Source organism: Rana temporaria, chromosome 8 (genome assembly GCF_905171775.1).
Source record: "Rana temporaria chromosome 8, aRanTem1.1, whole genome shotgun sequence".
Classification (NCBI taxonomy): Eukaryota; Metazoa; Chordata; class Amphibia; order Anura; family Ranidae; genus Rana; species Rana temporaria.
The window spans coordinates 49532267-49654162 of record NC_053496.1 but is presented as its reverse complement, the minus strand read 5'-3'; the positions used below and the strand labels follow the sequence as shown (position 1 = coordinate 49654162).

The 121896-nt window shown below is 43.9% G+C and overlaps 1 protein-coding gene across 2 annotated transcripts; it reads right to left on the bottom strand.

Moving 5' to 3' along the window:
- Positions 1-215: 215 nt before the first annotated feature.
- LOC120946919 (alpha-2-macroglobulin-like) lies at positions 216-94081 on the bottom strand. Of its 2 annotated transcripts, XM_040361742.1 has the most exons (36): positions 93963-94080; positions 90548-90731; positions 88692-88848; positions 86360-86412; positions 83207-83227; positions 80985-81153; positions 80666-80750; positions 79610-79736; positions 73867-73981; positions 69595-69710; positions 68266-68424; positions 65520-65750; positions 64524-64581; positions 62965-63107; positions 60756-60905; positions 54893-55063; positions 43941-44118; positions 40501-40576; positions 38551-38779; positions 37532-37655; positions 33180-33298; positions 32784-32835; positions 30035-30118; positions 25038-25214; positions 24082-24163; positions 19611-19770; positions 18079-18153; positions 17065-17227; positions 14908-15137; positions 12782-12997; positions 10570-10694; positions 8514-8604; positions 6778-6840; positions 5426-5528; positions 2973-3027; positions 216-352 (listed from the first exon to the last, which is right to left on the bottom strand). In XM_040361742.1, the coding sequence occupies exons 1-35, from the start codon at positions 94025-94027 to the stop codon at positions 2978-2980; spliced, it is 4401 nt and encodes a 1466-aa protein (XP_040217676.1). In that variant the 5' UTR covers positions 94028-94080; the 3' UTR covers positions 216-352; positions 2973-2977. The 2 variants fall into 2 exon arrangements, with proteins under 2 accessions (XP_040217676.1, XP_040217677.1); XM_040361743.1 differs by lacking the exon at positions 216-352 and having other exon boundaries at positions 2972-3027; positions 93963-94081.
- Positions 94082-121896: the final 27815 nt, after the last annotated feature.

The window sequence follows — 121896 nt, the reverse complement described above, 5'->3', positions numbered from 1 at the left end:
GTGCATTTTTTGCCTGCTGAGGATTGTGGTGACATGTAAATACCACAAGAAACAATCTAACCACAGCTGATAACACAAAAAAAAAAAAAAAAATTAGATTTTAATACACACACACGCACACTTTCCTCCCCAAAATATAATACAGTTACTGTACATGATGACTACCATTGCCTTTTTGATATTGACTGTGTAAATAAGAAAATTCACAACCATGATATTTGTTACATTGTTTATTGAACTTTTCAGTATTCTATTATTTTCCATACAGGTTATGCAACTTGCGGGACCTAGAAAGCGGTACACCAGTGTGGTCAATGAGCGGAGGATGACCAAGTCTTCAGAACCTCTTTTCCTACAAGCAAAAGAGAGACAAAATCAGTTATACAACTTGGATGCATGTTATCCCATAGTCAGACAAGACCACCAATGTGTATAAATATATAATCTCCACTGCTAGAACCAGAACCCACCGCCAAACCAACAATAGCCCCTAATTTTTGATTCTGCAAATAGGGGACAGGATGCAATGAGATCTTTCCCCTGGAACGGCCATTTTCTTCCCCTCCCCCAATATAGTAGTTAGCTGCTTTTCATTGCCACACTTTTCAGAGCTGGCACCAGTCATGTAGTGTGGCAAAGCTTTATAAAAAATATCCCCTCTAGGTCCATTCCATGTGATTGGCCACTGCTGGCACCTGTAGCCTAGTAATATTTCCCAAGGCAGTTTACTGGGGTACATTCAGCCACAAATCTGTGTGGAGACAAAGAATGCTGCATACTTTATGTAGAACCATTTTTAATATATTCTTATCTGAAGGCCTGAATAAATTTTACACCCTATAGTTCCCAGCATCCTGGAAAAAGTAGGGACACTTATCCCTTAACTAGGGCTTCTTTAAATAGTAGCACAAATCAAGTCAATTGCATTTTTACTTGTATAGCCATTTCAGGCTAAAATGTACCAACTTAGCATTTGCTTAATGATTACAAGAACCACACAGACAGGACTGCTGGAATCTGTTTTCCTACATGCATTCTGAAAGTGTTACGATTAAGACATTTTTGCTATGCATGCATTCAAGTGCACTGTGTGCAGTGGGTAGCCTTAATCCAAAGTAGTGATGACCCATCCATTAGGGGCGCCCGAGCACCGCCCCCTCTATCAGCAGTCGCCAAATCTTAATACTCTATTGTCCATGGCCGCTACCCCTTATTAATGCGTTCAGCCCTTTTCAGGACAGCAGGTGCATGAATTATAACAACGTTTTTTTTTTTGTTTTTTTAAGCACCGATTAGAGCCAGAGCCTCTATTAGGCTTCAAAATAGGGTGGGCTTGTGGCACAGAGTATTGAGCCCACCCAGGTGTTACAACAGCAAATGAATATTTTCTGTTGCAACACTGATCCTCCTCCCAGCCAATCGGGAAGCTGGTCTGATACCCATCACCCAATTGGCTGAAAGAACAGGTGATCCTATTGGACGCCTAGGAGGGGAGGAGATGCAGAACGGATCCCCGCCTCTGCCTGATGTGCTGGCCGATGCACGATCCCCGCCCAATGTGCCCGCCGCATAGATGAGGCAAGTGACGGTGGACCGACAGACAGCAAGGGGGAGTGGTCCGTTTGCTCTCTCCAGTCTGCATGACTAATTTTTGACAGGCTTTGCCAACACCAGAGAAAGCTGTGAAACACCCTGCGCCCCTCCCCCCCAGCACATAAGGTGATTGACAGCCACCTACTGAGTCACCAATTGGGACTAATTTATTAATACACTGTATATTGCACTGGTGTTGCACTATTGCAAAGGTTTTCACATCATTAGAGTTAATTGTCTGCACATTGTCACTTATATCACATTATTGTTTGGTTAGTTCACCTTTTTTATATGCAGCGATTATTATTTGGTTGTTTTTTTGGTGTTAAATATTTGATTATTTAGTACCGATGTAGTACATTTATATATTGACAGCCTCAACTGTGCAAATTTTTTAATGAGACTGTATAGATTGTGGTGCGTCCTTTCCCTCCACTCAGGTCCCACATTACACTCAGTTCTCCTCTGTACTCTGCAATGTGTGACATCAGATCACTGTCCCCTGTCTGCTATAGCCCAGAGATGCTGTGCAAAATGTATGCTTTTGGAGGCTGCAGATAAACAGGCACATTACCGGGTAGATGTAAGGGTTACAACCACTTTAAGGCATCCTATTTATTTTACATGGGCTGCCAGGACACACCAGATCTGCACAGCATCGCACAGAAATTGCTCACCTGAGTTTTGTAATGTACTAAAATGCATTGTGCTGCCTAGGTGCCTTAAGGTTTCATTCAAAATTCATAGCACTGCAATACTTAGCACCATACATTACTGTATAGCAAAATTGTGTTTTTACATACAAGAAGCAGTTTCCTAACAGAATTCCAGCTACAAAAAGTAAATAGCCCGAAGAAAAAAGGACACGGTTATAATACTCCTTCACCCCTGAAGTAATGTCTTGCTGCCACTAGATGTCACAATTCTTCAATGTCTAATGGTGGCAAGCATCATTCAACCCACTTCCTCTGTGCACAGGTTGTCCTGGACCAATCACAGGAACATCATTCTGCTAGCCTGGGCTCAGTACTACTGCACCAAATATTGCTCACATTATGCGAGTGCCAATTATTGAAGCAGTAAGGACAACCTGCCTCTAGAAGGGCCTGTAATGTTGACTGATATACTTCTAGAGGAAAGAAAAAAAGGGGGGGGGTCACCAGGAAGGGGGTGGAGGGTGGACAGTCAGGACTCTTATTGTCACTTGAAAGACATTGGGCTTTATGTGCATGAGAAACAGATACAACTGTATGCATTATATTTTTCATTAGGATTCCACATCAAATGAAAAAATGTATCACTCCACAGCATTAATTTTACCTTTATTTTGCACATTAGAAAATATTGCATATACATAGAATTATGCTAAGCAGCCTTACTTTGTTTAGCCTGAAAGAGTGCATGGGTGGCGCAATTCAGCGGAGCCATTTTCATCTGTTTAAAAAAAAAAAAAAAAAAAACTTTCTAAGAGGCAAATGAGACGTAATACAATACAATACAATACAATGAAAAATACACAGAAAAAAAAAAAAGGACTCATCCTGTGGGTCTACTGACTTTATTAAAATGAGAAGCCCTTGTCAAAAGGTTAGAGCAGGCTTGGATCCTGTGCCAAGTTTTTATTATTATCTGTGTCCCCGCCGAGAAGACTGTGTTGCCCTGGGTATATCTAGGGCAACAGAGTTCAACATCGAGGTTTTTCCCTCTCTGTTAAACAAACATTCTCTATGGGAATTTTGTATCTTTAGCCTTAGCCTTTAGCCTTTAGTCTTTTACCATGTTAGTCAATAACACTTATCACTTCAAATTTCTGTTGTCACAAGAAAGAAGCTAATGGGAGTGCCATCTGTACGCCATTATCCTCTGTAAAAGGCAGGTGAGACATCAGGGGTCTAAAAGAACCCTCACATCTCCTTAAAGAGAACATCTTCACCCACACACCTTGGTATAATGATAATCTTGTCTTTTATTCACATAAAGTAACAGGTATGTAGGCAGGTGTAGTTTGACCTCCCGGCACAGTTCTGCAGCCACCATATAGAGAGGACAGGGGGAACTTGGATTCCTCCATAGGTGTCATCCGGTGGGCAGTTGCCATATTTGACGCTGCTGCCCCGGATGACCTCTGTGGCCATCTTTAGTGTGGGCAGTGCTAATAAATAGAACTGTCCCCATCGACTGTTCAGCAGTTCTACAAACAGGAGCCTTTCTGTTACAGGGGCTTTGTCGCACAACTGCCTTCCAGCCACCTCCTCTGCCAGATGTTGTCTGCAGAGTATCTGCACAGTTCTCTGTAAGTGTTGGTCAGTTTGGTGTTGCCAAATAGACTAGGTTACTGTTTAGTTGGAACTTTCACATTAGTGCTAATCAGATCTCTGTGTCTTCCCTTCCCACTGGGTATCCAAAGATTCAGCCTACAGCAATCACAGGCCAACTTTTCAGGACCTTGCAGAATCCATTTTTCCAGGCAAAAAAAAAAAAAGGGATACTACAAGACCCGTAAATGTCAGCCTGTGATGCCTGTTACCTTATGTGAATAAAGGACAAGATTATCACTATACCCAGGTATAATTGTGAAGATCCCCCATCTTACAATGATTGTATGGTGGTGTCATCCACCAAGTCACTGCAGCACCCTACACAATCTGTTTGCAAGGCTGTAAGGACTGACGTATACAAACTTCCCTTTTAAAGAGAACCCGTCAAAAAGAGTTTATATCCGATAGGTGATATAAAAGTTTTAGTAAAAAAGCCCATCCCACCCACAGAAGGTTAACACATCCTTCAGGGTGCCTACATATGAAAAACTTGTTTCATCACTATGAATTCCTGACTAAGAGCAATAATTATAGGGCCATTATTTAGTCAACTCTAAACTGATGCCCTGTAGGGGATTTTAAAGCGTTGCCTATGGAAAATATAGGGTGCTGAATTTTTTATTGCGAACAGGCTCCGTTTTAAAGCTTGACATATTGGTTATCAGTTTATTTAGTGTAACCTCATTTATATGTTAAAATTCAGGAAATATGTATTGTGTTTGCATGCTCTAAAATGGAACTTTAGTAAATTAAACTGAAAATGTGCGCTAGGTAAACCGTTGCTGGTGACAAAAACCATATTATTCTCCAGGGCCTCTGCTTTTAGAAAATATGTTGGGTGGGGGCAAATTACCCAATCTTCGGGCCTAAAATGATTTTTTGAACATGTGTGCGAAAAATAGACGGCAAAAGCGGCTCTGCAAGCAAAAGGGTAAAGGGGTTTACCGGCTTAAAGACCACTCCACTTACATATACTGTAGAAAGTTGGCCCTTAAGCGCAAAATCGCAAACCTGTACGTGATTTCTAGCAAGGGCTCTGGGGTGTGTGCGCATGCTGCCGGAGCCCCGCTTCTGCTGTGATTGGACACAGTGGGAGCCAATATCAGCGGGTTTGTAGACACCAACGTTGAGCAAACCAATCAACATACGCTTATTGGGATGTGTGTGTATACACACACACACACACACACACTGTATGAATGAATACATATTGATTTTTTTTTTATTGGACGTGTTTTATAGCAGAAAACTCAGTCTTTTGTTTATAGCGCAAAAAAAAAAAAAAAAACACAGGTGATTAAATACCACCAAAAGAAAGCTCTTTGCGGGGGAAAAAAAACCCCACAATTTTATTTGTACAGTGTCATACAACAGTGGCGTATCACAAAAAATGGCCTGGTCAGGAAGGGGGTAAAACCTTCCGGAACGGAAGTGGTTAAAAAAAATAAAACGGGCAAAAATTACACTGAAATTGGGATAAAAATGCAGATTTAAAAACAGAATGCATAGATCACCTTTCTCGTAGTAGTCGTAGACCCGAACTGTTCTTGGCTGGAAGTTCTCCACTCTGGGTCTCATTTCTTGTGTCACATTAAAGGAGACACCTTCACTGGTCATCTGCAAAAGGGAAACAAAATGAATCAGCTTAAACATCAAAGTAAAGGTGTTTTTCTTTTTTGCCCTGCACCAATTTGTAAGATTGATCACAGAGTATTATGCAGAAGGGCTCTACTCTAGTTAGGCTGCCCAGCTAAATTTAGTTTTTGGCTTTGTTGCAGTCATTGGAGAAGTGGTGGATTGTCTGATCAGGGTTTCCTATCTGGGGTGCTTGATTTCTCTCACCTGCTTCTGGAAGAAGTTTTCAGAATATAGGACAGGGAGAGTCAAATAACCAGCATGAATTTTATGCTCCAGCCAATCCCAGGATGGCATACAGAAGGTGGCTGGGGAAGTGATAAATGTTTTGGAGGCCTTTCTAGAGTATTCTACCCTCTCCAGGGAGGATTCCAGTTCTCCTGGGGCTGCTGCTTCTGTGAGATACCCACTAAGACAATTGCAGTCTGGACCTCAGGAGCTGGGCCGAGGGCCTGTAGGTGATTGCTAATGGTTTTTGCTGGAGGGCACTGTTCAGTAGTCAAGGTCTGGAGAAGGATCCATTGCCTCCATCAGTGAGGATCAACATGTGGATGCTGGGTGTCAAGCAGCTCCTGGGACATCAGGAGTAAGACCCGATTTGGGAATGCAACGTGTGCCTGCTTCTATAAGGATATTCTGTTAAGGCGGCGTTTGTTCTCTTATTGATTAACAGGAGAGGAGTTTAGGGTCACAGTATACTCCAAAATTATGATAAAGGTATTCTATTCAGCAATTGGTGTCCCTTGTGTTAGGATTTGGTGGTGTTGGCATTATGCTTCTTTCTGTCCCAATGTAAATGGTCTACACTGGCAATGCTCTTTAGTGAATATACACATACTTGGTCTTTAAAACAATGTTCAACCACCGGATAACATATCCTACTCACATGTTCCTCTGAAGAAAACATATGAATGTTCAATATGCATTGAGCCTGCGCGTGGAACATTCTGGAACAGGTGTACTTTTTGTTGTAGCGCATGGATATGGTGCTACATGAATATTTGTATATCAAAATATGAATTTTTAAATATATGCATTTGTGTGGTACCACTAGTACCTTATGCGCCCTGTAAAGTCCTTTAGCTACAAAAACTGGGTTTTGTCTAGGACTTAGATGGAGTCAATATTGTCAGTGTGCGCGAGACTGGCAGTCTCTGTACTAGCAAGGGAGACCAAAGAATAGTCTCAGTGGCTCCTCTACATTCAGAATTCACTTCAGGGGATGACTTACATCATTTAAATACACAATGAGATGGTTTTTCATCTGTTCAACTTTGGGAAACATAGATTTCAGCTGCAAATTAAAAATAAAAAACAAAAAGTATAAGTAAACAAGGTGACACATGGAACATGATACAAGTCTGGCACCGAGTATATCAGATGAGAGACCCCTAAAGTTCACCATATAAATGTGATTGGCTCTACATACAACTATGTCATACGAGATCTACCTACAACTTCATTGTTCAAGAGCCTAGTTTTTAGAGGCAAACATCCATATCACATAGTTGGAAAAAAAAAATCCTGACAATTATGCCAAAGGATGTGGGTACCTGATTATATTGGCTTAACTTTACTTTCTCACATTTTAACCACATTAACTTGGGGTCCCCACTCCTTCAATCTTTGTGGTTATACAGTAAAACCTTGGTTTGTGAGCATAAGTTGTTCCAGAAACATGCTTGTAATCCAAAGCACTTGTATATCAAAAGCATTTTTTTTTACAGGGTATAAAAACAGAAGAGAGGCACCTCTATGTGTAGCAATAAGTTGCTAAATGTTGTACCTCCATTAAATGTAATCATATTGCTACACTTGGAGGCTCAGCTTTTTTTTATACTCCGTTGTGACTTGACACTACTCTTATATCAAGACATCGCTTGTATATCAAGGCAAAATTTATTAAAACATTTTGCTTGTCTTGCAAATCGCTCTCAAACCAAGGTTTTACTGTAATATCTTCTGAAGAGGCATTCCACAAGATTTTGGCTGTCTGGGGGAATTTGTGCTTAGTGCTCAAGAACATTTGTGAGGTCAGGTACTGATGTTGCAGTTAGGGCTCTGTGCAGAATACTCAAGTTACAAAGACAACAAAAATGGGGAAGGCGCAAACACCTAGCGCACCACCCAAAAATGTTTTTATTCTAAGACAATATAACCAATAGAATGCATACTTTCAAAAGTGCAGTGTTTAACATGTTAGCTGGAAGATGCCATGTGGTGCAAGGTTCAAATGCTCCAACAACCTCCCATATACTAGCAAGCCAACGCTTTTCAGCTCTGACTCCTCTGAGCAAGGAGGTGCGACGCCAAAACGCATCAGTTTGCTAGTATACTGGTGTTGTTGGAGCATTTGAACCTTGCACCACATGGCATCTTCCAGCTTGCATGTTTAATGCCGCCCCCATTTTTTGCCTTTGTAGTTTCACATTTGATTCCCCTCCCCCCCATTAGAAGTGGGCTGCATTCCCCAAGCATTGAGAAGTGTATGGACGTGTCGCCTGTGTAGCCATTTCTCTGTGTGGAGAACCTTTAAGCGATGGGAGCGATTGTTTCTCTTACGGGGATACTCAAGTTGCGCAACAAAAAACTGGTCTAACAGGTCTTTATGGAGCTGGCTGTGTACAAAGTGGCGGCGTCATGCTTGAACAGAAAGGGGTCTCTCAAAATGTTGCAACAAAGCTGAAACCGTACTCGTCTCGATGGTCTGTAAGCTGTAGCACAATACCCTTCACACAATAAACATGGGCGTTTTACTTCTGGCTGTATGGTATGTTTAAAAGGCACATTTTTCATGACTAGTGTTATCCTTGAAGTCACTCCTGTGCATCTGCCACAATCTGTGTTGGAATTTGAGCATATTTTTTTTATGCTGCCCCCGTTAGCCTGCCCCTCTATTGCTCCCACAACAAATCCATTATGATGCTTGCCAGGTACAATCTGCCACATGGCTTTAAAGAAAGATACCTTCGAAAGAGAATTATCTTCCACTATATATCCCGATAAGAGCGGGACGTCGATCAAAGCCATGTTTGACGTATTCTGAATACCACGATAGCTTAAAAAAGAAAAAAGTAAAAGCAATAAGCACAAGTAACAACAAAAAAACAAATATAAAACAGTACAGCTGTATTGGAGCCTTGTGTAGAGCCAGTTTTCACAAAGCAGTTGCAGAGCTGTCAGCAAACCTTTTGCTCCGGTTTGGGGATGTTAAACAAAGATTTGAATGAAAGTGGCGACTGTTGCAACACATTTATACAGCTGTATGTCCAAAAACAGCAAAGTGGTGGATGGCACTGGATAAATTACCATCGGGCAGTTGCTGTACCCATTAATGCCAGTGAAGTGAGCAGTCCTCAAACAGGGAGGAAAGATGAATGAATTCATGAGTACAAATAACCTGTACATTCCAGAACACTTTATTAATCCCAAAGTGAAATTGTTAACCCCTTACCTCCTTTTCACCTGTATGCGCGGTATCTCATGCACCATTACCAAGCGCCATGTTGTAACTCCCTTAATCACAGCATGTTGCTTGATTTTCAAAAACTATCACCTTGGTGATGTCTGCTTTTCATCAAGTGGGTTGTTTTGGGGGCGTTTGCATTGTCCTGGCACTTTTGACAGTAAAGAAAACCCACTTTTTCAAAAAATTTCATATGGTTATATTTTGCAACGATCCGGGGTGATTATGCTCTAGTGGTGTATGCGTTTTAAAGGAACACTGGTTAGCCCTGTATGTTTAAGGGCATTACAGCCCAATTTTATTTAAACAAAAAAGTCACAGAAAAAAAAAAAAAATCTTCCCTCTCAGGGGTTCCACCCATCATTGTATAACAGAAATTTCCGCCTCCTGGCTCACTCACTCCTTGTTAAAACTAACTCCTCGAGCTTACTTGCTCAGCTTCATGCTGCTTGGTCACAGGCCACATCTGCCTCCTGCAGCCTTAGACTCCCAAAGGCCACCTGCCTGTAGGCTGGAGCTGTTCCTAAGTGTGAGCCCTGAGCTCTCTTTCTGAGGCTCTAAATCGAGAAACCTATTCGAGCATCTCGCTCTAATCAGGCACTTCCAAAACACGCCGGACATCTGAATGGTGGGCGGCAACAATACATAGATTCATGCAATGCATGAATCTATGTATTGTTGGTTGATAAGAGCAGGAGAGAGGGGGCGGTGCTCCTGCGCCCACTATGGATGCACTGCCACTGAACTGCAACAACTTCCATTTTATTCTCCAAGGTCCTTGCTTTCAGAAAATATACTGGATTGGGTTGATGAGTTTAACTATTCTCCAGGCCTAAAATGTGCATTTTAACATGTTTGAAAAAAAAAAAAAAAGCTTTTGATAGACATGTGGACAAAGTTTGCGGACAAAGCTTGCTGGAAGTCTCTCAAATGCTTTGCAAAAGCTTGCAGTAAATACATTTTATGTACAAGCTGAAGCCTAAAAAAAAGTTATACCAGAACATGACTTACTCCCAGATCAATGGAGACAAATAGATATTTCTGAGGGAGTGATTAAAAGTGAATTGTGAAGGAGCGATCGATTTTGGTTTGCAGGCTATGCTTCGTTTGCTGTAACCTGCTGTTCTGCATTGGACTCAACAAGAACCTCTTTAATGCTGTGAGGAAAAAATAATGGAGGAAGAGCAAAAAAAAAAAAAGTGATCTGTGGTTTCCATCAAATGTTCACTGGTGGCTTTTCATTTGTGCTTTCATTCGTATTTTTATATGAGTTATAGGTAGTGTTATTCAGCAGAGATTTTTTATTTTATTTTAATGTAGGAAACCATTTTGGATTTGAGTTCCCTTGCTGGGTGGCAGGTCTAAGTGCTGAATAATTTGTTTTACTAATTTATGCCCTACTTAAGGCCCCAAAGAGTTATGGGGACTCGAGATCTGCACCCAGCACATGACAATATTCTCTTATTATCTATTTTACCTCTACAGATTACAGCATCTTTCAGTTATTGCAGAGCGTACATTAAAACAAAAGCCACTAAAGACAATTCTTTATCCTACCTGGCATTCACTTGACAGTCAACCAAGTACGCCACTCCATTCTGACAGTTTCCTGGGAATGTAGTCACAGACAGTGAAAAGGCAGAATTTCTCTGTCTCACGGGAACATTGAACTCAACTCCAGTCTGTAGGGAATAGACACAAACAACAAATGTTAGGTTGTCCGATTATTGCTCCCTTGAATGCATATGACAAATACAAAAGGAATCCATTCACTATGGAACAAAGGAAAGGAGGTTTAAAAAGCAGATTAGGTAGGCACCTGTAGATGTTGTACAGAGAAAAAGGATCGCTGCTGCTTCCGACCAACCCTGGTGAATAAATGATCAGGAGCAGCCTCAGCCTACATATTTCTACCAAACCAACCACACACCTTGATGCCGGATAGGATTTGGTGGAGACATGTAGGCCAAGTCCACTCCTTATCTGGCCTTTACATTTACTAGCCCTCTTGATTGGCATCAGGACAAACCGGCACCCAATGCTCTGGAACACACGGATGTGCTTTTCACCTCTTTGAGCGGCACCAAAAGCAATATAACAGGTTGTAGATGTACAGTTTTGTTGTGGGAGAAAAATGTGCCGAGTTTTTGGAGGAGGTCCAAGATTTTCTGTTCGATCTGCATTTCCATCCTTCTCCATGGTAATAAGCAACAGCTACTGACTAAAAGAAAACTGGACTGTGGAGCTAAACTATTGACTGGATGAGCAGTAGAGAGTCTCAGTGTAGGTTTAGAATCTCAATGTGCCTTTCAAGTCACATTGGAAACCTTTCTGGAGTGCCTGAAGGACATGTACCAGTATGTCCAATTGCAAGGGAGTACAGGAGCACATCAGCTGAGAGGCACAATCTAAATTGCGAGTTTTGTGGGGAAATTTGTGGTCACTGCCAACGGAAGCATTTCTGCCAGCTATCCCTCAATTTTCATGAGCAAAAAGATTTCTGGTCAGCTGAATGTCCAGCAAAAATCACCTTTATTTCAGCAAGTCCATAAAAACATATCCCGAAAAAAAAACAAATAGAGGGGAACAGCATTACTATCTAACGTGTTTCACGCTCCCTTAGCGCTTGAGCTATGACCAAGTGCTAAGGGAGCGAGAAACGTGTCAGCTGCTGATTCTGTTCCCCTTTTGTTTTTTTTTGTTTTTTAAATAAAAACGCGATTTTATTGGACGTTCGGCCAACCAGAATTCCCCCCCCCCCCCCATTGGGCCAGCACCTGGTCTGTGCATTAGTGGAGGTGGAGATAGGAGGCTGGCCTAGAGCGGTGTTCACACACATCTGTCCCTCAAATTGTATTTATTTGAGAATAGAGGAGTTTGAGGTGGTTTGTTGGGAGTGAAGCAGGTGTTTTCCTAGTATAGTCACTGGTGAACACTGAACAGCAGTCCTCCAGTCAATTTAAGATTTCAGTATAGCCAGCATCCACTCACCAGCCAACTACAAAACTAGGGAAGGCATGGAAGGGCATCCGGGCAGAAGCTGAAATGTACAGTACCAAGTATAGTTTTGTTTATGTAGGGAGTGGAGGTTGTATTATGCAGTAAATATGGAATCAAAAGTTAAAAGGCAAATGTATGTCCTGTGCACATCATTCTCCATAGGTACCATCCTGAATACATATTGTATCTAAATTTCCACTCCAACCACCAAACCAAAGTGGTAGGGCAAGGAGAGGCTTGGACTTTAAATGTACCTTATAGAGAATAGACAGCCTAAAAATATAACCACAAAATGTTATTACAAAAGTTAAAGGGTATCCAAAACATAATGCAACCATCAACTCATCATGGACTAGATCATTCCACATAATACAGTAATTTGGATATGGCCATCATCTCTAGAAGGTACATTTAAATTCCCGTTTTGTATGACTCTCCCCACCCTCCCTCTTTGGTTTGGTGGTTTAAGTGAAAATTGGACACTATAGAGTTGATTTATTAAAACTGGAGAGTACAAAATCTGGTGCAACTGTGCATAGGAACCAAATCAGATTTATTATCAGAATTTATTTAACAAGATGACATTAGAAGCTGATTGACTACCATGCATAGCTGCACCAGATTTTGCACTCTCTCGTTTTAGTAAATTTACCCCTATGTGCAGTTATGGTGTAATAAGTCAAGGCCTTTTCCATCCAAGTTTAGCTCCATGTTGATTATTCACCAAGTTATCAGTCAATTCTAAAGGTGAGCAGCAATAGAACGTTACCTGCAGCAGCACACAGCCATTCCCAGAAACCACCATGCTATAATTTCCAGGAACCCGATTAAGAATCTCAGACTGAAGGAGGATTCTGCTGGATTTGGAAACATTGAATTCTCTGATGACTCGATCTCCATATTTCAGCTGAACAGTGTTTCTGGCATTGTTCTGGTACACCAGAGCTCCATAACTACACAGGGCATCCAACACTGCCATGGTGTCCTGAGGGGAAACAAGCAAGTCAGTATATCCAAAACACTTTTTAGTTCTGATGTGTAGAAACAAACAAATCAGCACTTGTGGAAAAAGGAGGAAGCAGGCAAAGACACACGACTTATAAAAAATACAGCCAAAAGTTTTGCAGTGCAAAAAATTAATAACAGGTTGCATTAAATAATATTTTTCAACATTAAACCTCATTTCCCATGTAGGTGCCCAACCCATTAATGTATTGAGGTCTTCCTGTAAGGTTTCCACAGCCTGTTGTGAAGTTATTGCCCTGCTTAGCTTTGTATCGTAAGCAAACACTGAGATTGAGCCATTTATCCCATCCTCTATATCATTTATAAATAAAACAGAATTGGTCCCAGGACAGCTCTTTGGGGGACCCCACTTACCACCCAGCCCATTCTGAGTGATTGCCATTTATCACCACACTTGGACAGAGCCCTGTAACTAGCTTTCTATCAAGGAACATACGCTATGGTGGACACTGGCAGACCTCAGTTTGTAAAAGAAACGTTTATGGGGAACTGTATGGAATGCCTTTACAAAATCCTGGTATACTACATCCACAGGCCTTCCCTTATCTAGATGGCAGCTATCTTACTCATAGAATGTTAATAGATTGGTCTGACAAAAACGATCCTTCATTAATCAACGTTGATTACTACAAATACCATTTTCATCAGCAAATTCTTGGATATAGTTCCCTTTATCCCCTCTAATAATTTACAAACTATTGATGTTACATATGTTTTATTATGGACTAAAATTTACATTGATAAAGACCCATTTTAAATACAGCGCCTATTTGTTTGGTTGTATTTGATTATTGGTGTCTCCAATAGAGCAATAATTCTAGCACCAGAGCTCCTGTGTACTTCAAAACTGATGACCTGTAGGGACATTTAAAGTGTTGCATATGGAAAATAGAGGTTACAGAAGTTGGTCACCATTTTAAGGCTTGACATGTTGGGTATATATTTACATGGCACAACGTCAGCTTTTATACTACTACCAAAAAATTGGGCAATTTATTGTGCCCTAAATGTTAAATTTGTTGTGTATTTTTTCTTTGGCAAAAAAAGGTTTGCCTGTAATGATACTGTACAGGCATACGTAGTCAGTGGAGATTAAATAGAATACGCAGTGTGAAATGTATATAGCAAGCATCAGAAATACAGCCAAATGAGGTTCAGTTAAAGACATACAAGGAGGATCATAAAATGAGTGCGTTTCTTTTACTGAAATTTTGCTACTACAGATGGGGGTTTTATTTAGGTAATTTGGCAAACAAATGGAAACCATGCAGTGCTGTGAGAGGTTTGTGGCAAACTGACCTTCTCATATGTGCTTTTGTTTCTAGTAATAAAAAAGAACTACATAGGGACCACCAGGTCGATTTTAATCCTTTATGACCAGACGTGACTGTGACTGTAGATTGTTGTCAACTGGTAAAAAAGCCAACCATTTATTGACTGCAAACACAAGCAACATTAAAAAACGGCCAGACAAGAGAAGTGAATGGCTGCAATTTGTTTAGCAATTGATTGCAGTAATCCAGATCATGTAGCAGGCAGCATTTCATTCTGATGCAGAATTTTCCCTTTAGCATGGTTTTCAAAGGGACTTCCATAAAGCTGAGATAAGCATAGGTTTTATTTGATAACAAAGCATTGGTACTCCGTCTTGTGTATTGGAGTAGAATGGCATGTGGAATTTACGTGCTTGTAAATGTATTGCAAACTGAACCACAACATTTTACGCAGCTCTCTGTTCCAGTCTGAAAGCATACTGGTGGCCATAAAGATTTGTTTGCCAACTCTTTAAAACTCTACAAAACACAGTCTGGTCCATAGCTAAATGGAGTGTGAAAAATTCTGGAGCATTACCAAGAACAGAAAGCTTACCGATGTGGTCCTGTAAGAGCCATGTATATTCTGCTGTCGAACAAGCCAGTTGCTAATCTTGGCCATTTCATTCAGGTCATTTGGAGATACTGTAGAGCTATTCTCCCCATAAGCCATAGCCTTAAGGACAGTGGCTGTTAGCTCCAACTCTGCTGAGGGGGCAGAACGAGAAAACAGGTAGGGAGTCTGCTGTTCTGGACGCTTTTTACGTTGCCAGTAAAGACTGTTACCTGGGGAGAAGCAGAACAAATAGTCATTTACCAAAAAAAAATCAAGAAAATGCAGTCTAAACAAGAACCTATTGTTTTTAATATAAGATTTAGGCTGTAAATGCAGAGGTGGGTGTGAAGATATGAGTTCTTTCAACCAGCATAGGCATCCATTATCTGCAGAGCCCCATCCATCTAAGGAATAGGGGTTTCAGAGAAAGCAGATAACAGACCATGTCCACATAGTGAGATCACAGGCCCTGCAGGACCTCTAATAGAATGGTGGTCAACAGAACAAAGGTCAGCATATAGCCACCATTGGCACAGACAATGGATGGGTGCTGGTTTGAAGATTGTAGATCGTATTAGTCATGCAAGACAAAAGGACAACCAGCAAAAACGTTCAAGATCTGAAGAGCAGGGTAGAGGATGGATGATAATTCTGGAGTCACTCTATCCAATTGGTTAATAGGAGTTGAAACTGACTTAAAAGCATGTACAGCTTTCTTTGCAAGATTATGAAGATATCCAATCTTCACACTAGTAGGAGCCTAAGATCTCCAAATATAACTTTCTGCTAATGGGTAACCAGGCTCATTTACCCAAGATGCACAAGTTACTCTTCCCCACCCCCTTGGTTTGAGTCGCTTTTCAGGCATTTTAGAGCTAAAAATAGCACCTGTAAAGTACCTTCAGGCCACCCCAGTGTGAAAGCCTGAGTGTGCTTGCAGGACAAAAAAAAAAAAAAAGGAGCAGCATCTTTGGGGCAATGCGGGAGTGCTTCTAAAATGCCCTGCCCATTGCATTGCGCAGTCTTCAGTGTGAAAGTGGCCTCACTTTTCTCCTACCCCACCTATTACTATGTCAATACATTTGAATAAAAACTCTCATTGCATAACTTTAAGTCAGGCATTTAACACGAATTGCACACTGGCAAGATTTACATTAAAGTTGATCACGTTTAAAAAAATAATAATTGTGTAGCGCTCAAATATATGTGAATATGAGCCTTTTTAAAAACAAAACCTTATGTGAAATGATCAGAATATTCAAAATCAGATAGATCATATTAGTCCATCTTGAGTAGACGGTATAAAATATATTGGTACAAAAGGAAGTCTATAAATGGTGAATCAAGAGCGATTGCCAACCAACACATTTCGTCCCACCGGACATCATCTCACACCACAGATGATGTCCGGTGGGACAAAACGTGTTGGGTGACGTTTGTGGCAATCGCTCTATACCTTTGAGGAGGCAAGCTTGTTTCCCCCCCCCCCCCCCCGATTCCTTGAAAGTGTAAACCCCTTTTTAATAAAAAGACCATACAGAGTTACACTATGTGGATTTATCTTCCATGGCCAATGCCATGGAATAACCTCACTTTTGAGATATACTTGTCGTTCACCTCGGAGTCTATCCTTTGATGCAAGTTTACCTGTTCCAAATTTGAAGTCCATACTCCAATCATTGCCTTTGGTATGGATGATTTCATTGAGGACATTTCCTCAACAATGCCTGCTTGACCCAAGTTTTATACAGTACGTGTGTCTATCTTGTCTGGCAAGTGTGCCAACCTTACTTTTCCCCCCTCATTTGCATCACACAAGCAAATATATTTCAAAATTCACTGTATTTGATTCACCATTTATGGACTTCCTTTTGCACCAATATATTTTATACGGTCTACTCAAGATGGACTACCATGATATTTCCGTTTTATCTATTCTGATCATTTCACATAAGGTTTTGTTGTTTGTAACATAAGTTCACATTCACCGATTTGAGTGTGACACTCTTTGTTTTGCACTTTGTGTCCAGGGAAGTGTTGGCGGCTCCCCCAGTTTTTTCTTTGCGCACATTTCTCTTATATACTATCCACTTTAATTTTAGGACATATGTACAGTGTGTGTATGTTTAACAATAAATGATTTGTTGGCTTTCATACCTTCATTAATGGCCAACGTTTTCAACTTTGCACGCATAGCATTGGCGCGGTTCACATTCCCGGACACCCGGAAGGCATTGTAGAGCATAGCATAGTTAAACACTGACTGATCCTTTTGAGAAGCGGCATCCAGGTAGGAGAGAGCTAGACGTAACAGTGAAGGCTGGAAAGAGCTCATTATGTGTACAAAATAAACATATATTGCATTTGCTCCATTTTAATTACAGAAGTCATTCTATCCTTTTAGATTCAACATCTTTTTGGCATGTCAATGGGAGGTACAAGAACAAAAAGGCATTAACCCACAGTAGCCAATGAGAGTTCATCCTTCACTTATCCAACTGGTAGCCATTATTTGCTCATGGCCTTATAGTTCACCTTGTTAAGCTGGCCATGCACTTTGGTTTTGTATTGCAGAGTAATTGAAGCACAGGATGCCACACGTGTGCCTTTTTTACAATCCAATTTACTTGCAATGCATTGAAATGTGTAGTTCTTGGTAACATTTGTTTGCATTGCTTAGAACCAGTAACATAAATTATGGCATTCTATTACATGCTACAATCCCATAATCAATTACTACATGTTTTACCAACCTACATTCATACATCCCCCAAAGTCTACCTTTTTTTTTAATAGCATTAAAGCCTGGTTCACACCTATGCTTTTTTTTGTGCATTTTCAGTTTTGCAGAAACACTACAGTCCATTTAAGATGGTTTTCTATGATGTAGTTCACATCTGTGCATTGTATGGAAAAGGCAAGGAGTTTTCTGTTTTGTTTCATAGACTTCAATAGATCAAAAAATGTGTATTGGAAAACACAAAATGCACCCGGAATATGCAAACTGCAAGCTTCATAGTGTGAATCAGGCATAAAGAAATGGAAATTTTCATATGCAATTTGATTTTGTACATTAAACACAATACTGATACGACTGTATGTAGCTTGTGGAAGAATCATGGGTGGTTATTAAAACAATTAAGTACAGCTGATTGGGAAAAAAATACTTACAGTAGATGCATAAGTGGTCTGAGCCATGAAAATGACGACAGCACATGTAAACCCAACATCATCATCAGCACCTCCCTGCAAAAAAACAAAAGAAAACAAAACAGATATAAGCAGTTAAATCCTACGTGTAAATTGAAATCTTGAAACCACTTTGGACTACATTGATGAAACCCATGCCAAACAGTCTTCTTCCTGCACCTAGTTTTGGTTGGACTTTTGTATGCCAAAAAATAAATAACTTTCAAATAAGTGCAAGACTGGGCTTTTTTGGCCTGGTGGAGCGGGTGCCGATGTGTGAAAAGGACCCCACCATGATCCTAGACAGCAGCGCCAAGCAAATGCCAGTTACATTTTTATTGAAGGTCTTTAAGGGAATGGTGCAATACAGGATTTTGCACACACCCACTTCTAGATTTTCTTTAAGCATGTGTAAAATCAACTTTCAGTTTTGGATAGAGTGGAAAGTAGTATTTTAGTTTTAAACCCCCCTTAAAAACCCCTCTATTTGTCCTGTTGGCCACTGTATCCTGACAGGTCACAGTAATGGGAGGTGAGGGGAAATATTTAAATGGGTAAACCTATTTCGATTGCATTCTTATGCCCCATACACACTCTCGGAAATGCCAACAGCAAAAGTCCAATGTGAGCTTTTGGAAATTCTGACCGTGTGTATGCTCCATCAGACGTTTGCTGTCGGAATTTCCGCCAACAAAAGATTGAGCTGTTCTCAAATTTTCCCGACAGAAAAAAATCCTATTGGAAAATCTGACGCGCAAAATTCCGACACATGCTCGGAAGCATTGAACTTCATTTTCTCGGCTCGTCATAGTGTTGTGCATCACCGCGTTCTTGACAGACGAAAGCTCAGAGAACTTGTGTGTATGCAAGCCAAGCTTGAGCGGAATTCAGTCAGAAAAACCATCCAAGGTTTTTCTGACGGAAAATCCAATCGTGTGTACGCAGCATTAGAGAAGATATCCCCTTGCTTTTGGAGATTTTTTTTCCCCTGCTGTTTTTTGGTACAGAAAAAGATCAGATTGCATACAATGACATCAGTTACACCTCCTCCGTTTATCCCATAGAGCTGAGTGCCATCTAGCTTAGCCACCTGTCTGCCACTAAAGCCTAGTACACAACATTAGTTATTTTTTGGTCAACCCAGCAAAAAAATAAATAAAAAAAGGAAGAAGGCTCCGGTGGATACCACTGTACTTACACAATCCGATGTTAGTACAGCGATCTCCCCCGCTAAGCTATAGTGTTCTGACAGGGGGAATGTCCCCTCGCCAGAACACTCCGGTCAATGCTCTCAACCATTAGATGAGAGGGCTGATCGGCCGCTGGTTTTTCAGCATCGTTTTCTGAATGGCCGGTAAAGGCTGCCATACATACGGGCAGAATGTTGGCTGTTTATTGAACAGCCAATGTCGCCCGACAATCAGGTCGCATGTATTATTAAGTATTCTGCACTAGGTTTCCCATTTGCCTCTGGCTGAAAAAAAATAAAAAATAAATAAATACAGTGCCCTTACCTTCAGTCCACTGTTAAACAAGGTCCCCACTGGCTTGAACCCTCCAGTATTCAAGTCCTGCAAATTTTCCAAAAAGATAAGACCTTGCTTGAAGATGTTGTCATCAACAAAGGTATATGGTCTTATATCCCACAAGGTTTTCAAAGCCAACACAGTCAACCTACAAATCAAAAGATAAAGTCATGCTCTGGCCATTTTCAAACCTTCCGCTTTTAAACGACAGCCCCCCACCCCAATTTTTTATTTTCTTCCCCATTTTATTGCATCTCCCCTCCCTTCATTTTTCTCCCACCACCCCTTTTTTTAAATAGATTTTTTTTTAAACTACCTTCCTTAAGCAAACAATAAAGTCTTGTCACTGGGGTCTTCATGGATGGGGTCTATAGGATCCTACTACTGCAGTGGTAGGCAGGTAGGAGGAGTTTTTGCATAAGAGAAGTGGTCACTTTGTCTAAAAACAGCCAGACTCACAGCACCTTTAAATATCAGCAATAAATTAAACTTTAAGCAAGGCAGGTTCTCTTTTTAGATAGATAGACAGACAGATATCAGCTCTACATTGGTGCTTTGTGAGCTACAGGCATCCAGGGTACTTGATGCAGCCTCAGATGCACCCAAATGAGAGCATTACCCAGGTTCATTTAAATATTTTTTATTATATTTTGCTCCTATTTTGTGAAGGCAAGAAGTGGACCCTGGATTTGAACATGCTTAGAGTGAGATTAGATCATCCCTCCTGTACTAAATAAGTCTCCATGTGTATAGTTGCTATACAGGAGGTAAGTTATAGATCCGTTTCAGCCTTAGTGCTGATGTAAGGAGGTTTCAAGTAGGAAACAGGTTTTTTTTTTTTTTTATCTACTACTCTCCATTACTGTACCTGAGAAGCCTGTGGGGTTCTCGTTTGACCTCTAGGGATCTCCCTTTCACCTTTAGAATAGAAGGTTACTGTATGGAGTGTATCAAAGTGCACTAGGAAAATCCATCTGAGCACTAATGTGTCCTCTAAAGGGGTTTAGTGGCCATCTAAAGGAAGCCAGTGCCTATTATTGGCAATGGAATCCCTTGAGATTTGAGCAGCTTTTTTTGTTGGGGCCATAAGTATATATGAAATGTGATTGGAGTCCTGCATGGGAGAGAGAAGGGGCAATAGAATGTGCAACCTGTGGTTTAAAGCAATTCCTTGTACAACATGAAAGAGCTAGCGTAACACTGTTTACTACTCCACATGTACGCACCAGAGCACCCTTTATTTTATTTGGGAATAGCTTATTTTCTGTTGAACTGTTCTAGCTGCCATGATTTGAGACAGTTTGTACCAAATTTAAAAGTCAAGCAAGAGACACTTCTTGAATTATACCACCTTGTCTGTGTCATACATATATGTATGAAAGTGAGCCTCATTAGGCCAAATACAGCCTATATTTCAATTAGCCAGCTTGGGGCAATAGAGGTGGTGGGTGGTCAGGAGATGGAATGATGGCAGCTAGGAGACTAATTACCGTAGTTCTTTAGCTATGTGTCACAGGGTCTGGCCTAGGGACCCGTCTGGAACCATGATATAGCTAGGCCTTACACGCGTCTATAGTGATGCATGTGCTCCTGCCTTGCCTCATAGTGTAAAGGTGCCATGTGCCCTGTGTGTGAAATGAGCCGGTATTCGAGCGCGAGCTTTTCTCCTCTCCCTGGAATGCATAAATGAGGGAGCCAATTCCATGCATTTCAAACTAGTTTGAAGTTTATAACACAACCAATAGTGGTTGTTCCATCCCCATGTAAGGTCCTCTACACATGTCTTGGCCATGCATTTATATGTTTATTAACTCATAGCAACAAGACATTTTTTCTCTAGAAAACTCAAATAATGTGGCAGTTCAAGCCAAACCCCTCCAAAAAAAACATTTTTTCTAGTGTTGAATAGACTTAGGAAAAGGTAGAGCCAGTCAGGTTTTCCACATCCAGTCCCACACGGTCACCCAAAATCAGTATAGCAGGGTGTGCTGCCAACTGTTGCACCGTTTAAATTCAAACTAAATAGCCAACACTATGGAGTCTATGTGAAACACACACACACACACTAGACAAAAGTCATTGGAATTGGTTACCTCTAGGCATACCTGCCTTCAATTTATTGCAGCATATGTCCCAGGATGAGAGTTTTATTAGATTAGCATTGGGAACCATACTATACAGAGGGACCTTGACTAGGCGCAGTGTGGCTTCCACATAGGATTTGCAAATCTATAAAACCCAACTCCTCTGCTTTTAATACACACAGGGTTCATTTTTAAAATTTGCTTTACAAATGTCTGAAGCAGCTGCCCAGGCTTTGAATTCTCACCCTATTTTGCTTAAAGCATTTTCAGCTGGTCTTTTTCCAGATTTTAATTTTGGGCCATTTTGATTGGCCAGGCCGAAATGACATCAATACTGCATATGTGTGGTAGTTCATTCATCTCAGATGATGAAATTGCACACCTGAGTTGCACATTCACAGCTGTGATGTACAGTTTAGACAGGTAGATAAGGCATTTAATAGAGAATAGACACAGGGGATGATTTACTAAAACTGGAGAGTGCAAAATGTGGTGCAGTTCTGCATGGAACCCAATCAGCTTCTAGGTTTTATAGTCAAAGCTTAATTGAACAAGCTTAAAGGATTACCAAAGAGAATTTATTTTTTTAAACAAAAACATGTTATACTTTCCTCCACTGTGCAGCTCGTTTTGCACAGAGTGGCCCCGAACCTGGTCTTGTGGGGTCCCTCGGTGGCTGTCTCGGCTCCCCCCACAAGAACTTTCCTACTTTATGCAAGCTCTCTCGCATGGTGGAAAGTTCTTGCGGGTGTGCTCCCGTTATACTGCCGGTGGCTATAGCCGTTCACGGTATCACTCGGCCCCGCCCCCAGCATGCCGCATCATTGGATGTGATGGACAGCAGCGTGAGACCATGGCTGTGCTGCTTTCAATCAACCAATGAATTAGCCGAGAAGCTGACCGAGAAGCCTGCGCGTTCACGGCGCAGGACTTTTCAAGGGTCAGGTAAGTAAACGGGGGCTCGGGGAGGCCGCTAATGCCGAGATGTTTTTTCACCTTAATGCATGCATGCATGCACCTTTACAACCCCTTAAGTTAGACTGGCTACCATGCACTGCTGCACTAGATTTTGCACTCTCCAGGTTTTAGTAAATGAACCTCATTGCATGTCTCTTCTGCTTCAAAAAACTGTCTGTTAGCTTTTTCTTCAAAACCCACTTTAATATGTTGATTTCCTAGGATAGTTAATCCTACCTCAATTTGCAATCAGAAAAAAATGGCTTTACATTATTTTCACCTGGTAATCCTGCCAGTACCACTTTCGTTTCAGGGTGTCAACATGCACTTGTTCTATGCGTCAATGAAAGCAGGACAGGAGTATAGAAACCTCCCCCTTCCATAATAGAGGAACTCAAGGCCCTCAGCCAATTACTGATAACAGGAAGCAAGGGATTTCTGGCAGGATCAGCAGGTTTTTTTATGTACTCAAAGAGATAACAAAATGCATTACAAAGTCATGTTACTAGTTTGGGTTCACGAAAAAAAAAAAAAAAATTGCTTTAGATCTACCTTTAAGATCGCAGCAGCTTATTTTGCAGCAGATGAAAAGCCATTTTTAATTAAGCAAGTTTAGGCTAACATTATCTGCAGCTGGTCACTGTTCCCAATAACTGCCCCAAAACACATGCCATCAACCATTATCCTCAAGTCTGAGCGTGTCTGTAAAATCCTACAAGGACATACATTGTAGAGGAATATGGGGACTGAGCAGACATTGGCAGACCCAGAATAAATTGAATTTGTCAGCCACAGGTCACACCTGCTTGGGTTACTGAATCCACAAAAAAATTCCCAAAGCTGAAAAAAAAAAAAAAGCACAATACTTGGCTTGCAACATTGCTAGCACAAAACAATGTTAGTCAGGGGTCAAGTCCTGGGGAAAAAAGTGTGGGAACTCCCACCCAAGATCCACTCCCCCACCAAATGATACGCTCATATGCATAATTACTAAACCGCATGTTTTTTTGTTTTTTTTTTCGATCCACTGTACCTTAGTAATCCTTTATGTTACTGGCCGGATATGGATTCATCGGGTAGTGTGCGGGTATTCCGTTACTTCCTCAATGCCGCAATGTCTCCTGGGAGACATTGCTGCATCGAGGAAGTGACGGAATACCCGCACACTACCCGATGAATCCATATACAGGAAGCTGCCAGTAACATAAAGGATTACTAAGGTTCGCCTGCCCCTGACAGTGACTCGAGCTGGGTATCGCCGCTTAGTGAAGGATTGGCTCAGGCAGCTCGGCTGCTCTAGTCCTGCAAAGGGAACTGAGTTCCTGCTGAGAAAAAAGTGCAGGAACTCCGTTCCGACGCGTTCCCGCAGGACTTGAGCCCTGATGTTAGTGCTGCTGTCTATTATTTTTGAAGCTTACCATCCACTTGGCTTAGACCTCCCTGGGCTAAAGGCGCCGAAGCTTCCATCATAATTTCTGAAACGCACTTGTCTTACGTATCCTAGGAATAACCATTGTGGAGGTTAGAATTAAGGGCATCTGTCAATATTTAAATAACTACAGCATCTTGCAAATAAATAAAAAAAAAAAAAGTCTTGTAGTACAATCAAAGCTACGTCATGGTAGTGGGAAAGTGCCAAATTTACATTCAAAATTGAACTTCAATGGCTTATCATAGTGATATAGATCCATACACATTAAATATAGGGGCATACACTGGGGGTGTACATGGATTGATGACTCTGACTAAGCTGTTGCTTACAGCCAATGGGGCAGTCTCCCTAAAAATACAGTATCTGCTCCAAGTTGGTAATTTCGATCAGCTGGTAACTTCCCCTCATTTTCTGTGTAAGCAAAAAGTGATGAAAAATCTGTCCAATTGGGCCCCAAAAATAAATAAAAATGTAATTTGGCTTTAAAAGGGTTTTCAGATCTAGTTACACAAATCATTTTGATTTCAGTTATGTTTTTCCCTTAAAAATATGGAGTTTCCCATTTGTTAATGGTTTACATTGTTAGTTTAAAGAAATGTAATTAAACATTAATCCAAAAGCCAGGTTTAGTAGGTGGAGCCATGCAGATCATTACTTCATGCCCCAATGGTCAGCTGTGAAAGGCAGACATGAACGGATCCCGCCTATAATACAAAGCCAATGCAATCTGAAAAAGATACATTTTGGCTCCCACATGATATGGAAACCATGACCTTCATGAAATGGTGTGTCCTTTGGCCAACTTGTCCTGAAAATTATTTTTTGTCAGAACAGTTAAAACGAGTACAGAAAACTTGCAAAACAAAACACACACACAAATAGTTACAGCTTAATAGGAGTGCTTCTATAATGCTTGTGGGAAAAAGAAAAAAAAATAATTACCATTAGCCATATATTGCACTGCACGTTGTCGAATTTCCTCAGTAAGACGACCGGTTAAATTCAAAAACTCCATCGCACGCACTATTGGCATTAGTGTAGCAAGATTTTGCTCTCCGCATCCCCTGGGCTCAACAATTAAGTTTTCAGGATTTGTCAAAGCTCGGCCCAACATGTCCCCTGCAAACAAAGACCAAAATTAAAAAGGTACCTTACCAAATAGACTTAAAGGGTCACTAAAGGAAAAAAAAAATTGCTGAAATTACTGTTTACAGGGTATAGAGACATAATAGTTAACTGATTCATTTTAAAAATGATTAAAAATAGATAAAAACCAATCATATAATGTACCTACAGTTTAGTTTCGTTTTTGCATGCCGTTTCCTGGTTCTCTAATGTACAGAGACAAAGAGCCAATAGAGGGCAGTGAAGGTTTTGCAAAACGAAACTGGATTGGTGCTGAGGGGTTTTAGACACACCTCCTTGATTAGTGAGAAATCTCCCAGTACTGTGGTGATCAGGAAACAGACAACCAGGAAGTGTCCAGAACAGAGGAATTACAGCAACATCAAAGCAAAAACGAACAATGAGGACATGAAACCAGGACTGCAGTAAGGTAAAGGAAGCTATTTAGCTAAAAAAATGTTTTCCTTTAGTGACCCTTTAAGGCAAACCTGAGAGGAAAAAAATAAAACACACACACACACACACACACACACACACGAAATTCACAAAAGAAAAAAAAAAAACACACGTATCCAGTGTTTGTTTTCTGTCCTATCAAAGATACACACATGACAAATACACAAGAGATTCAGTTTGTGTTCATCATAGTACTTTGTACAATCCTAGAAACAGACCTCAAAGACTGCAGCTTTATGACTATAAATATATAAACAGAAAGGTCTGGTTGGGAGTGGTGCTGGATCTCAAGGTAGTCAAGGTCTGATCATGAGTAGCGTTGGATCTCAAGGTAGTCCAGGTCTGGTTGGGAGTGGTGCTGGATTTCAAGGTAGTCTGTTTAAAAAGGTCTAGAGAATACAAGGCCAATAAGCTACTTGTGGAAAACACTTAAGCTAGATTCATAGAGCTTGGCGCAGTTTTTGGCCAGCGTAGCGCATCCCATTTGCACTCTACGCCAACGTAACATAGTGAGGCAAGGCCAGTATTCACAAAGCACTTGCTCCTTAAATTATGTCGGCGTAGCGAAAATTGTCCGGCGTAAGCCCGCCTAATTCAAATTAGGTAGGGGGCGTGCTACATTTAAATTAGCCGTGACCCCATGTAAATTAATCGCCGTTCGTACGGCGCACACGCGCAGGCTCAGAATCATTTTGCAAATACTCCCTAAGAAACGTCGGCTCAATGCTTTCGACGTGAACGTAACCTACGCACACCCCCATTCACGTACCACTTACGTAAACAACGTAAAATTAGACGGCTGTTCCGACGTCCATACCTTAACATTGGCTGCGCCTCATATAGCAGGGATAACTTTACGCCGGACGTAAGCCTTACGGAAACGGCGTAGCGGGCGCAAGTACGTTCGTGAATCGGCGTATCTAGCTCATTTACATATTCTATCATAGATCTACGGAAGCGCCCCTAGCGGCCAGCGTAAATATGCACCCTAGATACGACGGCGTACTAACACTTACGTCGGTCGGATGAAGCAGGAATTCAGGAGTATCAAGTTCACTGAATAGCGCGCATAGATACGACGGCACATCTTTCAACTTACGCGGCGTATCAATAGATACGCCGACGTAAAGTCTTTGTGAATCTAGCTCTTGGTGTCTACTTGTTGAGGGAACTCCAGGAGGAAGTGCACCAAAAAGATTAACTGATGAATTGGTTGGGTTCAGTTCTTTTCAGTATAAGATTTCAATAGCGGTTAGCACACGTCACACCCTGGACTAACACAAATTCTCCTCACAGGGGCCACTTGGGACACTTTCTCAGGCCTTGAAGAGTGACTTTGCAACATGTTTTTTGGTGGAAACATTGGATCTGCAGGGATGTAGTATTTTTAATACACTCCTTTTGTATTGAATGTGGGAATGTGGGAATTCCATAGTCCACAGCAGGCTGTACTCCAACTATACCTCAACAGCAGTGTCCCTCTAAGCCCAGAGTGAGTGGTGATCTCATTGAGCTTGCTTCAACAGAATGTGCTTGAGATTCCGCATTAAGGCCCCGTACACACGAGAGGATCTATCCGCTGGAATTGATCTGCGGATCAGTTCCAGCGGATAGATCAGCTGGTGTGTACAACCCAGCGGATCTTTTTCAGCTGATTTTTTTCGGGCCGACCGATTTCCAGCAGATAAAAATTTCTTAGCATGCTAAGAAATCTATCCTCTGGAATCAGCTTCAGCGGATCGATCCGGTGGTCTGTACAGACTCACCAGATCGATCCGTCCGATTCCCTCCCTCGCATGCGTCGTAATGATTCGACGCATGCGTGGATATCCTTATATGACAGCGTCGCGCACGTCGTGAGCGTCATCATCGCGGCGACGGCGCGACACGTCATCGCGATGGGATTTCGGCGCGGATTTCGATCCGATGGTGAGTACACTCCATCGGATCAAAATCCGCGGAAATCCTCGAGAGGATTTATCCGCGGATACGGTCCGGCGGACCGTATCCGCGGATCAATCCTCTCGTGTGTACCCGGCATTAGAGTTTTGATAGCCTATCCAATCAGAGAGCCTCATATTTGGTCTGCGTTAGTTCCCTGCCTAAGCTGGCCATACACACTTCAATTTCTCCCATTTAGCTCATTGATTTCTCCATATATGCCAACAGTGCTTTTTTTCTCAGAAAATAGGTGCAGGAACTCAACCACGACCCCGTTCATATTTCAAAAACAGTAGAAAGGTCTAAAAGGGGCATTAAATACCAGGATTGCATTACATACAGAGTGCAGAGTTAAGGGGGTTACATACAGAGTGCAGAGCTGTTACTTGTAAACACAGAAACCAGACTTGTGTGTTAACAAGTGATTGCAGTGAGCAGGCACCTAAGGGTCTGAGCTAAAGGTGGTGGAACCGAGCTCCCCCTGAAAAAAATCCCTGTATGCCAAGCAGTGTATATAGAGTAGAATCAGCTGTTGGCAGTCAGATATTTCATTGTGATTGGATGCAGATGTCATTGATTGAAAATGTTCAAATCTGCTCCTTTGACAAAAGTTGATAAATCAAGTTTAGTCGACCTTAGGCGTTTACTGAGAGGGCATTCCACAGCTTAAATTTCAGCCACATTCAGCAGGATATATAGACCCAATTCAAACAGTATAAGAATAGCTAGTGCCCAACCGATTGAAGGGTGGGGGGGGGGGGGACTGCACTGCATATGTATTTTTGACAACTTTTCCTGCAAATAAAATGTCAGAACCCAAACTGATTTTAAGAGTTTAAAACCTGTCAAGTTTGAAGTCATTGTCTGTCTCATTGGGAAGACTTAACTTCATCTCCTGTCCGAACGATAACAGGAAAGAGGAAATCTATCAAAATTGACAGGGATTTCCCTCTCAGATGTCACCCGAACAGGTGTTGTGGGCTTACCTTTCACTTTTGTTCTGGGGAGAACTAGTTTTAGATTTCCCCCTCACCTTGTGTCTTAGTGATAGTGGTGACCATGACAAGGGATTATCTCCCCCAGCAGAGACAGACTGCTGTAGGAGATTCGACAGCATCCAAAAACAAGACTTTTGTCTTTAGGAATAAGGCTTAAGCCCCATACACACACGATTGGACTTCCATCTGACTTTTCTGTGGATTTTGCTCCAAAATGGGCATTGGCCATGAACTTGTGATGCATACACATGGCTTTTTCAGCCAACAAACACGAACCTAGTGATGTAATAGACTTACTACATAGTTTTTCCGCTCTTTACCGCCACCCTTTGGGCAATGTATGCTATTTTTTGATCTTTTGGTTCTGAGCATGCGTGTTTGGACTTTAGTCCGATGGACTTGTGTACACATGATTAGATTAGCTGACGTAGGACAATTTGTCTTCTCACAGCGAACATTTGTCCGATGAAAAAGCGAAAAAGTTTGTCCGATGGAGCGTGCACATGGTTGGATTGTCTGCAAAAACAGGTCCGTCAGACAACCGTTGTCAAAAAGTCAGATCTTGTCCACGGGCCTTTACTCAAGACATTTTTCAGCAGTGCATTCACTGCAGGATGGTTCCAAGAAACATTTAAAGTGGAGTTCCACCCATTTTTTTATGTTTGTCTGTGCTGCATGCTCTAATCTCATAGTGTTCAGAATGGACAATTTTTATTTAATTTGTTGCTTGTAAATACCTTTATTTTGTAGTCCTTCATTACTTCCTCCTCCTTATTTGCCTAGGCTATTTGCAAGGGTTTCTGGGATAGGCATCATGTTTCCCAGTAGTCCTTGCAAACCTGACTGAAACCTATTACATTGCTTGTGCACTGAGCATGTGCGAGATATGCAAAGCTGAAATCCAGGAAGTCATACAGTCTGGCTTCATGATGCCCACACTTAAGATGGCCACGGTCTATTTCTAGATTATAAACTATCTAAATGCTCTAACAACCTAACAAAACGGACCTTAGTTTACAGACTAACTTTACTAGAATACATTAAGCTTGTGTATTACAGGGGTATTTATATTTAAAAAGTGAAATTGTGGGTGGAACTCCCCTTTAATTACATTAACATTCCCTCTGTGGTAGCTTAGACAAAATGTTTTTTTTTTATTTGTTAGAAAACAAAATGCAGGAATTTAATACATTCATCCATTTTCACTGAGGTGGTGTGCTCACTTCTATGCATTTATTTTTAGCACTATTCATTGTATAGCACTACACTTGATTTGTAAATTGTATATACTTTGTATCAGAGTATTGTGTTAGCCAAAGATAAACTTTCCGGCAACAAATTGTCCTACGTCAGCTAATCCGATACATCCTTGAGAGCACATTTGGGTCTGAGTGCGAATCTCTTTATCTTTCAACTTACCTATTACTTGAACCTTCGCAAACATAGACCGAGGCACAATGTTTCCTGAGGGGTTGATGTTAACATTTACGATGGAGTTTGAACCTATGATAAAAAAAAGAAAAAAGAAACTATAAAACCTCCACAGTTCAGGACAGTCAGGTCATATTGAGAGCACGAAAATTCCATTCTGAAGACTGAATGCAAAAGTAAGACCAACCTTTTACTAGTCAGCCCAGTGGTCACCAACCAATGGCCCATGGACCATGAGAACATTTTAGTGGTCACCAGTTGTTCTGCCCCAAATCAACATGGTGGATAAATGCTGCCCAATGTTGTCAGTGCACACCGATAGACAATGCCTCTTCTGTATTTCCAGCAGCTGTGAACTCAGAGGGTGGCACCGGGAGTAGTGCAGAGAGTGGAAGATGAACAACAAGGGGACTCCCAAAGGCAGTAAACATTTTTAGGTAGATTCAGAGAGATTGGCCCAACTTTGCGGCGGCGTAGCTTAGCGTGTTTAGGCTACGCCGCCGTAAGTTAGCGAGGCAAGTACTTGATTCTCAAAGTACTTGCCTGCTAAGTTACGGCGGCGTAGCCTAAAGCGGGCGGGCTTAAGGGCGCCTAATTCAAATGTGTGTAAGGGGGCGTGTTTTATGTTAATGGAGCTTGACCTTACGGTTTTGACGTTTTTTTTAACTGCGCATGCGCTGGGCGCCTACATTTCCCAGTGTGCATTGCGGCTAAGTACGCCGCACGGCCTATTGATTTCGACGTGGACGTAAACGACGTAAATCCCTATTCGCAAACAACGTAAAAATTTCGAATTTCGAAGCGGGAACGGCGGCCATACTTTAACATTAGCTACGCCACCTAGGGGGCATCTTTAACTTTAGGCAGCCCATCTCTTGCGTAAACGGCGTAAATGTACTGCGGCGGCCGGGCGTACATTCGTGAATAGGCGCATCTACTGATTTGCATATTCTACGCCGACCGCAATGGATGCGCCACCTAGCGGCCAGCAGAAATATTGCAACCTAGGATAGGACGGCGCAAGCCGTCGTATCTTAGATATGTTTAAGCGTATCTCGGTTTGAGAATACACTTAAACATAGGTCGGCGCAGATTCAGAGTTAGGTTGGCTTATCTGTAGATAAGCCGGCCTAACTCTTTCTGAATCTAGCTATTTGAGTTTAGTGGTACGTAAGGTTGGTAACCACTGCTCTAGTCCATGCTTGAAACTGGATGGTGCTCTCATGGTTTCTCACTCTTCAATACTATGCAAGTTCTACATGTTAGTTCTTAATCTAGATAAAACAGATAGCTACTTTTTCACTCCATGTGCTCAAGTTTAATTAAAAATGATACACCAACTCTTTAAATGAGGGTGGTTGGGGGGTACGAGATCTTTAATGTGAACCTTGCAATGATAAAGCACAGATTCGTTTTAAGCCTTTCATACAATACTACATTTACAGTAGATTTTTCTCAAGACTGCCATGAATGGTTACAGTTGAATTATACTCAAAGAAGTGCTGGAAACTTTTAGACTTGCATGTGTAGTCAGATGAAAGAAAACTTCATACATGCTCAACAGATCTGGTAAGGCAGCTCCAAGAGTAGCTCAAACCATAGAAATATGGAAAGAAGCACCAGGCCGAAACCAGATAAATGTTCAAGATTTTAATTGTTGTTAAAAAAAAATTAAAAATTTAAGTCGTAAAAACCTCCAATGCATTTCGGGGGAAAACACCATTTCCCCATCATGACAATATTAGAACTAGTACTGAACTCTCGAAAGTAACAGCAGCTGCCGAGTGGAAATCATATACAAGACAGTTTATTCTATACCCATAGTTTTAGGCGTTTCATATGAAAATTATGAGCAAAAAAAAAAAAACTGTCCAAGTTGGTGTGTAACATTGTTTTATCATGTGAACAGTCAGATACTTGGAGCTAGTAGACTCCATAGAGACATGGAAGCTTTAAGTGACACACACCCCATTATAAGTATTTATAGTGGTTCTAAAATCTTAAGGTTTCTTTTTACGTCAATGAATACGTATTCCTCTACATATTTTTGGTAAAGAAAAAAAAAAAAAAAAAAACATACGCAATAAGCATATATGGATTGGTTTGCGTAAAAGTTATAGCGTCTACAAAATAGGGGAAAGATTGATCGCATTTTTATTATACATTTTTTTTTACTAGCAATGACGGCGATCGGCGATTTTTAACGTGACTGCGATATTGCGGCGGACACATCGGACACTTTTGATAAATTTTTTGGAACATTCACATTTATACAGCAATCCCTACTATAAAAATGCATGGATTACTGCATAAATGTGACTGGCAGGGAAGGGGTTAACACTAGGGGGCGAGGAAGGGATTAATGTATTCCCCAATTAGTAATTCTTACTGTGGGGGGAGGGGAGTGACTGGGGGAGGTGACCGATGGTTGTCCCTATATACAAGGAACACACCATCGGTCCCCTCTCCCTGACAGGAGAGGGGCAGACGGAAAAAAAAAAAAAAAGGGGGGGACAGGTGTAATGCCGTACCCCCCTGATGGCGGCCCTGGCCGCAACTTGGTACAGGAGCTACAGAAGCCCACGCATTGCAACCGCAATCCACTAATCAAAGTTGCGATGCTTGGCAGGATCAAATGCAAATATTAAAAAGTAAATTTGTATTTTTTTTTTTTTTTGCATTTTCCATTAAATGGACCAGTAACACAGTCCTAAGAAGCAATTAAAAATTCTCTTACCTTTGACACAGACAAAGTCGGTTTTGGTGACTTCTTGTTTGATGCCTTCAGGCTTAAATAGAAGGAAAAAAAAAATATTTTGTACTGTCTTATCAAGCTATAACCAGTTTAATGTGTAGACATCATGATTTTAGAGCTAGGCAACAGTTCATATTAAACAGCATGTAGCTCCATGCATTAGCATAGGTATCCAGGCAAGTATAAAATGTTGGCAGTCCATAAAAGTTGTTCACAAAAATAGGAGAGCACAAGATATGATAAGACAGAGCGTATGTGCAAAGAGAAACCAATAGAGCAAATATATAAATATACATAACAGCACATATAGCCATGCTACAATATACAAGACTTCCTTTCCAGGTTGTAAATTATAGCATTTTATTTTTGTCCACTCACCTCCACAGTGAAACTCCGCACTATGGTGTCCTTGCGCTTTGGTTCCCTAGGATCAGCAGGTCCCTCACATGACGCGCCAATGTGAATTGTTTCAGCCGTCACCGAGACATTGGCAACACCTGTACAATTGAAATACATGTCATCACCATTTTCACAGTATACCTTGGTATGGACATCGGTCATGGGCTGCAGTGACCAGAAGGCAGATGTGAGTGAGGAACTGGTGCCACTACAGCAATGTTTACATATTTAGACCAGATTTCACATTTTATGAGCTCCAGTTGGAACTATGCTATCCATCTTTTTTTTTTGTTTGTTTTTTGGTTGAGGAGTCCAAAATATACCTGGCCTAATCTTTTTTGTCCCCAGCAATTCTGACACTGAACTTCTCACATACTGAAACTTGACTTCTGTGAAATGCTTATAGGAATAATAAAAAAAAAAAAAACACACAACACACACACACACACACCCCACACCGCTAGTCTCTACAGTACATGGCAAGAACATCTCATGATCCATAATGGCCAAAAGCAAAAAACTTATCATGATTATCATACCGAAAGGTCAACTGCTTTTGCAAGACCTGCTTACTACCTTTATTCCTTACAACTTGTAGGATGTGTTTGAAAGCTTTTCATTACTTGCTAATCACATTTGTTAGTATAGCCTCAACATATGTTTTAATACCTTAACAATTCCCATAGCCCTGCATATTCTGCTTCTTGAGAAAAGGCATCTGAAAGTTTTTTGCTGTTGTCAACACATGAACAGTGCCACATCATTGGTTCCAGGGGGAGCAATTGTGCCCCATCAGTGGAATCAATGGCTGGAATTATGCCCCATTGTTGGCATCAGTTGGAAAAATACTGCCTTTCATCAGTGGGAGGAATAGTGCCCCAAAGGCCAGATAAAAGCCAACAAATGTAGCATTGAGCTCATGGACTGCAGTTTGGAGAACACTGCTCTATATACACAAGTTGATCCACATTGATCCAATACAAAACCCTGGGGCACACCACTTACAGCATTAGAACATTTAGAGAAGGCGTCATATCCCTTTCTTCATGCAACGCGTTTCCTATCCATGTACACACATTGATTTAATTTGTCCCAGACCATTGACACAACTGAATAAGGTGCAAGGTTAAGGAATTCCTAGAGAAACTGTAAGGTTCTTTGAATCCCTGGTAAAGAAATATTTAGACCACTAAGCGATAACCAACCAAGCATACATGGTCTATCTCTACCCACAGAGATTCTGCATGTAAGCAGAATGACTGGGTAGAGGAATAATGCCCTATTGGTAATTTTTCCCCATTGTTGGGTCAGTTGGAGAAATAGTGCCTTTTATCAGTGGGAGGAATAATGCCTCAAGGACCAGATCAGGGTTGCCAACTTTCAATAAATTTAGAAACAGTTTGTAAAATCCATAATTGTTGCATCCGTCCATGAATGTCAGTTACGGACATGCAGCCTACATGTCCGTAATGGACGTTCGAGGACAGATGGAAAAAAAAAAAAAAAAGTACAGATTTTATAAACTGTTTGTAAATTTACTGAAAGTTGGCAACCCTGGACAAGATACAGGCTAGCAAAGGCCGCATCTAGAGTGCAGACTGCAGTTTGGAGACCACTGCCCTATATCAAATTGAACAGCATTGGCCCAATACAGAACCCTGAGACACACCACTTACAACATTAGACTATTTAGAGAATGAGTCATATCAGTCTTCAGGTAACCAATTTCTTAACTACATACCGATTTGTCAACTCCAACAGACCAAATTTTATAGATTAAAAAGGGGTTGTAAATGTTTGTTTCACCAATTTTTTTCACCTATGCATTAAGGTGAAAAAACACCTGGCAATCACAGGCCCCCCCAGCCCTCCAGTTTTACTTACCTGAGCCCGTTCACCTGCTTGGCTCGCCCCCGGCTTCCTCTTCTCCATGGAGTCTCGGTGTTGATTGGATAGATTGATAGCTCCCCACTCAAATCCAATGACATGGCCGCCAGGGGACGGCACTGAATCATACACCTCGGTGTCCATGGATGCCGTGTGTGACACGGGAGCGCGCCCTCAAGGTAACCCACTCGGGAGAGAGCTTCCCAGAGGGGGTTAGCCATTGTGGGCAGGAGCCAAGAGATCTGCTGTGGGACCCCAGAAGAGGATGATCAGGGCCACTCTGCAAAATGAACTGCAGTGTGGAGGCAAGTATGACATGTTTGCCATGTTTTATTTTTTATTTTTTTAATGAACCTTTAGTACCACTTTAAGGCCTCATGCACACTGGACATTTAAACAACGTTATAAAAAAAAAACATTAGCTTTGCAGTGAGTTTTTCAACATTTTTGCAATAGCGTTCAGCGTTTTTCTTCTTAAAATGTTTTATTTTTTTTCCCCAATGGATCTAAAACGTCAAAAATGCTGGCGAGCCACGTTTTTGAGCATCAGCATTTGATGTTAGAGTCTTTTCACAGCTCCTCTCAGAACCCACTAGTGCACACTGAAAACAGCCTATGTGTGCATGGACACAGTATCAGGATGGAGAGTTTGACTAAAAAAAAAAAAAAAGTGAAGCAAAAAACAGCTGCTGTAAAAAACGTCCAAAAACATCCAGTGTGCATGAGGCTGGCCTCATGCCCACAGATGTTTTACAGCCACTTTTAGGAGCGTTTTTCCACAGCTTAAAAATGCCCCTCTAGGTTAGGCTATGGCCTCATGCCCACCAACGCGTTTTGGAGCTGTAAGTGGCATAGGCGTTTTTAAAAAAAAAAAAAAACAGAGCAGTGCGTTCTGAGGCTTCATTGCTAGAGCTGTAAAAACGCCAGACTCCGGTAAAAGGTGTTAAAACGCAATTTAATGAGGCTCATGCTGTGTACACAGAGTTAAGCCTCATCCGGCGTTTGTCTATTCAAAAATTAACGGTTCACTATGGGAGCCCATTGATTTGAATAGAAGTCGCATCAGGCGTTGGATCAAGATGATGCGACTTGTGTGCTGAGAATCTTAAAGCGGGGGTTCACCCTATCAACGCAAAAAAAAAATTTTTTTTTCTTTTACCATAAAATCAGGCATTGTAGCGCGAGCTACAGTATGCCTGTCCCGATTTTTTTACCCCCGTACTCACCTTGTACTCGTACATCGAAGATACCGGGGAATGGGCGTGCCTATGGAGACGGAGGATGATTGACGGCCGGCTCTGGCGCGTCACGCTTCTCCGGAAATAGCCGAAATAGGCTTGGCTCTTCACGGCGCCTGCGCATAGCCTGTGCGCAGGCGCCGTGAAGAGCCGAGACCTACTCCGGCTGTCTTCGGGGAGAGTGACGTGCCAGGGCCGGCCGTCAATCATCCTCCCTCTCCATAGGCACGCCCATTCCCCGCGGGAGCCGAAATCTACAATGTACGTCCGGGGTGAGTCCGGCGAGTCCGGGGTTAAAAAAATCGGGACAGGCATACTGTAGCTCGCGCTACAATGCCTGTCTCGATGGTAAAATCAAGTCAGTGAGGGTGAACTACCGCTTTAAGAGAACCCAGCCAAAATGTAAAAAAATAAAATAAAAAAAATATTGGAGGTACCAAACCCCCCCCCCCCACCCAAAACGATACCAAACCCTTCAGTATGGTATGGATCTTAAGGGGAAATCCCCCACCCCCCATGCTCCCCACCTTTATCCGAGCACGTAGCCCGGAAGGTCAGGAAAGAGGGGGACCACCAGGCAAGTGTTGTCGGGAAGAGGCTCTTGTCCTCATCAACATGTGGACAGGGTGCTTTGGGGTGGTGGCGCGGGGTGCCCCCCCCCCCCATGTTGAGGGCATGTGGCCTGGTATGGTCGGGGGGGGCTCGCTCATGCCCCTCTTTCCTGACCTTCGGGGCTACGTACTCTGATAAAGGTCTGGTATGGATCTTGGGGGGAACTTCACGCAAATTTTTTTACATTAAGGCAGGGTTCCCTTTCAAGATTCTCAGCACACAAGTCGCACCGCAAGTCAAATTATCTTGATGCGGCTGCTGTTCAAATCAATGGGCTCCCATAGGGTACAATCAATTTTGAAAAGAGACAGAGAAACAAGGCTGAAAGCCAGCGCGGCTAAACGCGCATTGACGCCAATGCAAAATGCGGATAAAAAAATAAAAATAAAATAAAAAACACGAGTCTTTAACGCCATTTTCCTGGCATCAGTACTAGCTTTACAGCTTGTTTGAAATGCCTATGGGCATAAGGCCTAAAGGTTTGTTGTACAACAAACGTTTCAGTAAATCTAGAAAAACTTTGTACTATACCATGTTGTACTTATTTAATTGTACTTAGAAAATTTAATATTTTTTTTAAAAATGTAATATTACCTATGGATGTAGCATTTATCTTCCAGGAGTAGGAGACTCTTTTCTGTGAACATACGCATTTCACCGATTCCGTGTGAACTGGTTTCACAGCATAGTCACTTGAAGACTGTAAAGTGACTTGTACCTGGGGAAGCACAATACAGAGAAGTCAAGAGAACATTCTGATTGCAGAAGCACCAAGACAGCCCTTGTGAGGGAATATGCTCAGAATTCGAAATACCAATCTGCTCAGATGGCAATTCTGGAGCTGCATGCCAATGAGGGCATGACAATCCTTATCTCTTGGTTTAGTAAACTTTTTGCACTAGGTCTGACTTTTTGGGGAGTTACAGCGTAGAGTAAGCATTCAGAGTCCAGTCGCAGAGAACAACTTGTATTAATGTGGAATCCAGCAAATCACAACCAAACTGGTGGGAAGGCACCTGACTGGGAACTATCACGCTATACAATAGCAGTGTGTAGTGAAGCAGGTCTCAAATGTGCCAACAGCATCTATCTTGAGGGGTGGAATATGGCTTGGCTGGTCGTACCCAAATAGGGAAATTTCCAGGTGTGTTTCTATCCTCTCTACTCGTCCGGAACCTCTCCCGGCCACCAATTTCTGTCTGTCAGACGAGTGACCTGTCCCTACATTACCCACATGCGCACCAAGCCTGGGAGCCAGGGCCCTAAATGGATTCTGCCTGACCCAAGATGGCCACCAAAGTCACATGGGATGGCAGCATCCAACTAGATCTCTACGCCAGTGATCCAGGAAACCATGTTCCTCTTTAACTTCCTCTACCCTACAATGTTGCTGTGGTTTAGTGCCACCTGAAGTGGAGAAAGCCAACTGCACTTGCCTACAACTTAATGAAACTGAAATAAAAAAAAAAATATATAACATTTTATCATATCTGACTAAACAAGTCTACATGCAGTTTCTCTACATTTTAATTGTGCGTCTTGTGGAAGAACATCCATGTGCATATCACATGCCTACCAAATAAACAAAATTAGAGACAGCAGTCAATGGTCACCTTGGCACATTTGTCCATGTAGTTAGCAACAGAGCCCACTAGAAGCATGATTTCTCCACGGACAATGGAATCTGGAAGAGAGAGGTCTACAAACATCTTCTGGAAGGAAGTGAAGTTGGCTGGGTATTTCGTCATTCCAAAACCAGTCGCGTTGGAGAGACACACTACATCACTTTTCCACTTGGTGATGGTGCCTGGGACCTCAAGGACTGAAATAGTACCATTTTGCCTGAAAATTGGATTAGAAAATTAAATATACAAGTTTTACTGTATGTAGCAAACATCTTTTTTGTCAGGAATAAAACGGCTGCGGCAACCTGGCAAAGGATGCAAAATGATCTATCCTGTCCTGATCTTCACACAGCTTTGCCACATTAAGCAACCCAGTATGCGGGGGGGGGGGGGGGGGAGGATTTCCCTCTACTGCAGTTCAGCAACAGATATCCTACACCCCCCTACACTACACTTAGCTTAAAGCGGGGGTTCACCCGTACATAACACTTTTTCCCCTTAGATGCTCATTTTGTCTAGGGGAATCGGCTAGTTGTTTTAAAATATGAACTGTACTTACCATTTACGAGATGCATCTTCTCCGCCGCTTCCGGGTATGGGCTGCGGAACTGGGCGTTCCTATTTTGATTGACAGTCTTCCGAGAGGCTTCCCGATGGTCGCATCCATCGCGTCACGATTTTCCGAAAGAAGCCGAACGTCGGTGCGCAGGTGCAGTATAGAGCCGCACCGACGTTCGGCTTCTTTCGGCTACGAGTGACGCGATGGATGCGACCGTCGGAAGCCTCTCGGAAGACTGTCAATCAAGAAGGAACGCCCGCTCCCGAAGACCCATACCCGGAAGCGACGGAGAAGATGCATCTCGAAAACGGTAAGTACAGCTCATATTTTAAAACAACTAGCCGATTCCCCTAGACAAAATGAGCATCCATCTAAGGGGATTGTTTGAAAAAAATGTTTTATGGGTGAACTCCCGCTTTAAGATCTTGGGGGGGAGATAAAGCTGGCCCATCTGCAGCTCCACTGCTTCAGCCAAGATCACACAGCCAATGACAAATGGCAGTGACTTTTGGTCATGTGCCTAGGCTTTGTAAACAAAAAGCAGCATGTTCTGTGGAACAGGTATTTTTTAAATGAATAGGAATGGAATGTGAAGAAGTAGCATTTCTCAGTTTTATCACAGACAAACCCTTAAAATAAATTTCAGTGACCCCAGTTTAAAATTATATTTACAGCTCATAAAGATGTACATCCATCAAGTATTTACAATGTAATGAGGACCCTGCAAACCCCAATGGTCTGCCACAGAAGTGCCCCGTGGTCTGTAAGGAAGGTGTCCCCCATGACACGGATGTGCCCCGTGGCCAGGTAACGTCCTGTTAGTGGAAGCTCATCAGGTGCTCAGTCATCCAATGAAGAGCAACATTTTTCTAAAAAGGTTTGTACTTTCGAATCTGTGATGATCAAAACAAATAGAAGAATCTCAAAATGGCAAATACGTTTTTTGGTCAGATGGAAAAAGTTCCTTTACAGTCGTTGAAAGTCTAGTACACCCAAGTACACCCATACACTGCTGTCATTTGTGTCATACCACTGACAACTGAATCAGGGACAAGGCCAATCCCATCAATATCAAGGAACTCCTAGAGAAATCCTAAGGTTCCATAAATCCCTGGTTGAGAAAGATTTAGTAGAGACTAGGCATTTTCTTTGTATTACTGCAAGTTTTCTGACAAATTTGCAATACAAATGATTGAACCATAGAAACCATTAGGTAATGGCCAACTAAGCATACCTCTACCCAAAGTCATTCTGCACCTCCTAGGTCCTTTTTATCTCTGGGATTGTATTGCGGACACATTCTTGAAACTGTTTATTATCCTACTCACAAGGGCATAAAAAATTAAAAAAAAAAAAAGACACATCCCACAAAAACTCACCTCACATATGTGGTCCCAAAAAACCACAGTTCTGGAAAGTATGTTCGCATGCTTGTCAGTGGAGCTACAGCATTTTCTAGAAAAGAAAAATATTCTAAACTTACATAATTGATTTAACTAGCAAGTCAAAACAGATGAATGAATGAACTTCTCAGCTTGGGGCTTTTGGTGTCCAGACTATGTGAATATTTTAATGTGCCCTTAAGATACATACATACATACATACACACACACACACACACACACACACACACACACACACAATCTGTAGGTTTGTCTCCTGGGATTTTAACAAAGTCCCAGAGTGCTGCAGATTCAGTATGAGTCCTAACACGCTAATCCATGTAGGGATCTTGCGGGCAGCGGTGGTAAAGATTGTACCCTCCAGGCCACAGCCTTGCTCAGGATGGTTTCCATGATGGTGGAGGAGAGGAGTAGAGCACCTGAATAAAACCTCAAATTAAAGTGGAGTTCCACCCATAAATATAACATTACATCAGTAGTTTTAAAAAAAAAATTTTTTTAGATGCCTTCAAAGTGTTGTTGCTAGGCAGAATAGTTAATCTTCCCACTTCCTGCACCTAGGTGCTTAATGCTTCCTAACCTACACCGCACAGACTCCTGGGAATGTAGTGGGTGCAACTTTCTAGGAGTCTGTGCACTTCCCTGTTTCAAAGAATCATGTGACTTGGACAGCACAGGTGCTGAAACCTGATCGACACTGCTTGTGCAGCACTGAGCATGTGCTAGATCTGCAAGGCTGAAATCCAGGAAGTCATACAGTCTGGCTTCATGATGCCCACACTTAAGATGGCCCCAGTCAATTCCTATTTTATAAAGTGTCTAAATGCTGTAACAACCTAACAAAACGGACCTTAGTTTACAGACTAACTTTACTAGAATACATTAAGCTTGTGTATTACAGGGGTATTTATATTTAAAAAGTGAAATTGTGGCCGAACTCCGCTTTAATGCAGGGCTGTGCAAAAATGCAGGGGAGAGGAGAGATGGACAGTGAGCATCAGCAAGATGGGCAATAATGGCTGCATTTTTTCTTGCACCTGTACTGCAGGCAACTTTGGACAGACGACCCTGCAGATTGAGGCCCTCCCTTCCAGGTTCAGCAAGTGTAGGGTCACTTCTCCAGGATATGGTGCGTGGCACATGTATATGTCTTGTGTGTAAAAGGTGGAGGCTGCAAGCAGGGATCTTGTGAACTCTACACACGTTGCCAAACAAAATACACAGCAATTCATTCTGCGCTTTGTGTTGCCCATTTCATAACCACTTCATCCTATATTCTGTCTGCACTATACTTACTATTCCACACCGCCTCATTCTGTACTCTGCACTATACATTCATTACATCAGGTGTCCCCAGGCAGTGGAGCCCCTTGGCTCTGCCCCTCGTCGGCAGCAGGCCACGGGGCGGAGGGTTGGTGGCAGTTCCATTTAGGTCTCTTTCCTGTGTGTTCAGTGGAGAGTGGAGGGGCCGCCGATCCATGCAGCTAACTGGCATCAGTGTACAAGAGAATTGTCTACTTGTACACTGAAGAGAAAAGCAGATTGGCTGCACAGATTGGAGGTGCTTCCCTGCTCCACTGAACACAAGGGGAAAGACCTGCTAGCCAGACAGAACTTACGGCGGCAGACATATTTTCAGAGCCAGTGCTGTGGTCTTTGCGATAAACAGTCCTGATTCCTGGAACAAAAGCAAAATCCCAGGATTTTCATCGGGGTGAGGGTCCACTTATCGGATTGTCCCAGGAAAAAAAATGTAAATAAATTGGGACTGTTGGCAAATATGCACAGGTCATACACCATGGAAAGATTGAGCATAGCAACAAGACACAAGGTAGTTATACCTAATCAGCAAAAGCTCGAAGGGAAAGATTTTTTTTTTCTTTTTTTTTTTAAAGGACTGGGGTTCCAATATGTAATGTTCAAGCTCTTTTAAAGCACAAAGAAATGTGCAACATTGAAGGCTTCTTTGATCAGCCATGGAAACTTAATGCAGCAGATGAGACACGTCATGCTCACTTCCCTTCTGCATCTAAAAGATGTCCAACAGTGCCATCAGCACAGAACTGGTGGAAACCAGTGGGACCCAGACATAGCCATCTACAGTCCGGAGAAGTATGGCCAAAAGACCATACCTCCGACATGGAAACAAGGCCAAGTGACTCGGCTAGGGTGAAAAAAAAAAAAAGGCAGCAGGTGCCCTGCACTGATAGTCAAAATTGGAATCATTTGAATCATTTGGCTGTGGCAGGAGGAAGGGCTGGAGAGCGGTACAATAAGGAGTGTCTTCAGCCAACTGAAGCATGGTGGAGGCTCCTTGCACGTTTGAGGCTGCAGTTCTACTAAGGAAGAAGAAGTTGAAGATTTGGTCAGAATCAATGGCATCCTTAAAGTGGTTGTAAACCCAACCACACAATTTGCACCTACAGGTAAAGCCTAAATTAAGGTTTACCTGTAAGGTGCAAGAAATATCTCCTAAACCTGCACGGTTTAGGAGACATTTACAATAATGACAGGTGCCGATGTCTATGGCGCATTTGCGCCGTAGACAACAGTGCAGGCGCACTGAGCGTGCCGTTTTTGTGAATGGTCCGGCGCGCATGAGTGACATCACCGGTCCGGCTAATCGCAGCGCCGATAACAGGAAGACGATGCAAGGAGACATTGCGGCGGCAGAGGGGGGATGAGGAGGACGTCGAACTCAGGTAAGTGCCACACAATGAGCTAGTATGCTATGCATACTAGCTCATTATGCCTTTCTCTTGCAGATTTCCTCTAATGCTGAGAAATACAGGCAGATACTTATCCATCATGCCATAACATCAGAGAGGCGTGTGATTGGCCACAAATTTATTCTGCAGCAGGACAACGACCCCAAAACATACAGAAAATGCAATAAAAATATAACTTCAGTGTAAAGAAGAATAAGGAGTCCTGGGAGTGATGGTTTGGCCCCCACAGAGCACTGATCTCATCATGGAGTCTGTCTGGGATTACATGGAGATAGAAGGATTTGAGGCAGCCAACAGCCACAGAAGATCTATGATTTATTCTCCAGGATGTTTGGAACAACCTATCTGCAGAGTTCCTTCAAAAACGGTGTGCAAGGCTTGACGTTGTTCTGAAGGCAAAGGGTGGTCAAACACCCCAAATATTGATTTGAATTTGTATTCTGTTCATTTACTTTTCATTATGTTTATCGGCAACAAATAAAAAAATAAAAAAAATGTGTTACTAGTTTTATGTCTAAAAGCATTTTTTCACACCCAAAAAAACACACACACACACACACACTTTTGCACAGTAATGTGTGCGTTCTATAATATGTATACAGGGAAAGGGAAAAAGGAGTATGAAATGATATATCTTTGCGGTTTTTATAGGTTTTAAGAGACCATGGTATCACACTGAACTTTTACCTGATACAGTAAATGTTGATGTTGAGACGCTAGCTTCATTGCTGTCGGATGCTGAAAAAATTATACCAGAAACTCCCATAGATGGCTGTTCGAACCTCGCTGGTCGAAAGAAATCCGGCTGTGAGCACAGCTGTGGCTGCTGGGAGGGCGTATCAGTGATCACATGCATACCGATACCCTGATAGGAACAGAAATGTGATGAGAACAAGCAATGTGCAGGAGCGCATTGCAATAATATTTTTTGTACAGTCCCTTAGAATTTTCCACATTTTGTCATATTACAACCGAAAACGTAAATGTATTTTATGTGATTGACCAACTAAAAGTGGCACATAATTGTGAAGTGGAAGGAAAATTATTTTCAATTTTTTTTTAACAAATAAATATCTGAAAAGTGTGGGGTGCATTTGTATTCATCCCCCATTACTCCGATACCCCCAACTAAAATCTAGTGGAACCAATTGCCCTCAGATGTCACCTAATTAGTAAATAGAGTCCACCTGTGTGTAATTTAATCTTCGTATAAATCCAGCTGTTCTGTGAAGCCCTAAGAACAAACAGCATTATGAAGGCCAAGAAACACACCACACAGGTCAGGGCTAAAGTTGAAGTTTAAAGCATGGTTAGGTTATAAAAAATATATACAATTCCAAGCATTGAACATCTTACTGTTCAATCCATCTGAAAATGGAAAGAGTATGGCACAACTGAAAACCTACCAAGACATTGCTGTCCACCTAAACTGACAGGCTGGGCAAGGAGAGCTTTTATTGGCTCTGGTAACTCTGGAGGAGCTGCAGAGATCCACATCTCAGGTGGGACAATCTGTCCACAGGACAACTATTATGCCGCGTACAGACGGTCGTTTTTTGCGATGGAAAAAAAACGACGTTTTATGTGATGTAAAAAACGACGTTTTTGAAACTTCATTTTTAAAAACGACGTAGCATACAGACCATCGTTTTTTCACAATGCTCTAGCAAAGCGAGGTTACGTTTCACCACTTTTTTCCATTGAAGCTCACTTCATAACTAACTTCTGGGCATGCGCGGGTTTAAAAACGTCGTTTTATACGTCGTTTTTTGCTACACACGGTCAATTTCTGTGAAACAAAAACGTCGTTTTGAAAAAACGACACAAAAAATTCGAGCATGTTCGAGTTTTTTTTTGGTCGTTTTTTTGAAGACATAAAACGACGTTTTGCCCACACACAATCATTTTAAATGACGTTTTTTAAAACGTCGTTTTTTTTTATCACAAAAAACGACCGTCTGTACGCGGCATTAGTCGTGCTCTCCACAAATCTGTCCTTTATGGAAGAGTGGCAAGAAGAAAGACATTGTGATTGGTCCACCTTCAGGAGCAGACCAAGCAGTGGATGGATCTGCCTCTGGATCTTATGGGGAGGGCCAACGTCCACAAAATGATCTACCTACCGAGATGACTCTATATCCTTGCCAATTCCCCTTGCAAAATACCTAAATCTATTTTTAAAACGCATAGATTCAATATGTAACCACTTTCCTGTGGAAGGGTAGCACTTGAAACACTACGGTTGCCAGCGCACTTGGCGGGCCTGGCATTTTCCAACTTTTCTATATTATTTGGCATCCCAGTTGGTGCACATCCACGATTGGCTGTGCCCGGTTCCGGCCAACGCCTGTACCTCCACGGAGGGGGCCATCGTATCTTCTCTGGAAACCCTACATAATATTATCTACAGAGACCGGGTCCCCGATCGCCCCGGAACCTCCCTACTTGCCACTTCCCTTTCCTCTTTTCGTTATATTGTCACTAAAGTATCCAGGCACACCTGGGTGAAATCTCTCAACAACCCCCTGTGGTTTAACCCTAATCTGCAGGAACTATACTCCCTTCCTGATCCCAATCGCTGTTACTCCAAGGGGGTTAAATATTTATGCCACCTGTACAATGCTCAGGGCTTTAAATCTTTTTCTCCGCTATGTTTAGACTTCGATTTACCAAGATCGTACCTATTTTATTACTACCAGCTCAGGCACGCTATCCGTGCCCAGTTTGGCTCCCTGGATGATCCCACTGACCTGCCCCCATTGGAAAAACTGCTCAGACAGCCAGATCCCGCTAAACTTGTCTCCACCTATTATGCAGCCCTAATAACTGACTTTAACCCCAGGTTTCACAAAGCTCAGGTAAAACGGACCTCTGGACATCTCCCTGGTAGACGAGGACTGGTCAGAATTTAGTGATACGTATAAAACCTCTGTTATTGCTTCCCGGGACCGCATCATACAGGTCAAAATTTTCCATCAAACCCACCTCACTCCAGCTAAATTACACAGGATGGGTCTCCTGCCCTCAGCTGCCTGTTTCCACGGCTGTGGCCGGGAGGCCGATTTCTTACACTGATTCGGGACATGCCCGGTAGTCCGGGACTTCTGGAAAGAAGTGGGTGCTTTCATCTCATCGGCACTAGGCCTCCCAAACATAATCCACCCCAAGAACTGCCTATTAGACATTTTTGGCGAATTACACCCATCATCACATGCCAAGAGACTTCTCCGTATACTCTTCTTCTATGTTAAAAAAGCTATTTTACGGTCCTGGAAGACCCCTCTGGTAAAAACGTATTAATGACGCTATCCCACTGTATAAACTTACTTTTGAACTCCGGAAACGGAACAAAACCTTCCACAAAATTTGGGGTAGACTGTTGGCTAGTCCGCTAACCCTCTCCCAGCACTGATTGTACTACTCTTGCTTGACCATTGATGGGCCGTGCCTCACGGATCTCTAATGTCTGGACCTCCGCTTTTGCTATATCCAGGTATTATACCTGATCCTTTTACCACTGTGCCTACTTTGGGCCAGATTCTCAAAGGGCTTACGATGGCGCAACGCCATTTGCGCCGTCGTAAGTCCTAATCTGGCCCGGCGTATCTATGCGACTGATTCTTAGAATCAGTTACGCATAGATATCCATTAGATCTGACAGGTGTAAGGCTCTTACGCTGTCAGATCTTAGATGCATTTTTTTTCCCGCCGCTAGGTGTCGCCGACGTCGTTTTCCCCGTCTATGCAAATTAGCTATTTACGCGAGATTCCCGAACGTACGCGCGGTCGACGCAGTGAATTTACGAAGTTTCCGTAGCTTTTGCGTCGTGTAAAGTTGCCCCTGCTATATGAGGGGCAACCAATGTTAAGTATGGCCGTCGTTACCGCGTCGAAATTTAAAAATTTAAGTTGTTTGCGTTTGTCGTCCGTGAATGGCGCTGGACGCCATTTACGTTAACGTCGAAACCAATGACGTCCGTGCGACGTCATTTAGCGCAATGCACGTCGGGAAATTTTAGGGACGGCGCATACGCAGTACGATCGGCGCGGGAACGCGCCTAATTTAAATGATCCACCTGGATCATTTGGATTAGGCGGGCTTGCGCCGGAGAATTTACGCTACGCCGCCCCAACTTTACAGGCAAGTGCTTTGTGAATCAAGCACTTGCCCGTAAAACTTGCCGCCGCGTAACGTAAACTAAATACGTTATGGCCACATAATTTTACGCCGATCTACGAGAATCTGGCCCTTTATATTTTGCACTGATGTCAGTTTATTTTTCTATGTTTGAGTGTATTGCCTAATGTTTATGACCAGGTTGTCTGGTGGTGTTTTTTTGTATGTTTTTCTGTTTGTTGGTTTGTCTTAAACCTAATAAAAATATCTTTGAAAAAAAGAAAAAAGACATTGTGGAAAGAGCCATAAGAAGTCCTGTTTGCAGTTTGTGAGAAAACATGTGGGGGACACAGCAACCGTAGAAGATGCTCTGGTCAGAGGAAACCAAGAGTTAGCATTTTGCTTTTAGGCCAAAAAGTTATGTGGGGCGGAAAATTAATACTGTGCATCACCCTGAACACACCATCCCCAACCGTGAAACATGGTAGTGTCAACATGTTGTGGGGATGTTTTTCTTCAGCAGGGACAGGGAAGCTGGTCAGAGTTGATGGGAAGATGAATGGAGCCAAATACAGGGCAATCTTAAAAGAAAACCTGTTCGAGCCTGAAAAAGACGAGCGGAGGTTCACCTTCCAGCAGGACAACAACCCTAAACATACAGCCAGAGCTACAATGGAATGTTTTAGATCAAAAGCATATTCATGTGTTAGAATGGCCCAATGTCCAGACCTAAATCCAATTGAGAATCTGTGGCAAGACTTGAAAATTGCCGTAAACAATCCAATCACGTCCAATCTGACAGAGCTTGAGCTATTTTGCAAAGAAGAATGGGCAAAAATATCACTCTAGAGGTCGATTTACTAAAGCCATATCCACTTTGCACTACAAGTGCACTTGGAAGTGCAGTCGCTATAGATCTGAGGGGAAGATTTTATCATCCAATCATGTGAAAACTAAAATGATGTTTATTTTCCTTGCAGATTCCCCCTCAGATCTACAGTGACTGCACTTCCATGTGCACTTTCAGTGTACTTAACCACTTCCCGAACGGCCGATGGACGATTTACGTCCGGGAAGTGGTTTTGAAATCCTGACTGGACGTCCTGCAGGATTTCATGCCACGCGCGCCCGTGGGGGCGCGCAACACGGTGATCGGTGATGCGGGGTGTCAGTCTGACACCCTGCATCTCCGATCTCGGTAAAGAGCCTCCGGCGGAGACTCTTTACCACATGATCAGCCGTCTCCAACCACGGCTGATCACGATGTAAACAGGAAGAGCCGTTGATGGCTCTTCCTCACTCGCGTCCGACAGACGCGAGTAGAGGAGAGCCGATCGGCGGCTTTCCTGACAGGGGGGGTTCGCGCTGATTGTTTATCAGCGCAGCCCCCCCTCAGATCGCCACACTGGACCACCAGGGAAGCCCACCCTGGACCACCAGGGAAGGGCAGATAAAAAAAGTCTTGTAAAAAAAAAAAAAAAAAAAAAGCTTTTAAAAAAAAAATGGGCACTGACTGGCAATATGGGTAGATCAGTGCCGCCCCACAGTGTCCATCAGTGCCACCCCACAGTGTTTGGGAGCCACATCGCACGACCGCACAATTGCCATTCAAAGTGCGACAGTGCTGAAAGCTGAAAATTGGCTTGGGCGGGAAGGTGCGCAAGTGCCTGGTATGGAAGTGGTTAAAGTGAAAAGTGGATTTGTCTTTGGTAACTAACCCCCTAGATGTGCAAAGCTGGTAGAGACATCCCCAAAAAGACTTGTAGCTGTAATTGCAGTGAAAGGAGGTTCTACAAAGTATTTACTCAGGGGGGCTGAATACAAAAATACACCACTTTAGACATTTGTAAAAAAAAAAAAAAAATTAATAATAATAATAATAATAATAATAATAATAATAATAATAATATGAACCATTTCTCATTTTCCTTCCACTTCACAATTATGTGCCACTTTGTGTTGGTCTATCACATTTACGTTTTAGGTTGTAACATGACAAATGTGGAAAATGTCAAGGGGTATGAATACTTTTGAGGCACAGTGCGTGTGTACAACCCTCACATTTTTGTAAATACTTTATTATATTTTTATGTGACACTTTGCTACAATGTAAAGTAGCAGGTGTACAACAGTAAATTTGTTGTCCCCCAAAAATAGCACACAGCCATTAATGTTTAAACCCCTGGCAACAAAAGCAAGTACACCCCTAAGTGAAAATGTCCAAATTCGGCCCAATTTGCCATTTTCCCTCCCTGTGTCATGTGACTCGTTACAAGGTCTCAGGTGTGAACGAGGAGCAGGTGTGTTAAATTTGGTGTTATCGCTCACTCTCATACTGGTCACTGCAACACGGCACCTCATGGTAAAGAACTCTGAGGGTCTGAAAAAAAAATAATAAGTTGTTGCTCTACATAGATGACCTAGGCACTGGGGAGCTACATTTCATTGAGGGAACCATAATTGCCAACATGTACTGTGACATACTGAAGCAGAGCATGATCCCCTTCCCTTCGGAGACTGGGCTGCAGGGCAGTATTCCAAAAAGATAACAACCCCAAACACACCTCCAAGACATCCACTGCCTTGCTAAAGAAGCTGAGGGTAAAGGTGGTGGACTGGCCAAGCATTTCTCCAGACCTAAACCCTATTGAGCATCTTCAAATGGAAGGTGGAGGAGCGCAAGGTCCCCAACATCCATCAGCTCTGTGATGTCATGGAGGAGAGGAAGAGGACTCCAGTGGCAACCTGTGAAGCTCTGGTGAACCCAAGAGGGTTAAAGCAGAGCTGAAAAATAATGGTGGCCACACAAAAATATTGACACTGGGCCCAATTTCACATTTTCACTTAGGGGTGTACTCACTGGCCCGGATTCAGTAAGATTTGCGCATAAATTACGGAGGCACAGGGCAACGATTTTGCCCTGCGCCCCCGCAAATTTGCGCCGCTGCCCTCGATTCACGGAGCTACTAAATTGCGAGGGCGCGCCGGCAAAATTGCCCGGCGTAAGCGCGCGCAATTTAAATGATCCCGCGGGAATCATTTAAATTAGGCGCGTTCCCGCGCCGATCGTAAAGCGCATGCGCTGTCGGGAAACTTTCGCAAGGACGTCATTTGCTTCAAAGTGAACGTGAATGGCGTCCAGCGCCATTCACGAATCACTTACGCAAACGACGTGAAATTCAAATTTCACGACGCGGGAACGGCGGGTATACTTTAGCATTGGCTGCCCCTACTATTAGAAGGGGCAGCCTTACGCTAAAGACGCCGTACGGAAACTCCGTAACTTGCGTACGCAGGGCCCGCGCAACATTGTGAATCGGTGTTAGTATGCAATTTGCATACTATACACTGAGCACAATGGGAGCGCCCCCTAGCAGTCATCGCAAGAATGCAGCCTAAAATCTGCGTGGCATAAGAGCCTTATGCCACGCAGATTTTAGGCTGCAGTCGGCGTTACGATGTTCCTGAATCAGGAGCATTGGTAACGCCGGAGCAAGTCAGCAATTGCGCTGCGTAACTATGGTTACGCAGGCGCAATTGCTCTCTGAATCCGGGCCACTGTTGACAGCAGTTTAGACATTAATGGCTGTGCGAGTCATTTTGAGGGGACAGCAAATTTACATTGTTATACAAGCTGTACACTCACTACTTTACATTGTAGCAAAGTGTCATTTCTTCAGTGTTGTCACATGAAAAGATAGAATAAAATATTTACAAAAAAAATGCAAGGGGTGTACTCACTTTTGTGAGATACTGTACATAAATACATACATACTAAATAATAATTGTTGCCATTTAACCACTAGCTGCCGTCATACAGCGGCAGGTTGGCTCTTTAAACAGTTATAGAAGGTGCGCAGCCACTACATGACAGGGGACCCGATGCACGTGGCCGGAGGGTGCGATCGTGGGCACGAGAGCCAGAACAGGTGTGTAAACCCGCAAATCCCCATTCTGTCATGATAGACAGATCGTCTGTTCCCACTAGTTAGGACAGCGATAGGTCTCCTCTAGTCAGTCACATTCCCCCCACAGTTAGAAACTCAGGAGGGAACACATTTAAACCCTCGATCGCCCCCTAGTGTTAACCCTGTTCCCACCAGTGACATTTACACAGTAATCAGTGTCTAAACAAACCCAAGGTCCCCCTCCCTTACATTGCAGCTCACAGAGGGAGAGTTTGGCCCCCTTCAGACTGGGGCGGGAGCCACGGTGGCGGTATAACACGGCTAAAAATAGCGGCGCTATACCACCGGGATTGCCGCGGGAATCAGCCGCTAGCTGTGTGGTATTAACCCCCGCTAGCGGCCGATAAAGGGTTAATACCGCCCGCAATGCGCCTCTATAGAGGTGCATTGCGGGCGGTATTGCTGCGGTTTTCCATTGCTTTCAATGGGAAGGAGCGGTATACATGCCCCTCCTCTCACCGCTCCAAAGATGCTGCTGACAGGAGATTTTTTTGTCTCCCGCCAGCGCATCGCCTCAGTGTGAAAGCCCTCGGGCTTTCACATTGAGTCTGCAGTAAAGGAGTTTTTCAGGCGGGATAGCAGCGCTATTTTTAGCGCTGTACCGCCTGAAAAACTCCTCAATGTGAAAGGGGCCTTTTAGAAAACAAGAGCTGCCAATCCAGAGAGCAGAGGGTAGGACTGGGTGTTGACCGATAAGCTACAGCTTGTGACTCAGCAGTGACAATGCCGATAGTCACGCCCCCTACAACATCTTCTCAACACAATTTAGTGCAAAAAGGCACCTCCTACTTGGAAGGGGCAACTCTGCTCAGTGCAGCAGTGTTGCCACACCATCACAGGAAGCTGAATTAGGTGGACTTCACTGACAGGATCAAGAGGTATTTGTGGGACTTTTTCAGGGGACCAAAAGAAGACCAACAGTAGAGATGCCCTTATAGTTGAGTGTTACATCACATTATTTGGAATAATAGGCCATAGTTCTAGGAAAGGTGACTGTATGCCGGTTATTGTATAGTTTAAACACTTATGGGCATCTTTTACCTCTCAAAGAGCACATAACCTCTCCCTTCATATGCTTTCTCTCCGGAAGTTCAGAGCCATCTTTGTTCAGGCATATATGAGGGTCACCATTTACTATGGCATGTACAGTAAATCCTGGTGCCTCTGCAGTTCTTGGCAGAGTTAACAAAATCTCTAAAAAGCTGCAGTAGAGGGGGAGGCGTTTCACTTTGTGATTTGCGGCTTAAATGTTATAATCTAATAGGTAGATTCACGTACAGAGGACTAACTTTAGGTTGGCCTAGTGTTTTTAGGCTACACCGCCGTAAATTAACTAGGCTAGTAGTGATTCTCAAACCACTTACCTGCGTAGCCTAAACCGAACGGGCGTGAGGGCGCCCAATTCAAATTACTAGGAGGGGGGCGTGTAGTATGGAAATGAGGCTTGACCTCACATTTGACGTTCTTGCGTACTGCGCATGCACCGGGTGCCTACATTTCCCAGGGCGCATTGCGGCTAAGTAGGCCGTACGGGCCTATTGATTTCGACGCGTACGTAAATGACATAAATCCCGATTCGCGGACGACTTGCGCAAACGACGTAAAAAATTCGAACCTCGCGGCGGGAACGGCAGCCATACTTAACATTGTTATTCCACCTCATAGGTGGAATAACTTTAGGCAGCCTATCGCGTACGGAAACAACGTTAATCGACTGCGGCGGGCTCGCGTTCATTCGGGAATCGTCGTAAATTCTTATTTACATAATCTAGGCCGGCCGCAATGTAAGCGCCACCTAGCGGTAAGAGAAAACATTGAGGTTTAGGACAGCGCAAGCCGTCCTATCTTAGATATGTTTAAGTGTATCTCTGTTAGAGAATACACTTAAACATAGGTTGGCTTAGATTCAGAGTTAGGTCCGCTTATCTGTAGATAAGCCGGCCTAACTCTTTGTGAATCTACCTACAAATGAGCACTGGAAACCAAGAAGAAGCCGCCTTCTGCCTGGAGCAAGCAGACAACCAGGGATTAGCAAAGTTGATGAACAAAATGCAAGATATAAAAAGGTAAAATAGCGGTCCCAGCAATAGCTAAAAGATCAGCAGGTCCTCCCATGGCAAACTTAAAGATCTGCTTATTTGCCCCCCTCCTAGATGGGGTGATTTCACCAAAATTTAAAGGGGTTGTAAAGGTACAATTTTGTTTTCCTAAATAGCCTCCTTTACTTTAGTGCAAACCTCCTACACTTACCTAATCTTTCCATTTTGCTTTTAAAATGTCATTTTTTTGTGAGAAATCCTCACTTCCTGTTCTTCTGTCTGTAACTCCACACAGTAACGCAAGGCTTTCTCCCTGGTGTGGAGTGTCGGGCTCGCCCCCTCCCTTGGACAACAGGAGAGTCAGGACGCTCTTTACGTTGCAGATAGAGAAAGGAGCTGTGTGTTAGTGGGCGTCCTGTCTCTCCTTTAGTCTAAGGAAGGCGGTGAGCATGACACTCCACACCAGGGAGAAAGCCTTGCATTACTGTGTGGAGTTAGACAAAAGAACAGGACGTGAGGATTTTTCAGAAGAAATAAGGACATTTAAAAGCAAAATGGAAGGATGAGGTAAGTGAAGGAGGACTGCACTAAGGTAAGGGAAGCTATTTATAAAAAAAAATAAAAAAATTGTACCTTTACAACCCCTTTAATTTCACCAACATTCATCATTGACGGCTTTTCATTATTAAATAGTGGGGCTTTTTCAAACTAAAGGATATGGTTGTATTTTGTGACACGTCATGAATGTATTTATGCAGAATTGTGAACATTACCGAATGGCCTACTTTAAACACACACATATTTATATGTTCTATTGCACATGTGTCAAACACAAGGCCCACGGGCCAAATCTGGCCCCTCAGGCCATTTCATGTGGCCCTTGCACCTAGTCTACCACCTTTGGTTCTCTAAAAAATGCACTGAACTCTGTACATAGTGCATACCTGAACTCCACATAAACACACTCCTGGTATTTTTTGCTCCTTTAAGATCCTCCCTCTGTAAGTGCAATTTGGTCGAACCCCCTGCTCGGTGTGGTTTAATGGGGGGGGCAGTGGTTTTGTGTAGTCCAATGCCGCGTACACACGATCCAAAATTCAGACGAAACCATGGATTTTTTTTCCGACAGAATGTTGGCTCAAACTTGTCTTGCATACACGGTCATACAAATGTTGTCTAAAATTCCGAACGCCAAGAACGAGGTGATGTACAACACTACAAGCCGAGAAAAATTAAGTTCAATGATTCCGAGCATGCGTAGGATTTTTGTGCGTCGGAATTGCATACAGACGATCGGAATTTCCGACAAGAACTTTTGCCGTCTGAAAATTTGAGAACCAGTTCTCAAATTTTTGTTGTCGGAAATTCTGATCGTTTGTACACAGAATTAGATACAACCAGGCCCTTGGAGAGCAACCATCATAAAGCCGATGCGGCATGGGATGAAATGGAGTTGACACCCCTGTTCTACTGCTTTGAGTGTAGGCTTGTTGACCGAGAGCAATGAATACTTACACTATAAACCTTACTGACATCTTCTTCCCCAGGGAAGCCAACAGGTTGCCAATAAGTACCATTGACCAGGATTTGTTTATTTTTATCAGTACAGGGCACCTGAGGAGGTTGTACATTGAATCCTGCTGCATAGTATCCATTCAGGCTGGTGTACTGAAGAGAGTTATACACCTGTAACAATGGGATAGAATTACATTTAGGTCAACATTAAAGAGGAACTGCAGTCTGCACTCATAATTTGTAATAAAAACATCTTTGCCATTTTGAAGCTTCCCTCCAACCACATATACATACATATATACACACACAAATTCTGTACTTGCCAATTATGCTACAGAAATCTCCCTCCACCGAGTCTGACTGCAGCCATTTTAACTGTGGGCAGCTGAGCTGCTACCTATTCACTTCCTGGATTTAGGCACGCACACACACACACACACACACACCTGCCAATTTCTCCTGTGGATGAATACACATAGATCGCTGCAGTCTCCCGATATATCCGCCCTCATCCAGTGAGGCCTGGAGTAAAAAGAACAAAAGGCAGAATAACCGAGGGCCGGGCATGAATGGGTGGAAGTATGGGCAACGGAGGGTTAACAGAGGCAAGAGGAGGAGTGAGGGAGTGTGCTGAACATGGGCGAAGTGTAGGGGGAGGAGACATATATAAAGGGGGCGGGGACGCACGTGGAGCAGTGCGGGAACGGGATCACACAAGGAGGCAGTTTTTTACACGCTGCTCCTTGTTTGTTACTATGACCGACGTGGACTTGCTTTTGGCCAGACTCAGGGGGGCGGCTGCATCACGGGGACCGGACTGGCTGGAGGCACAGGTGGGGGGGTTTGCTCCAGGACGAGGCGGGGGGGTCCCAGGTCGTAGATGTAATGTCGCCACCCGCTCGGCGGTCTAGACCCCCGGAGCGTTATTCACCTGGCCCTGCTGTTAGAGCCCAGCACCATCCTAAGAGCCCACACGTGGACCCGTCGCCCGGTGCTTCAAAAAAAGGGAAGCGGGCAGGGGACGCTGCCAACAAGAGGGAGGACACCAGTGAGGGGGGAAAGGATGCTGCCTTTCCTAAATAAGTATCCTGATCAGGCGGCGGCCAGGCTACTTGCCTCTGGGTTCTCAGAAGGTTTTGTCATTCCGTGTTCTTTGTTGGAAGTGCCAACCTTGGCAAGGAACTTACGGTCTGCTTTGGAAAACCCGGGGGTGGTTTCAGAAAAGTTGGCCAAGGAGGTAGAGTTGGGACAGATGGGTGGGCCATTTGCGGAGATGCCGTTGCCGAATCTAGTGGTCTCGCCCCTGGGAATAGTGCCCAAGAAGGAACCGAATAAGTTTTGCCTCATTCATCACCTTTCCTTTCCGAGGTGGTTTGCCCAGTGAGGGTGGTACGGGAGTTCCTGGCAGTGCGCCCAGGGTTGGGTGGGCCGTTTCTAGTGCATGGGGATGGATCGTTTGTGTCTAGGTTTAAATTTGTGGCGATGTTCAGGAAAGGTTTAAGGGTGGCAGGGTTTGAGGACACGCAATTCGCCTTGCACTCCTTTTGTATCGGGGGCAGAGGCAGCCCGGTGCAGGATGAATGAGGCAGCGGTCAAGAGGATTGGGCGCTGGGAATCCAGGAGATTCCGGTCTGATGTACGCCCACACATGTTGATGGATTGAAGCGGAGATTGGAATGCGGTGCAAGGTTTTTCCTACTTTCTGGGGTGTGGGCCTGATTGTCACTGTTATTTGTCTTTTCAGATGGAGGTCATTCACGCCTCGTTTGGATTTTGGGTCATTCATTTGTTTTTTGGGGGGCCAGGAGAGCGGATGCGAGGCAGCTAGGCATTTCCAGGCGGGAGGCGAGGATTAGGTGGTTGGGTGTACCAGGTATGGGGTGAGGCCGGGTGCTGCCAGAGGTGCAGCGCTACGCTCGACTTGACCGACCTCCTGACGTGTTGGTGCTGCACGTGGGGGGGGGGGGGGATGACCTGGGGGTGAGGCCTATTGGGGACCTGATTGCAGCTGTTAAGGCGGATATTTTGACATTCCGCATGGCTTTCCCGGGCATGTTGCTGGTCTGGTCGGACATAATTGCGGACCACCTGGCGAGGTCGACTGCTAGGCTCAATAAGGGGAGGATTAGGGTGAACAAAGTGGTGGGGAGGTTTGTGGCTAGGCACAGGGGTTTGGTCATTTGGCACACAGAGTTGGAGGTTAATGTGGGACTGTACCTGCGCGGAGATGGCGTTCACCTATCCGATGTGGGTATGGATTTGTGGGCTTTGGGTTTGCAGGAGGGGATTCAGAGGGCCCTGCGGGTGTGGAGGGGCCCTTAAGGGTAAGGGGTTACCCTTTCGGGCTGTGGCGGTGTTCTTTGGTCTTTGATGGTGGCAGTTATCAGATGTGATGGAAGTAGTGGGGGGCTCATCTGTGGGATGGGCCCCTTCTGGGGTAATTCCAGTGGAACGGTGTCCCGATGGAATACAGTTATGGTTGCACTGCGGGGTAAAAGGGTGTCATGGAAAGGCAATAATGTCTGGCAGCTTACCCGTCTCTCCATGTGTTCATTAGAGGCCAGACTCTTATCTGGCTGCCTTCATCATCTCTCCTCCCTGTATGGCTCCACCCCAGGCCATCCCAGGAACTCTATACCAACCACTGCACTGCTGGTCTGCTTGGCTGATCAACATTGTTTGTTACCATTGTGTTCCTGCTTGCCGTGTGCTACGTTATCTTTGTGTACCGATTTTGGCTTTTCTCCGACTACTCCTGTTTTCCTGCGACTCTGACCCTTGGCCTGTCCCTTGGTTATCCTTGTCTGCTTGTTGCCCCGACCTTGGCTTATCCCTCACTATCTTGTGTCCTGAGTGGCTGCTTCCCCTCTCTCCCTATGGAGTGTGACCTAGGGGACTCCGGGGGCCGCGACCTGGATCCAGTTGCAGCGAAGGCCATCCTCACCACCAGAGGCTCTGGTGAATATCAGCTGTATCTTAGACTCTGCGCCCTGGGGAATCTTGGGCTCAAGCTTCCCGTAGGGTCCCTGTTTGTGCCCCAGTGAACCTCTCCCCCATATCCACTCTGTGGTCCATCCGCAGCAGTCTGCTATAGGGTTCACTACCTTTCGGTGCACCCCTGACTCCAACGGGGTGCACTTGTCATCTGGCCACAGTTGACCTGACGAAGGGTATGTCTCCGAGCTGGTATACGGCTGAAGGCCTGTTATGGTAATGGTACCACAGTGTAGTGGTGGAAAATAAAGGTTAAGCCAGGTTGCCGTCAAAGACCAATAGACTGGTGTTAAAGTTTTTAGTTAAAAAGGTTAATGAAGAAAGTCTAGGCTAATTACCAGACAAGAAACAGGAAGTGGGCCAGATAACAAAAAAGGTATTTACTGGCAGAAAAAAATAAAATGAAAAAAATTTTACTGTCCAAAGTTAAAAAAAAAAACAAGAGCAGAAGATTTAATAGATTAAAAGTTGTATGCATAGTGCTGACCCTTTGGCTTGTCCCAGTATCATCCCAGGTTTTCTTTCCCACCAGTGTAATGGCAGGCAGGTGCACAACAGCATCCAAACTTCAGGGGGTAGGCAACCTCGACCCTCCAGCTGTGGTGAAACTACAAGTCCCACGAGACATGGCATGGCTCCTAAAGGCAGAGGCATGGATGGGATTTGTAGTTTCATCACAGCTGGAGTGCAGAAGTTGCCTACCGCTGGTCTAGGGGTTTCCTTTCTCTGAGCACGCCTCCCCAGGGATTGGCTGGGACCTCAAATATTCAGACTGTTCACTTAGACTGCTCCACTTTTATGTTCTGGAGCTTTCCATAAAGCAGGGAGAAGCAATTAAGCCTGCAGCCTGTGGGATCCTGATCAGTCCAGAGCATTCAGCAACAGCTCCACTGAATACAAAGGAGGTCAAAGAAAAACAATATTTTCCTGACAGCCTGGCATCCAACTAGGAGGGTGCTACATATGCATGGCAAAAAAGTCTTTGGTTTTGAATATTAGTAGGGAGGGGTAAAAAAAAAAAAAAAAAAAAAAAAAAACCCGACATCAGTATGTTTGCAGTCTTTGTCCCATTGGTGAGATTTCCCTTTACTTCCTGTCCTGGAGAGATCATAGACAAAAGAAGAAAACTCTACAAAGTCAGGAGAGTTCTCTTTAGACAGATTTACCCTCACCTCTTGCAACAACTTATAATTTGGATTTCTTGCTTTGTCTTGGTGACAGTTGTCACCAACCCTAGTAGAGTGAACCCATCTAGTGGAGATGCACGCTGCAATAAAAAGTGGATTCCTTTCCTGCACTATCCAAAAATAAACAGTTTTGTCCATGCATACACTTTTGAGGTTCTTCACATTTGATACCATACCAGGTTTGCGCTGCAGCCTTTTTTTGCCAGATCCCATTCTGCCCCCACTTCCTTACCATGAGAGAGTGATGTAGACCCCAGAAACATTTGCCAAGTTTAGTCAAGAAGGACCTGTATGTTTTATACACTTATCCAACCACAACCATTTGTGGGCTCACCCTGAATGTTCCAGGTTAGATAAAAAAAAAAAAAAAAAAGCCACAAATCTATTGAATAATTATCTTCTAAACTGATGAAGAAAGAAAAAGTATAAAAAAAAAACAAAAAAAAAAAAATGTATTCATCAAAATTGTTGACGTTTATAGCGTAACAAATAAAAACCGCAGGAGGTGAGCAAGTGCCACCAAAAGAACGCTCTTTGTGAAAAAAAAAATTTTGTTTGGGTACAGCGTTGCACGACCACGCAATTGTCAGTTAAAGCGATGCATTTCCGTATCGCAAAAAATGGCCTGGTCATTAACCACTTAAGGACCACCTAACGCCGATATACGTCGGCAGAATGGCACGTACAGGTATGTTCCCCTTCAAGTGCCCAGCCGCGGGGCGGGCGCGTGCGTGCGCCGCTGGTGGAGTGCCCGCGACCCGGTCCGAAACTCCGTGACCGCGGGACCCGATCACCGCCGGTGTCCCGCGATCGGGTCACAGGAGCTGAAGAATGGAGAGAGGGGAGTGTAAACACACCTTCCCCGTTCTTCTCTGTGGCTTGTCACTGATAGTCTGTTCCCTGTTATAGGGAACGACATCAGTGACGTCACACGTCCAGCCACGCCCCCTACAGTAAGAATCATTCCCTTAGAGCACACTTAACCCCTTATCTCCCATTTTCACAGTAATCAGTGCATTTTTATAGCACTTTTTGCTATGACAATGGTTCCAAAAATGTGTCAAAAGTGTCCACCATAATGTCGGTCACAAAAAAAAAAAAAAAAGTTGATCGCTGCCATTACTAGTAAAAAAAAAAAAAACACACACACACACACGCACGCCATAAAACTATCCCCCATTTTGTAAACGCTATAACTTTTAAGCAAACCAATCAAAAAAACGCTTATTGTGATTTTTTTTTTACCAAAAATAGGTAGAAGAATACGTATCGGCCTAAACTGAGGAAAAAAATATATATATATTTTTATACATTTTTTTGGGATATTTATTATAGCAAAAAAGTAAAAAAATAGTTTTTTTTTTTTCAAAATTGTCGCTGCATTTGTATTTGTAGCGCAAAAAAAAAAAAAAAAAAAGAAGTTTGCTTTTGAGAAATTTTCTGTAAGGCTTTTTTAGAAGCCAATAAAGTACAGATTTAGTTTACTCAACTCAGAGAAAGTGTGTTCAGTGCACACACACACACACACGCCACCAGTCCACATAGGATTTCAGAAAAGGGCTCTGAAGTCATACAAGCCTTAGCTGCCTCAAAAAAAAAAAATATATATATATATATATATATATATATCTCTAAACTTTTAAGCAAACACAATGTCCAAGGTCACCGCATCAATATCTTACCGTAGCAGCAGAAAAGGCTTGCCCTGCATCAAGAAGCAGGAGGCTTGAATCAAAGACACGAATGAGGCAGGAAGAGTCTGAAGTCGTTTTCACTTCCAAGCCAACAAGAGCGCCAGGGGTTTCTGTTGCGGATGTGAAGTTAGCAGAAACCTGGAGAGCAATTAAAATTGTATAAATAGCATGTAATACTGCGTTTTTCACAGCTGTCGTTAGGCACAAACAATGGTTCATAGCAGATTTGATGCAACTATTTTTTTTTATTAAAGAGATAGTTATGCAAAGTATGAATGCTTTATATTTTTTTTACCTAAACCGCGATAAGGAAATTCTAAACCAGCCATTCTCAACCAGGGTTCCATGGAACCCTTAGGTTCCTCCAGCGCTTGCTAGGGGTTCCTTGAGCTTGAGCCTTGAGGGTTGATTGAAAGATCTTAGATTTTTTTGGTGCCTGCACCACTTAAATCTAAGAGCAAGACACCACTTTTCATTTTTAGCTGTCTGTAATGGTGGCATTCTGACCACTATTGAAAAAGGGTTGCCTTCTTCCTACCGACTACCAACGTAAGTGAATTTCTCATATACCCTCCAATTAATTTGTTTTAGCAAGGGTTCTTCAAGACCTGAAAATTATTGGGGTTAAAAAGGTTGAGAAAGGCTGTTCTAAACACTTGTTTACAGCAGATTTAGTCCACTTAAGACACAATCAGATTGTGTGATGGCAGGGTTTTTGTCGGATAATCCAACCGTTTGTACGCTCCATCGGACAATTGTTGTCGGAATTTGACAACAAATGTGGGATAGCATGCTCTCAAATTTTTCAACAACAAATGTGTGCCGTCGGATTATCCGATCGTGTGTACACAAAAGTCTGTCGGACTAAAATCTCAAGTACAAACATGCATGCTAACCATAAGACAACATTAGCAGAAGTTGCCCAAAGGGTGGCACTAAAGAGCAGAAAACATGTAGTTTTGTGTATATTGGCTGAAAAAAAAGTTCTGCTGTATGTATGCAGAACAAGTTCGCGGCCAATGCCCTTTCGCACAAAATTCCACGGATTTGTCCCATGGAAATCCGATTGTGTGTACGAGGCTTCAAGGAGTTGTAAAGGAAAATGTTTTTTCACCTTAATGCAATCTATGCATTAAGGTGAAAAAACATCTGATGTGTCGCATGCGCAGTAGGGAATCGACAGTGAAGCAGCCGAGGATTGAGAGATTGCTCAGCCGCATCTTCTGACTTTGCGGGCGCGCTGGACAGGCAAGTGTCCATTTTTTTTTTTTTTAGGTAAGCAGCTGCAGTATTTGTCAAAAAATAAATAAAAAAACACAGGTGGACCTCCACTTGGAGGAAGCATGGGTCGAATCAGAAATACAGAAAAATGTATAATTTCACAATAAAAAAAAAAAAAAGCAGGTTCAGCCCTTCACGATAAAAAGACCTTGTGTACCTCAAATAAAAATACACTCTTCATAACAAACACCACACAATACATACTGTGCATTTACTTTAACCTTAAATTAGGTGCCTGGGAGGACAACATGCTGTCTATTACAAGGCTGTACCCCTATCAAATGTTTCATGATGACACAATTCTAATTTCTAAACATCAAAGTTCTAATTTTCCCCAAGTCTTAATTGAATTAAGAGGAGGCTATAGATAATAGACATCCATATAGGCCCAGTCTAAGAGCCTAGTCACACTTGTCCAAGTGGAAGGGTTTTACTGCATGAGAAATGTATACAGTATCCCACAGAAATTCCATTATTAGGCTGGTTAATATCCACGTTTGTATCTAAAGTTTAGTGTGAAAGGCAAAATTAGTAACTATGAGCTCATTCACACCCACACGCGTGTTATCATATGCTGCATGCAAATAAAACAGGGTAAATCCAGCCTAATATAAAAGCAAAATACACCAGTGAATGACTTCTGTATGCTGCCATTTTGGAAGCTCCTATATGCAGTCCAGGACCTGACCATCGTCCACATGTCCTTTATCCTGGATACAGAAGACAGGGAGAGCCAAACAAGTCCATTCAGGCTACATGACAAATCTGGCGCTAAAGAGCAGAAAAACCATGTAGTTTTGTGTATGTTGGCTGAAAAAGTTCTGCTGTATGTATGCAGAACAGTGGATACAAGTTTTAGAGGACTTCTTGGAGGCCATATCTTCTACATAATCGAGACATAAAAGTTTCCATGTACCTGGTTTTTGAAGCATTTCTCCAAGTTGAGATTAATGGCATCTCCCACCAGCTCATCCTTCAGCATGTACTGTATGGCATATTGAACAATAGGGACATGATCAGGCGATGCCTTGTAGGTTAGGTTGAATTCTCCTTTAAGAGCTGAGAGGAAAGGACAATGCAATTAGTTGGGTTTATAAATAACAACAGATTACACTTTCAGCACCTTTAGCTTGTGAGGAACAGAGCTGCCAGCCTAAAGTTTTGGTAAAACATAAATGAACGCTCCACTGAAGCCAGCTCTCCTTTCACACAGGGAGAAATACAATTTTCTCAGCAGATGATCTGTTCACTGATCAGAGCAAACCATGGGGGATGACAGGTCCGTGTCTGGTCAGTTTATGCAGAGCGGACATGGACAGAGCCCCCTCTGCTATATGGACTGGTGGGTGTAAACTGACTTCTCCCATCTCCTCCATTTACATCCAACTGCCCTTTGACCCGATTGACCTAGATGGAGGGAGATGGATCTTTTTTATAGTGGAGCAGATCAGATTGAAGTTAGGCAGACACCCAAGGTCTTCTTGTCCTTCTGAAAGGATGGTCAAACATTCCCATAGACACTCCTAAACTGTGTGGACAGCCTTCCCAGAAGAGTTAAAGCTGCATACCTCCCAACATCTGAACTTCAGAATAAAGGACACTGGAGGAGGGACAAAAAGACCTGCGTCGTGGTAATATGTGGGTGTGGCCAAGTGCTTAGCAGCAGGAGGGGCTTAAGGGATGCGGTAAACAAAACACGTTCCCCTGATCCCAGATCTCATCCATTCACCCCCAGTCCCACCCTGGCTCCATCCATTGAATACAAAATGCACGCCACACTTTGATATTTGTAACAAAAAAAAAAAAAAAAAAACCAATTATAATTTTCCTTCCTATTCACAATTATGTGCCACTTTGTGTTGGTCCATCACATAAAAACCCAATAAAATAAAATGTATGTTTTTGTTGTGACATGACAAAATGTGGAAAATTTAAGGGGTACGAATTAGTTTTTGAAAAGAGGCACTGCATCTATTCCCCTAGTCCCATCCTTCCCACTGTCTGTCAGACACAATCGGGGAGAAATGCCGGCTTCAAGCAAAGACAGTGTAGCTCACGGCATGCAGGAATTAAGATGCCTCGCGCACACACACAACGTGGACATTCCAGGACTCAGCCCAGATTCGCCGGAAACCTGGGACATGGATCAAATTCCGGGATGGTCCAGGCGATTCAGAGATGGTTGGGAGGTATGTAGCTGCAAAGGGTGGGCCAACTCAATATTGAACCTTATGGACTAAAGCTGGGATGCCATTAAAAGGTCACATGGGTGTAAAGGCAGGTGTCACAATACTTTTGGTAATCTAGTATATTTCTCCCTTGTAGCAGGGAGGCAAGGGTCTTTGCCCTAAAAAATGTTAGCCGTATTTAACATCTCTTCAGATGATCACACATATAGGGAATAAGACAGCATGGTACTACACAACAGCTTGGCATATTTGACAAGAGTGGAGACGCCTGGCATTCTGAACTTACATCGTGATACGTCTACAGAACGTACACCGGTCTCCATAATCCTTGCTCTTGCAATGACCTGTGATACAGTAAACATAAGAGGATTAGTGGACTATAGATTATTAAAATACAAATTTATGGCACATGATAGATTACAACATGGGCACCAAAACATTTTCAACCCACCAATATATTCCAAACAAATCCTGGTTTAAAGAATGGGCAAATGGCAATATGAAAAATATTCAAGTGGTTCAGGATTAGCACATTGTGAGATTAATTCACAAAGCTGGAATGCATGTGTAGTGCCCTGCTCCCATTGATCAGGCGCTATGCTAAATTTAGTGGGTGTCTGGGCCAATAGTTGGCTCAGACTTTAATGATTTATGCTAAATCAGCCCCTGTTCTGGCTGTGTCTGTGCCTGAAAGGATTTTCCCACTGTTGCCTATAGGTGGCGATACCACCACAGGCCAATGTTGGAACGCAGGCAGGCTATGGTGTATTGAGTGTCTTTTCCCAGGAACAACAGAGTGGGAGTGGTCTCCCCACTGGGCATGCTGGGGAAGGGTACTTAAGGGGCAGACGCCAATTTTTGGGGTCCTTTGCCTCGTGGCCCTCCTGGCACGCGTTGTGATTTTCAGTCTTGGGGCCACGTTGGCCCGAGGCTGCCTTTCTACCAAGTAGGCCCAGCTATCCTGGCTGGGGCCTACAACTGCAAAGAGATCCCAAGCTGTCCATCTACTAGAGGAAGCTACTTAATGGAGGAAACCAGGGGAGGACCTGCCCAGGAGGAGACCAAGCGAAAGGCCAAGGTCTCAGGATAGGCCTGGTGACCCTATTAAGAGGGATCTACAGCTCAAGTTTAGTCAGCTTAAAGGCTCTTTAACTCTACCCTAACAGATACCCATTCAGGGCATCATTGTGTAACTGGCAATATTTAGCATTCTTGCATTATCCTACCACCATCATATTTCCAAGAATCCTATAACACTTTCCAGAGTCCTCTATATGCTCACCATGTAGACGAAGTTGATTGTGGTTTCTCCTGCAGCCAAAGCATCTTTGCCAAATATGTACTGAACCCGAATGTTGTGCGTTTTACCACACTGCAGATCTTCTTTGGGGCCCTGCAGCTGCACAAAGCTTTCAGTGCGAGAGAAGAATCGGCCAACAGAGTGATGATCATTGGAGTAAGTGGGCACAATCCAGTTGTTATCATAGCATTGTTCTTGGTTCTTGTAACTCAGCTGTTGAGTAACAAACCAAAGAGAAAAAAAAATATATAAAAAAAAAATACACCTTAGCTGACACTGAAGTATTAGGGCAACCTATTCATCTTTGTAATTTTCAAAATTGCCAGCATTTGAGCCCCAACTTACTACAGGTATTCAGGTTCTTTAAAGTCCAATGCTATTTGAGTGTTTTTTTTTTTTTAAATAGAAAGTGCGTAGGCAGGTACCTAAAATGTCATTTGAGTTTTGCACTTAGAAGTTACCATTCAGTGATGAGTTTGCCTGTCAGGAAAACGGTGCTTAAAACCATGCTCAAAGGAATGCGCGTTGCACGTAGAACCAGGACCCTGCGCGCATCTACATATGCACTTGTGCATTAATGTTTGATGGACTTTGGCTCCCAGTGGCCTATTTAAAGGCCTACAGGACTCAGGATAATTGCCGAGTGGTCATCAGCTCCTTCTGTACCACAGCCTGGTTTATTGACCATGCTTGTTCCTGATACTGTTGCAGATTCTGATTGTGACCCAAACCTTGCTTTTTTTGGCACCTCCTTTGCTCACTTGATACTAACCCTGGCCTGGTTCCGACTCTGTACCTATGCTGCCCGGTTGTTTCGGCCCTGTCAATCCAAGACCAAGAACCTGCATCTGCCTGCCATCTACTTGCTCACTTCAGCTCTGCATCAACTACCAAGATATTCCAAAACTGATATCCTACAGGCACCCATGCCACTTTGTGCCCCATTATACCTTATCTTCCCCAAAGGAAACAGACAAGAGGTGTAAGGACAGCCCTCTGGTCAACTCTGCCTCAACCAGGTAAGTGATACTGCTGTTCTGTGGTGCTTTCTGTAACAGGGGTATTTAAATACAAACGGGTTGGGCCAATGGTTGGTTGTGGGAATGAGAAGGTCAATACATGAGGCGATGCAGAGTGGCACCTAGTGGGGTTACTCTTTAGCGGGACCCTAAATCAGACCTGTGAACAAGATTACCATTATTTGGGAATCACAAGCTAAAATAAAAAAAATAAAATAATGAGATGCCACTGCATAGCCCAAAGCGCAGCCCAACAGTTAAAGAACACCATCGTGTCCAACTTGTTGCATTGCCATCTGATTCTTGAAGAACAAGGATATAGGGATGAAGAAGAACTGTACATGAATGCCATTGTATTCAGTAAAATAAGTTGCTGGTCTGGTTTACTGTGAACACACAGGGAAATTAAGATCCTACAATGAATGGGAACAGGGAATTAACCTTCATGTTAACCTTCTGGGTGATGGAAATGTAAGGAGGAGCAGCCAGTTTGGGAGTGGAGGACGATGATGGAGGTTGTGTGGCTGGGCTACCTTTCTAGGTAGCAGGGACCTTATGATAGGAGAGTTCTGAAAAGCAGCAGGCCCTAAAAATTGGACCACAAGTGTATACAATAGATCCCCTTTGGAAGACTTTAGGCTGAAGAGTAAAATAGTGTAAAGTGTAATGTTGATAAGGAAATATGTAATATGCAATTGCCCCATTTAAAGTTGTCTCACAATATTTAAGAATACCTCCAAGCTTTTGTTAAGGCTCCGAACAAAGGACAACATTTTGCATGTATTGAATACAATCCAAAAAATGTAAACTCATGTGCCTGATGAAATAAATGTGTACAAGAACTAGTAGAAGGAAAGGAAAAAAAAAAAAGACTTAGTTAGTGCGGGGCTAGGTGTAACTGGCAAGAGACATGAGGTTATCCTTCTGGTGTGGGGCCGGGTGTAGTACACAGTACATGCTATTATATGCCAAGTCTGAAATGGTCTAGGTGACTGCCTCCCAAACCATTACATGGTCCATTTATTACAAAATATATCTGTCTCTTTAGTAAGCTGATGCCCATGGCTACCAATCTCATTTCATCCTTTTATTCTGATAGGTGAAAAATCTGAAAGTGAAAAAAGAAATTGAGAAAAAAAAAAGAAAAAAAAAAAAAGATTCCCAAAAGGTCAACATGACTGAGAGCTCACTTTATGCATTCCCAGCGTTTGCTTTTTTTTTTTTTTTTTTTTTTTAGAGAGGGTGGGGGGAGAAATCAACACCAGTGTCACTATGCAAGCAAGACTTACATACTAGTGTCACTATGGTCTTACAGTGCAGGGTTCTTGAGTCCCCTTTAGGGACCCCAACTGAATGGAGCTTGCATGTGCTGTCTGCAATAGTGTAGGGTCCTTTAGATCAGTGGTTCTCAACTGCTGTCCTTGAGACCTACTAACATCTTGGGGAGATGCAGACTAGAATACTACAATCACTGAGCAGCAAATTATATCACCTGTGATGCATTTCAGTTGTCTTGCAAACCTGGCCTGTTAGTGGGCCTTGAGGACAGGAGTAGAGAACCACGGCTTTAGACGGCAAGGTTTCTTATCCATTTAGGTGCAATGCTTGTCTGTATTACTATAGAATGTTAGACTTACCGAACAGAGCTACATAGAATTGCCCTGAACTGCTGCAGAATGATTTGGATGTACATTGAAATATCCACTCACCTGAAAGTTGACATTTGAAGTGGCGAATGTTGAGGTATCAACTTTATAGTGTGCTTTGCCATACTTATCAGATGTCAGGTTCTGAAGAACCTTTCCGTCCATTTGGAGTTCTACCACCTGGCCACTCTCAGGCTGCCCCTGTGCATTCTCAACAATTATCTGAGGAAAATATCAACATATGCTTCAGCTTTACACATACATTTATCACAATACCTGTTCTAGTTAAAATGTGCTTCGTCTTGTACATGTTCCATCAGTCAACGAGATTACCTTCTAGCATATTTTCAAGCTTCTCTGCATTGCCATGAGCACCCCCTCCGCCACACACACTTTTTTGTTTATCGTTTCATGCGAGATCTCACATGTATAACCCAGAAACTCGATCTCCCATATTCATCCCCCTTTTCATGACAAGCAGCTAGGACTGATGGGTAGACTGTGGGACAGACTGTCTGGAGGTAGGGCAGCTACAAACTAGAATACAGCTCAAGCAAAAATATAGGGGTCTCCAATGTCCCTAGCCACTTCATAAAGCTCTGACCCCTTTCAGAGAGATAGCAAGTTGGGGTTGACTTGGGCAGTGTTGGTTGCCATGGCTTATAAGTCCACCCCCCCCCCCCCCCAAAAAAAAACCAAACACACAATTTACCCCAACAAAACAAGCTACCGGATGAAAAATGTGGGGCTGCCGTTGCTGAACTTTTATCAGCAGGTCACCGAGTTTGCAAAGTGGATCAGTATTCCAGTTAAAAGTCTTTTTAGGAGCAGAGGACAGAAATGGAAGTAGCCATCTTGCATAGCTCCCAACTTGGAGCATTCCTCTTCATTTGGGTATGATCTCTATAGGTATATAAAATGCACTTTTTATCTATCCAAAAGTGTTTTCCAGTGCTAAACCTTTCATGTGGTTTCTAAATTGCTGTATTTGTACATTTCAAAAGGCAATATAAAGCAATGGTATTGGAAAAAAAATAAAAAGCACTTAAGGGTTTAACCAATTTTTTGTACAATTCTCCTTTAAGGGGACATGGCAAGGAGCGTGTCCTATGCCTGCATACTTTCTGATAGGTGTCCCTCATTAAAATCTCAAAAAGTTGAGAGGTATGATCTTGTTCCCATAACCAGTATTTTTTAGGCTCTGAATCATGCAAATCTGATTCATGGCAATTAGCAGAAGTTTTTGCTAGAGGATTACAGTCATACAATTGAGACGTTCTAGGAGTTTTACAGAAATAAAATAAAAAACCCACCAAAGTATTGGCCACTAGTAGCACAAAGCTGCCATGACAATGCACAACAACATTTAACATAGGTTCCAAGTCAACTCACCCCCACAGGATAAGGAATTCCCTTTTTGAAATATGGAAGCATAGCCTTCAAGTCAAAACGGGCTCGGCCTAGCTGGCTGGTGATAGAGATGGCTTTGGTTTCAGTTGCTTGGACATCTGTCACAGAACAAAATACAAATACTTATGCTCATGTATACACACACACACACACACACACATCAGGAAGGCTTAGATTACAGTCATATGTCTGATGCAGCCCATATATGTTAAATATAGTGAAATCGACTGGTTCTTTACGGACCAGTCATAAAGGGCAGTAGGTAAACTGAACACTGTACAGAAGCCCCTAGGAGAAAAACAGTACAGAAAGGAGCACTTCTCACTCTTATCGACATGGTTGTGGATGAGATTTTTTTTCCCTTAATCTCGTCCCTGAGATCAGTGCTTGCATTCAGATGGATTGGAAGCAACCATTCCTGAACAAAAACTGAAGCCATGAAAGTAATTCTACACATGGACGACATCTTCAGCACCAAACCCCTAAATTATCAATTCTAAACAATCTGAATGGGATAATTTTTTGGGTCCTTTTGCACTGAAATTTTCCATGAATGCCCCATTTCGTCAGGACCTAGATCACCTGCTGGTGGAATGGTGCTTACCAGCACAGAAGGTTGTAGTTCCAGTGTCCATCAGCAGGTGCCTCCCACCAGATTACAGTAATCACCTGATGCTGGCTGCTGGTATTTGGTCCCTTATACAGCTTGCTCAAGTGTTTTGCTTTGCTTGCTGTCAGATACTGCTAGCCGTTATCTTGTTCCTGCCCTTTAATCATGCTCTCTGCTTAATAACTTTATCCTGAACCCTGCTGCCTTGTTCCTACTCCTTTTCCTGATGCCAGTTTTGGTTTCTCCTTTCCATTTGTTCCCTACACCTCCAGTTTTACCCAGCTTTCCGGTGTTCTGCATTTGCATACATTGGGGTGGATTCAGGTAGGGGCGCGCACTACTACGGAGGCGCAGCGTACCGTTTTTATGCTACGCCTCCGTAAATTACCTGCGCTACGCTTCATTCACGAAGCAGTAGCTCCGTAATTTGCATGTGCGCTCCGGAAAACTGCCCGGCGTAAGCGCGCGTAATTTAAATGATCCCGTAGGGGGCGTGGATCATTTAAATTAGGCACGTTCCTGCGCCGAACGTAGTGCGCATGCTCCGTCGGGAAACTTTCCCGACGTGCATTGCGGTAAATGACGTTGCAAGGACGTCATTTGCTTCAACGTGAACATAAATGGCATCCAGCGGCATTCACGATTCACTTACGCAAACGACGTAATTTTTAAAAATCGCGACGCGGGAACGACGGGTATACTTAGCATTGGCTGCCCCTGCTAATAGCAGGAGCAGCCTTACGCAGAACTCGACGAACGCAAACGACGTAAAATGCGAACGCAGGGCATGCGTACGGTTGTGAATCGGCGTGAGTATGCAATTTGCATACTCTACGCTGACCACTACGGGAACGCCACCTAGCGGCCATCGTAAGAATGCAGCCTACGGGAGCTGCGGTGGCTCAACGCGATTGGCACTGCGCTGACAAGCCATTCACCTCTGCAGCTAGGGGTTCGGATCCCGGTCTCGGCTACATGTGAATTGAGTTTGGTGGTCTCAGCCCGGCTCCCGGTGGGTGTGCTATGCGAGGTAAGCCTGCGCTTAGTACGCCCACCCCCCTCCCACAAAAACCACCACACTTACACGCACTCGAAATTGGGTTAACATCACGCACTTTGACCACGCGGTCTCTAAAAAGAGAGGCGAAGGACTAACGGGGCTGGTTGAGCGGGCTAATCCTCTCACTCCCTTATAGGGAGTCCCTCTGCCCCGTTGGGCTTCAAAGCGGAGCAGGTAGGGCGGGCTGTGTGGGAGGACCCCCTCACACACCTGCCATTGCCACCCGGGGCATGGAGAAAGGTGGCAGATTGCCTCTGGGGGAGGCCTGCCTACTCCCAACTCCTGCAGTCCGGCTCCTCTCTCGAGTACACGCACAAAATACACTTTTAAAAAAAATAAAAAAAATAAAAAAAAAATAAAATAAAAGAATGCAGCCTACGATACGACGGCATAAGAGCCTTATGCCAGTCATATCTTAGGCTGCAGTCGGCGTATCGACCTTTCTGAATCAGAAGCAGCCGATACGCCGGCGCAACTAAGCAATTGCGCATCTATGCAGACGCAATTGCTTACTGAATCTACCCCATTGTATATAGTTAGCTTGATATTTAGGATTTCTGTTAGGCATCTGGTCACTTGGTTCACATATTTATGTTTGCTGGCGTTTGGGTGTCTTATTTTACTACTAATAAGTTCACTTTAATAGAATATGGCCTGGTCTCAGTTTCCCAAGTGTACCCACACATATCTGGCCCCGATTTCAGACACCTTTGCAATTGTGGAAGCCCAAAGTTTAATTCCAATACATGAGTGAATAAGTGCCCCATCCAAACACCTAACTTTTAACTTTTTCGTTTACATCATTTGATAGATACACGCTTCTTGATATTTTGCTTTTGGGTTGGAGATGGAAGACTTGATATAGGTTGGTTTGTTGGCCACTGCCACCTTACTAGGACTTCTCAACCCTTTAACTTTCTTTTTATAAAAATACGTGGTGTATGTAGTTGCATGTGATGCCAATAACTTCACTATATGCCTAGGCATTTACAGTAGATAGCTGAAATCTGTTAAATGGAAACATCAGTGTCAGAAAGGATTGGCTGGCTCCATCTACAGACATGCTGGTAGGTTAATTGGATCTTGTCCAAATTGGCCCAGTATATATGTGTGTACGACTGTGTCCCAAGTGTGTAGAGATCCTACGGGGTAAAATCACTGCACCAGCCAAGCAGACACTGGCTGCAAAAAGCACCTAGAGGCGATTCAGTTTGCATGTGTAGCGCTATACAAGTCATTCATTCACAGTTCTGGCCCAAGAAAATTCAGTCCATGTATATGGTCAGTTACAATGGAAATCAAGAAGTGTGCTTACCATTATGAGCTTTTTATTTTTAGGGCTCATTCACCTGGGCACTCTGCCCTGTATAGTGTGAAGAGCCATTTATTTATCTTTCTGTACCAACCTCAAGCTGCATGCAGCCAGCCCATATACGTGAATAAATATGCATTGGCTGTAAAAGCTTACCCACACAGCCAAGTCTGATATGTACACTGGGCAGGTACACCCCCCCCCCCAATTTAAAAGCCTGTGCATCTGGGTACCTGTCCCTGCATATCTGTCAAATTTGGCTGTGCGGGCAAGTATAGACAACCAATGCATATCCATTCTTATAGGCTTCACACAGCTCAGTGCTATGACAGAATGCCAAAATGTACTGCTCTTCCTGCTGTACGGGACTAGGGGATCATGTGAATGAGCCCTAAGAAGAGAGCAGATGGTAAAATACTTTTAAAGTATGCAGGTAATAGATGTCTTCCAATTCAGCATTGCTTGCCAATTGGTCTAAAACAGATTGCGTTAAATTTGACATCTTTGGCTAGGTCAAAGCAACTAGTACTGAAAGTTCTGGCACACATCAAACATACCCGGCAAACCCAAAAATGTACTTAAAATATGAAAGTCAATATTGTTTCCCAGTCTGTCTGCGCAAAAAAAAAAAAAACGCAGAGGTGATCAAATACCACCAAAAGAAAGCTCTATTTGTGGGGGAAAAAGGATGTAAATTTTGTTTGGGAGCCACGTCACATGACCGCACAATTAAAGCGACGCAGTGCCGAATCGCAAAAAGTGGCCCGGTCATTTAGCAGCCAAATGGTCTGGCGCTGAAGTGGTTAAATAAATAATAATAACTAAATAGCTCATTAAAAATACGTGAATATATACATAAATAACTATCATTAATAAATAATAAAATAAAAATAAATAATGTGTCTGCCATTTGCAGTGTTCAGTGCAAGGGACCACTGCTTGTGTATTCTGCCTTGAGGCTCGGTTCACACCTAAACCAGCCATGGAGCGCACAGCAATGCTGTGCGTCCCTGTTCTGTTGCAGGGATGAATCAGGGCAGAATCTTTGCCTGAATTTGGCGCCAAAAACAGAGCCAAATATGCACAGCCGCCCCAGAGATGTGAACCAGCTCCATAGAGAGCCGGTCACATTCTCCTGCTATGCGAATTGTTGCGGGGAAAACCACATCCAATTCACATGTGTGATCCCAGCCCGAGATTTTTAATTTGTGACAGGCTTTAACCCAACTATGCAGCTACAGCATTAACACTTATGGCAAACCATTCACTTACTTGTCCCCTGCTCTATCAGAGTGACCTGCATATTAAATGTCATCTGGTATCCTGAGCGGTCAAGCTGGAATGTTGAGAGATCAACATTTCCTTTAAACGTACCCTCTGAATTGGTCTATTGGGGAGAGAAGAAAAAATTAATAAACATAAAAAAGTCAGAACCAAAGTTGTGCAAAGAATACAAGGTTGGGAGAAGGAGAGAAGGTCAGACAAATTGAAACACCACCTGAAGGCTAGTATCACCTTATAGAATGAGTCCGCACCAATGTCCCAAACAGAGTGCTTTAAAAAGCACAGCTCCCAACTGTTCCTGATTTTGAGTGACTGTCCCTGACCCTCATTCCTCCTCATTTGTCCCTTATTTTGGTCTGATCTATATAAAATTAACTTTTTTACTATCAAAAAGTTTTTCCCGGTACTAAACCTTTCATATGATTTCTAAATTCCTGCATTTGTAAATTCCAAAAGCCAATATAAAGGAATAGTAGTGGTAAAAAAGCACTTATGGGTTTAACCAATCTTGTTTTTTTTACACAATTCTCCTTTAAGGGGGCATGGCAAAGGATGTGTCCCATGTGTCAGGCTTATTGGAGGAGTTTGTGTAATATGAAAATTATGATTGATGATTATATATATATATATATATATATATATCATAATTTTCATATTTGGCATGAGAGAAGCCATTTTGGCTCTAAAGTTTAATCAGAATTCATAGCTCATGAATAGACAGAAGTTTTTCTGTCTTACTAGGAGACTGACTGTCTTATCTGTATCTTCATGGGCGTCCGCAGAACTTTTTCCAGGGGGGGGCATAATTTTACGGTCACCTATGCTCCACTTCTTTGACAATGTCATGAAGGGGAGGGGCTTAGTCATTATCACATAAAGCGCAGGCATGTGCCCATGATATGCAGCCTCACTGTGCTGATCAAATGTACAGTACAGAGGGTGTACAGTATGTGTATATAGAAGGGGTGGATGGTATTGGTATATTGAGGAAGGAAGGTGGGTATATACAGCTCTATATACAGGACAGATGATGTGTATCTGCAGTCAGTGATGATGGAGGAATACAGGAAGGAAGATGGGTGTATATAGCTGTATACAGGACAGGACAGATGATATGATCTTTCCTATACCTGGCACCCCCCTTCACTGATCATACCTGTATGCACTCAGCTGCCCCCCTCATCTGTATATATGTCAGCCCCCCCTATACACAAACAGCCTCCTCCCTTCACTTGTACTCACACCCCCCACTTGTAAGGTCACTGTGGTCTTCCTTCTCCCAAGTCCTGTTTCCACATGTCCCTTTGAAAATACATTACAGGCAGCAAAGAAAACACAAGGGCGCACATACAGGAAGCGACCAGAGGTGGCAGTTAAGAGCTCTGTAACTCAGTGACACTGATCTTGCAACAGCTTTGGAGCCGACTCGCACAAACACAGAGAGAGTCAGCACAGCTACAGATGCGAGCATGGCAGACCCTTGCCGATTCTAGGGGGGGTCACTCGCCCCCTCTTAACCCTATGAGCGGACGCCCATGTGTATCTTTATCCCAGACCATAAATGCAAAGGTTTGCACACCTAGTAAAATATACCAGTATCCCAGATTATACATCTTTTGTCTTTGACACTTAGATAAAAAAAAGGGGGGGGGGGGATTTCTACAGACTTAAGGTATTTTTAGAATAAGCCACAGAGCCACAGGGCTCATCTACAAATAAGCTGTCGTATTATATATTTTAAATAATGTTTTTCTTGCAAATATATGTTACAGTGTATCTGTATTAGTTATTCATAATAAACTCCATATATATATATATATATATATATATATATATATATATATATATATATATATATATATATATATATATATATATATATATATATATAAATATATATATATATATATATATATATTACAGCCCTCAAAATTTCCACTCGCCTACTAGCATTTGGCGAGTGGATTTAAGCTGGGGGCGAGTGATGACAGGGCTGCATGACCAATCTCCCTCCAATCTGTGCCTACACTAGAGTCCAGATGAGATTGGCGGCCGAAGAGGAAAGGTGCATGCTCGGGAAAAGTAGTCTGGTGAGCCGCGCACAGGCAGAGCAGTACACAGGTGCTCTCCTTACAATTCTCATTAAGCCATGGGACCCAACAGTATGACCTCTCTGAGCCTGCCCCGACCAATGTAGCTGGAGAGCAGAAAGTAATGAGTGAGGTGGAGGATTGCAAAAATTACCACTCCGGTGCAGCGCTCACTGAAAGTTGCCCTGACATGAGAGCGGCAGCCTTCTAGTTTGTGCAGTCTTCTTCTCCTTGTGCTCTATGTAAGTTTAGCCTGAGCACTGTGAACAGACTGGTCTCATTGTGTGCTGTGCGCTGTCAGTGTGCGCTGTGCTATGGTGTCAATGGCTGTGCAGTTGTGTGGATCTCAGCGCTCTCCTCACTGCCAGCCTGAATAAAAGGGGGAAGTGGGGGCATGCAAGCGTGGAGCCGCACACACAGGCTCCTGATGATGAGATGAATGGGAGAGAGAGAGAGAGAGAGAGGATGGATGGGAGTTGCAGAGGAGACAGCAAGAGAATGGGGAAGAGACCCAGTTCTAGTGCCCTGTCTCTCTGGTCTGCCCCCAGTGCCCTGTCCCTCTGGTCTGCCCCCAGTGCCCTGTCCCTCTGGTCTGCCCCCAGTGCCCTGTCCCTCTGGTCTGCCCCCAGTGCCCTGTCCCTCTGGTCTGCCCCCAGTGCCCTGTCCCATTTTGTTAAAGTTGTTGTTGCTAATATTTAATTTTGTAACTTGATTCTGCATAAAACATTGTCATTCCATGAGATAATCTACGAGGGCGTGTTTACGGGTGCAATTAGGCGCAGGGCAGTGTATGAATTAGGTAGGGCAACTGGTGGCGAGTAACTCTTGAGGCATGGCTAGTAGCTCAGCACTTGAAATTTTGAGCCCTGTATATATATATATATATATATTATTTTATGGTAAAAGTTACAATTGTCAGATCCTAGCTGTATTGACATTAGAAACTGTTAGACTCAAAGTAAAATTCTAGTGCTCTCAGTGTCAAGGAATTCATGGGTCTGAGCTAATGGTGTGGGTACCTAGTTATCACATCCATATATTTCAAGAAGCGCCAGGTTGGCTAGGGGAATTGACACTCGATTGTTAACCATTACACAATTACTTGTGTTTTGTTAAGCTTAGGTCAAAAAGGTATCAAATCATTTTAGGCCTAGATGACAATAACATAAGAAGTCGTTTCTTATACAATACTGCTGCTAGTGGTAAAAATGGTTAATTATTCAAAATGGCGTTGGTCTTGGTTGTCAAGGCAACATATAAACTCCATCGTTATCTGACATCACCAATTACCTAGTTGTGACAGACACACACACACACACACACACTTTTGGAGAGAGATAAAAAGTAGTTGCAGAGATCTCCAAGGGAGCTCTCGCTCGACATCTGACAATCTCTCTGGAGACTGAAGCCGAGAGGAGGGGGAGAAAATGCAAAGATGTAGGGAGGTTGGAATGAGTCTGGTGTTGGACTCATAATGGAATCTTCTCAAACTGACAGACTCCTTAATGCCCTGGTAAAGTATTAATCTTTTCATGTATACCTTTTTAGTCAATTGAAATTTGGTTGAGCATATGCTTGACTAATCCAATGTTAGTTCAGTTTTGGAGTGAAATGAATTCTAACTGCAGTATGAATTTGTCTTGCTTCTAAAACAAGGGAGATACAACAATATATGTATCTCATAATACTGACTTCAAAGTTTAAGGCCCCATACACACGGGAGGATTTATCCGCGGATACGGTCCAGCGGACCGTTTCGACGGATAAATCCTCTCGAGGATTTCTGCGGATTTCTATGCGATGGAGTGTACACACCATCGCATTGAAATCCGCGCCGAAATCCTCTGGCGATGACGTGTCGCGCCGTCATTATGACGCGGCGACGTGCGCGACGCTGTCATATAAGGAATTCCACGCATGCGTCGAATCATTACGACGCATGCGGGGGATCCCTTCGGACGGATGGATCCGGTGAGTCTATACAGACCAGCGGATCCATCCGTTGGGATGGATTCCAGCAGATCGAATATTTGCTGACATGCCAAACAAATCTATCTGCTGGAATCCATCCCAGGGGAGAAATATCGGCGGAAACAGATCCGCTGGAGTGTACACACCATAGGATCTATCCGCTGAAACCCATTTGCTGGGATTTTTTAGCGGATGGATTCTATCGTGTGTATGGGGCCTTAGAATTGGACTAGTTATAGTATGTGTTAAACCATCGATTCATTCTAAATCTAAAATATAAGCTTTGATCAAATTATCAAAGCTATGAACAATATTTTTGCTTGTGAGAGTGTAAGAAGGTCAGTTTTGTTTTGAGATGATCACATCATAGTGTTAAGGTAAACAAAAATTAGTTTACACTAGTCCGTGGAGTCACGGAAGCGATTCACAAGTTACCAAATCTAAAATGTACAAGTATAATTCAAGTATTGATTTGTGGTATTTTGTTATAAGAAATTGAATAAGAGAAATGTTATATTATCTGTTTCATCATCTATCTTTGATATGTAGAAGTATATCCATTTATTTGTATTATCACCAAATATACCTGATATATTAAAATTAATATTTTTAGTTAATATATATTTTTAAGCAATATCATTTGTGTCACTGGTCTTCAAAATAGCACGGATAAAAACGAACTTGAATTTCTCGTTTGCATTGTTGGAAAAATGTAAAATCTCTCAAAACAAGATTTGCATAATTTCATAAAAACAATACAATTTTGTTATTTCAGTATAAACATTCTGACATAATTCTGCATACTTTTGCTGATAGGTGTCCCTCATTCCCATCTCAAAATGTTGGGAGATATAGATTGCGGCGGTCCAGGTCAGTGGGACGGGGGGGGGGGGTGGAGGGGTGAGGACAGAGGGTCCTGTGTAAGTACACCTTACAGGTTTTTCCGTAAAGGTGAACTTGCACTTTAAGTTCACCTCATTTACCAAGCTCTGGAGCAACTGCACAATTTGCCTTCGAGGATCGTGGCTGCTCTGTGCAACCCCCCCCCCCCCCCAAGTATAACATGTCTGTAAAAAAAAAGTTTGCTTCCTTTGCAGGCCACACAATGAATGAAATTGTTCAAAAATTTAGAATTTTTTTTAAATAGCATATTGAACATTTTAAACAATCAGAATCCTTATTTTTCGTGAAACCAATCCCGTTGGATGTTTACTCTTTGTTTAAAGTGGATGTAAACCCATTCTGTAGGCTTGTATCTACAGGTAAGCCTATAATAAGGTGTACCTGTAGGTACTGTATATGAATATCTCCTATACCTTCAAGGTTTAGGAGATATTTACACTCCATGCGCTGGTGATGTCACTAGTGCATGTAATCTGAAGGGACGGTATACCCATGCTGTCCCACAGAGCTCCGTGCTGCGGTCCGTGACTCCTGTGGGAGTGACAACATTGTGGCGCAGCCAATCAGGCGCTTGGAGTACTCAAACCCAGAAGACCAGGTGAAGATGGAAGAGTTTGTCAGAGCTCACAGTGCGGTGCAGGGCTTTGTTAATAAATAGTTAATAAATCAAAATCATAAAATGCAACCATTTTTGAAAAGTAAGGGAGAGAAATGTGGGTTAATGGCAAAGTTTAAGATTTGCAAGTATGATTGCCGTTGGATCTCACCGTTCCAGTGAATGGCACACAGATACCATCAGGACTTCTATTGCAGGTGTTTCCATTGTAATAGTTGGCTGGTGGTCTGCACAATCTGCCTGATATTTGTCCTGGAACACCCTGATCATATGTGTACCTGGGAAAATGAAGAAGGCTTAGTTCTGCACACTGATCTTGAAAGGTTGTCTGTTGACAGTTAAAACCAATCTGTGTTCTGGTGTTTAAATATTTCTAGAGGATGTGGCAGGGTGGGCTAGTGGGGGGGGGGAAGCCCCTTCCTTTTCTACATAAACACGTGCAGTTGCTCCAGAGCTTAGTAGATGAGCAGAAGCTCTGCTGACTTCTATCATCCAATCATTTAAATTTGCCTTGCATGCGATTGGGTATTCTTTGCAAAGTGATGCTTTACGTCACTTACTAAGCTCTAAAGAAACTGCACAGTTCATTTGCTTTAGTAATGCAGACCCATTGTGTTCATTCATAACTGACGAATAGCAGTGGCGGCTGGTGGTATATCTTTGGGGGGCGGCAATACAGCCACCCAACACCCCCCTGGTCGGTCATCACCAGCCCCGCACTTACCCCATCTAGGTCGCGGGCAGCGGCTTCACCCTGCATCTCCTTCCTCTGCATCTCCTCCCTCCTCGTTGGCTGCCAATAGGATTGCCTCTCCTCTCGGCCAATTGGGTCTCAGGACCCACTTCCTGGGCCAGAATGAGAATCAGGAAGACAATAGCAAATATTAATTTGCTATCATCACAACTAAATGGGCTTAGGGTGCAGAGCCCACCTTTTTTTACGCCAATTCGAGCCTCCAGCTCTAATTATGCCCTTCAAAAAACAAACACCCCACTGTAATCCATGCATCCAGCGCTCTGCATGTAAATTAGGGGGGCAGTGCTGAATTTCTGGGCTGCAAGTTAAAATTTACTACCGATTTAACATTTACTGCACAAGATAAATAAAGTTTGGAAAATAAATGAAGATGGACAATGGAGAACACAAAGGAAGTTGCAAAGAAACATCTAGCAGAGAAAGAGAAAGAGATGGTCTTGGTTACCCTACCTGGCATTCACTTCGACCGAAACATTCTTGTCCAGGATGGTTACACTATTGGGAGCTTCCAGCATTAGGCTAAACTTGGGCAGAGCTGGAATAAAATAAAACACATTAGAATTCAGGCATCAGTGGCAGCCCAAAGGTTAAATGAAAAAAGCTAGAGTTGAAGCAGAGAATTATGAAAGGCTGAGGGAGAGTACAAAGTGGTCAGTGCTGGAGGTGGAGGCAAACCTAAAAGGCAAGTCTGCCATGATGTGCAATGGAAAAAGCTGCCACTGGCTTCACCCAACAGTACTGCTCAAAAGAAACCACCAGTCATACATACCATACTGCTCAACCTTTATAGATTTAGTAACTGGGGTGCCAGACTGTCTGTTAGCTATGATCTGAAAATGTCCAAGATCTGGGTCATCAAGCATCATGAAACTTAGGTATAGGAATGATCCCATCGTACTCTGATCCAGCCATTGATGTATCCGATTCCCAGCTGGATCCTAAAAATGGGAAATTCAGGCAATTAAACAAATTCTGTAAGAACAGAACGAGAGACGCAGCAACTGATTTACTCTCTCAAGGCCATAGATAAGGTTTTCAGTAATTAGGCAATATTAATAAAAGGATGTTGGGAGATGAGCATCAACAGCAGATACTCAAGGTGTCCACAAACACATTTGAACATTTTACTCCTGAAGGGCAGTCAACAACTACATTTAGAAGCAAAGACAAGGCTTGCCCCATGATGTGATCACTGCCCTTCAGGAGTAGAAACTGAACATTCATTATCTGGTCTCCATGGGAGTCACTGTATGCTTCTAGCCTTTAGCCCCCCCCCATTTCTTAAATTAGCTAATAGGCCTACATCTTTCTTCAATAACAGGTTCCCTACCTTATAGGGACCCGGTAAGTCACTTTCCTCTTGCTATTCCTGTCCCCCCCCCCCCCCAGCTTTTTAATTACCTCCTCTTTGTGGTATTATACCTAGGATATGTTTATTTTAGGTCTACTTCCTTTTTCTTTGGCTTGCTCACCTTCCCCCAGTATCTCTCCCACCACCTTTCTCCTCTTGTGCCCTACCATAGGGGCACAACTGTCTGACCAAGCATGCCATTGACACTCATCTTCCTGCCGTTCTTCGTTTTGGAACTTGTCAGCCTAGCCACCACTATGAAAGGGTTATCCAACTCCTAAGGCCAAACATTTTGCTTATTTGTTATAATGTGGTATATTGCAACAGCAGTACAAAATTATATCCTTTACCACCTCTGTCAACTTGTCATATCATGATACAATTTTTATTTATTGTTTTAAACCAAACTGTACTAGAGTATTTTGGGTACCATATGGCTGGTCATTGTCCCATATTATACAGGTCACTTTCCCCATTATTACACTGTGCATTCTCAACAAAGCTTTGGCCAGAGGTTACTAGTGTTCATTTACCTGCAGCTGATTGACGCCATCTGTTGGTGCTTGCATAGTCCTGGGTCCAATGCCATTTGGTAGAGCCAGTAGCACAAGACCATTGATTTTTTTAGCTGTCTGTAGAGTTGGCATTCTGATCACTAAATGGGGCATTTTTCCTACTGACCAACAATGTAAGGGCCGTTATACTTTTGACCCGTGATAGTCTGGTTTTAGCAGGGGTCCCCGTGACTTGAAACATTTCAAGGGTTCCTCTGGGGTAAAAAGAAAGGCTGCTGTAAACTAACAAGGGCCCAATACCCCTGTTTAAAGCCATACAGTAGGGAAGAGTTTAAAGGGGTTGTAAAGACAAAAATGTTTCCTCTTAAATTAAAGTCTGACAGTAGCTGATAAAGTAAAAAGTAATGTTTTGCATTATAACTAGTTTGATACCTGTTGAAATCGAGCTGTTTTATTCACCTCTGTCACTCCTGAATCATTATTCTCACTGACTTCCTGGTTTGCGGTGCACATTCATTCTTGCTACATCACGGCCTAATGGGAACTACAGTTCCCAATAAGCTTAGCCTCCATGCCTGTGAGGGATAAGAGAGCATCTTCACGCAGGTCTGTAGTCATAGGGAGGGGGTGAGCACATTCTGCTTTCCACCATGCAAAACAGCTCAGATGCTGGTGGAAAGCAAGAAGAGGAGAGACAGGAAATTGCATTTTCATACCTGGATTACTGTATTTTGGAGGTCAAAAGGAAAAACGAGGTAAGTGATATTTAAATGCTCTAGCTTACAGCAATCAATTGATCTAATAAAAAAACAAATCTTTAGTGTTCCTTTAAGCTCCTGTCATGTTTTCAATGCTTTAGGTGTAACTGGGGAGGGAAATGTATGTATTTAATTTGTCCAGAAAATATCAGTTGAGTAGTAAGAAGGTGGTCAATTAAACATGGAAACCTTACAGGAGAACGTTTTTTTTTTCTTTAACATAAGTTGAGCAAATGATTGACTTCTGTTTCAATGCTAGGAAGAGTAGCATACTCTACAGATTAACGTTAAATTTTAACTACAAGGTATGTAAAGTTTGCATCGGATTGTACTTACAAAACAACTTAATGCTATTTTTTTTCCTTACCATTACATAGATTTCAGGGAACTAAAAAGAGGAAAGAAAAGAAAAAAAAAGTTAGACTAATGGCTTGATAGTCACATACATTTTGCATATGCTGTTGCAGAGACTTAGGCTGCATTCACACCTTGGCGTACTTAATCATGGCGTTTTGTCCCGCGAATTGCGGCGACAATTTGCAATGTTTTATACCGCGATTTGCGGCGACAAAACGCCGCGATTGTGAATGCAGCTTACCCCCAGGTCCACATCTCCTATGCCGAACGCCGCCTGAAAAAAAGGTCCGGGACTTGTTTTCAGGCGGCAGGCGTACGGCGTACGGCGTGGAGATGTGAACCATCTCCATAGAGGGCAATGTAAAATCATCCTGCCAGCGTCTTAGGGGCTGCTGCGGCGTCGCGCTTCAGGTGTATATACGCCCAGGTGTGAACAGAGCCTTAGACCCCATAAGCACTATACAACTTTTGTTGTCCGATTTCCTTTAGATTTACCAAAACCATGTAGTGCAAAGGGCCTGCCTCATTGCATACAAATTGACAAACTCTTAAAGTGTTACTAAACCCAGCAATATGAAAATAGTTCACCTCCCCCATTACATTAAAATACTGCCACTATATACTTTTTTTTGGATGATCTGTATCACCACATGTGTGGTGTCAATATCTTGTGACCTGGTTAGCTCTGAGAACATGTTCGCTCCAGCATAAAAACACACAACCGAGCATGTGCATGTAGCGCCAGGTTACTTTCCAGAACCGGTGCTAGGTTAAATTTAGAGGGGGACAGAGAGTTAGGCAACTCTGACCATGTTGATTTGTTCAAATTTGGGCCTCTGTCTCAGCTTTGGCTGTGATGTGGGCTCATTCTGTCATTTCTGGGGTGCCGATTTCACCCCAGGTAGGCAGCAGTGGAGTCAAGAATTGGGTGCTCTTACCCAGCAGCCTATCAGGAGGAGTTTGCCTCGCTGTGCATGCTGGGGGGTATTTATGGGACAGACGCCATTTTCCTGGGCTTCTCCTTGTGTGGCGCCCACCTTTAGGGTAGCCACTCCACACCGCCCCGGCAAATGGCCTTCCGGGGACGGGGTGCGCGCGCAACGCAGAGATCCTGGCTTTGGGACCACGTTGGCCTGGAGCAATCGATCTGCCGCTTGGGGACTCAGTCGACTGGGTCCCACCTAAGGAGGTCCTTGGCTGTCCGTCCTGTTGGAGGAAGCTGTACGGTGGAGAGTCTGCCTGAGGAGTACCAAGAGAGGCTGGTGTTCCAATAGGGGCTTGACCATCCATCAGGGACCAGAGGCTGGATGTTGGCCACCTGTCAGTCGGGAACCCCAATTTAAAACTACCTGAAGGAGATCCAGGTGTCAAGTCTGCTAAGGAGGATTATCTCTGCCGTTTCAACCATAGGGAAAGTCTGTGGCAGAGACTTCTTTTCCCAAGTTCCGAGTGACATTCTGGCTGCCAGGCTTGTGAGAGAGGCCTGTCCAGCTGCACTACACCCACTCAGGCTAGAGTGGTAAAAAAGAAAGTATTGTTGGAAGCAGGACTGTTTCCCTATTGCTCACACTTGAATCTGCCCTCTGCACTTTCGCTAAACCTCTATTCTTCACCAAGTTTTGTTTTTACCCTGCTGGGTAATAAAGAGCATAGAAAAAGACATTCCGTTACTGCAACGTTCACCAAATACCTCTAGACGGTGGAGGAACATGAAGTAACATGACACCCGAAACAAACCAGCAGCTCCTTTGGGGGTAGTGCTACATGCAGGTCAGCTACCCTGCCTGCGCTAGCTGGCCTTCACCAGATAGGCCGTGCAGGAGGGGAAGGATCTGTGCATACAGGATAAAAAACAGCCTTTTTACACAGTGCAGAGGATTAAACCCTCATGGTCTACAGTAAGTATAACAAGCATGCTATGCTGCATATACAGACTGATTTTACTGTTGTGAGTTTAGCAACACTAAGGTTTGACCTCATATTTGGTTTTGGTAAATCTTAAAAAAAAAAAAAAAAAAAAACACGACAGAAAAATTGTATAGCGTGTATCCAGCTTTAAAGTGGTTGTAAACCTCATTCATGAAATTTGACCAAGGCACATGTATCTGTAGTGTTTACTTATCCCTCTCCAAAGCTCTAAGTGCCATGCCTTTTCTGCTGCTCCATTCCTGTTATCAGCAGAGTCACTGCAAGTTCTGACACACGAGATAACAGCAGCTGAAAATTTGTGTCGGGGAGAGAGCTTAGAGTTAGATAAGCAGAGAGCTTATCTATTCATAATACAGCTCTGTGCGTCCCTTTCCTCCAGTGTAAGCCCAGACTACCCACCTACTGCTGAAACAATTTAACACCCTCTGCTCTTTCAAGGAGCGTAGAAAGGGAGACACAGCAGATATGCATGTTAAACTTATGTAGGGAGATTTATTTCATATCTGTATCACCTGAGACTACTCAGTTCACTGGGTATAGGAAAGGGTTTACATCCACTTTAGGACCCAAACAGAAGATGGCCAATTTGAGAAATGATAAAGCTAAAAATGTTGAGTTTGACAGTCTGCATCGCCCATCAAAGTCAATGGGACTGCACCCCAACATATTTGACTTGCGGTTATGGCCAAAACACTCCACATGTGTTCAAGAGGCAGCAATATCGCCTCCGGAATGCCTGGAAACTTCTGCTCTACTGCCCTCAAAAGAGCAATCTACTGCAAATCCCTTTTCAGAGGGGAAGTAATGACAGTCAGTGTAAGTGGCGACTTAGAAAGTCAAACCCTCAGAACACATCAGATTTTCAGTGATAAATGGAGAAGCAGGTTTCCCCCCAGGGTTGTCAAGGAAATGCATCTTCAAATATGGTCAAGCCACTTTTTTAATGTTGACAGATGCAGTGTGGAAAATTATTTTTTCTAAAGACCGAATGCGTTTTCCACACAACTAGCAAAAAAGGATCAGCCTCAGGAGAACCAGTTGTCTGGTGAAGAGGAAGCCTACAAGACAAGTAATGAGGAGGATAGGGGGGAGCAACCCCCCCTCCCATTCTTTCCAAGACTAAACAAGCAGTATATGTGGGGTCTGACTGCCAAGCAGTCCATCTTTTAGCGTATTCAGTTTTAGCAATTGGGTTTTTATTCACTTTTAAATCAGAGATCTGAATACTACTTACCGTTTCCTCCACTGGGCGTAAATTATTGTCCATTGACATCACGTACATCTGCACTGTAGACAAAGACAAGATGTGCACCAAGTTGACACTCAACACAATCAAGTATCCAGACAGAACCAAAGCTTGAAATAAAAGCCATTGTTTGAAGTTGGGTTCAGCTATATCAGATGTTCCAGATACTAGAGACTTGGTTGCTGCACTTCTCATTACTCTAACGCCGCGTACACACGATCGGAAAGTCCGACAACACCGTGGATTTTTTTCCCCCAACGAAATGTTGGCTCAAACTTGTGTTGCATACACACGGTTACACAAATGTTGTCGAAAATTCCGAACGTCAAGAACGCGGTTACGTACAACACTACGATGAGCCGAGAAAAATTAAGTTCAATGATTCCGAGCATGCGTCAGAATTGCATACAGACTATCAGAATTTCTGACAAGAACTTTTGTTGTTGGAAAATTTAAGAACCAGCTCTAAAATTTTTGTTGTCGGAAATTCCGACAGCAAATGTCGGAATTTCAGACAAGAAGCTTGCATCGAACATTTGTTGTCGGAAATTCCTACAGTGTGTACGCGGCATAAGAGTTCCCAATTTGCCTGCAATCGAGTATAATAGTTCCCAGGATGACTAGGATTGCCATTTTTACCCTCCAGGAATACACCAGTATTTTTGGTTAGCATTGAGCACATACTAAATTACAGGGAAGCTGTTCCTAAAGTCAGGGATGGCTACAAAAAGGTGAAGTGTACATCTAGACACAAGATGTAGTTTTGGATAAAGTTAGGATGGGTTAGAACTCCTGTTTGGTTTTATTGTTATCCAGTCCAATTTAGTGTAGCACCCCTGTCTTAAAGCGGGTCTATTGGTAAATTAAACTGTGCTAGGTGGTAACTAACATGGCTGATTTGTGGTCTTTGTGATCATTTTGTGTTTTCTCCTAAGCCTGGTTTAAATGAGGTTTCTCCCTTCCGTCAATAGGTGGAACTGTTGCCTATGGCATTAATATGATGAGCTACAGTGTGATTGCATTATGAAAAGCATATATTTTTTAGTTAATCAGTAGGTGTTTCAGGCCATTGAGCATGCTGGGAGTATATATTTGGAGAAAGTCAGTTGATTAGGGTCCTCCCACCCAGACCTTGGTCTGGTGTGGATGTGTGAGGAACATCTGCGTTAAGTGAGGCCTGGAGTCTGAGGCTTGACTCTGTGCTCAAGGCTCTGCCAGAGAGAGTTTGTGCGTCACCTATGGGCATGAGAAAGGCTCTTCCAGAATGAGAGCTTCTTGTTGCCTGGGGGGCATGAGGAAAGGGGAGGAGTTCTGAGATGAATTACCACAAGGTTACTCTTCATGAGCTGGGGACTGAGGAGGTTGGGAACGCAGCAAAGGGGACTCATCCAAGGAAACCCTGAACAGTGTTGCAAGTTTTTGGTTGCTATAGGAGACAGCTGTTGGTGTGTAGGCACATTGGGTGCAGGCCCAAGACCCTTGTTCTGTATTGCTGTCTACCTGGCTGTTTTGATTTTGGAGACTGCTGATCTGTCTACATATTGTACTCGGGTGTCCTGTGCCCCAACCCTCCCACATTTTCTGTTGTGAGCAATAAACTCACTTTTTTTCATACTAAAAGTGACTGACACCCATCTTTTCTATACCCACCATGCCCAAGAACCAGCAGGGTTCGGAGAGGGGGGGGGGGTCCCTACATTAGAAATGTTCCTATAGGTTGACAATAGGTTTCACCAGACAGAAATCACACCCCCATCCTTTCTCAGTAGCGTGGGGGGGGGGGGGGGAGGCTAGAAGCCCTGTCCACTTTGTTTCGGTTAGTCAGTTACAATTTTGCCATCACTTTCTGTCTGGAGAAACAATTGCCATGGGACAAAGTGAGGGCAAATGTGTCCAATAGAGCAGTAAAACGTTGACAGTTCCAATTCATAACCCCCACCCAAAATTTAGCCACACACAAAGTAGCATGAAACCCATATATGAAGCCATATTTGATTGCATACACAGGCTCCATGTTCTGCTTATAAGTACTACACAGTGGTTGTGATTATGACTCTTCTTAATAAATACAAGTCTGAGCAAGTAGACTCACTAAAGAATGCACTCCGTGTGTGGCCAATATCTCAACAGGTCCAAAAAAAAAAAAAAAAGCAGAGTCAAATTTATAGCTCCTTCTAGTAGCCAATGTGCAAACCGCGAAAGGAATTACAATTAAAGAACACAAAAATGAAAAAGATCAAAATGTACCTTAGGGTACACCAAAATATCACATACTATATTTTCTGTTTAACAGCTATAAAAAATAAATAAAAAACTCTACCCTTCTGGCCACCCTTGTACAGTTCCTTGTCTGTCCGGATGAAGGCAACATTGCCAGTTGGGGCGAGGACCACAGACCTGCGAGCCGTGTAGTTGTAGTTCCCACTGACAGCTCTGACAAGGAAGAACACTGGAGTTGGTACTTCCACCTTTGGCACCTGCATAGATGGGAGGGCAATTAGAGCCCATATGGTTAATTGAACTGATTGGCATTTTGTAATACCAGATAAAGTCTAAAGCTGGCCATATGTTCACTTTGTTGTATTCATCCATTTAAAATTGCTAATCATAAAAAGTAAACTTTTAATCACAGTAAGGAAAAAAAAAAAAAAGGAGCAGGATGAAAATTTCTCACATGAACAAATTTCTAACAGTGTATGTGGTTTTGTTTGAGAAATGACCGTCATAAATTTGACTTTCAAAGCAAAAAAAAGGAAGTACATTTGTAAAGTCATCAGGAAGGCGACTTCAAGTAAAGGCCAGTTGAAGTTCTAGCAATTACGGTATTACTTTATTAATTTGTAACCCGTGCTATTTGCTGCAGAAAAGGTTAAAATGAGAAGTACAGCCAAAGCTCACTTGGCTGTACTTCTCCTTTAAATCACAGTTCATTCTGCACTCCTGTGACCCGTTTTCAGCAGACAGAGCCAGTCCAGGGTGGGGCAAGATTGCGACAATATGTCGGGATCCACCCACAACCCTAGATGGGCACCTGGCCCAGCCTCTCAGTGAGCCGCTAAAAGCCTAAGCCAGCGGCTCCCGCCCTTCCACAGCTCGGCACTCAAGTTAGCGCGCGGGGGGGGGGAGGCAGCAGAGCAAAGACTGGTGACTAACAGTCACCAGCTCTGTGCTCATGGACAGAGCATTCAGTCTGATCGCTTGGTTCTCAGGTCTTCGAGCCGACAGGGGACAGATGCACCAATGTTGCTTTCAACATCGTATCTCGTACTCTTTGAATTGCTTCCTTTACATGAAATCCCTGGAACTCATGCCAGTCCCTCTGCTTTCCTTTTAAAAACTGTCCACACTAGGCATGAGAGCACAGCTTTGTCAGTTCTCTACCCGTGCCGAGAACTCATGCTGCTCGCTTCCAATGACCCCCCCAATCCCTTGCACAACCTTTCACTGGTAAGACCAGTGTGGTGCGGTTTCTCCTTCCCTATAGATCAGTGCATTTTGATAGCAAAACACACACACACCCATCTTTTGACCCTCGGTTAGTGTCTAACGCTTGTCACCAAGACAGGAAGAGAGTGGAAGACTCTCCAATGAGAATTGACAACTGACACCTTCCAACCCTTCATTATTCTACCTAAAGCAAGGTTATCCTCGAGATGTACTTTAATGACACTACCATCAACCAGTCCCTATTATGGATATGTGTGCATCCTCCTTACCCAGTCTGGTATAGTTCCTTGGCTGGCTGCCATACTTGTTAGTTTATTGTTATTGCACAAGTCAGTGAAGTCCCGTCCATTTGGGGCGCACGGGCACCACTCCCTCCATCCATGCGTTTGGCCCCCTAATCTACATGCAGGGCGCCAGCGCATGGATTCCAATTGGGAGGGGTTGTTTTTTTGAAGCACGTGATTAGAGCCAAAGGCTCCAATACGGTTAAAAAAAAAATGCCCCACAACACACCAGCTGCAATTGGTGTGCATAAATATAGTTATGCACTGGAAACAGGTGGACATACATACATACATACAAGCATATATTCTCTGCTCATCAGCCAAATTCTATGCACCGGATGAGTCCTTCAGCTAATGTTGACTGCCAATAAAGGCCTTCCTGTAAAGGGCACTACTTCTCCTACCCCTGGTTACACCAGAAGCAAAAAATATTTAAAACACTAACCTGCAATTCATAGGTTTTAAAGATGTCACCAGCTGGGACCTGCTCATCAATAACAGTGTAGTTTGTTTCACCAACTTCAAGGATGGCCAGAACACGCATGGGATTGGTGTGTCGTTTGACTGTCAGACAAGCCTTTCCTGTCTCTCCACTCTTCAGGAGGCTAGGGATGGAAACTGAAATTTGTCTAAGAAAAAAAAAAAAAAGAAGGATTTACAAACAAGAAAGTTATCATTTGTTAAAAAATCCCTTTGTCATGAATAGAGAAGCTAGCAGCCTAGGATCACAACAAACGGCCAGATCCACAAAGACCCGGCGTAACGTAAAATTTTCCATTTAAGTTACACTGCCTTAAAATTTCTACCTAAGTGCCCGATCCACAAAGCACTTACCTAGAAATTTTCGGCTGTGTAACTTAAATTCCGCCGGCGCAAGGCGTTCCTCTTCAAATGGGGGCGATTCCCATTTAAATTAGGCGCGCTCCCGCGCCAGCCGTACTGCGCATGCTCGTGACGTCATTTTCCCGACGTGCATAGCGCGAAATTACGTTACGCCAAGCTTTGTGGATCGCGTCGGGTCAATAAAGTTGCGTCGAAAAAAAAAAAAGATACGGCGAAAAATAAAAATTTAAAACAAAAAAAAAAAACGCGTCGCTGGACAGAAAGGTCTACTTTTACAAGGTGTAAACAGTTTACACTTTGTAAAAGCAGCCCTAATTTTACACATGCAACTTAATACTTACGGAGAAAAAACGAAGCTGAAAAGCTTAGTGGATCTCCGTAAGTGCTAATATGCATACCCGAAGCAGCATTTCGATGCGAAAAAAGCCCCCAGCAGCGGATGCGGTACTGCATCCTAAGATCCGGCAGTGTAATGCCTAGTACACACGAGAGGATTTATCCGCGGATACGGTCCTCCGGACCGTTTCCGCGGATAAATCCTCTGAGGATTTTGATCCGATGGAGTGTACACACCATCGGATCGAAATCCGCCGCAGAATTCCCATCGCGATGACGTGTCGCGCCGTCGCCGCGATGATGACGCGGCGACGTGCGCTACGCTGTCATATAAGGAATTCCACGCATGCGTCGAATCATTACGACGCATGCGAGGGATGGGTTTGGACGGATCGATCCGGTGAGTCTGTACAGACCACCAGATCGATCCGCTGGAGCCGATTCCAGCGGATAGATTTCTTAGCATGCTAAGAAATTTTTATCCGCTGGAAATCGGTCGGCCCGAAATATATCCGCGGATAAATATCCGCTGGATCGTACACACCAGCGGATCTATCCGCTGAAACCGATCCCCGGATCAATTTCAGCGGATCGATCCTCTCGTGTGTATGGGGCCTTAGTCTCTTACACATGCCGGATCTTCTGTCTATCTCTTGGAAACTGATTCTGTGGATCAGTTCCAAAGATAGAAACAGGGATACGCAGGCGGAACAGCAGATCCGCCTGCGTATCTCTTTTGAGGATCTGGCCCAATGTGCACCCACACAATACTTTCAGCATAGATCTGCTTCTTTGAAGATCATTTCAATGTACATCAAAAATTCTCATTTATTTTGGTCCAGGGCCATCATGTAGCACCCCATAGTGCCATTTGTTAAATACAATTTTTTTTTTGCCTCCCTGTAGTCAAGGAGAGCATTGCTTGATTTGTTAAGTCCACTGTGGAGGAATGGGCTCAATTACACCCCCCGTTTCCCATGGGACCCTGGTACATAGTGGGTGGAAGAATATGACCTCAGGCTGCATGTTATTACCTCACTAGCCAAACCTTGGTCAATAAAGTAGATAACCAGCAGGTGACTGAGGGAGGTATAAATAGGCTGGAGTCCAGAGCAGAGGTCTCTTGTTCCTTAGGGAGTAAGACCAAGCCTGAGGGCAGCAACATCCCTGGGACAGCTGCCTGGAATGCAAGCACATTTTGTGGGATCCCAGCTATGGCTTGGCTGGGGGACCTCCGTTCTCTCCTCCTGGAGCATTTACAGAAAGCCCCCTAAGGATTCAGGACACAGGCAACTCTAGTGTAGAAGTTGATTGACCTTGCACGTGGCTGCCAAGGGATCAGGAAACAGCGAGTACCAGCCTTCTAAAGCTAAAGACTTTCTATGGCCTCTCTGGGAGATCGGCAGTTACGATTTGTACACTCTGGATTGTATGCCCGTTAAAGAGCCCCTTTTTGTACTGTTCATCTATACACTTTGAAGGGGGTTCCGTCACCCTGAAGATTTCGTGGCAGTGGAGGTGTGGTGGCGGTATAGCGGCGCAATTTTTAGCGCCGCTATACCGTAGTATTTACCACAATATTTGTCCGCTATCGGTGCGGTTTTAACCCCGCCAGTGGCCGAAAAAGGGTTAATACTATCGGCAATGCGACTCTGCAGAGGCGTATTACCCCGGTTTCCCATTGATTTCACCTGATAAACACCCCGCTCCTATACCCCTCCAAAGATGCGGCTAGCAGGACTTTTGGAGCGGTCCTGCTAGCACACTGAAGACTACAGGGCACGATTTTTTCAGGCGGTATAGCAGTGCTATTTTTAGCGCTAAACCGCCTAAAAAATGTGTCAGTGTGAAAAGGGCCTTAGTGTCCTCATTTTCAAGTTTACAGTTACTGGATTATCCCTAGCCTTACCATCACCCTATCCAAGTTCTACCCAAAAATAAAAAGAAGAGCTGAAAAGTCTGTTTATAAACTGTGTGGAAAATGCTGTGTATAATATTATTTATGCATTTTTTATATATATTTTTTTTGTGGGTCAACATTGTATTGGGTCTAGATGTGGCTGTAATGGGCATCTGTTTAATAGATGTACACTTTGGATGCACTGCATTTATACGGCGGCAGGTCGGCTCCCCTGCACGAGAGCCCGTAGCTATACGTCGGGCTCTCGAAGCGGCCACTAGGGGCGCGTGCGCGCCCCCGCTCATCCCCGACTCCCGTGCGTGTGCCCGGCGGGCGCGATCGCCACCGGGCACCCACGGTTGCTCGTTACAGAGCGAGGACCAGGAGCTGTGTGTGTAAACACACAGCTCCCGGTCCTGTCAGGGGAGAAATACAATGTATGAACAGCGATCAGTCCTTTCCCCTAGTGAGGCCACCCCCCCTACAGTTAGAACACACCCAGGAAACATACTTAACCCCTTCCCCGCCCCCTAGTGTTAACTCCTTCCCTGCCAGTGGCATTTTTATAGTAATCCAATGCATTTTTATAGCACTGATCGCTATAAAACATTCCATTAGAATTTTTTTTTTCAACACTTTATTTAAGATAATATTACTAAAAATACGTTTTTTTTTTTTTTTTTAAATAGACATATACCACATTTATATAAACATACACATGCATAGGTGTGAAAGAGCCAACAGGAACTACAAATAAAAGTTCCCATAAGACATTACTTACGGCTCTGCATTGCCTGCAGGGATGAGACACAGAAGGGACAAGGCCAGCAGACTTCTCAGCTTCATGTTACCAGGTACACAACTTCTCACACCTGTCCCAGCCCTCCTCCCTCACCTGTCTATATACACCTGAGAATAGGGGCGGGGACTTCCTCCTTCCTCATTCTGCTTTTCCAGGACACGCCAAGATGAAGACATAGGCTACATTTACCACACCTGCTTTACATATCATTAGGAAAGCAGGTCATTTGTGGACTGAATCTGTACAAAAATATATGAAAATGTGTTAAGCCACTTGACCTCCGGAAGGTTTTACCCCCTTTATGACCAGGGCATTTTTTGCTAGTCAGCAATGTGCTACTTTAACTGGAAATTGTGTAGTCATGCAACACTGTACACTAATGAAATTGATATCATTTTTTCCCCACAAATAGAGCTTTCTTTTGGTGGTATTTGATCACCACTGTTTTTTTTTTTTTTTTTACTATATAAACGAACAAAGATTTAGAAATAAAAAAAATATGTTTTCTACTTTAATATTTAACCACTTCCCAGCCATCATCTAAAAAAAAAAGTCCGCAGGAAAGATCTCCTATCCTGGGCGGGCATCATATGATTTCCTCTGCTTCCCGGCCGTCTAGGGGGCACGCATGGCCGCCGTGTCACTCTGGAGCCGATGCACGATTGCCCGATAACAGAGCAAGACCACGTCTGTACAGAGGAACAATGATCAATCCCCTCCCCTTGTGAGTCCCCTCCCCCTACAGTTAGAATCACTCCCTAGGTAACACATTTAACCCCTTGATCGCCCCCTAGTGTTAACCCCTTTTCCCGCCAGTGACATTTATACAGTAATCAATGAATTTTTATAGCATTGATCGCTGTATAAATGTGAATGGTCCCAAAATAGTGTCAAAAGTGTCCGATATGTCCACCACAAGGTCACAGTCACGATAAAAATCTCAGATTGCCGCCATTACTAGTAAAAAAAAAAAATTATAAACAAATTATACCACGTGGGTAGGTATCACATGGGTAGGTACAGAGCATGATGGGACTGTGAGGCCTATATAGGTCCGATGAAAGCAGCGCACCTGCCATTTCAGCGAGAAGAGCCGGCGTGTCAACATCTGGAGAAGAGAAGAAGAATACGTCACAGCCCGGAAGAAGAAGAATACGTCACAGCACGGAAGAAGATAGACGTTCAGCGCTGAAGGAGAAGGCACCGGACAGCTGGAGGAAGAACCGGGGTGCGCCGAGTCAACAGCGGAGAGCGGCGAACATAGCAGAAGACCCCCGGAGAGTGAAGAAGACCCCCCGGATAGCAGAAGAAGACCCCACCCGGATAGCGGAAGAAGAAGCACACCACCCCCGCCGAAGACGTCGGAGGAAACCCGCCGAGGAGTGGGCGCTTTTAAAAAAGCGACCCCCCCCCCCCGGCGGTGGAAGAGAACCGGACGGCGGCGAAGAGCGGCCCCCACCCGAAGACGTCAAAGAAGAAGCCCCCCCTGGTAAACAGAGCTAAAGAAGACAGGGGGCGGCCTCCGGAGCAGACTAATAAATTATTTTAAAAACTCTTGTGTTGTGTTTATTGACTTTAACATTTTTCCTCCAGGTGAATGGGTAGGGGTACGATGTACCCCATATCCATTCACTTAGGGTGGGGGGCCGGTATCTGGGGGCCCCTTATTAAAGGGGGCTCCCAGATTCCGATAAGCCTCCCGCCCGCATACCCCGACAACCAACGGCCAGGGTTGTCGGGAAGGGGCCCTGTCCTCATCAACATGGGGACAGGGTGCTCTGGGGTGGGGGGGCCCCGCAGTGCGCCCCCCTGCCCCAGAGCACCCAACCCCCCCATGTTGAGGGCATGCAGCCTGGTACGGCTCAGGAGGGGGGGGGGGTGCTCGCTCGTCCCCACTCCTTTCCTGACCGGCCGGGTAGCGTGCTTTGGATACGGGTCTGGTATGGATTGTAGGGGGACCCCCTACACAGTTTTTTCGGCGTAGGGGGGCTCTCCTTACAACCCATAACAGACCTAAGGGCCCGGTATGCTCCTGAGGGGGAACCCATGCCGAATTTTTATTTAAAATCCGGCGGGGGACTTCCCCCTCAGGATTCATAACAAACTCCGCACACGTGTAGAATTGGCGGGAATCCAAGTCGGATCTCCCGTCGCTTCTATGACGGCTCTGTCTCCATCGCGGCAAGCCAGCTCGGCGCTGGCTCCCGCGATGGGGCTCATAGGTGCTCAATCTCGCCGAGAAAGGGAGCGAGATTGACACAATATCGCGTGCACCTACTGTATGATTGGCTCTCTGATTTTCACAGAAATCTGCTCTAAGGCCCCTTTCACATTGAGGCATTTTTCACGCGGTACAGTGCTAAAAATAGCGCTGATATACCGCATGAAAAATCATGCCCTGTAGTGTTCAATGTGAAAGCCCGAAGGCTTTCACATTGAAGTGGGGTGCTAGCAGGAGCGCACCAAAAGTCCTGCTAGCCGCATCTTTACCGCGGTATAGGAGTGGTGTGTTCACCGCTCCTATACCGCGCCTTCCCATTGAAATCAATGGGAAAGCGCGGTAATACCGCCTGCAACGCGGGCGGTATTAACCCTTTTTCGGCCGCTAGTGGGGGTTAAAACCTCACCGCTAGCGCCCGAATATCGCAGTAAATACGACGGTATAGCTATACCATCACCGCGGCTGCACGCCTCAATGTGAAAGCAGCCTAAGATGCAAAAAAAATAATTTTTGGTGAGACACTCCCAATAGGAACATGTCTAAAGGGATGCAGATCCTGCAGCTTTTCTCATTAGTGCCCTACAGGTGCACAGCTGATTGATAATTATGAAACCACTCCCATTAGATTCACTTTCCCACATGGGTACAGACAAACACACAGATTTCTTAAGAATAACAAAACAATGGAATGTGCAACAAAGTTTTGTTAAAATCCTTGCAATGTACATGTAGCGCCTAGCTACTTTCATGGCAGGTGCTGCTCTAAATTTAGAGGGGGTCAGAGAGTTAGTTGCCTCTGATCATGTTTATTTGGCTAAATTTAGGGCCTCTGCTCCAGCTCTGGCTGTACTGTGTGCCCATAGTTGTTGTCTGGGGAACCTCACATCCCCAGACAACAGGTGGCAGTAGTGAGGTCAGGGTCACGTGGATGCTTCTCCTCAGCATCCAATCAGGAGGGTTGGTCGCCTCGTTGTGCATGCTGGGGAGGGGTATTTAGACGCCATTGGTTCTGGTTCGTCGTCCTCGCTGCTATCCGCCTGGGCAGTCATCCCACCACCCCTGTGTGTGGCCCTCCTGGCCGGGGTGTGTGTTAGAGTGTTCCTGGCTCCGGAACCACGTTGGTCCTCAGCAAATGATTTACCTTGTGGGACTGGTGGGTAGACTGGGTCTGCAAGTTGCAGAGTTGTCCTGTGCTGTCCGTCCAGAGGGAGGAAGCCGACCGATAAAGAACCTGTCTGGGGAAATACCGAGTACAAGGCTGGTATCTCAGGAGAGGCCTGTTGCTTCATTGAAGGACACACTGTTTCTGAGAGGCTGAATGATGGTCGCCTGTCAGTCCCGTAGTCGCCAAAGTTGTTTGAAGGAGATCTGGGTGCTAAATCCAGTTTGAGAAGGATTTCGGACAGAAAATGTCTCCACCCTTTGGAAAAGTCTGTGGCAGGGACTTTTGCTAAAGCTCCGAGTGACACCCTGGCTGCTAGGCTGGTGAGAGAGGCCTATACAGGTGCACTATGCCCACTCTAGTTAGAGTGGCAACAAAAGTTGTCGTCGGAAGCAGGACTGTTTCCAGAAACCAGTTATACCTGAATCCGCCATCTTCCATTTCTCCTATCCCTTCACCTATTACTATTTTTACCATTTTACCCCGTTGCTAATAAAGCACAGAAAAAACACCGACAGTGTGGACTTATTTACAGCTCTCATCCAGTACCCTAGACAGCGGAAAATTAGAGGTAACGTGCCTCCCAAATCAAACCAGCAGCTCCTTCGGGGGTAGTGCTATATACATATACAGTATCTCACAAAAGTGAGTACACCCCTCACATTTTTGTAAATATTTTATTATCTTTTCATGTGACAACACTGAAGAAATGACACTGTGCTACAATGTAAAGTAGTGAGTGTACAGCTTATATATTAGATGAAAATTTGCTGTCCCCTCAAACAAACAACACACAGCCATTAATGTCTAAACCGCTAGCAACAAAAGTGAGTACACCCCTAAGTGAAAATGTCCAAATTGAGTCCAAAGTGTCACAATTTTGTGTAGCCACCATTATTATCCAGCACTACCTTAACCTTCTTGGACATGGAGTTCCCAAGAGCTTCGCAGGTTGCCACTGGAGTCCTCTTCCACTCCTATATGACGACATCACGGAGCTGATGGATGTTATAGACCCACAGATGCTCAATAGGGTTTAGGTCTGTAGACATGCTTGGCCAGTCCATCACCCTCAGCTTCTTTAGCAAGGCAGTGGTCATCTTGGAGGTGTGTTTGGGATCGTTATCATCTTGGAATACTGCCTTGTGGCCCAGTCTCTGAAGGAAGGGGGATCATGCTCGGCTTCAGTATGTCACAGAACGTGTTGGCATTCATGGTTCCCTCAATGAACTGTAGCTCCCCAGTGCCGGCAGCACTCGTGCTGCCCCAGACCATGACACTCCCACCATCATGCTTGACTGTAGACAAGACACACTTGTTTTTGTACTCCTCATCTGGTTACCGCCACACATGCTTGACACCATCTGAACCAAATAAGTTTATCTTGGTCTCATCAGACCACAGGACATGGTTCCAGTAATCCATGTCCTTAGTTTGCTTGTCTTCAGCAAACTTTTTGTGGGCTTTCTTGTGCATCATCTTTAGAAAAGGCTTCCTTCTAGAAGACAGCCATGCAGACCAATTTGGTGTAGTGTGTGGCGTATGGTCTGAGCACTGACAGTCTGACCCCCCACCCCTTCAACCTCTGCAGCAATGCTGGTAGCACTCATACGTCTATTTCCCAAAGACAACCTCTGGTTATGATGCTGAGCACGTGCACTCAACTCCTTTGGTCGACCATGGCAAGGCCTTATCTGAGTGGAACCTGTCCTGTTAAACCGCTGTATGGTCTTGGCCATCGTTCTGCAGCTCAGTTTCAGGGTCTTGGCGATCTTCTTATAGCCTAGGCCATCTTAATGTAGAATGAATGAATGAAAACTTATATAGCGCAACACATGCAAACTTAATCGCCTCTGGGCAACAATTATTTTTTTCAGATCCTCAGAGAGTTCTTTGCCATGAGTTAAAAGTACAATTGGAAAGTGCAGAATGAATAGTTCTCTACATGTTTTGCCACGAGCAGTAGCTTCCTCAGGAGAATGTATTTATCAGGCACTGTAAACACTAAAGATAGAAAAAGATTGTTTAGAAAAAACATACAAAAGACATAGTAACAATACAATACAAATATTATAATTTTCCGGGATTGGCTGAGAACACAAAGGCAAGTTAGATCCAAATTTTTAGGAATGCATATTCAAAAGTAACTAGTAAAAGTTTTATATTATCATTGAGGCTGCAGAGTCATAGGGATGCAATAAAATGGATCATCTGGCGCAAACTTAGAGGGGGATGTATCTAGATACACACAAGACCCACTTAATGGTCCACTTAGGTTATGGAGATAGGTATAAAGATAGGAACCAATCCGTATATACATTAGGAGGGTTCATTTTATTCTGCCAAAGGTAGGACGAACACAAAATTGAAGTCTACCTGTGATCAGAGAACTGGGTTTAGAAATATTTTCAATTCTCAAAAGTTCTTCCCATCACTTCTATTCCAAGGTAGATAAAAAAAACAAAATAGGAATGGAGAGGAGGAATAAGATGGACTATTGTCTGGTACCCCATAAAGTCAATCCATGACCCTAGAAGCCAGAGACAGATAACCCAATCAAAAATGTGTTTAGGAGATATATTAATATAATAGATAACCCAGATAAGTCAATAAAGTTAATTACCGGTTCCACGGTGTATTCCTCCCCCTCCTAGCATTGGGCCAACAATGAAAGCCTTTAACAGGTGAGTTTATAAACCCCCCTCCACCTCCCTATAGGGCTCCTAGTTTGGCACCAAATAAATAGGCGGTGAGGACGCTGCATGTGCGTCTGCTCACATGCCAGAGTCACATTGGAAGTGACAAACTCATGGTCTGGGACATACCGGAAGTGACGCTGCCGCGTCAACGGCACACTGGAAGTGACGTGAGAGACGTCCAAATCAAGTGCGCCGGAGACACAGTAGTGGCCAAACCCTGGAAATGAAGCTAAGGTGTACAACACAGAAAGCATCATAATTATTGCCTATAAAAAGGTCCAACTAGGCATAGAGCATCACAAGAAGAAAACAAGTACATTAATGGCAAAGACAACCCCACAAGAAATTGGGAACTGCTTGGATTAACCATAGTCAGCACCCAAATGGGGAAGGGGAAGGGGGGGGGGATACCAATCCAAGTGGCAGACGTATGGCGCCATCTAGTGGAGTCTAATTTAAAGACAACACTAAATATGACACCCTGGGCATCCATATGGTCACCTGATCCACAGAGAATTTGATGTAGGAAATTGTAACTTGAATAATATAATGTCTAAAAAGTTCAAAGTTGTATAAATCAACAAAGATGACTGCTAGGCCACTCAAAGGTATATAAACAAATAATAATAACAAAACATTTATGTTATAGAAATAACCTACTCTATCTTATCTTATCTGTATCTTATCTTATACTGCATGAGCAAGGTCTCTCCCAGGCAAAGATTTCAAAGCAGACTAGGGTTTCAAGGTATGCCGTTCACATACATAGAAATGGGTAACGTTCAGGATCATAAACGTAAGGAAACTTAAAGCGGTTGTATACCCACTGACACTTTTTTTTTTTTTGTTTCCAATATTTTTTTATTAAGTTTTCAAAGAGAAAAAAAATCAGGGAGAGGGGTATACAAAGAAAGTTAGGAGCAGGGGGGGGAGGGAAAATATGCACCCACAGTCCACATCTGGGGGGCCATCAATCCAATACAGATTATTGCATATTTACACATAACAGTTACATATCTAGTATCCAGTATCCATAACGTTCCCCCCAGAACCATCTCCTAACAGGGATAATCGTCAACTTAGCCCGGGATCCCCCAGTTGTGGCGCTATCCAGGCCCAAAGGGCCAACATACCCCAGCCCACTACCTCTGAATTGGTAACATATCAGTAGTAGAGCAGAGAGGAAGGAAGAAGAGGAGAAAAAAGGATAGAAGAGGAGAAGGGAAAGAAGAGCGAGAGAGAAAGAAAAAAAAAAAAAAAAGGGGGGAGGGATGGCGCATCCCCATCCATCAGCCTTGAGTTGGATCAGTGTACATTCGTGAGGTAAGTGATCCAGGGATCCCACACCTTATCAAAAACCTTGACTTTGTCATTCAGAATGGCTGACAACCTCTCGTTCACCATGATCCATGACAACTTAGACTTCAAGAGGCAAAAAGGGACAGTGGGGGATCTCCATGACTTGGCGATGGAAATTCTAGCTGCCACAAAAATAAAAGCTATCAGTTTTTTCAAGTAATTTGACGTACCCTCCACCGGGCGTCCCAGCAGTGCATGCAGAGGCGACTTAACGAGGTTCACCTGGGTTATAGAATAGATAAAATTGTAGGTGCGTATCCAGAATCGCCTCACCTTTTGACATATCCACCAAGTGTGGTACATGGAGCCGTCCTCATTGCACCCTCTAAAGCACCGCGGAGACGCCCCTGGGACAAAGGTGGCTATTCGCGCAGGGACCATGTACCACCGTAACAACACTTTGTAATTGGCCTCAATTAAAGAGGTGTTAATATAGGATCTAGACGCCCCCTGTATCAGCTTGCTCCATTCCGCCATTTCAAGAGCCGTGCCAAGATCCTGTTCCCACTTTTGCATATAAACCAACTTTTGAGTATTGGAGGACAACAAGCTGTAGATTATTGATATGTGACCGGAGTGTTTGTCAAAGGTTCTACAAAGTTGTTCCATAGCCGTTGATGTGGAGAGGTCCGAAGAGCGGTTCAAAGTCCCCAAAAAGTGAGCAATCTGAGCGTATCGAAAGTATTCAGCTTTTGGAAGATCATACCTCTCCTGTAGAACCGACTTTGACAAAGCCCCCTTGTGGTCACATAGATCCGCTATCCTCAGTAGACCCTTATTGATCCACCAATTAAAGTCCTGGGGCCGGAGACCCGGGGTGAACACGGGGTTGTGGAATAGTGAAGCCATCGGGGTGTGTGGCGATTTAAATTGATATGTTTTTGCTAGGCGATCCCAGAGGCTCAGGGAGAATGACAGAGACGGACACATCACAGACGGCCTATCCCGTCCCCTCAGCCACATCAGGTGGCTGATCTCTCTGTCTGGAATCAAGGAAGACTCCAATCCCATCCAAAGCGGTTTGGATCGACCCGTGTGAAAACGGATCAGCTGAGCCAACTGGGCTGAGTGGTAATACTTAAGGAGGTCCGGCATACCTAATCCTCCTCCCGATTTAGGTGTGTATAATGTTTTCCTGTTCACCCTAGGCCTCTTATGGTCCCATATGTAATCGAGTAGTTTGGCCTGAAACTTCCTAAGATCCGCACTCACAACAGCTAATGGGAGAGTTCTGAATAGGTACAACACCTTAGGCAAGATGATCATCTTGACCGAATACAGCCTACCGAACCATGACGGGGGTTTAGTTGACCACCTCTGAAGGTCCTCTAACAACTTGTGGAACAGGGATGGATAGTTCTTCCTATATAGTGTAGTAAGAGTAGGTGTTAAATAAATACCCAGGTAAGGGAGGGCTTCCTCTTGCCATCTAAAAGTGTACTGACCTTGCAAGGCTCGGACTATGTGGGGCCTCAGGGAGACGCCGAGAGCCTGGGATTTGGAATGATTTACCCGCAAACCCGTAAACGTCGCAAAATGTCCCAGTACCCCCTTAAGGATTGGCAAGGAGGTAACCGGAGAGGAGAGGAGCATCAGTATGTCATCCGCGAACAGCGCACATTTATGCTCCCGTCCCCCACAGCAGACCCCCAATATGTCCGGATGTGCTCTAATCCTGGTCGCCAAGGGCTCCAAAGCCAAGATAAACAACACTGGGGACAGTGGGCAGCCTTGTCGGGTACCTCTATGTATAGGGATGTCTTGAGACTTATAGCCCTTGACCACCAAGTTGGCAACGGGAGCGTTGTATATTGTTCTAAGTGTCGTCAGAAAATGTGACCCAAACCCATATCTCTCTAAAATAAAAAAAAGGTAATCCCAGGATAGTGAGTCGAACGCCTTCTGCAGATCTAACCCTAGTAGTAAAGCCCCTCTCTGTCCTCCCCCATCCCAGCCCGAGTTTAGCGCAGATATGATGTCTATGATTCTTCTAGTCTGGTCTGGGGCCTGTCTATGGGGGACAAATCCCACTTGGTCAGGGTGTATGTATCGTGCTAAAAATGAGTTCACTCGGGTGGTCAATATTTTCGTCAGGAGCTTAAGGTCGACATTGATCAGCGAGATCGGGCGGTAGTTTGAGCAGTCGCTATGGTCCTTGTTGGGCTTAGGGATGACATGTATAAACGCCCTATTCTCATGTGGCGCGAGGGGGGAGCCTCCGCGTAAACCATTGAAGAGGGCACATAAATGCGGAGCTAGGATTTCCGCATATTTACGGTAGTAGTGGCCCGAGAACCCGTCCGGGCCCGGTGATTTAGAAGGGTTCAGAGACTTAATGGCCGCCACAATTTCCTCCGTTGTGAATTCTGCCTCCATCAATTCCACGTGGTCGCTAGATAACTTGGGGATAGAAAGATTACCCAAAAAAGCCTCTGCCTGAGTCCTGCTAAAGTCCCCTGGAGATTCGTACAGTTTAGAATAGAAATCGGCAAACTCTTGGAGGATCTTGTGGGGATTCTGGGTAACCTGGCCATTCTTCAGTCTCAGTTTGGGAAGAGCGGGGTTAAATGGCCTAGGGGTCAACCTTCTCGCCAGTAGTTTATTCGGCTTATCGCCCAAAGAATAAAATCTATGGTGTGACCACCTAAGATATTTCTCCGCCTTTGTAGTAAGGCTCAGGTTCAGAGCCGTACGCGCCTCGTCTATTTGGGTTCTAAAATCGAGGTGTGGGTTAGACTTCTGTTCACGCATTACCCGACGCAATTCATCTTCCTGCTGCCGAATCGTGTGTTCACGCTCCCTCTTAACCTTAGAGGAAAGCTGTATAAGCGTTCCCCGCACGGTGGCCTTATGGGCCGCCCACAGTGTCACCGGAGAGGAGACCGACGAGGAGTTTTCCTCAAAAAACTGTTTTATGGCTCGCTCGATTTCTTTTTCGAAGGCAGGGTCATTCAGTAAAGACTCGTTCAAACGCCACGTTGGTGGGCCTGACTTTGCCCAAAGGTCAGTCAACACAATTTGTACCGAAGAGTGATCCGACCAAGACATGGGGATTATCGTAGCAGACGAAACGAATGAAAGCAGGGGAGAGAACGTGAACACATGATCTATGCGTGAATATGTCTTATGCACATGGGAATAGAACGTGAAGTCCCTATCATTAGAGTGGGCGTCTCTCCACACGTCTACCAGATCATAGCTATGTAGAAGACGCGCCAGTACTCCGCTTAGTCTAGTAGCGTGTTTCAGTATTACTTTCCCGGGATTGGATCTATCTAGAACCCGATCAAGAGAGGTATTACTATCCCCGCCGAGGATCACATGGCCCGCCACGTGGGGCATTATGACCTCCAGCATAGAGTGAAAGAAAGCCAATTGACCCACATTGGGGGCATAATACGATAGGAAAGTGACCTCGCTCTCGTTGATTTTCCCCACTACCATGATGTATCTACCCTCCTTATCTCTAATGACGGTGACTGGCGTGAATGGGACCTTTTTTGCAAAACATATCGCTACCCCTCTCTTTTTGTCAGGCCCATTAGATAGAAAGACCGTTGTGTATCTAGCGTTTAAATACCTGGGGGCCGAGGTCTTTGAAAAATGCGTTTCCTGTAGGAGCAGAACATCAACTCCCATTTTGTGGTACTGTTGGAAGGCCTTCGCTCATTTTGTAGGGGAATTAATACCCTGCACATTGTGTGTTAGGATGGTGTATTTAGTAAAGGACCTATTCGCCATGTTGGTTCGGTAGTCTGTACTCACGGTTCTGGAGAAACAGGGGTTCAGTCCCCGAGGGTCTCGGACCTTGTAGTGGAATCTGATCTCGGGATGGGGATGCACCAAAAGGAGGACAGGAGAGAGAAAAGAAAGTCTGGTTAAAGAAGAAAAGGCATGGAAGAAGTAAATCTGAGTTCAGTACATTACAGTTCAACAAAGACCGCCCAAAAGACGATCGCTGCCAAAACAAAAATAAGGAAAAATTCAAAATAAACCATAGCGCAAAAAATGACGAAATAGAAAGAAGGGGGAGGAGGAGGGGAGAGCGAGAAATAAACACTCCCCCCTCCCCCCCCCGGGTCCGCCGAAAAACGGCGCGTAGTCATGGGCATAAAGAGAACAAAATTGCCCGTTAACCTGCGCGAAGTTGCCCTCACCCAACCAGGAGAGGCAAGTTCGCTATTCGTGGCATGCGTTACCACCCCGGCCCTTCACCCTCGCAACCCGATACGAGCAGGCGGAGCCCCCCCCGCCAACCACACACCCGTAGTGTATAAAGCAATTTCTAATTTCCAGTCCGGACCGGACCAACTCAGCACATAAGCTGATTACATGGTCTTATCGCGTAGCAACGGAAAAATTTAAAACGTGAAACAAAAGTGACCATGAGGATAAAAAAAAAAAAACGAACGCGAAAAAAAGGAAGAAAAAATTTAGAATAAGGCCCTTCTCGTGGCAACTCGTATGCGGATAACATAACGAAATGAGCATAACAAAACAGACACGTCAGAACTATTCATCCCCGTTATTGCAACCCTCACTTCTGGAGGGGTCAGCCCCAGAAATCTGTGAGGGGGCCCTGCAGGGGGGTATTTAGGTAAAGAGGTAGGCACGGATTGTGTCCAATCATCAAGTATTCGGAGGGGGCCTTCTGGCCCTGGAGCGGCCCTGCTGGGACCATAGGGGGGACACAGGCCTGTCTCCACCCCCCGGGGCACTGGTGGAAGCCTGGGGATCCATGGTGATCAGTCCCAATTCTTGGAGTAGCGCTTCTCCCGATTGAAACGAATTGAAAGAGCAGGATCTGCCTTTATATGAGAACGAGAGTCTGAATGGAAAAGACCAGCGATACTTGATGTGACGATTAATAAGATGGTTCAAGAGGGGTTTAAGCGCTCTTCTCTTCTGGATCGTGGATTGCGAAATGTCCGCAAAGATTTGGACCGGGTGTTCCATAACAGTTATGTTGCCCAGCTGCCTGGCCTCCAGCATCACTTTCTCCTTGATCCTGTAGTAGTGTGGCTTGACTATAACATCCTGTGGCAGGCCGTCCGGCCTGGGGGCTGTTAAAGCGCGATGCACTCTATCGAGTTCTAGCTGGTGGGGAGAAATGTCCGGGATTAGCTGTGTCATCAAGGCATGGACTGTCTCCTCTAGGTTCAGGACCGTTTCTGGGAGGCCCCTCACCCGGAAATTGTACCTGCGAGATCTATTCTCCAAATCTTCAATCTTTGCGTTAGCGTCATCCAATTGGTCCTGTAAGGACATGATCATTTTGGAGTTTTGATTAACGCGTCTAACCGTGCCGTCCATTTTGGTTTCAATGCTATCCAGCCGTGCTCCAATATTTTGGAAATCTGACTTTATCCCAGAAGTAATCATTGTGCATGCTTTTGTCAGTTCTTGTTGTAAAAGGGCTGAGAATCTGGCCAGAAGCACAGTGTCTCCAGAATATGAGGAAGCAGGGGCAGGGGCATGGGCAGGGGACATCAGGAGCGCGGAGCTTCCCTGGCTGAATGTGATCTCAGCTAATTCAGCCATCTGTACATACATCTCCAGCTGTATGGCCAGGCTGTATCTGTCCCCAGGGCGATTTTGCCCTTGTCTGCAGAGTGTCCCGCTCCGCGTCTCCCCCTCTCCTCCTCACCTCCTCCGCTCGATCCTCCGGCCTGTCCCGGGAGCCGCCACGTGTAGTGTCTCCCCTGCCCGGCGCCATCTTAGGCTGGGGAGATTGCTGCTGGGCCTGAGAGCGCGTCTTGCGGGAATGCTGTGAGGGTCGGCGCTGATTAAATTTGTTGCCGGCGGTCCTCCGCTGCATGGTCCGGGTCCCAGTAGTGGGGTGTGCTGGCCAGGGTCCGATCCGCCCGCTCAGGTGCTGATTATAGCTTGAAGGGCCGCGGCTGTGCGGAGCTCGATCAGCTCATGACCGTCCTCGGCGCCGCGCGCATGCGCACTGACACTTTTTTTTTTTTTTTACACACCTGTAAGGCAAACGGCATAATAAACTAGTATGCACCGCATACTAGCTTATTATAAAATACTTACCTTAGAACGAGGCATCGGTATCCCAGCCGGTCCACACAGAGGGAGCTGACATGTTGCCTCAGCGTGTCTTCCGGGTATCACGGCTCCAGCGCTGTTAAAATGCACTGATTACTGTATAAATGTGACTGTCAGGGAAGGGGTTAACCACTAGTGGGCTAGGAAGGGGTTAAGTGTGTCCTAGGGAGTGATTATAACTGTGTGGGGGCGTGGCTTACTGTGACACGACACTGATCGCTGCACCCAATTACAGGGAGCAGACGATCAGTATCCTGTCACTAGACAGAACAGAGGAGATGCCCGCGGGACACCGGCGGAAATTGAGTCCACGGGTAGACATGTGCATTCCCGTTCGTAATGAATGGATTTTCGTACGAATTTGTTAGTATTCGTACATTCGGATCAATTCGAACATCCGAAAAGCTGAAAGAACCAAAATACGAAAATTACGGAATTACGAATAAGCAAAATAACGAACAATTGAAAATACGAACGTACGATTGGACAATCTTACTAAAATACGAAACACCAAAAGAACGAAAATGACATCTATAACGAACGATTTGCATTCCGTATTTTAAATCCTTTGTTTGTTCGTATTTTCATTCGTATTTTCATATGTGTGGTTTGTAAATCCGTTTCTTTGTCTGTTCGTAAATTTGTGTACTTGTATCGTTCTTTCGAATGGGCACATTGGACAGTGTAAACCCTCGTACACACGATCGGACTTCAAACAAACTTTTCTGTGGATTTTTGACCGAAGGGAGTTGGCTGGACTTTTAAAACAGAAAAAGTTTATCCGATGGAGCGTACACACGGTCGGATTTTTTGGAAAACGCTAATTTTGAAGTTTGTTGGCAAAAATTCTGACCGTTTCTACGGGGCTTAAGAGAAAGTCTATCTTACTATGGATTAGCCACATGTTGCTATGTATTTACAAAAGTACAAAATTACGAATCCATTAAATGAAAATTATTATCTAACAAAATTACGAAAATAAATTAGACAGAATTACGAATCATTCAGTATAAACGAAAATAAAACCGTTACGAAAATATGAACGGGTCCGAATAGGAAAACCTGCGTCTTACGAAATTACGAATCTTTACGAACCTACGGAACGAGACGAAACTAAACAAAAAATTTTTTTTTTATGTTGTGCATATGTCTATCCACGGGTCCTGCGGGCACGGTCACAGAGCTTGCGGCATGGGCACACACGCGCTTACACGGTGGCAAATTTAAAGGGACATACCTGTACGCCCTTTTGCCTGTCCGTGCCATTCTGCCGACGTAAAAGTGCGTGCGGCGGTCGGCAAGTGGTTAAATACCACCAAAATAAATATCTATTTGTGTGGAAAAAAGGACACAAATTTCATATGGGTACAGTGTTGCATGGCTGAGTAATTGTGATTCAAAATGTGAGACCGCCGAAAGCTAAACATTGGACTGGTTAGGAAGGGGGTATAAGTGCCCAGTGGGCAAGTGGTTAACCAATTCCCTCAAAAGTGCTCTTGGCTTTCTCCGGAATGAAATGTGTTAGGCCGCATACACACGATAGGATCGCCAGAGGACAACGGTCTGAAGGACCGTTTTCATCAGTCCAAACCGATCGTGTGTAGGCCCCATAGGTTATTTAACCTTTGGTCAAAAAAATGAGAACTTGATTTAAAATTTAACCGATGGAAGCCTAACCGATAGGTCAAAACCGATCGTTAGTATGCAAAAGCATCGGTTAAAAACCTGCGCATGCTCAGAATCAAGTCGACGCATGCTTGGAAGCATTGAACATTGTTTTTTCCAGCACGTCGTGTTTTACGTCACCGCGTTCTGACACGATTGTTTTTTTAACTGATGGTGTCTAGGCGCAACGGACCATCACACAGCTTCATCGGTTAACCGATGACAACGGTCCTTGAGACCGTTCTCATCGGATGGACTGATCGTGTGTACGAGGCTTTAATCTCATATAGTCGATCAGACCTATTTTGAGCTACTTTGAGATAATATCACCCATCGCTGTCTACTAGTTACAATGCTGTGAAAAAGTATTTGCTCCTTCCTGATTTTTGTCACCCATTTGTCCCCCATTGAAGTGGTTCCAAAGACAGAAGGTTTTTTATCTTAATACATTCTATGTATTTAGATATAAAAAAAATCTGTGTGCGGCAGCCCCTCTTAGCCCCCATAATATTTACCTAAACCCCATCATGATCCAGCGATGTTACACAAGAGACTGGGCTGTTTGGAATTCTCCCTCCTGATTGGCTGAGACACACAGTGGGCGCCGTCAATCAAAGTCAGTGAACCAATGAGGGAGGGGGCGGGGCCGAGCCATGCCTCTGAGTCTGAATGGACACAGAGCAGTGGCTTGACTTGGGAGGGTGAGGTCAAGAGCGCCGGCGAGGGACCAGAGAAGAGGATGATCTTGGTTGCTCTGTGCAAAGCCATTTACACAGAACAGGTAAGTATAACATGTTTGTTATTTCAAACAATAAAAACAAGACTTTCATGTCACTTTAAATTATTCAGATCATCATACTAATTTTAATATTATACAATGATAACCTAAAGTAAATACAAAATGCAGTTTTTAAATGAGGATTTAATTTATTCAGGGAAAACAGCTGTCCAAACCTGCCTGGACCTGTGTGAAGTAATTGCCACCTAAACCTAATAACTGGTTATGCCGCCCTTGACGTCAATAATTGCAATCAAGCATTTATGATAATGAGTCTTTCACATCGCTGTGGAGAAATTTGGGCCCACTCTTCTTTGCAGAATTGGTTTAATTCAGCCACATTGAAGAGTTCTCCAGCATAAATGGCCTGTTTAGCCACTTACAGACCGGAAGTTTTCCCCCCTTAATGTGCAGGCCATTTTTTGTGATCAGACACTGCGTTGCTTTAACTGGCATTTGCGCGGTCTTGTGACACTGTACCCAAACAAAACTGGTTGTATTTGATCACCTCTGCATTTTTTTTTTTTTTTTGCGCTATAAACAAAAAAAGACTGACAATTTTGAAACAAAAACAATATTTTTTACTTTTTGCTATAATAAATATGCCCCCCCCCCTAAAAAAAATGTCTTCATCAGTTTGGGCCAATATGTATTCTTCTACATTTTTTGGGTAAAAAATCGCAATAAGCGTATATTGGTTTGCGCAAAAGTTTAAGGGCCAGATTAACCTGTTTACGTTAAACCGCCGCAAGTTTACAGTGTTAATGCCCGATCCACAAAGCACTTACCTGTAAACTTGCGGCGGTGTATCGTAAACACGTCCGGCGCAAGCCCGCCCAATTCAAATGGGGCGGGTACCATTTAAATTAGGCGCGCTCCCGCGCCGGACGTACTGTGCATGCTCCGTTCGCAATTTTCCCGACGTGCTTTGTGCGAAATACGGCAGCACGGCGTGTTTGTGAATAGCGACGTGCGTAACGTACTTACGCCGGGAAAAAAAAATTCAAAAGCGACGCGGGAACGACGGGCATACTTTAACATGGTGGAGTAATTTTACACCATGTTAATAGCAGCCCTAACTTTGCGACGTGAAACTAAGACTTGCGCCGACGTAACGACGGGAAAAACCTTCGTGGATCGCCGTAACTGCTAATTTGCATACCCGACGCTGTAATACGACGCAAACTCCACCCAGCGGTGGCCGAGGTACTGCATCCTAAGATCCGACGGTGTAAGTCAATTACACCTGTCGGATCTTAGGGCTATCTATGCGTAACTGATTGTATGAATCAGTCGCATAGATACTCTGAGAGATACGACGGCGTTTCAGAGAAACGCCGTCGTATCTCTTCTGTGAATCTGACCCATAGCGTCTACAAAATAGATTTATGGCATTTTTATGTCTCTGTTCCCAGTCGATGCTTGTTACAGGGTAATGCGTCAGTTGGAGAGGATCTCGTGACGTCACCACGTACCAGCTGGCAGCCTGATAGATTAGCGTGTAAGCTGTGTACTGCTTTGTATTTTTTATTCGATGTGCTGAGGAAGTTTTGTGGAAATAAATACCATAATTTACCGCACTATTAAGTCCTTTTCTTTCTTCGTAAACGGTGAACATGGATTTTGAGCCAAAAATTTAAAAAGGAATAAATAGAAAGCCGTTTAACCACTTAAGACCCGGACCAATATGCAGGTAAAGGACCAGGCCCCTTTTTGCGATTCGGCACTGCGTCGCTTTAAATGACAATTGCGCGGTCGTGCGACGTGGCTCCCAAACAACATTTGTGTCCTTTTTCCCCCACAAATAGAGCTTTCTTTTGGTGGTATTTGATCCTCTGCAGTTTTTATTTTTTGCGCTATAAACAAAAATAGGAGCGACAATTTTGAAAAAAATGCAATATTTTTTACTTTTTGCTATAATATATATCCCCAAAAATATATAAAAAAACAATTTTTTTCCTCAGTTTAGGCCGATACGTATTCTTCTACCTATTTTTGGTAAAAAAAAATTGCAATAAGCGTTTATCGATTGGTTTGCGCAAAATATATAGTGTTTACAAAATAGGGGATAGTTTTATTGCATTTTTATTAATATATATTTTTTTACTACTAAGGGCGGCGATCAGCGATTTTTTTTTGTGACTGCGACATTATTCGTACACATCAGACAATTTTGACACGTTTTTGGGACCATTGTCATTTTCACAGCAAAAAGTGTTATAAAAATGCATTGTTTACTGTAAAAATGACAATTGCAGTTTAGGAGTAAACCACTAGGGGCACTGTAGGGGTTAAGTGTGACCTAATATGTGTTTATAACTGTAGGGGGGCGGGGTTGGACGTGTGATGTCATTGATCGTCGTTCCCTATATCAGGGAACAAACGATCAATAACACTGGCTTTTAAAAAAAATATCAACCCTTGCAAGCAGAAGCAGTTAATAGCAAACTCAGGCACTTTTGTTCAAATAATTCACTTCTGGTCAGAGAATCCACATGTGAAGCCATCATCAGCTGGGAGCCAGCTCCTATGGGAGTTTGTACAGATACTTTATACTCACCTGTGAACAAACACACACCTGTGAACAATTAAACCCTCCCCTTAATTAGCAGAAAGGAAAAAGAAAAAAAGCTGTTTAAAAAGTGTCAGAGAAAAAGAGGGGGAAAAAAATAAACCCTTGCAAGCAGAAGCAGTTAATAGCAAACTCCTGGTTTTTAACTCAGGCACTTTTGTTCAAAGAATGCACTTCTGGTCAGAGAAACCACATGTGAAGCCACCATCAGCTGGGAGCCAGCCAGTCAGCTGACTTAGTAGCACCAAAACGCAAAACTTGCATCCGGAAAAACAACTCCAGCTGGTTTAATGACCAGCTGACGTTGCTAAAGCAAGAGCGTAGAAGAGCAGAAGCTGCGTGGAAAAGGTGCTCTTCAGATAAAAACCACACCATTTACAAGATAATAACAAAGAAATATCACAAAGAAATCTTCACAGCCAAAAAAATCATTTCTCCAACATCATCGCAAATGCCCTTAACCGCCCCCGAGAACTCTTCAAGCTGGTCACTCAGACTATGAATCCTGCTTGTTTAGAGGCCCCCAATTCTGATTCACAAGAATTTTGCAACAAATTATCGGATTATTTCATTAATAAAATTGAAAAAATCCGTGAAAGTATTCAGCAAAATGGAACCGTCACCAACTCCCCCCCAAATCACAAACCTAATACCCACATAAATCCGCCGCAATCACCAAAATTCACTCTAAAACCCATTTCCATTGATGCCACTAAAAATATCATCGGGACTCTGCGTAACAGCACAGCACCCAATGATATCATCCCCACAAAACTGCTGAAAGAAAGTGCCGATATACTGGCACCAGCTGTCACGCAGCTCATAAACCAATCATTCAAGGAGGGCATGGTGCCCACCTTGCTGAAACAAGGTACAATAAAACCAATTGTAAAAAAAACTACCCTCAAACCCCAAAGACCCAAACAACCGGAGGCCCATAACAGCTCTAAATGTCTTCTCCAAGGTAATGGAGAAAGTAGTTGTACAACAGCTGCAACTGCATTTAGACACCCATAAATTACTTGATCCGTTTCAATCAGGCTTCCGCCGGGTCACGGAACAGAAACGGCACTGCTCAAAATATGGGATGACGCTCTAGAGGCCGCAGACGAAGGAGAATCTTGTCTCCTGATACTGCTGGACCTAAGCGCGGCTTTTGACACTGTAGACCACGGACTACTACTGGCTAGGCTAGCTGAAGTAGCCGGAGTCGCTGAAGGTGTTTTACCCTGGTTCTCCTCCTTCTTGGAAAACCGATCACAAATAGTGAAACTGGGGTCTTTCACTTCTGAAAAACGTACAGTATCATGCGGAGTCCCTCAGGGATCTCCCTTATCGCCCGTATTGTTTAATATCTATCTTCGCCCTCTCTTTGAAATCATCAGTATCCAGAAGTTACTTTACCACATCTATGCAGACGACACACAACTGTATTTCTGCATCTGCAACAAAAAGGATCATTCTCTTGGACTAGAGAAATGCCTCACTCTAATAGATAACTGGATGACAAATAGTTATCTTAAACTCAATGGGTCGAAAAGAGAACTTCTCCTGTTTCACGCTAACCGGAAAAATCACCCCGCGTCAACATGGACTCCCCCGCCCATTCTAGGTAAAACTATCACCCCTAGCACCAAAGTCAAAAGTCTCGGAGTCATTTTCGATACCTACATGACAATGGTTGCACAAATAGGGTCAGTAGTCAGCGGATCCCACCATCTGCTACGCCTACTACACAGACTCACCCCCTTTATCCCGAAAGAGGACATTGCAGTCGTGGTGGGAACAATCATCAATTCCAGACTCGACTACGCAAATTCCCTCTATCTAGGACTCCCCAAATACCAAATCACTCGTCTGCAAGTCGTTCAAAATACGGCCGCTCTTACCAGTGACTAGTAAAAAACCATGGGAATCAATCTCACCTTCACTGAGATCCCTTCATTGGTTGCCAGTAAAAGACAGAATCACTTTCAAGGCACTCTGTCTAATACATAAGTGTATTCAAGGCAACGCCTCCCAATATCTATGCGAAAAAATAAAAGCCCATAACCCCAATCGCATTCTGCGATCCAACAATCAAAACCTCCTCCAGATACCCAAAGCCAGATACAAGTTCAAAGGAGATCGAAGATTTGCAGTCCAAGGACCCCGCCTGTGGAATGCACTACCAACCACCATCCGACTGGAGTCGGACCACTTGGCTTTCAGGAGAAAGATTAAAACCCATCTCTTCTGAGGTCAAGGGGTTCCTTACCCATGAAATGGATACAGCGCCCAGAGGCGATTCAGTTCGCATGTGTTGCACTTTAAAAGTCTCTCACTCACTCACACTGCCACAACGAAGTACAGGGAAGGTGTGTTTACACACACCTCTCCCCGTTCTTCAGCTCCGGTGACCGATTGCGGGACACCGGCTGTGATCGGGTCCCGCGGGCGTGGTTACGGAGCTTCGGACCAGGTCGCGAGCCCGCCACCGCCGGCGCACTCGCGACCCCACGGCTGGGCTTAAAGAATCACGTACGGGTACGTGATTGTGCCCAGCCGTGCCATTCTTCCAACGTATATGGGCGTGAAGTGGTCCTTAAGTGGTTAAAAGGTTAAAAAACCATTGAACTGTCCCAGTGGCCATACATGGAGAAAAACCTCTGATGCCTCGTACACACGACTGGTTTTCCCGGCAGGAAAACTGTCATGAGAGCTTTTGGCCGGGAATCCCCAGCCATATGTATGCTTCATTGCAGTTTTCCCGACAGGAAAAAAAGAGAACATGTTTTATTTTTTCCCGGTCGTGTGTATGCTTTTCTGAGGGAAAAGTATGAGACGAGAGCGCTCGTTCTGGTAAAACTAGCGTTTGGAATAGCGATGGCACATTCGTCACGGTGTAACAGACTGAAAAGCACAAAGACTGAAAAGCGTGAATCGTCTCTCACCAAACTTTTACTAACACGAGGATCAGCAAAAGACATCCACAATCTAAAACTAACCTATCTAGCCCTGTAAAGAAGAAATCAGTATACATATCTTTTTAGAAGCCGATCTGGTCTCCAGCGGCAGAAGCTCTGCAGAGGACATGGCCGACAATGGCTGTAAAATGAGTGGGAAGTGATGTCACCCATAGAGTTACTATAGAGGCTTTAGTTTTCGGCAGTGTCCTCTGCACCCGCCTCCTCAGCGAAGCCGCGGTTGACAGCTCAGTGTTGGATCAGGTCAGATTGGCTTCAAAAAGGGTATGTACTGATTTCTTCTTTACAGGGTTTAATTAGGTTAGGGTTAGATTGTGGATGTCTGTAGATTCAGGGATTTTTGTTGGGGTAGACTTCTACTTTAAGTCCGGACTTTGACTAGACCACTCCAAAACCTTATTTAATTTTTTTTGAGCCATTCAGAAGTGGACTGCACTGTGGCCCGGATTCACAAAGGAGTTACGACGGCGTATCTCGATACGTCGCTTACGTAAGGCGTCGGACTGGCGTAAAGTTACCCCTCATAAAGCAGGGGTAAGTCATGTTAGGTATGGACGTCGGAAACGTACGAACAGCGTCGTATTTTACGTCGTTTGCGTAAGTCGTCCGTGAATGGGGCTGGGCGTAGGTTACGTTCACGTCGACTAAGCATTGAGCGGGCATAATTTACTTTGAAAATTCGACGTGATACTGAGCATGCACGCGCATGCGCCGTTCGTAAAGCGCGTCATTTACGTGGGGTCACCAATCATTTACATACAACACGCCCCCTACCAGCCTAGTTTGAATTAGGCGGGCTTACGCCGGCCCATTTACACTACGCCGCCGTAACTTAGAGCGCAAGTCCTTTCTGAATACGGGACCTGCTGCTCTAAGTTATGGCGGCGTAGTGTATCTGAGATACGCTACGCCCGCCTAAAGATAGGCGCTTCTTTGAGAATCTGGGCCTTTATGTGGATAGCTCTGTAAACTTTTTTTTTATATCGTGAAAGGGTGATCATTCTGCAGTGTGGCGAAAGAATGTTGCGCAATGTTTAGGAGTTCTACAATCCTCTGACAGATTTTAGTCAATTGATCATCAGGGGATTACTGTCTACTTGTTTGTAGAATGTCTAATTATTACCTGTTTAGCAATATGGCAGTGTGGCAACTCCTCATCCTTTTTTGCAATCTTTAAATGTTTCTTCCTCCTTAGGCTGAAGAACATTCTGTAACTCAGGTGATGTTGATTGATCTCCAAAGTGGTAAAGCACTGACCTAAACATATCCATAGCAGCACATGCAGTTTCTATGGGATCAGGGGATAGAAAGGAGACCCATTGAAAGAGTAGTATTGGATTTTTTTTCCACGTATCATACTTACCTAAGTGAATGCTGCATCTGTCCCCTGCCGGTTCCGAGACTGAGAACTGAGCGATAAAAGACTGCTAATCGCTTGGTTCTCAGAGCTCACTGAGCAGAGAACTGGTGTCCAAATCACTTGGTGGAGGGGGGATTATGGTGTGCGCTGTGGGGTTGTTTTATAGGGGTTGGGCTTGGTCAATTAGTTCCAGTGAAGGGAACACTTAAAGGGGTTGTAAAGGTAAAAGTTTTTCCACCTTAATGCATTCTATGCATTAAGGTGAAAAAACTTCAGACTACACCGCCCCCCCCCCCCCCGGCCCCCCGTTATACTTACTTGACCCCTCGAAAGTCCCGCGCTCGGCCACGACATCCTCTTCGCTGCTCAGCCTGGTCGTTGATTGGCTAGAGCGGATGGATTGAAAGCAGTGCTGGCGCTCACATCCAATGATGCGGTGTGCCAAGGGGTCGGGCCGAGTGATACAGTGAGCGGATATGGCTATAGATTTCCACTGTCTATCTCACCAACTTCCAGTTTCACTCCGGAAGTGACATCACTCGGCTTCATCTGACACGTTGCGTCATTGGTGACATGACCACTTAATTTGTGCTTGGTTAGCTGCTTTGGCTGATTCCATGTTAGTAAAAGACGATTCACGCTTTTCTGTCTCTTGCAGCGTGATGAATGTGCTTACTCCATTACAAACGGTAGTTTTACCAGAAGGAGCACTCCAGTCTCATAACTTGCTTCTGAGCATGCGCGGGTTTTTCACGTAGTTTAAGCCCACACACAATCATTTTTTACAACCCAAAAAACTACATAGTTTAAAACGTTGTTAAAAAAATGCAGCATGTTCGGAAAAAAAATTGTCGTTTTTCAGAACCCGAAAAATGATGTGAAGCCCACACACGATCGTTTTAAATAATTTTTTTTAAAAACATTGTTTTTTACATGCCGAAAAATGATCGTGTGTACGCGGCATAAGCCTCAGAAAGATTCAACCAATATAAATCTGCCCTCCAAAAATAAAATTCATGCCTCCTCACTGTCAAGCAGACCTATTTTATCACTCTCATTAACAACTTATCATCCGGTCCCCGTCAACACTTGTCTACCTTCAACTCTCTACTTCTTCCTCCACTGCCTCCACCCACTAACTTACTCACTGCCCAGGAGATCGCCAATCACTTCAAACATAAGATTGATACAATTAGTGAGGAGATCTCCACTGTACAGATATCCTTCTCCACCGAACACCACATGTCCACAAGTACAATCATTACTTCCTTCATTCAACCTCACCACTATAGACAAGGTTGCTAAACTTTTCTCTAATGTCCACCTTACCCCCTGGACCCTGTCCCCTCACAAATGCTATGTTCACCCTCTGGCTCTATACTTCACTCCCTCTTCCTCTCTTCTTGTATCTTCTCAAACCCTCTAACACATGCATTAGTCACCCCCATTCTTAAAAGGCCCTCACTAGACCCCGCCAATCTTAAACTACTGCCCCATCCTCTCTTTATCAATACTCCTTGAACGTCTGGTCTGTAACTGACGACCACCTCGCGACCACCTCGCCAAGAATAACCTTCTTGATTCCCTTCATTTTGAATTCCGCCCTCAACACTCCACGGAAACTGTTCTCCTACAAATTCACAAACGATCTGCTAACAGCTAAATACAATGGACACTATTCTGTACTCCTACTCCTAGACCTCTCTGCTACCTTTGACACAGTGGTCCACCCCCTCCTCCTTAAAAAAAAACTCCACGCTTTTGGTCTCTGTAACTGGTTCTCATCGTATTTATCCAACCGCACCTTTAGTCTACTTTCTGTTCTCCTCTCCCTTTCTCTGTCAGGGTCCCCCCCCAAGGATCTGTTCTTGGAACCTTATTTTCCATCTACACCTCCTACCTGGGTCAGTTGATTTCCATGGCCTCCAATACCATCTCTATGCTGACAACAGGGCTCAAAATTTCAAGTCCTGAGCTACTAGCCAAGCCTCAAGGGTTACTCGCCACCAGTTGCCACACCCAATCCCCACCTAAACGCGCCCTCATAAATTATCTCATGAAATGACACTTAAATGTTTTATGCAGAATTAAGTTCTAAAAATAAATATTAACAACTTTATCTGTGCCCACCAGTGCAGCCTGCCCGTGCCCACCAGTGCAGCCTGCCCGTGCCCACCAGTGCAGCCTGCCCATCATGCTGCCTTATCTGTGCCCATCATGCTGCCTTATCTGGGCCCATCATGCTGCCTATCTGTGCCCATCATGATGCATGTGTACTTTGTGCTGCATGTGTCCTTCGTGCAGGAGAACAGAGGAGAGGAAGTAGATTACCGGGTGGATGATGAGAACGCCGAGGAACATCACAGCTTTCATTTCAATTGCCATGTGTTCCCGCCACTCGGCGTCACATAAAGACACACAGCAATTTAAATAAAAGCCGCTGGTGATGTTCCCTGTGCTCTGATGATCCGGCTGCCTGCTCTCCTCTCCTACCCTCTGCGAGCGCTGGCAGAAGGACTCCAATACAACCCCGCATGCCGGCGATGCTCACCCCCCCTCCAGGCAACCCTTCCTCGCCAGCCCTCGAAATCCACTCGCAAAATGTGAGCAGGCGAGTGGAATTTTTGAGGGCTGCTGACAACACCCAAATCTATCTCTCTACCCCTCGGGTCACTCCTTCAGTCTTCTCACATATCACTAATTTACTAACAGTCATATCAGCCTTAATGTCACACCACTTCCAGAAACTCAATCTATCTAAAACTGAGCTCATGATTTTTCCACCCCCACGTGCCTCCTCCCCTGACTTCTCTGTCAAGATCAATAGCACTACTATACACCCATCCCCGCATGTCAAGGTTCTAGGTTTAACCCTGGACTCCAACCTATCATTTCAGCCCCATGTTCAAGCACTTTCCAAATCTTGCCGCCTTAACCCCTGCATCTTCAAAATACGCCCCGTCCTAACCAATGACACCATAAAGCTCCTCTCTGCCAAACCCTCCATTGGCTACCACTCACCCAATGAATTAAATTCAAAATTCTAACAACAACTTACAAAGCCATCCACAACTCGGCTCCCAGCTACATCACTAACCTAGTTTCAAAATACCAACCTACTGGTACCCCTCATTCCTCCCAAGACCTCCTGCTCTCTAGTTCCCTAGTTGGCTCCTCCTATTGTCGCCTCCAGGGCTTTTCCCGAGCCTCTCCTATCCTATGGAACACCCTACCCCAATCTGTTTGACTATCTCCTACTCCTGTATTGAATTGTATTGTAACTGCACTGTCTGTCCTCATGTTGTAAAGCACTGCAAAAACTGTTGGCGCTTTATAAATCCTGTATTATAATAATAATAATAATTCACACATAGAGCTGTATTTCTTACCTTAATACAGTTTAACTTTCAGATTTAGCAGGAATTGTGTAAGCTATGTTGTGTTTGTGTCCACTAATAATGATTTATTTATTTTTGTGAAAAGGAAATGATGACACAGGAAATGGTCAGAAGACTAGACAGAAAGAAAAGCAGCTTAAAGGGGTTGTAAAGGTTCTTTTTATTATTTTCTAAATAGGTTCCTTTAAGCTAGTGCATTGTTGGTTCACTTACTTTTTCCTTTGATTTCCCTTATAAATGTTTTTTTTCTTTGTCTGAATTTCTCGCTTCTTGTTTCTCCTCAGTAGGCTTTCCACCATCATCCGAGCAGTGGATAATAAGCCAGAACTGCTTACTGAACAGCTTACCGAGGAGGAACAGGAAGTTAGAAATTCAGACAAAGAAAACAAAGGAAAACATTTTTTAGAAGGGAAGTTGAAGGAAAATGTAAGTGAACCAACAATGCACTAGCTTAAAGGAACCTATTTAGAAAATAAAAAACAAACCTCTATAACCCCTTTAAGGCCCTTTTCACACATGCAGACCATTCAGATCCGACTGATATTTTTTTCAGGCGGACCTGAACGAATGCTCAATACATCTCTATTGAGCGACGGATGTCACCAGGGACATGTCCGCTGACATCCAATCCGCCCCGTTAAATCCAGACGGATGCAAACCCTATTCTTTCATCGGTCTGGTGGATTGGATCGTATGAAAATGGACAGACGGTCAGTTTTCATTCGATCCCCCATAGAGGAATGCGGAGATCTGACAGGTCCGTTTATAGTGCGTGCAGAGATGGACTAGTCATCCGCTGGCTTAGCAGGGATCAACTGAGCGATCCCCGCTGAGCATACGGATGTCTAAAAACGGATCCACAGGTGTGAAAGGGGCCAAAGGCGATAGGAATTTAAAAAATGTGGATAAAAACGCTGGTGACTGCATATCAGTTTTTACCTACATTTTTTATTCTTACAAGTGTAAATCAGCCCTAAAGGTTTGGTATAATGCAGTATAGGGTTGGTATAGGTGCAGTCTAGGTTTAGAAATAAGTGGGGTGTAGAATAGACATGTGCAGTTTGTTTCGTTCCAAATTGATATTCAGACAAATGTTTTATTATTCAGAGATTCAGATATATCCAAATACCCGAGTTACAATATAAACAAATTTTAACGAATGCTGCGAAAAACAAAATTTGTCTGAATTTTGGAAATTAGGACTGAAATCCGAATTGGATTTCACATCAAACTCTGGTCCAATTTCTAACTGTACAAATATTGCTGCAATCAAAGACTGTGTTTTATTAGAGTACCATTTCAAAATAATACTGTTTTAGTTAAGCCAAATGTGATTTAACCACTTAAGCCCTGGAAGGTTCTACACACTTCCTGACCATGCCATTTTTTGCGATACGACACTGGGCTACATTAACTGACAATTGTGCGGTCGTGCAACGCTGTACCCAAATAAAATTGATGTCCTATTTTTTTCCTACAAATAGAGCTTTCTTTTGGTGGCATTTGATCACCTCTGCGTTTTTTATTTTTTGTGCTTTAAACAAAAAAGAGTAACAATTTTGAATAAAAAACAATATTCCTTACATTCCCAATACAAAAAAAAAAAATCTAATTTCTTCATCAGTTTAGGCAAATATGTATCCTGCTACATATTTTTGGTAAACAAAAATCTC

Coding starts and splice junctions, on each gene's coding strand:
- LOC120946919 (XM_040361743.1), bottom strand. CDS start 94,027: ATGAAGCTGAGAAGTCTGCTGGCCTTGTCCCTTCTGTGTCTCATCCCT. Junction 63,108..64,523: donor TTCTGTAGACGTATCACGAT/GTAAGTTCAGAA, acceptor CTTTCCTCTCAG/CTCTTAAAGGAGAATTCAAC. Junction 33,299..37,531: donor GATAAATGCTACATCCATAG/GTAATATTACAT, acceptor TCAATTGTACAG/GTGTTGCCAATGTCTCGGTG.